At 40.1% G+C, this 119090-nt stretch overlaps 4 protein-coding genes and 1 long non-coding RNA gene across 5 annotated transcripts; 1 reads left to right on the top strand and 4 right to left on the bottom strand.

The window, feature by feature from the left end:
* Nucleotides 1-927: 927 nt before the first annotated feature.
* LOC120737984 lies at nt 928-1735 on the top strand. Its single transcript, XR_005696884.1, has 2 exons — nt 928-1056; nt 1165-1735. It is a non-coding gene; the product is annotated as an uncharacterized LOC120737984 (long non-coding RNA).
* Nucleotides 1736-6985: 5250 nt separating this feature from the next.
* On the bottom strand, nt 6986-26124 carry glud1b (glutamate dehydrogenase 1b). Its single transcript, XM_040038966.1, has 13 exons — nt 25544-26124; nt 19486-19566; nt 19214-19269; nt 18812-18875; nt 17213-17307; nt 14429-14608; nt 12559-12696; nt 12319-12456; nt 12121-12201; nt 11038-11161; nt 10116-10207; nt 9824-9886; nt 6986-8457 (listed from the first exon to the last, which is right to left on the bottom strand). The coding sequence occupies exons 1-13, from the start codon at nt 25938-25940 to the stop codon at nt 8338-8340; spliced, it is 1629 nt and encodes a 542-aa protein (XP_039894900.1). The 5' UTR covers nt 25941-26124; the 3' UTR covers nt 6986-8337.
* Nucleotides 26125-36228: 10104 nt separating this feature from the next.
* On the bottom strand, nt 36229-46559 carry LOC120738003 (endothelial PAS domain-containing protein 1-like). Its single transcript, XM_040039002.1, has 9 exons — nt 46222-46559; nt 45215-45381; nt 42116-42363; nt 41945-42029; nt 41009-41109; nt 40737-40900; nt 39801-39907; nt 39539-39707; nt 36229-38023 (listed from the first exon to the last, which is right to left on the bottom strand). Exons 1-9 carry the CDS (start codon nt 46245-46247, stop codon nt 37960-37962), a joined length of 1131 nt encoding a protein of 376 aa, XP_039894936.1. The 5' UTR covers nt 46248-46559; the 3' UTR covers nt 36229-37959.
* A 124-nt stretch (nt 46560-46683) lies between these two features.
* LOC120738002 (protein kinase C epsilon type-like) lies at nt 46684-98699 on the bottom strand. Its single transcript, XM_040039001.1, has 15 exons — nt 97486-98699; nt 73411-73474; nt 62116-62281; nt 61992-62026; nt 59870-59958; nt 59082-59211; nt 58426-58568; nt 57262-57364; nt 56420-56616; nt 53494-53667; nt 53248-53402; nt 52889-53027; nt 51365-51553; nt 50115-50261; nt 46684-48546 (listed from the first exon to the last, which is right to left on the bottom strand). Exons 1-15 carry the CDS (start codon nt 97828-97830, stop codon nt 48397-48399), a joined length of 2226 nt encoding a protein of 741 aa, XP_039894935.1. The 5' UTR covers nt 97831-98699; the 3' UTR covers nt 46684-48396.
* A 4403-nt stretch (nt 98700-103102) lies between these two features.
* Nucleotides 103103-107116, bottom strand: LOC120737914 (homeobox protein SIX3-like). Its single transcript, XM_040038827.1, has 2 exons — nt 104438-107116; nt 103103-103863 (listed from the first exon to the last, which is right to left on the bottom strand). The coding sequence occupies exons 1-2, from the start codon at nt 105130-105132 to the stop codon at nt 103719-103721; spliced, it is 840 nt and encodes a 279-aa protein (XP_039894761.1). The 5' UTR covers nt 105133-107116; the 3' UTR covers nt 103103-103718.
* Nucleotides 107117-119090: the final 11974 nt, after the last annotated feature.

The raw sequence follows: 119090 nt of genomic DNA, 5'->3' as shown, positions 1-119090 counted from the left end.
GGATCAACATGTTCAGCCAGGAAAGACACGGCAGGTTTCTAGCAGAGTTGAATTTTTCTTTCTTTATAAGTTCAAAAGATTAAATATTTTAAAACATAAGATGAAGTGATAAAGAATAACCACTTTGTGTTTGTTTGCTATGTTATAAGCGTCGATTCTGTACTTTACAACTCAAATTTGTGTACATGCTGGTAGTTGTTTGGTTTCTTCTGGTATTCAAAGGGTTTCCATGATATTTCTGTGAAATAATAAATAATATATTATGATTGTGACAAAATAAATTATTTTGTGAAATTATTTGATAAGCGCACATTAAAGCACACTGTAAAGAGAAAAAGGAGAAAACAGGGGGAACAAACAGACAGAAAGCCCCCAGGTTTGCTGTGAAGTGACCATTATGACCACTGCACCATCATAACATCTTTCACTTCCCTGTGCAAATTCTAGATCCCGAATTTGCACAGGCAAATTCACACACACAAACACACACACTTTCCACATTTGCCTGTGCCAATTCCAGATCCTGAATTAGCACAGGCAAATTCTTCAAATGCAGATTTTTGAAGTGTAAGTAAAAGATGCTATGGTGGCGTACTGACAAACAACAACCCGGAGACTCTGGAGACTCTGAAACTGCTTTACCGGCATCACGGTGTACCCCTGTGTGAAAACCACATTCCTGCCCTTTTCTGTTGCTTTTTGAGATATGAAAAAAAAGAAATCTGAAAAGAAGACAGACATTTTATATGCAGAGTACAGCCACCACACCTTAGGAGAGCAGCGGAGACAATTGTCTTTATTTATTGTTGTTCAAGGATTAAAGGGTAAAATAGAAACTTGTCTATGAGATTAGATGTATTTAAGAAGGTCTTAATAGCAAAAACATCATTTATTAAAAGCTTCTTTCTTCTCAGCTTAAAAACAGAATCAATCAATTTTATACTTACAGGAACTCGGAGTCTGAACCGACTACTACAAGTGCTGTGTAAGGAAAATACACCTTTTCACCTGGAAGTTGAGTACATCTCGATTTATGACGAACAAGAAACATTGAAGGTAAATGTATATCACCACATCACATTTATAAGTGCTGAATTTGTTATGTAGTTTATCAGTGGAACATTAAATTGCGTATAATAATAATAATTCTTTATTGTTTCATAGATGCCAGCTCATCGTTTTGACTACCCTGAAGTAATGGAGGACGAGGAAAAGAAAATATTCAAACATGAAACTCTGATGAAAAACCCAGAGGTTCTCTATGAAGACACATATCAAACTGGTGTAAGATGTAACCTCATTTTCTTCACCCACTCTGGAGCACACTACAGGGCTGCAATAGAAGAAGCTTACCCTCAATCCAAGGCTATTCGAATGGAAATAAACAAGAAACTCAAACTTGAGCTCTGTGATGGAGGCACTGTGTCTATATTTGACAGTGGAAAGATTTTGATTCAAGGTAAAGAAAAAATCCTTGATGCATTTGAGAACAGGTTTGACACAATTAAACAAAGCGCAAATAGGAGAAGATAAGAACAGGTGTGGAAAACATTGGAGCAATTGAAAGTTGAAGAACCTGATTCTGAAACAGGACAAACAAAAACAGTCTAAATAAAATTTTAAAAAAGCAGGGAAAGACAGAGCCTCAGTTTTCTGTTATTTAGGTACATTAGATGGGGAGAAATCAATATGGGTATTTGAACTCTTAATAAGTGATTATACTGGATATTTTATTCTGATTTGCAATACTTCTTTATTCTCTTTAAATTCTGTTATTCATTACATACATATGTTTTAGACTGGTGTCAGGAAAAGTAAATATGTTATGATTACAAACATAAAATTTATGGTGTCTTGATTCTAGCAGGACTGCAGCACACTGTCTTTCAGAACATCAGTTTTTCACAGTTACTGAGATTTAGAGTCTTTAGCCGCTCAAATTAAGATAATGTCACACCACCAGCATTCAACAGTCCTGCAAGAGGAAACATTATATATATATGTGTGTGTAACCACGGAGATAAAAGGTCTTATGTACTGAAAGAAATCAATAAAATTTGATTATTCATGACTTTAACACTAAGAAATTATTTTGTGAAATTGTTTGATGAACACTCAGTAATAGAAAAAAATCTCTGAATGCATGTATGTGTGACTGAGTGATTGAATCTTGTAGCATGAAAGTGTTTTGAATGCTCAACTGACTAAAAAGGTGCTATGTAAGTACCAACCTGAGTGTCATGGTCAGTGATGGGAATAACGGCGTTACAAGTAACGGGGTTACTTTTTTCAGTAACGAGTAATCTAATTACTATTTCTATCTAGGAGCCACATTCAGGTAAAAGTGTAAGATCAAATGATCCATCAATAAAGGATAATGTTGGATCAGTGTTTCAATATTTATATCCTTTATTAGATGTACATGTGGTTTGGTTATTTGCCTTTTGGTTGAAAGTACACTGAAAGAGGACTTTTTATTAGTGATCTTAATAGTAATTTTTTTTTTATCTAATTAAATACAATTTATTTGTGTATGATTGTCAGTCCAAAGAGGGAGAGAGGAAAGAGGGGAACCTGAGGAGAAAGTACAAGAACCAGGTAAAAAAAACAGACAGGGAGTACTAACAGGCAAAACAGAAACTGTTAAACTGGCAAAGAAAAAAAAACAACTAATTTTACTCGTACAATCTGGAAGTTGTGTTCTCCCTATATTAAAGCTGCTATACAGAATCTGCAAAACAAACTGGGTTGTCAGCCCTGGCACTGCATCACCATACTGAACTTCAGTCAGAGGAAGTCACGGTTGCCAAAGACTTTTTGAAGCTCAAGAGTGAGGCTGGTGCCATTTCAGATATGTTAACATTTTACAATCTTCTGGATAATCAGATCTTCCCCACACTGAAAACTGTTATTCAGGTTGACCTAACAAACCCAGTTAGCAGCTGTAGCTGTGAAAGGTCTTTTAGTGTCTTTCATCAGCTCCATACCTGGCTGAGAAGGACCATGGGTCAAAGCAGACTCCAGCACCTGGCTGTGATGTCAGTTGAGAAAGAGATGCTTGAGAGACTTGACCACCAAAATGTGATAGACAGATTTGCCAACCTCAAGGTGAGGTTAAAATAAAAGAAAAAATCTGCAGAGCCATAGAAGTATCTGCAGTAAAGATCTTTTCATACATTGTACCAGAGGCCAAGGTGTCTCAATTTTTTAATAATATTTTGTACATTTCAAGGACTCTTCTATTTTTGGAGTGTATTTTTATGTATATATATTATATTATACATACACATTAAAAGTGAATCTCTGTCCAAAAAATGCACTCAGTTTACTTTTTACTCACTATGAGCAACATTCATTATTCTTCTGCAATAATTAAGGTTAGGATATGTATTTTTTGCTTTACATTCCAATCCATTCTTCTTTGGCAGTAGGCGACTTTAGCAGCATTTAAATAACATTCATCAGATTTGATGGTTTTGTTACAGACTTTTCAAAAAAGTGTTTTGCTTTTCTGTCACAAATGTGGGGATTAAATTGTGTTAAAATGTACAAAACAGTGATGTCATGTTTTGTGACGAGGACCCAGGCACAGAGAGAGACTTGATGGATTTAAGAATCTTAAGATTTAATAAAGAAATTTGCAGACTTGCACAGAGATGGTAAAATTATAATGACTGATAATGGGGATGAAGACAACAGACCATGAGGACAGGGAGGAACAGAGGGAACTCGGGACAACTGGAGACATTTAAGGATGCAGGGACTGACAGAGACAGGGAAGAAGTCTCATTGTGACGAGTAAAGTTTACCTTGCCTGGATGGGCAGCTCTCTGGGTGCTCAGCACCCCCAAAGCTCTGATCCTAGAATCGCCCCTGGTTCAGCTTACCGCATCTTATATCAGTTGCAAGGAAGTAGCTGTCTACGTAAGTAATCTGGCCACTACACCTGGAGCTAGAGGGGCAAAACAATCGCATGAGTGCTGCTGTTTGACTGAGGAAGAATAAAGTATTTGTGGTAAGTCAACCACATTACCGCTTTAAGATGACAAAGCAACAAGGTGATATATACCAGTTTTTAAATTGTGTTGATAGGCCACGTAAAACCAGAGTCATGATAAACAATATATATGCGGCGTTTTGTCCTCAAACGTTTCGTCACGTTCACTGTCTAAGGACAGTGCTAGCAAGCACTCTCTGCTTATGACCAAAAAATTAAAAAACAAAGCAAAAAACAGCCCTTTCATGTTGGTGGAAAATGTACATGTAAAATGTAAATGTCAACCAATCAAAAAATGATATGGCAACATTGCATTTGGATATTTAGGAAGAGGGGAAGTTTTAGGAGTGACGGTGAGAGAGTGAGAGAAAGACAGCAGAAAAAGAGAGAGAGCGAGTTTTGAGATGTGAGAGATTTGTGACGTTTAGTGTGTTTGGAGTGTGTAGTTAATGTGTAGTTAGTGTGTAGTGTTGTGGATAGTTTTGTGTTGTGTGTCAGAACAATGAGGCGACTGCTGTCTCCAGGTAGAAACAGGAGTGATACACCTGCTGCTGTCAGACCTGCAGGTATCAGGCTGTGATGTTCTCCTTTATAGTGGACAGAAATTTTTGGAGTGGCACAAATAATTTGTGTGGCATCTTATTGAAAAAGGGGTAAAAGGTAAATGGCTGCAAATAACTTTGTTGTTTGCAAAACTTGTGCATATGATTTTAAAATTGGCCATTTATATTTGCATTTAAAGTTATGAAATATGATCCATTAAACATGTTTGTGGTTGTTACAGTAAAAAATATAACATACAGTATGTCAAAATGAAAACATAACTGTACATAACAACTGGACCCCAGAGGGTTAAACTTTTTTTTAAAGTAACGCAATAGTTACTTTTCAAGTAATTAATTACTTTTAGAATCCTGTAACTCAGTTACTTTTTTGAAGAAGTAACTAGTAACTATAATTAATTACTTTTTCAAACTAACTTGCCCAACACTGGTCATGGTCCGGGTGAAGTCTAGTGTTTTTTCTATGCCCACCCTGCGTTCATCTCATATCAGTCCTGGGGCAGAGCCCTCATCATGCCACCTGCTCAGTTCACCTATTCTTGATCCCCAAGCAATCAGGAGACATATTTTAGGTAAGCATCATCTTCTCTCCTTTGTCATTTCATCAGCTAACCTCGCGTTGATAACAGTTCTCCTTGTTTCATGCTCGTTAAAATCTCGTGTTTACTTGATCTACTCTGCGCTTCTAGTTGCTCCTGGACCCTGGTCTCCACGGCAATGTCCCCGTTTATCACGCACACTTCACTGCTCATGGTTGCATCATTCATCACTTCAACTTACTCACTCACCACTCTAGGAGCTCAGCTGGGCGTTCACCTCCCCCAGAGCAGTTTACACTCCACACACCAAGACCAGTCTAGCGTCCCCTGCATCATCTCTAACCTCCTTCCTCCCACAGTTTTGTCTAGTTCACCTTTACACCAGGAATCCCGCCTTTGTGTTGCCATTAATTCCTGTGTTTAAGCAAATAAATCTAGTTGAAATCTCATCACTTTCCCCTCTGCTTGAATCGGCTTTTGGGTCGTAGTTCTCACATTAGCCTCCAGGCTCCCGTGACACTGAGTGTTCAGAAACATCATCACACATATTATCTAATGGTTTTTCTTTATTTTCACGACTATTTACATTGTTTATTCTCACTGAAAGCATCAAAATACGAGTGAACACACTGAATTATGTAGTAAACATAAAAAGTGTGAAATAATTCAAAACATGTTTTAGATTTTAGATTCTTCAAAATTGTCACCCTTGTTTTGCACACTCGTGGAATTCTCTCGATGAATTTAATGAGGTATTCACCTGAAATGGTTTTCCAACAGTCTTGATGGAGTTCCCAGAGATGCCGAGCACTTGTTGGTCCTTTTGCCTTCACCTTGTTTTCCCATCTCATCCCAAACCATCTCGACTGGGTTTAGGTTAGGTGATTGTGGAGGCCAGGCTATCTGGCGCAGCACTCCATCACTTTCCTTCTTGGTCAAATAGCCCTTGCACAGCCTGCAGGTGTGTTTGGGGTCATTGTCCTGTTGAAAAATAAATGATGGTCCAACTAAATGCAAACTGGATGGCATGTTGCTGCAAGATGCTGTGGTAGCCATGCTTGCTCAGTGTGTCTTCCAACACACCATAACACCTCCTCCTCCATGCTTCACAGTGTGAACTAGGCATGTAGAGATCATTTGTTCATCTTTTCTGCATTGCACAAAGACACAGCAGGTGGAACCAAAGACCTCAAATTTGAACTTATCAGACCAAAGATTTCCACTGATTTAATGTCCATTCATTGTGTTTCTTGGTCTCACCTGCTTTTTACTTGTCCTTAGTAGTGGTTTCTTAGCAGCTATTTGACCATAAAAGGCAATTCCCACAGTTCAAAGTTTTTGCAATTTTCCAGACTAACTGACCTTCAGTTTTTAAAGTAATAATGGACTCTGGTTCTTGTCATATGAATTTTAACAGTTATCAGCTGTGTACCAACCTGACTTCTACACAACACAACTAATGGTCCCAATCCCATTAGGAAGGCAAGAAATTCCACAACTGAACCCTGACAAGGCACATCTGTGAAGTGAAAACCATTTCAGGAGACTACACGAAGCACACTGAGAGAAGGCCAAATGGTGGCTTTGAGGGATCTCAAAGTGGGTTTGCTACATAATTCCATACGTCTTGCTTCATATATTTGATGGCTTCAGTATGAATCCACAATGTAGAAAGTAGTAATAAATAAAAAGACATTAGATGAGAAGGTCCAAACTTTTGACTGGTAGTGTACATATAAAAGGTAGCTTCGTGTAGGCTGTAACTAAATTAACAACATTCAAGTTTAATATTATATATAAGTTCAACATATATAGATATATAATATGTTGACACTAGGAACTTTTTTTTTTTTTTTTTTTAAATCAAGAGCAGGGACTTCAGGGAGTAGTTACAACAGGGATGGACATATACCATTTATTTATTTGTTTTTATTAACCCAACAGGGTGGCTGTGGAGCAAGTTGTCATGTAACTGAGAGGTTGGTGGTTCAATCCCTGGGCAAGATACTGAAGGCTTAGTTCCTCCCAACAGATCCGATGGAATGTATATGAATTATTAAAAACGATTTTAAAAAAACCGACTGTCCGTGAATAAGGCTTGTACTATAAAGCACCATGAGCGTTCAAACATAGAAAGTGCTATATAAGTATTAGTCTGCTTACCAACTCTTTAAAAACAATTCCAAAGAAAAAAATAATTTAATAGGAAATGTTTAAATAACTTTCCTCAAGCCTGTTTTTTTTCCCAGTAATACTGCTGATACCTCCTTCAGGTCTTATTAACAACTTTTATAAAGTTGCAGGAAAAACACCAGATGTTACAGGATGAGCTCACCAGAAAATAAACACTGATAACACATTTCTGTATCTGAACATTTTTATGGTTTCCCCAAAAAAAAAAAAAATGAGTACAGTAAAAATAAAAATTTCCTCCAAAAAATGCTGCAGTACTGATAAACTGGACGGTTAAACTGAAGAATACTCAGGCAGGGATTGGCCGATCACAGTGACACCTCGGCCCATCCCTGCTCTTCTCTCTTGGCCAGTGGAAGAGTCGGGAAGAAGCTGCATTTACGATGAAACAACAGGAAAGGGAGGAAAATAAAGGGGAACGGGAACATGAAAACACAACTATGAAGAACACTGAATCTCTGTTGTGAAGTCTAAAACTTGGCAAAACCATCACTAACTTTTTACACCTTAAGAGTGACAAGACATACTCAAGGGTAATAAAATTACTTTTTTCTCTTATTCACATGAAGTTAAATCTAAATCCCTTTGAGTTAACATTAGACTGAAGTGGCCGTGTCCCTTTTAGAGCGGACCTCCTCCTAAAAATAAGGCATCTGTAGTGCTATCAACTGAAACAACTGCAACAGGAGGGTCACACATGCATTCAGCGATCACAAACACAGAGCTAAGAACGTGGCTGCCATACAGCTGAATTATAAACACTTGTATGACGGCTGGGGGATTCTCTGTCTGTAACCTCAGGCAAAAAACAAGAACAGGACAATATTTAAAAAGAGTTTCAGAGATATAATGGCAGCACAAAGATCATGAAATAACTACGAGGCAAGCCACTGCGTCGCTGCATGTGTGTGTGAAAGGAGCCAAGGAGCAGCGGTAAACAGTGATATGTTCTGAAGGCTGTTTTAGAGGTGGAGAAAGGCAGGAGAGGGGATTCAACAGCAGAAGGGTGGAGGAAGGGAGACTAGTGTGGACCATGGTCAGCCATTTATGTGAAGGTGAGCCCAGCCTCGTTGTAGACCTTGAAGACCTTCTCGATGGCGTTCACATAGGCAGCTGTCCGAAGGTCCAGACCGAGGTTGTACTTGCTCGCTGTGCGCATGATTTGCTACAAAAGAAGATGATGACACAGGTTATACATGCTACACCACCAAGTTCAACATTTCAATGGATGCAGTTTCCTGGTTTAACCTGGTCAGTCAGACATTTAACGTTTAAATAGTGAAAAGTAAAAGGACGTCTTTCAGGACAATATAAAAACTTTAACTATCCTCTTCTTTTCTCAGTCCCTTCCCATCTCCTCCATCAAGAGACTGCATCTCTTGCTTAGGGGTCTAAATGGGTCCACATCAGGGTTGAAACCGGGTTAGATGTTAACCTTTAAAGGTAAACATTTATCAGATGTCCACATCATAGCAAGCTGCTGTTTTGTTTTTATGTTTTGTTTGCTTTTTTAAAAACAGGAACTGGCTGGCATATATTTGGTTGAGAAAAACTAAATCTACTGTGTTTACACATCCAGCAAAGGAGTGTTCAAAGTCTTTTCAGTGAGTTTATGCTAGATGGGTAACAGCAGTTCCAACAGTTTAGCCTTGACAGTAACAGTTGAAAAAGTTGAACTAATAACAGAGACTAGGTCGATAGACTGCATGTAATAGTTCCTTAAGATTCTGTCACTGGAGGAATCAGAACAGGCTAGAGTAAGTTGAAGGAAATATAGGAAAGAGTTTATACAGTGTTCAAACTAGTACCTTCATAGAAAGGACTACAAAGCAAATGAGTTTAGACTTTATCCCATCAAAGTCTAATAAAACAGAACGAATATCAAATCAACGTTTAGCACACACTGTTATAAAATTTTGTTCCTGGAGGATCATCTGAACGTCGGCACTTTCCTTCCTAACATTGTTACCTCACAGTATAAAGTTCTCTGAGATGACTGTAAAATAAATAAAAGTGTCATCTCACTGGTTACGAAACATGGACTGGAGCACCATAACCACATTTACACCTGCCTCTCCATCACTTTGTTTAGTGCATGCTTTCCGTCTCACATACCCACAGCCCATTTAAAAAAAAAATAAGGAGAAAACTCAGAGCCACAACGAGAACAAAACATCCACACAGACAGAAAGCTCCTCGTTTGAACCCCCAACATTTCTTCTGTGAATCGACACACAAACTGCTGCACCACCACCCCATCCTGGAGCTCCATTTCAGAAAGCAGGAAATGTGAGAGCTGTGGTTTAAGCACTGATGTCCAATTGACCATAAAACAAGCAAACCATAATTATGTTGTGTGTGTTGTTAAACAGGACTTAATGACACCTAACAGGCGCCTGCTTACAAGTGGAAGCATTGTGCCTGATATTTTGTCTACCTGAACCAGTTTTTCAAGGTGCAATTACAGTGATAAGAAGAAGTAAAAAATGTTTGAGAACCACACCTCTGACCTTTCCTGCATGATCACTTACCCGAGCAGATCTCTCCATAGTGTAGGCCAATCCAGAGTGAACAATGTCCTTCTCTGAGGCACCCTGTAAAGGACGATTATGTGTTAACCCCACATCAGGCTGAGCGGGACACAATAGTAAAATAGTTCTTGGATTATTAATCAGTTGACAAAGAATAAACATTAGCTGGCCTGATCGCATTTATTGATTAGAATCAGTTTCATATGGAAGGAAATTCATCACACTGGTACGTGTGGTACTTTTACAACATTTAAACAAGAAATGCATGTGTATGACAGCAGCTGTTACTTACAGCAACTCTGGCCTGGAAGTCAGCAGTAGGTACGATGGGAATGGGTCCTCCCTGCTTGCCAAACTTCCTCTCTAAACTTTCCTGAACAGACACTAAAGGAGAAAACAGTAAAACAAAAACACAAATTAATCACAAATACTACAAATAGCAGTGATAACGTGTCTGATTCATTGAGCGTATCATATAATTGGCTGTATGAGAGTGCCAATCAGAAAGTACATGAAGAAAGCAAAAGAGCGACACCAGAAGATGGGTGACCACAGAGTCAGTTGATTTTAAAAAAGGTAAGAAATTTAAGCATTTCTTCTCTAAATTCTTGCTGGCTACACGGTTTCACTCATTTTCTGTTTCTTTTGTTCTTTTTTTTTTGTTGCCCAACAGCAGCAAAAGATACTGCTTGTTTTAAAGAAGCTTATCTATGAGAGCCGTCAGAATGTTGTAACTCAGAATGTTGTAAGTTGTTACTGTTGGGGGAAAGCAGCCTACCCTGGAACCACAAGAAATCAAATCGAGGACAAACTACATCTTAACCACGATGTAAAGGTGTTGTGTTTGTATATCCTAGCGGAAAGATTTTGATTCAAGATTTTAAAAAAAATTTAAAAAATTAAAAAAATTTAAAAAAAAGGTACACAGGATGATTGTAAAGCATTTGAAGAAATTTTTCAGTCTATAAAACCTATTTACTACTCCAGAGAGGAATAAAAACTATAGAGATCTAATTCTGATCTGAATAAAATGTTTTGGGTCACACGCATGCACACACACAAAGAACTTGTACGAGTGATTTATTACGTTTGTTTGTGTTTTATCATTATTTTTCATTCCGATTTGCAGCACATCTCTAACGAATAAAAGCTGTCAGACAATATAAATACAATCTGTGTCCAGACAAAAGCATGAACTGCAGGTTTGTACTCACTGAGGAGGTGGTAGTTTGAGTCCCTCTCATATTTGAAGGTTAGTCTTCCATAGCTGACATGGTTGAGATTCTTGAGCCACTCGAAATAAGATACCGTCACACCGCCAGCATTCAAGTACATGTCCTGCAAGTAGAAACAGTCTTCACTTCTCTGTATGGATAAGTGCACAGATGAAAAGGTCCTCTGTGTGGAAAATATGACTTTTAAAAATCTGATTATATATGTTAAAGGAGAAATTATTTAACAAGCACATATCGAAATTGTATTTTAAAGCAAGTACTAGAAACAACACTTAGTAATACATTCCATCATATTTCTAGTTAGAATTTATATTTACAAATGCATGTTTTCAGTCCCAGTCCATTTGAACATGAGGAAAATATTTTAAATTACAAAGAGTTTAACCCTCAGCAAATTAATGTGTTTTATCGAAACTGTACGAGTGTGCTTTGATTAACCGTATTTGATGGATAGATGCTGGAAACACAAGAAATTCACCCAATAAACTGTTATTGGTTCCGCTTTGTTTCTTGTGAGCTGAGCTCAGAAGGATGGGACTTCATGTCTTATTAACCAAGTCCTAACCAATTCAAATCTCAGACAAAAACATAATTACAAGAATATGTTTAAATAATAAAATAATATGCTATACTAATCTAGATCTGGCTTTTTGTATAAATTTGAAGATTTCATTTGCTGTGCTTTGCCCCTTTTTTCTAGAAAAATGTTTTTTGAGAATGTGAACTGCTGAATGAGCAGAGCAGATTTTCCTGTTTATTTTTGCTTTTAGACTGTTTATTTCTTGTTACTGTTAAAAAAAAAAAAAAAAAATGAAATGAAAAGATCAGCATGAAAATAAAATGAAATCGATGCTTTTATTCTGTGAACAAAACCTTGTTTAACCTGTCATGCCTAAATCTATTCTACAGTTCAGCTTAATTAAGTCTGAATGTGTATGAATGTGCAATGTGTGCACATGTATTGTCATTCAGGGAATCAAAACACACAAAAAAGAATTCACTTTAAACAAACCATAAAACTAGCTTGTATTTCCCTGTGTGTTTGGTGGTGTGTGTGCTTACAGGAATAACCATGACGTTGTTTTCCAGGAAGATTTTATCAGCACCTGGGGTGGTGGGACCATTGGCACCCTCAGCAATGATCTGACAAAAATAAACACATATACTTAACCACTACCTGAACTGCTCAACCTTAATCATTTTAATCAAACTGACAGTTTAAAAATCACAGCAGCTTTTGTAATCAGACAAAGAGTTTACCTTGGCCTTGATCTTCGGAGCATTGTTACGTGTGAGCTGCTTTTCTCCAGCTGCAGGAATCAGGATGTGGCAGTCCGCTTCCAAAATGTTCCCCTCATAGGGTTTGGCTCCTGGGAAACCCACGATGGTGCCATGTTGCTGTACAGATGGATGTTTCAGTGGAGAATGAATAAGTACAATTTCAAAAAAAAAAATAATTAAGAAACGACAGAAATGAGGGGAAGACAGCAGTGCTGATACCAGTTTATAATCCTCCAGCTGTTTGGGGTCGATACCATCTGGGTTGTAGATGGCTCCATCAATCTCTCCAATGCCCACACACTTGGCCCCAAACCTGTGCAGGTACCTCATTGAGTGGAGACCCACATTACCAAAGCCCTGTGAAAGTCACAGCACATAGTTACAAATAATTATTCCCCTTCTCAATCAACAAACGAAATGATGTTTATTTTTATAAGCTACATACTCTGCTGCCACCATGTGGCCAGATGAGGTTAAGAAGAAAAAAAAAATCATCAAATCATTATTTCATTTGACTATGGATGGGTGACAGCAGTACAGTATATATATGAGATTTGAAATTTCTCTATGCATTCATCTGCACACACTACAAAACAGAACAAAAATGTGAAAAAAAAAAAAATATATATATATATATATATTACTAAAACCAGATGCAGCAAGGAAAAGAAAGATAATTAAACACTAATAACCAAGATTCTGTATATCCAACTCCAGAAATTGGGATGTAGAAAGAAGATGACATTGTGTATATAAGTTATAGATAAACCCCAAAGCACAAGTCTCATAGTTTTAAAGCAACAACAAAGTCAATATCGCTAATATCGTTGCTGATATCACCTTTTGGCCACTAACAGAGCTGTTGGATAAAGACAAGAAGAGAGACAACTTTACAAATGATTTAAAAAAAAAAAAAAAAAAAAAAAAAAAAAAGAGAGAAAAAAAAAAAAAAGAAAGGAAAAGTGAGTAAATATATACCCCTGCTTTCATCTTAATACCACATTAAAGATCTGCTCTGTCCTTTCTCACTAATAAATCTCTAAGAAAATGTAATCTCAGCGCAGCACAGAGTAATCCCCAAACACAGACACGGATTAGCTTTTTGAACATCCACATCATGAATCAGCTGTCGTCACAGCTTCTTCACCTCCTCACCCTATCATCCCTCACTTTAAACCCACTCAGCAGTAATCATCAGCCTTCAAAATCTTTGTTTCTTTACAGTCACTGAATCTGAACTATCTGCCACTTTACAAATCTCAGTGAAGCCAGGACATTAAACTTCAAACATAATCTCAAGCAAATACAAGAAGATCCTCAAAAAAAAAAAAAAAAAAAAAAAATCTGAAATCTGCAAGTCTTGCAGCTAGCTTCACAGAGATGGTTAACTAAATGAAATGGATGTAAACACACAGAGCTATTGATCGAGAGTATCAGACTGCACTGCTGTCATGAAGAGGGGAAATTACAGAAAGTATTCTAAGAAAACAGCAGACACCACTGCCGAGGGCTTTCCTGCTTAGTTTGCGTCAGTGACACGTGAGGAGCTGCCATGTGACTACTGGAAATGAAACTGCTAAGCAAAATGCTGCTCTTTGACTTTTTATCTCTGCAGGCACACTTCTGCTTTCACACGGTTACAGTTAAAATCAGCACAGCTTTAAAGAAAAGACAAGTTCCTTTTAATCAACACTGCAAATGATTGCAATACTGCATTTCATTGATGAGTTTTCATGCTTGATTCTAAAACATATTAGTTTAAACTCAAACTGTTTTTCACAAAACCAGCTGGAACTTGAGCAGCAGAGCAGCCCAGTTTCTTTAACTGGTTCCTCTCGATGAATCATCCTTTTCCATAAACAAAGAAGGGAAAACTTGAGCTCGCTGCTGCCTGTGCGGTATGAGGAGATCAGGCAAAAAACAGATGGCATGCCTCTGATTGAGGCACAGCTTTAAAACCCCTCATCATGACTTCAAATGAGAACTTAAGTCCTGTGACTATCAGGGAGAAAACAGCCGCACAAGAGTCTGCATCACTGAAATCATTCTTCTTTGTTTCTCTTATCAAAGTGTACATGCGTCTGTGTACCTGGATAACAAAGGTCTTGTCCTGGAAGCCAGGAGTGAGGCCCAGCATGCTCATGTAAGAAGCCTCATTAATGAAGTTCTCAATGCCATGGAAAACTCCACGACCAGTGGCTGAGATACGCCCGTGGATTCCTCCTTGACTGATGGGTTTTCCTGTCACACATGCATGTGCGTTGATGTCCTGTAAGGAGAAAAAAAAAGAAAAAAAGAAATCAGACCACAGCTTAAAACACTACTATGTACACAGCATCTTTGCACACAGATTATTGAAACCTCAGTTGGGCAGTGTTGGAAGAGAAACCGACAAACACAAAAACTTCCAGCATTATAATGAATAATGTAAACCAAAGAAACCAAGATTTTTTTTAATGAATCAGGTATCTGGTATGTGCCACATACAACCTTATTTAATCAGTAAGTAGGCTAGACCATTACAAGAATTTGCAATAATTTATGCTTAACAAAAAACACCTTGTAGTATTTAAAAAAAAAAAAAAAAAAAAAAAAAAAACCACAACTAACAATATTTTAAATGTTTATGATTCAAAACACTTGCCTAGATTCAACTATATAATTCCACAAATTTAGACAAACTCTTTAAAGCTGGCACCACCAAAAATGAGCAACCATGCATGAGTAATTTTTTTCACTGCAAAGTTCAGACAAAGCCATCCAGTAGGCCAAATGTTTTGCCAAGCCAGAGCCAGTCTCCAGTGACCATGTCATAAAATGTCATGTGTGGCCCAGGTACCATGACACGTACTACACGTACTACCCAAGCTCCTCTTCCCTCAGATACCCAGAGTAGGAATTTGTGACCTACTCCATGGGGGTATCTGGAGCAGAGGTCACATGACTGTGTGAGGCGACCAGAGAGAAGAGTGGAACAGGACCAACACAGTTTTTAAATCATTGATATTCACACATGAATGAGCCAGAAGTGGTGACTGCTGGATATTGACCTTAACTGGAACATAGCACCCATCTCATGAATGTGAGCCAAAAAAAATGACTACAACACAACCAGCAGGCCAATTTGGTAACGCTGGCATTACAACCTTTGTAGGGAATCTCCCAGTGTGAACTGGATCCATTTGTTTATAAACTAAACACTGATTACATTTAATTATCAGCATTCATTCTTGCACATCCTTTCTTAATTTATGAACATGCATAGCGTGCATCTGTATTATGTACCTGGCTATATTGTTTCATGTTTTTTGCACTTCTCTCAGATCCTGATCTCAATGACACAAACTGTTTTAAGAGTTTAATAATAACAAGAACAACAACAACAATAATTTAAAGTAGAAATATGTCTGTTACATGGTTTAAATCCTTAAGGTCTCAGTGTTTCTGGAACACCACTGTGTTCATCAGTGTTGCTTGTCTCTTACCAACCAAGTATTAATAGGAAAAAATAAATGTCAAGAATAGACTGAGATATTACTTTTGTGTTTGCTTTTTGGATGTCTGAGGTTGTCCTTGAAAGGCATGGATACAAGAGTGTGCACCTAGGAGTGTTCCTGTGGTCAAAATGGCCTGCCATGTTGTGGTTAGTTGTAGATGTTTGCTGTGTGCCATAGTTGTGAGCTTTTTGTTTATTTGTTCGCTTTGTTTGTTTGTCGATTTAAAAATGAAAATAAATCTTATTTAAAAAAAAAATAGACTGAGATGTGTACTATTAAGCAAGATTAATGGGATAGCAAGAAATGTCAGTTTTCTGTGTCATAAAAGTGTTTTGTTTGTTTTTTTAACTTGGCAAATCCCTATGGTGACTCATGTGCAGCACATAACCTGGTCTGCAGCAGGCTGCGCTCAAACTTTCGACTGAAAGCGCCATGTTTTTTTTCGAATTCTTTTATTTAAAACAATTTTTCCAGTGCAATAATTGTTGGAGGAATACATTTTATATGTGCGAGTTGTATCTCACTGCTGCCAAGTCTCTCTTCCACAGCTGAAATATTTCAGCTATTCTTGACACAGATTAGAAAAATCGATCAGGCCATCACCAAGAATGCCTTCTCAATTATCAAAGTTCGTTCTACTTACTTGTAATAAGTGGCATTCATGAAAAGGCATATAATGCGTGAAATGCTCCTTTTCATGTGAGCATGCACAAAAGTGAGAAGCCCAGCTTATGTCATTAACTAATAACAGCAGTTATTAACTTGTCTGTCATCTGTGGGGGGATTTTCGATCCAGCTAATGCGCAGAGAGCCTGACTGTGTTGAACCTCCTTGGCAGTACAGCCCTCAGGATTATGCAATCAACACTGTTAATAATTTGAAATGGATTATATTTTTTAACTTTGAAACAATAAGGTGTTGTAAGCAGAGAGAGGGTAAAAGATATGAGTAATATTATGGTCTTTTCTTGCTGCTAATAAGTAAAATATCAGTCAACAGAGTTCTCTGACAATTATAGTTTTTAGATCAAACCAGTTGTAAACAACACATGATTGCATGTGAAACAATAAACATGGGTAAATATTTTCCATGTTTAATCAAATAAGCCTTGTTTGACAGACTGAGATAGCGCAATGATTAGCTGATAACACGAACAGAGGCCTCAGTCTGAAAAGACCCTTTTAAGACATGAGGAATGCTTCTGTGGTCAGCTGGAAAGGGCGAGGCAGGAAACCACTGTTCATGGTTTATGTATGACTCACTCCTTGTTTTTTTAACTTAGCCCATTTTAAAATTTGTGCCAAAACTGCAGCCAAGTCAGACAGACTGGCTATGCCGTCTACAAAATAATATATCCATTAAGTCTGAGAACTTACAGTATGTGCAATAGTGTTCGCATACGTGTCGGCAATCCAGGACATTTCCCTCTCGCCTGTGCTCATGTCAGGAGCAGGGACATCGATGCCAGGTCCTGTTGAGCAAAGACAGGAAGGAAAGGAAAGGGGGGGGGAGAGAGAGAGAGAGAGAGAGAAGAGAAGGAGAGAGAGAGAGGAGGGAGAGAAGAGAGAGAGAGAGAGAGAGAGAGAGGAGAGAGAGAGAAGAGAGAGAGAGAGAGAGAGAGAGAGAGAGAGAGTGGAAAGAGAGTTTAAAAAAGAAAAAAGAAAAAGAGTATAATATCACAAACTCTGAGCACCAGGCTTCATGTCCTTGTGTGACATAACCATGTGCCTCAAAGGGCCTCAAGATGTGAAAACAGCAGCAAGCATGCAGACAGAAAATAACTGAATCTGTCCACTGACAGATAGACAGACAAGTGCTGTAGGCAGATGGTGGGTACCTTTTTACCTCCAAGCTCCACAAGCAGCAACTATTGTTGACTAACAGACAGCGTCATATCCCTCAGTAGTAAAGTAAACACATTATGAACATTTTAAATGCATCCAGGTAAGGGTGAATAAACAGGTGTTATAAGGGCCCATTAACCCATGGAACCAGTGAACAAGTTTTCTGTGACTTTGCTCAACATACTAAACACATCTATGCTAGCTTCCTGGAGAAAGTAAATGAAATTACCATTTTATTCTCTGTGAGGTTGAGTTAAAAAAAAAAAAATTATTCTGCCAAATGACCAAGTAGTGACAAATATGCATACTTGTTCCCTTGTTTTGACCTTTTTTTAAAAAAAATAATAATAATCTTAGGTTCTTTAATGTGATCTTAAAAGGCTGATTTTGTCAAAAAGTTGTCCATCAGCTAAACTGGAACGACCTGTGCCAAACAAGAACAATTATGTACCCTCAAGAAACTAACCCAGTATTCTTTCCCAATATACTGTAATTAAGCAGAACATTTTATGTCAATTTGTACTTCCAAACTAAATGAGTTACTTTGCAGATTCTGATTAATAATACATAACCAAAGTTATGATTTACTATTAAAGTATACCTGGCAATATACCCAGCAGTATGTGAAGTTTATGAGCCCAAAAATTAGCCTCAACTTTGCCACCTACTGCCAAGCTTAGTATTTAAAGTATAAATCTAGAAAAAAAAAAATCAATAAGACGGATTTTGAAATATATTAGTTTTACTTTTGTGACTTTTGATACTTTAGCACCCAAGTTTCAATTTTTAAAATGCCAACTTTTACTCTGTAGGTTATCCCTATGTACTTTAACTTAAGAAAAATATCAGTGTACCTGCATCTTGTCCTGACTATATACTGTAAATATGCATTAGCTAATTTTTTTATGATTTTTTGGCTTCTCCACCTTTATAAATATCAGAACTGAGTTTCCTTAACCATTATTAGTTGTCTGCCCTTTTACTTGACACAGACACACTCTGAAGGACCCCAACCTGAATAAACACCATTAGAAGACTGGAAATGTTTACCTTCATGGGTGCAAGTATTTACCTCTCACTTCTAAAGCCCATTAAACAGTTAAAACAACCAACCACACACTAGAAACTCACCAATGAAGCCCTTCTTGGCCAGCTCAATCGTGAATCTCCTGGTAATCTTCTCCAGCTCATTGTCCTGCAACAAAGTGTGGTTACATTACTTCCAGAAAACTAAACAGTTCATATAAACAAATTCCTATCAGATGTTAAGAAAGATGCGTAAGGCATCTGTGAGGCTTTGTGAGGGTTTTCTCTTCAGTTGACTATAAGCTTAGATGAACAGTTGATGACCTTTAAATAAATGACAGTGCCCTATAATTAAGCAATCAAAGACAACAACAAAAAAAAAGAAAAAAGAAAAAGGCTTGTCTCCTTTACCACCTCAAGTTTATTGAGTGATTGATCTCTTATGTTGTTGTTGTTACGAGGGTTTTATTAATTATGTGAGAATAGGCTTGCAATCAGAAGGCTTACAGAGTAATTCTTAGTATTGATCTTGACTCCAGCTTTGGCTCCCCCAAATGGCACATCTGGAAGATAATAATACAGCTTTATAACCGCAAGAACATGCATACATTACTTTACAAATACACATGAAGACATACAAGATAGAAGAAGGAAAAAAAGAAAACTTTTTTTTGGCATTTCCACATAAGTACCAACCTCCTGTACAGTATTAATATGTGTGCAGAGTTCAGGGATGACCTTCTGTAGACTTTGTGGAAGGCTAAGACTTTAATGCTTACCAACAACAGCACATTTGTAGGTCATCAGAGATGCCAGGGCTTTCACCTCGTCCACAGACACATCTGTACTGTAGCGGATACCTGAGGGAAACACACACAGAGGGAACAATTTGTAACAGGGCCTGTATAGAAAAGCTGAAAATAAAGATCTCAATGGTTTTCCATGCACAAAATGTAACCTTCCCCCATATTTTCCATGTTTTTATTAGCTCATTAATCAGTTCAAGTGTGTTATATATTGATAGAAGATTGTATATTCAGTCTGTAACCTGGATAAGTCCTTGACTTCAGTCAAACAATCACCTTTCCTTACAAAGGTTTTTCACTGAACTGCCCTTCAAGTATCTGTCTCCCAGCCATAATAATGAATTCTCTGAATTCTCTAAATACTAAGGGAAGGCACTTCAGCGTTTCCTTGATTATTTTCTTTAGCAGAGGATACGTTGGACCTTTTTTTCCCCAAAGAAAGGGAGATCATGCCATCTTCACAGTAAAGCACCAAAAAAAAAACCAAACAAACAAAACAAACAAAAAGTCCCGACACATAATTAATACGTTAGTTAAGATTGAATTTGCCATTGCATGGCATGACTTGCTGTTTTGAAGCTTCAGTGGTAGGCTATTAAAGGCAGGGATGAAATTACTCTGCTGCAATAAAATATATTTCTTATCAAGCTGTTGCCATATGTGAAGACTGTAAAACAGCTAACAAGTAAGATTATGAGCTACATTAAAATGACAAGTGAATTTAGGGGTTACCATTTTCCATTAGTTATATTGCCAGCTTTTATAACCATCTTTAATTAAGAGACTTCACAAAATTAGAAGTGGACTGGATCACATCTCAAGCATGAAGTGATAATGAGTGGACATGGACAGTATGGGCAACTAATCTCAACGCGATACCCATTTTATTTCACTTTATAGGGCATCCATTCCCCGTCTAAAACCACAGCCTTGGTGGGCATGAAGTCATATTGCTCACTGGTATTTTATTTTACTTTTTTTTTTTTTTTTAACATGACCTCCATGAAACAACACGATAACAACAAGTTGGTGAAGGTATTTATAATGCACTTTTTATATTCCATTATCAGGACATTGCACTTTCACCACAGCAGCATCAGACCAATAACATCCACTGTCATATCATGAAGCAGCCAGAGTATTCTTGGTCTTAAAGTGTCTCCCCTGTCTGTAGAGGTTAGCAACATCAAAAGAAAATGAATAACAGAAGGACTGTGAAAAACCAGACTAATAATGACTACAGAAGACCACATGAATGGGGTCAAAGATCGCCAAGTGTGTACGGCAGTCAGGGCAACATTAAAGGGTGGGTGGAGACCAAATGAACCAATCGTAGCCCCCCATTGTGACCCCAGCCCTTCAGCTGGAGTCATACCTTCCTGTTTTCTGGCGTTTACTAGCGTCACCGCAGCAACATGTGCAGCATTACATGAGATCATATAGCATGTCACGCTACCCCCGTCTCATTGGCACAGTGTGTGTGCGCACACGAGTTAGATGGCAATACCAAAAATAGTGCAGGGTCCAGGGTTAGCTTACACACACAAACCCAAGGACGAAGCGCACAAAGAGGAGACGGCAGCATGTTTTGTGTGTGCATATCTAGCTATGCTTGTTCAACTGAATACTGAAAACTAGAGCACAAGTAAAAGCCCCTCCTACTATGGAATCATCTTACACAGAGGCCCTCCAGCACAGACAAACACCACCAAAGCAGTTTTAGCCAGAGTCAAAAGGGAACTCACTAGCATTTTAAGATTTCTCTTAACCAGGTTTGTTCATTTTTGCTTAACAGAGGTTCTAAAATGTCAGGAAAATGCATACATTTCTGCCATATAAAGGCATCATATTCTCATTTTCTTTAGAGTGCATTTGTTACATACATAACAAATCCCACCAAATAATCATTAGGAAGCAGGAAACATCCTCCACTTCACTGGATTACGGAATTTTATCCGTACATACTAGTATTTTCATTACTGCAGTTAGAGCTTCTGCTTTCTTTTCTGTTCTGGCAATACTGCATTAAACTATAGTGAATGGAAAAAGGAGGTACTAAAAACATTTAAAAACAAAGCTCTGTGTTTCAGAGCATTGCCCCTGCTCTTATTTTCCATTCATCCAAAGATCAGCTGAATTACCACAGCCAGCAAAGGACAATTGTATGTTTACTGATCAAATTAAAAAAAGGAGGGGAAAAAAAAGCCTGACTACCAAACCATCCCCCATCCAACCATCTTTTCCCCACCCAACCAACAGAGACCCACAGCAACAAGTACCAAAACAGACTGTAAACACATTCCTCTAAAATGGGTGGGCAGATTTTTGAGTTTTCTCTCAAAGTTAAACTTCCTTCAGCACTCAAACTAATGGCTCTCTCTTGTCCAAACAAAAGTGCCAATTATCTAACATTAGATTTTTTTTTTTAAATGTTATTTTTAGACTGCAAAATTCTTTGCCATAAATATATTTAAATAGTACTATAACCTGTACATTGGAATTCTTTTTTAAAACCAGGTTCTTTTCTGTCTCAAACTGGGGAGAAACTGCACGTGTTTACATCATTAGTTCCCATACAGTGGAGATAAAGAGTTGGTGTTTCTTGATTTAATAAATGCATTTCCATGTTACTTTATTTGTTGACTGTATTATAACTAAGAAAACTACTATTTATGGTGTTAAAAGCTCGGCTAATTATTTTTCAATTTTTCCTCAAGAAATATTAACAGACTTGAAATGATAAGGGACACACTTATTAACTTTCAGTCCTTCAAACATCAGGACACTGAATAGACCCATTTAAAGGAATTTGGACAGCTGTAAGCAGATATTTTTATCAAGGTGTAATTCACAAGTCTTTTAGTGTTTGAAGTGTAAATTTGTCAGAGAAAGCCTCTGATTAGGAACGGAGGACTGTGACACCGTTTTGTGTTGTTAAATGTGCATTTTAATGAAACTGGTTCTACTTAATGTCTACAAGTTTTTATGCAGTATCAGATGTCCTCTGTATCTCCATTTTTTTCACAGTGTTGCACAGTTCACATGTGACAACAGTGACATGAAATAACCTACAAATGTATTACACTTCTGCACAAAAAAGGAGAACAATGGGAATCACTATGCAGACTATACAAAATTTCAGTAGCCTTCTTCAGTTTTGCATGCACAGTCACACAGACAACACTTCTTGCATTCACATATCCAGTTAAAGGCAGTGTGGTCCAGCCTGGCAGCTGTCAGTCTATGTGGCTCTCAAAAGGGGGAAGATGAGCACAACATGCACACTCAGACAGCCTTTGCACTTTGTAGTTTGATCTGAATACAGCAAAAGCTTCATACACTACATCAATGATTAAGCCATTGAAAGATAACAACTTCAAACCATATTCAGACCATTATCCATGGGACTGTCATGAAGGACCAATGCTTCAAGCTATTTCAAATCTGTAACAACTGCATATGACGGCTAAACCAATATAAGATCATAAACTGGGCCTGATAAGAAATAAGTTTAAATGATGTACTTTATTCTACTCATTTCATTTTTACTGGCTCAAAATGATAATTTCTGGACATTAGAAAATTAAATATGTGTTTTATACTGAAGTTAATTAAACCCCACTTAAAAAACAGACAGGTGGGTTTCCCTTGTTAAAAACCCAGAACCAACCCAGTGGTAGGCCTTTAATAGCGTACCACTAAAAAGTGGGGAGACGCCCAGGCCCCTTTTTTGATATGCTGGGTGTAGAAATCACTCTTCTTCTCTTGAAAGTGAAACTAGGTGGTTGTTGCTTTGTGGTCATCAAAGTGCCAAATATCCATTTTAAAAACTCAGCAGCAATACCACTTCCCAAACTCATTTACTCCAAATTCCACAACTTTTGCTGTGAGCAACTTCATGTATCAACTGTTCTTTTGCTGTATACATCTGCCAACCAAAAGAAAAAATGCAGCTAACCAAGTTACAGCTCAGCTGTAGGGGGCTGTTGCCATTAAACGTTTATAAGCTGTCACTACCATGTACCTCTTGTCAGTGGTACATGGAGACTTTCTAATATGCCTGAAAGGTGTAGTTGAATAGAAATAAATTGTTCCTACATAAAACTGCTCACAATAACATCTGTATATTTTATTTTGATTAGTCATGTCATTATATTTGGGAAGAGATATTGCAGTTTTCATTTATTTATTCTTTTAAATGGGACAGTTTGGTCGACAGGCAAATGCCATTTATTTCCACTCTTCGATTTTATGATACCTACAAAACTGGGTAACACACCAAATAAAGAAAAACCAAAAAAAATAAATAAATACATCTGATTTTGTGTCAGTTACACATTTTTATTACTACTATTGCAACTACACAAAAAGTAATGAATAAGATTTAAATTTACTATATTACTAAATATCAAAGGGTGTAACTGTGTAATTTGAGTAGTTAAACAAGTAGTCGCAAGTAGCAAATAGTTAAACAGATTGGTTTCTTGTGTAGTGCAAACCACAATCAGCTAATTTGTAGGTGTTAATTATCTGGTTGGTTCTGTGGCTGCAAAAGTGCCTTACTGCAACAGTATATAATGAGAGATTAACGATATCTCACATGGATGAATAAAGTTTGTCTTACACAAAATTAAATACAAGTTGGCCTTGTCCACAAAAGACTAGAGATAGATCAATAGATGAATAAATATACTTTACACACATTCACGTGTACGCCTTTGTGGTGAACTGTGCCCTGTTACTGTTACTGTAACTATAAGCTATTAGTCCAGCATGATCATGGCTTTAGATTTTCAGGAATAATGCTACTGTGAAGGGCAGTTCATGCAAGACTGTTCTGATTTGTCTTTGGATCGGGGAGATACTCGTGATGCTGGACAAGCTTATTGATTTTGAACGTCCCTATATTGCTTCTGAGTGCTGGTTACTGCCTGGACAGGCAGTAGTGCTATAAATTCATAAATGGGTTATATTACCGTTAAGTGGTTTGTCGGGTGGGTGGTGGTGGGTGAAACATATTTCATGTGGGTGCCACACTGGCTCATCTAGGCAGATAGTTTACCAACCTTTTTTTTTTAACCAATTCTTTTGTACAGGGCTCAGTGGCAACATGCAATGACCATGTCTTGAACAGAAATAGGTCTCCCCTACGATGGGGCTGTGTTCACTACATTAAGCAGCTGCCGTGGAAAGGTTTCACAGTGTCATTACCAGGCTAGTGTCTCTCCACACCACTGAAACTTGCCCTTTGTCTGGTCAGCAAATGAAATGCATGTCTTCTTTCTTCAGCGAATACCTCTTCTCTATAACACCCTCCCCCATCTGTCACACTGACAAATAGGATGCCTAGAAACACAGCCACCCCCTCCTAAATTTTAATGCCTCATCTTTTCTTATATACATTGAAACCTTCTGTTCACAGTTTACCCAGGGTGAGTCGCAACAGTAGCCGATTGAGGCTTCTGGTTTTGAACCTTGAACTATATACTCAAGAGCAAATGCAATAGTATACCATGTTTTTGCAGTAGTTTTAGGTGGATCTTAATGTAGACTTTGTCCTGTTTTCCTGTGTTTTGTGCTGCACATGGGGAGATGTCAGCATAAAATTATGTATGACACCTCATGCCAGTAGGTCTGTTTTCTCCATAACATTTAGAGTGAGACTGTGCTTTAACTCTTGATCAAACCACAGGCTGACAAACTTAGTATGCATGCATAACTACCTTAAAAATTGAAGTTTTTTAAGACTGGACAAAGTATGGGTAACTGCTAGTTTGCAAGCTAACCAACTAGAGCAGATACAGGTGAGGAGGAAGGTCACTGTTGTTGTGACACATAATAAACAAACATAGGAAACATGATGCTAATTTAGCAGTAAAACGTCTAAGGTTCAATTACTGGAGTAATTCGTGTTTTTAGTTTATTTTATGCTTTTTCAAAGCAAGCTAGCATTGCTGCTAAATAGTGCTAAAAAGCTGGCTAAAGCTAGCTATCAAACGGGTTGGTGGAGGTGGTTTGGCTCAGTTCTTACCCCCTTTGCACGGTGTCCTGTGCTGGCTGTGTTGGGCGCGGTAGCCCTCCACCACCTCCCACTCTCCGTTATCCCTCTTGATGGGGAAAGACACGCTCAGGACGTGATTACAGGGCTTGATGATGCGCAGGATGCCCCGCACACGGTTCCGCTTCTGCTCTGGGCTCTCCCTAGTCTTCAGATCCTCCACCAGCTTGTCCTCTACGATAGCGGCCCCGCGGTCGAAGAAACCCTCGACCATCCTGAAGAAGTTAGGGTCGTCGGGCTGGTTTGCTGCGTCGGCATAGCGACGGACCCTCATCAGGGAAGAGGACGCCGGGAGAGCGGAATCCACGCACCCCGAGGCCAGGGCACTACCCGCAGAGCGGCTCAGCAGCTCCCCGAAATACCGATACATGACTGAAACTAGCTAACCGTGTGAACAAACTAAAGAAAAGGGAACTAAACAACAACAAGGACAATGGGGGTGACGACAGGAAAAGGGGTTAGAATGAGAGACACAAAAGCTCTTCACCGTGTCCCGTCCTCTGGCCGAGTGGGAAATGGCATGTCGTGTCAGTTTGCTTTAAAAGGCAGCGCGAGCCGACCACACCAACTGAGGCTCTCCCAGACGCACGCGGAAGAGGAGGGCCTACATGGGTACGCGCAATTGCCAAACCGTTAAGAGTGCGCGCTCCCGGGTTTGAACCGTTGTTTTATATTTCCAGTGAAAAGAAAAGGTCCGGGCACAAATAACAATAACCGGCACGAGCCTCCTCTTTCTCTCTTGAGTAATCAGGCATATAGATCGGTGCAAAATTATATCTAATATAAAACATAAACTGGTTTTCATCAGGATAATGTCATATTCAGTGCTGTCAGAAACTATTCTGCCGCTGCTTAATTTCTTTCTTGAAGTTAAAGACAGTGTTTATGATTCAGCAATAAGAAAGAGAGTGGGGAGAGTTAGCATCCATGGGAGAATTCCAATGAGAAAGCTACCATTGACCAAAATAAACACAATCTGTCAAATGCCAGACGAGGGATTCTTGGCATCCTGATGATCCCCAGAACGATAGGGAAAATGTTCTGTCGAATGTCGAGAAAAAAGTTAAACTTTTTTGGAAGGTTTCAAGGGCAGCATTTCATGAAAGAACATATAGGCTGTCAACCATGGTGGTGGTAGTGTAATGGGGTGGGGCTGCTTTGCTGCTTTATGAGCTGGAAAACTTGCTGTTAATGGAACCATGAATTCTGCCCTTTCCTAGAAGGAGAACGGCCAGTCTGAAGCTCAAGTGCATTTGGGTTGTAACTGGTTATCTCAAACACTTTATTGCAGTTCTTGCTGCTGAGGATGGCACAACCAGTTATTAGGTGTACAGGGTAATTAGTTTTTCCACATAGAGCCAGCTACAGTAGGTTTGGGTGGCTTTTTTGCTTCACAAATGAAATCATCCTATAAAAACAGCGTTTGTATTTACACTGTTTATCTTTGTCTATTTTTTAATGATGTAAAACATGTAAGTGTGACAAATATGCAAAAACCTGAGAAATCAGGAAGACCTACCAACACCTACACACTTTTGCTCCTCTTCTCTTCCTCTTTTTTAAAATTTCCATCTATCTAAGGATCTCAACATTTCCTCCTCCTTTTCCTAGTTCAATAACACTGTATTCTTCTCAGTCATCATCAAACCTTCTTGTGTGACATTTCAAGTGCTCTAGTGTAGAGCCTCCAAGCAGCTGTTTAGTTTGCTTATGCCTCAGGCCGGTGCTGGATAAACCATACAAAGAAAACCAAATGTTGTATAAAACTACAGCAGCTGAGCGTGTGTTTTAAGGAGCGGCACTGACTCTTCCATCCTGGTTTCTTCTGATTGGTAAAAGGCATCTACTTCTGCCTGGGAATCTCAGCAGCCTTATGTATTACTCAGGGGATGTATTTAACATGGTAAGAGACCACAAAGAGTGAGCAGTAAGACTGGAAATCAGTTCTAAAGTGATGTCTTGATACCGATTATTATGTGTATATTATTATGTTATTAAATGAATTGGAGTATTATTATAGAATGACTAGTACAGATATTTTAAAATGTTTACATGTATTTAATTATGTTTTTGGTTTTTTTGCTATCACAGTTCTCCCAGATTTTTCTGCTGCGGCTGATTTAGAAGAGATACAACTAAACTGCACCAGTCTGCAACTGTTTATCTTACACAAAGATCAGTGCTGGGGTTATAGTATTTGTGTAACGGCAAAAAATCTTTTCCAAAAATCACTGATAACAGCAAGTTTGTCCACAGCCTGTCCTGCATGCATTTCAACATATTTCTGAACCTGGTTATAGGACTTTCAGCCATGGTTACCTTCAAAATGTTACAATGTAGTGATTATAAGTGCAAAATTACAATTGAATCAAATCTTATATATTGAAAAAAAAAAACCCAAAACAATTTGTAACAAACCCTGAAAGGTTGTAGAAGACAAAGACTGACAGCACTGTTAGAATCAAAAAATATTACAACAGTATATGAATATGTCATAAATGACCCCACCACTCCACTTTAAGGTTAAGAAGAACGCAGAATTAAATATTTCTGTCAGGAACGATTCAGATACGAAGGCTGCAGAGATTTAAAGATCTGAAATGCCATATTGCAACTCCATTAGTTTCTGTAGTAAATTCATGTTAGGCTGGAGGAAGCTGTAATATTTGAAGCCCATTTAGGTAACAAGTAAACAAGTTTATTTCTTGTTTATGGTTCAAATTATGAATGAGTCTTTGTTGTTTGTTTGTTTTTCTTCCCTTCTAAGTAAAACCTCAAGACATTAATCTTGACAGCAAGCTTGCAGCTACACGACGAGCACCAGCCTGGTCATTCATTAGCTTTTGTTCAGGGGCCACAGTGATATAGTTTTGTACTTTGTGGTTTGATCAAAGGATCTCTCTGCCTCGTCTGCTGTCATCAGCAGTTCCTTGATCTGCTGGGCGAGCGACACGCAGCCATGAGAGAAGCGAGAGGGTGAGTCAGACGCGAGATATTCAAAAGGCCCATTGTGCCTGAATCAGTCATTAACCTCAGTCACAGGCATCAATAATTAATGAGGGAAGTGATCTGGTCATTTCCAGTTTGTGACAGTTAGCACAAATAATTATTGTCAGATTCAGTTGAATAATGTGAAAAAGAAACTAAAGCCAATTTATCACTTCTGTTTGTTTTCATATTTAGCATGCTTTCATTTCAGAGTAAGAAATAATACAAAACAGAGTGAAAGTCTGGCTCACTAGGTTTAACAGGTGGCCAGTATGTCATAATGCCATATTGCAAAGGCAATATGGCATTATGACATATTGCAAAGGCAATAGCCTTTGTTTAAATCAAAAACATAAACATGTTTAAATAGCCTGGTTAAAATTTCCCCCCTTTTTCTCTCTCACCAGCTTTCCTGTCTTCTCACCGCTCTTGTCTCACAACAAATGCTGAAAGCCCAAGAAATATATAAAGAAAGAACATAAAGCAAAGCTAAGGTTTATAGATATGGCCTAATTCGTGCCACCAGACATTAAATGCGATGCATCCACACCTTGCCCTCCCTTGACAAAGCTATAATAGGACTCCTGGTTCATGTTGTCCTCTTGCTCGACTAGAAGTCAGCATAAGCCCATGTTTAGTGGCACTAAATTGCTGGAGGACCACCAGCAATTTAGTTATTAATCTTGACCAAAGAGGTAGAGCAACATTGCAAACTGAGACATTCAGGTGAGATTCACCAGCGTGCTGAGAATAAAAGCATAAAATTTGCAGTTTTGACAGCAAATGATTGGTTTTTGACAGTTTCAACACTGGATTTCAAGAGCTGATACAGGAAAAAAAACTAAACTAAAACCTAATAATATAGCACCTGTAGACCTAGCAGTTTTGTTGATACGCCGTCGTCCCTACAAATGTCATTCTACAAGCAAAACGCCCACCTTTTATTTGTGATCTGTCTATGCATGAATGCTGTTCCTGCAAGTTTATCTGTGCAGCTGTTTGTGGTTAAAGTCATAATTTTGGGAACTTGTGGTTTGCACATGTGTGAATGACATTAGGTTGCAAATTCATCACGAATCCCTCCGGGATCCCCAGGTACATGTTTGTCTCCTCCGAGGACTTGAATTCTCCTCTTAATCCCATCCCCCACATAAAATGCTCCAATCTTCTCCATTTTCCACCATTTATTCATATTTTACCATGTGCTTAGTCCTTAAATGTGTAAGTTAATGTAATGCACTCAGATTTATACTGCTTATCTAATCTTATGACCACTCAGACGTGTCAAATTTTAACCATTCAGCACTCTGTTACATACTTACTAGGGGTGCAACGATATTCGTATCGATATTGAACCGTTCGATACAGTGCTTTTGGTTCGGTACGCATATGTATCGAACAATACAACATTTGTAATTTATTTCATCAACTTTCCTTCTGACGATGCTGTCTGTGTTGAGCGCTCAGTGAATCTGCGTTCGACTACTCCGCCTAGGCTGCACTGTCGAGCGCAGATCCACTGAGCGCTCAACACAGACAGCATAGTCAGAAGGAAGCGTGCAGGGCAAGCTAGCAAGACAGAAGTTAAGCTCTCCTTGCAACATGGACCTCTCCCACCCTCATTCAGATCTGGCGTTTGGAATTATTTTGGTTTTCATGTGACGTATGACCCTGAAGGTAAGCGAGTCATGGACTAAAGTAAAACAGTATGTTGGATGTGCCATGCAATGCTCAATTACATGGGTGGGAACTAGTGTGTTAGCGCAGTTAGCTCGTTAACGTGTTGGCCGTCTAGCCCCATGCACGGGGCGATCGGCGGTAGCTCGTTAACGGAGATTTGCCGTGTTGTGGCGTTAAGGTCATTTCAACGAGATTAACCTGAAAGCACTAGTGGGAACACAACGAATATGACTGCACATTTACGCCGACATCATCCTAGTGCAAAGACAAAAACAACAAGCATGCTACTAACTTTAGCCGAGTCATTTAGACAGCTGTTAGCACATGATTCTCCTTATGCTGCTGAGAATATAGCCCAGAAGAAGCGGATAGTATAGCTTTTATTTTGGAAAGAGCCATTTCTCTGTAATAAACTCTCTTTTCCAAAGATGAGTGATTCCTCAATCAGATACAGGGCTTGCAATATCGCTAGCCCGACGTCCCGGAGCTAGCGATTTTTTCAGTCGGGCTACCAAAATCTATCTCTGCCCTGCCCGTCGGGCTATCGTAGGAAGGAAAAATATATGTCAATGCTTTTGCATTCTTTCAGAAATGTAGCTGGGTAATTATGTCATTGGCATCGGTGAGCCACTGTCAATATGTGACATATTGAAATCGCGTTTGAATTTGCGCTTGTTTTTTTGCTTTCCCTTTGCAATCGTGCGAACTGTGTATAGAGAGCGACAGCACTGATCTGTGAGTGACGATAATTTGCGCACCAATTCCTCTGACATCGTCTTATTAATCATTAGCTTACTATGCAAACATGACAAGTGAAATCTCCCGCAGCAAGCTTAAACATGTGAGAGGTTGATCGCGCAGAGAATCGCTGAGCTTATGTGAGTGCGTGTGTAAAAGCAGCAGGATATATATTTTAGTTCTGCTGAGCCAAATAAGACAGGTCAGGGTGAAGAAGTGACAGCCAAAGAAAAGCTTACCACAAAACGGAGAAGTTATGACAAATCAGACTATAAGGCAAAAAGAAAGTGCAGCTTTATGGTTTCATGGACAAAAGAATTTCTGTGGCTGCAATATGACGAGCTAAATAACCAGGGCTGCACATAAGTGGTCCGCAGGTGCGCATTCGCTGTCAAAATAAAAAACACGCACAAGGGTTAGGGTTAAATTTAAAAACTGTACTTTTGAGTTAAAATATATATTTATAATTTTAATAAATGACAAATTAAAAAGGCATGAACATTTTTTTGTATCGAAAAAATATCGAACCGTGACACCAAAGTATCGAACCGAACCGTGAATTTTGTGTATCGTTGCACCCCTAATACTTACATCCATGGCCAAGTTAGAATCACAAGCATGTCTCTGGTCTGTGAGAGGATGTATTCAAAAGCATTCAGAGGAAACCCATGCAGGCAAAGGGACAACATACAAACTCCACTCTAAACAGATACATGTAATAATTTTCCAAAATTACTCTTCTGTTCTTTTCTAATACAAATTTTGAGTGGGTTGAAAATTTATGGACCTATGAACAAAAGGAGTACAAAGGATCTGTTGTATTTTTAAATAGTACTTAATTTGTGTGTGTCTGTGGAGGTGAGGCTGTCCTGGTGTTCTGGTGTCCTGGTGACTCTACAGAGTTTGACGTCACTACCAGGTTGCTCAAGTTGTCTCTTGAGTCAGCAGAGGGGCAGGGGGGTATCACGGGAACAACCTGCTGATCTTCCGATCAGCGAAGCTTTTTCTGGTGTTTTATGCATAAAACATAAAAAACAATCAGACCCAATGGAGTGCGATTTAGAGATATATCTGCTGTAAATCTCTGTCTCACTTCACAGCAGTAGCCATTATATCAACATAAATTTATAAAAATGCTAATGCTCCACACTATTACTCGTTAAACATGACACTCGATTCACTCCCATTGATAAAGCACAACCAAGATAGCGTGACGGCCTTTCCTAACATGCTGACATAATTACACGCATACACACAAACATATGTGTGTGTAAATGATCCACTACTCTACAAAGAACCAGTGCTGAGCTTGTCTGAATGACCTGTGCTTACACATGTGGACTCTGCACATAAGATAAGATTAGATTCACTTTCTGCGTGCATGTGCAAATGTTCATCCATATGCTTAAACAGAGGAGACAGAATATGAAAAGCATATTGAATAGTAGTTAATTTTGCAACATATGTCCAAATACATATGAGGTTGATCAGGCTTCAAATCTGAATGCTTTCAGTTTCTGGTACTGTCACTCTGTTGTCATTTAGAAAATATAATCGAGAGTAATCACTCATCCAGTAGTCGTTATCCTTCTATTGTTCTGTTTTTGTGGTACAGCTTTATCGACTGGTAAGGGTAACACAAACATCAAGCTGGAATGAGGCTGGATTTTAGTTTTGTACGACAGGCAGGAGAGAAAGGTCATACCCTAGGCTGAACACTCATGCTTGCTCTCTGTCTCCATTTTGTTAGATAAGAAAACAGCAGTAAAGATAATCTTAAGCTGTATATACAACTGAAGCTAAAGGATTGTGGATGTATTCAATCCCATTCAGGTACAGAAAAAAATGAAAAGAGAAGAGCAAGATCTTCCACATCATCAAATTTAAAGATACAAAATGCAAATCAGCAAGTCACATGATAGTAAATTCAAACCAAGCATCTGATTGGGAAGAAATGGGATTTAAGTGAGTTAGAACACGACATGATTGTTGGGTGTCAAACAGGTTGGTTTGAGTAATTCATCAGCATCTTTATTTATAAAGCACTTTAAAACCACCACAGATGATGCAAAGTGCTGTACCTTGGAACTAAATAATAAAAATACATAATGTGAATCTGGCTCAGGCCATTTGCTGTCTTCCCTTTACCCTCTAAAACAGGATAAAAAAAAAATCCAGGCACATTCTCACCATCATACGGGGCACGTCTCAAATTAGCTTATTTATCGCCTCTAGCACCTTGTAACATTTTGAGCATACTTGCTCTTCTTCAGACAGTAAAACACATCTTAAATCACCTGTGACAGGTCACATGACTGTGACCAACAAGAACAATAAGAAAGACATCTTAGATCTTACACAAACAGATGATAACTGAAGTAATACATGTTGCCGCATCATAAGCCTGAAAAATCAGACATATAATTTCTCAGGCAATATCTGTTGCAAACCTACTCACCATTTAACCACAGTGTGACATATACATAGTTCTTCTCTCCCAACTTTCCTGTCCATGCACAACTTTCTTCCATCAAGCACACAGTTGTCATCACTGCATAAGACTGCGTTGTGAGATTTAAGATACAAGTTTCTTCATTTTCTAACCAACTAAGCAAAACATATAAATGCAAAATGTAAGGAAGTCACGGTTATTTCTTTGGCAGTGAATCCTGTTCTTTGGCTGACACGTAAAACCGAAATCAGTCCGAGAACTTTGAACAGACCACCAGAGGTCACTTTCATTCATATCTGTTTTCAAGCACTTTTCCATCTAGATATGTTTTTATAATTCCACAATAAAATAATTACTAACAGTTACATGAAACTGTAGGTCTTCATTTCATTAGGATATTAGTGCAAAGTTCTTTCTCATCACTATAGCAATGCTTTCCAGTTTATCTTTAAGATCCTTCCCTCTGCCTGTTTTCCTCCCTCCAGTGACACAGATTGATTTATCGTGGCTTGTTCAAAGGGTATTCGCTGTAATGTCATTGGCTGAGGGCCTGACAACACCCATCCAGCCATAGGGGTGTGTCGGGGGAGGAGAAGAGGGTAGGAAAAGGTAATGGGGGCTTGACGTAAACAGGGCTAGACCCAGAGGACTCATGTGTTGCTCTCCCAGGAAGCACATATGAGTTTAAACCTGGTCTTCCTGCCTTCCTGCGTGAGAACGTTGTGAAACTAGAATGTAAAATGGGATCTGACGAAACTGGACTCTGCCTCCTCCACCTCTTATCTCCACTCTGTGTGGCTGAACACTTGGTGAAACCGCAGTGAACAGGGCTCTGAAGCAACGTGTAAGGCAGCATCGGTCATCTGGGTCACCTTGACAACCAATATGGTTACAGTACACCTAATAAATCTGATGAACTATAGCATGTTGAAAAAGATTACAAAATATTATTTCCCCATGTTTTCTTTGATTATGGTGTTATGTCATGATGTTGTGATTGCTGTGTATGTTATGATATCCTTCATTAAAGAATCAATATTTATAAATATGGACTTATATTGGTTATTAATGTTACTGATCTTCAATTCCCTTTAATTTGTTTTTAAGTTGGCCTATTTCACTTTTCATTGGTTTCTGTATACATGCTTTTAAAAAAGGTGGATGGCCAAAACCTAATTAATAATAACAATAATAATAGTAAGATTTACAATTAACGTCTGTGAGTCTAAGGCTCAGGTTTCAGACAACTCTGAGGGCTCTTGGATTTTTATGATGTCACTGAGAGCAGATATTCTTAATATGGTCATTTCAAACACTGTAAGCACAGGGGGGTCCGCCCACCTGCTCTTCAGACCTGTTTGTTCTCAGTCAGAAGAGAACAAAAACAACTTGTTTCAGGAAGTTGATAACCTGAGGGTCTTTACACATAATAGCATATGAAGAAACACTTTTTGCATTGCGAACAGGTAGTTATGTTCCATGCAAAATGTACTCAATGGATTCAAAGATTTTCTGGAGTGGGATTAATTTGTGATTTATTAGTCTAATAAGCTAAAGAAAACGTCAGATATCTTTCGTATTACTGTATATTTGAAAGGTCTTTGTAAAGACATGTATAGTAGCCCTGGGAGGTCGAACGCAATGCAACTTAATCACTTGGAAAAATGCACAACAGAAGTGATTTAAGGGAAACAATAATGTGGCAGAAAAGCTGCGGAAGTGTCAAAAACTAAAACGCGAAGGATTTCGCTGTGACATGCTTAAAAGACCTCTCAGGGCCACTGTAGTTATGATAAGAAATGTACAATTTAGCAAAATAATCCTCTCAGATTCTCTTCAGGAATCCAGAAAAGCTCTACCTCTGGTGACTCTTTCATTAAATCTATCCATAAGTTTCGGATAGTAAAAAGGTAAATACACATTAAAAGTAATATGAATGTTTTTTTATTGTGCTTTTTAAGAGCACGTAAATAAAAACTATTAAAATTATTGTTGGATGCTTTCCAGAATCACAAGTCACATGAGATGGTTTTGATCCATGCAGAACATTAAGCTGTAGCCAAAACTAAAAAGACTGATGAAGGTTTGAACTAACACTGCGACTGGGTTTGCTTCAGTGACTAGCATTCAACACTAGATGGAGCAAACATTGTTCCCACATTCTGGTGTCACTGCATCAGTGTGAGGATGAGAATGCAAATCATCGCAGGCCTTCTTCTTTGAAACTGCAATGAGCTTCCTGAGCCAAGAAAAAGTGAAAGAAAATGTACAAATAACATTAAAACATAAATTTGGTTTCATATGTTTGGATAGTGGGACAATGAGATAAGATTAGTTAAAACATTAAATATTTGCTTGATTAATAATTTTACCTTCACATCTGCTGTGATATTGTGTTTCTGTTTATTCTGTTTCTGTTATTCTGTCATACCACTTAGTGACAAAGCTCTAAAAAATGACAAGCTGTTATTTTGTTTGTTTGTTTTGTAACAAGAGCTTTTACTCCACATACTGAATGAATTAGCAAATTCCAACTCGCAGACAGCGTTTGACTTTTACATTTACTTGTTTTTACTTTCCCAGATTTAACAAGAACTACCTTTGCAAAGAAACCTTCCATTAAAAAAAAAATCTAATGACCAGAGTTATCAGTTGGAGCCAGTATTTTCCAGTGCTAATTACCCAAAGCTAAATGGGCAGAATTTGACCAAAACTACAGGAAAAAGTTGTAAAATCTAAATTTATTCTGGTCATGTCAACAAACGTGCTTAATCAGAACCATTTTTGTGTATGTGCCACCTTTTTCCCTTTAGGCTATCAGCACTGGAGGCACTTGATTCTTTTAGCATCATAGATGAATATGCTGGGAGACTGCATCTTCTTCCAACACTGAGACAGCCAATGTCCTTTGCTGAGTTTTCCCCAAATAAGAGCATCATTTTTGAGATAGTCTCGATTATGTCCGTTTTTGCTTTCAAGTTCCCCCAAGTTATGAAATTAAATTGTATGTTTAATGAAAAATAAGTCTGGAAAGTTCTGTTTCCAATGTTATGACAAAGTCAACGGCCGTTAAGCCTCACAAAAGGTGAAAGCAACTGACATTTGTTTACAGATGACTAAGATCCTCGGTGAAAAAACAGCCCATGTTTGTCATTCAATTTAAGCACAACTTAGCAGAGAGACTCCGACTGTACACCTATGATATCATCTTCTTGTTAATCTAATGTTATACGCAGTTACGGGGGTTCTTTTTCATCTCTCACATTTTTTTCTTTTCTGTTTTTGGTTTGAGGTTACACTTGGTGGAAAAAGTATTTTAAGCTCAGGGTACATCGCTAAAAAATGTTGAGAAACAATGGTTTGATGCGTAACAAAGCATTATAACTTCAAAGGGTTCAACATATGCTGAAATAAAGTCAGTGAAACACTAGTTTTATATATAACTATGGTGGCTAAAACGACTTTCAGCACAGTTATGTTTTACCAGAGAAGTCTAGACACCGTGAATAACCACATCAGTGCTTCCTGGATCACAGTTACAGCAGAGATGCAAAGGAGGAGCTGAAGAGCATGCTCATTCAGCAGGTGCTATGTTGGTATAACAACATATGTTTGTGAACAGCGGACACAAAGAAATAATTTTGGGTTTTCATAATTTTCTTATTAACAAAACTATATTCATCATGTGTTCTTTGTAATTTTTCGGACTGTTTTCATTTACAGTGAATGTTTTGATTCACTTTGATTCAATAGTAGTAAAACTAACTGAACTGAAACTCGAAACAACCTGGTGTGTGTGTGTGTGTGTGTGTGTGTTGCGTGCATTTAGAGGCCAAGAGGTTAAAAGTTGACAGAGTTCCCATGAGAACTTTCCTATCGTGTGTTTCTATTCAGGAAGCTGTGGCTTTGACTTGCGTCTACTCACATCTCCACATCAGCACAATGCGTATCTCTCTCTATATAGCCTGTATGTGTGTGTATGTGCATGTCTGTGTGTCTGTGTGCGCGCTGCATTATGGCTGGCAGTCAGATGTCACCCCACGTGTCAGGTGGCTCAGAAGGAAACCCCAAAGGAAGTAAGGTCAGGCCCAGGGAGGTCAAGAAAAAGTCAAACTGCCTGCTTTCATCAACATATTTGAACTCTCAGAACACCCCGTCAACTGACTATCAACCACAGTCTACACCTAGGCTTTCAGTTTTTTGTTTTAGAGAATGAGAAGCTGTCATACTGCAGTAATTCTGCAAAAGTGTAAGACAGAAACTGTGAAGGGAAAAACTCCAAATACAACAACATATCTACCTGAACTAACAAAACATCCTTTTTACAAGTTTGTGGATGTAATTAACAGACAACAGTCTAAATCCAAACACTCTTCATCAAATAATGCATACAATAATCTGCATCAAGACACAGAGACAGCCACTCTGATTTTAAAAGTCAAAAATTTAATGAAATCTGATTAACAGAAATAATCGATGAGGGCTCCCAGAAGGACGGAGGGTTTCGCAGACCTCTCTTCAGATCTCGATTTCAATTCAAATATCTGTGGATAGTCTGGTCCAGGGAGAGCTGCAGAGATGGCTGCTCCACACCACTGTGACACACACATGCACACAATATTAAACATCTGTAAATAACAGCACTCTGAGTTGTATTAAAACAGCAACGACAAAAAAACATTCTACCTTCAGAGTTTTCACTTTTATCTGAGTTTTTGCAAAGGAGATATTTTATATTTTATGAATTTCTTTAAAAGAAAGTTCCCAAGTGCTTTGGGAGACAAGATGGAGAAAAGAAAACAGCTTATCTCAAAGAAAGATTGTCTCAAAGAATGGATCTCCTAACAGAAAAAGCCAGATCACCATTGACTCTCAACCGATGATTGTGGGTTGCCCAGCAGCTTTAAACCAGGCAAATATGTCAGATGCCAGCTGGCCTTAAAATTCAACAACAACATCAGTTCTAAAATTAACAGTTAACCAGTGAAGTGAAGCCGAAACGGGAGTGATGTGTTGCTTTTTTGATTTTAGTAAGAAGTTTCAGTTCGAATCAGCAATAGTTTGCGTATAATGAGTTTTATTTATCTAACACACAAATGTGCGATTTTCTCTAGATTTCCTTTGAATAAAACTGAGCTGATAAGTTTCCTAAGCTACTTTAACGAGACTGAAAAACTGAACTGAAAAGTTATTCAGTGCGACCTGGTTGTTAAAACTGATGCCAAAGTTTTTACAGTACTGGCCCAACTTTACAGACACGGAGTTCAGGTGCGTCCATGTGAGCGTGTCAGATTCACTGGGGCCAGTAACAATTACTTCAGTTTTAATTATCCATATTTTGTTCCAAGAACTTCTGTATCATCCAGCATTTAATATATTGGATGCAGTCACTCAATGATTTGATTTTAAGAGAATGTCACTCAGGTTAAAATAGACGCGCAGCTGTGTGTCATCTGCATAAAAATGAAAACTCACACCATTGCTGTGGATGACATGCCTCAGGGGTAACATGTATAAAGAAAACAGGAGGTCCAGGCCCAGACTACTGAGGAACCCTACAGGTCATCATACTACATTTCTCTATTAAGACATAATCAACAAATTAATTTTCAATAACTTATCATCCTTAGTTACAGCCTCAAAGATAATAATATGTTGCTTTAAGTTATTCGATTCATATTCTCCCCTTCACAAATAATAGATGTTACAAATCTCAGTATGGTGTACAAATCTACCTGCAAACACCTTTTTTAATCCCTTTCCATTAACACGTTTCCATTTGGGACATCAGTGCTCCAGCTTGTGCAAACACCCTGGATGTTATAAAGACCTGTGGTAGGCATTTTTGTGGATTGGTTGAAATTGGTTGACCATTAATCACTGAAAGGATCATTTATTGTCAGAGTCGCATGTTGGAAGTTAATGCATCACTGTAGTCTGGGTAAACCACCAGAGATGATTCTTAAAATTGATTTGGGTTAAGAGATAGGGCCTGGTCCTGGGTCAGGAGGTGACAATGGAGCTACCAATCTGGTTAGAAATAAAGCCAATAACATGTTTACTGTGATGGCCATGCTAAATCAAAGCGGTTTCAAAAATAATGCACACACCTGAGGACGTAGGTAACGCTGAGGATGCAGAGCGGCTGGGGGATGCCAGGTCTGGACCTGGAGGGTCGGACGCTGGGGATGACAGCACTGTGACTCTCCACCCAGACGTAACCTCCACCTTTCACCAGCATCCTGTACTGACCGCTGACTGACTGGTTCTTCAGACACACTGCGGGGAAATACGTTAAGTTAGTTAGTTAAGTATTTATAGGAGTGTAGTGTGTGTGCGCGTGCACGTCTGTGTGTGTGTGTCAGTGCTTACGGTTTAGATGATTTTTGTTCAAACAGCTTGTGTCCAGTGCGTGACAGAGATCATAGATGGAGCGGCCCAGCAGCTCCTCAGGTCTGTAGCCCAAAAGAGAAGTCACTCTGCACACACAGAAACACACACGAGGCAAAATGATTTTATTTTGCAAGTCAGCAACACTGAGGATTAAAAGCATGTTAATAAACCAGTCACTGTTGCCTTTACAAACAACTGCACAGTCATTCTTCTTTAATCCCAATGACAAAAGTGCAAAAGCCAAAACCAAAAGCAAGTTTACAATTCACTGCTTTCATACAGTCACACATTATGCTGTGCACTCATTCTCAGCTGGCAAGGGTTTGCATTATAACCACAGAGCTGTTTATATAAACATAGGTCAGGCCCTGAAATGTGTTACACTGAAGGTTATTAACTACCAATCTGCTATAACTATGACATATCAGGATTTTCTAACCAGAGTCATAATGAAACTTGTTTTAATGATTTCTACTTTAATGTTTGAACTGTATACTGTAGCCGATTTTTTGGTTGAGCTTTCTTGGCTGAGGATTTGCTTCTTGATTCAGATAGAACACTTAATGCAGCACAGTTTTTAAACGAAATTGGCTCCGAATTGGCTTCGAAAATTGTCCCTTTTTGAAAAAATATAATTTCATAATATCCAGCACTGCATGATAAGATTACCAGACATGTTCCTGTTTTTCAACTTAACATCCTGCATTCATTTTAAATGTATTAAAGTAATATATATGGTGGTTAAAAATGCTTCTGCATGGGGGTTTTTTTGTTGGGGGTTTTTTCCCGTTGTTATTTATTTCCGCTTATTCACAAGCACTAATTAATCGAAGCTACTAGTTGAAGAGTAATTACAAAAAGACAAGCCTTTTAATAAACAACAAATTCCACCTTTGGTTGAATGCATGTACACACCTCTGGTCACAATAGGTAAACCTCATGTCCATGCTGTGCTGGCTGGTGAAGGTGTATCTGCTGAGCAGGGTGTGTGAGAGAGGCAGAGGCCGACAGGTCAGGAGCAGACAGGAAACTGCAGACGGGTCCACGCACACCTTTGCTCGGCCCTGACAGTGCAGAACCTGAACTCACAGAGTTGGAAATGGGAGGTGTGATAAAAATCATCATGATGTAGACCAGGGGGCCATTTTTTAAAAAGATATTTTTAAGCCGTACTGTTTCTCACGAACCTTCCAAGTAGCCGACTTGAGGTTGGCGGTTCTTCCTCTGTGAGTCAGAGCACTTTTTATCCTCATGACAAAGTCCCTCTTCTCACCGTACCAAACTTCCTCTAAAAATAAGTAATTAATTTAGCCACATGGACAAAGCTGTATGATTATATACTCACTGGACACTTTGTTAGGTACAATATGCTAAACCACCTTTATGGCTTCAGAACTTCTTTAGTTGCCGGTTTATCAGCTACGCATCAATGATGGGAATCTCCCATTCCGTTGAAGAGATGTGGTGACTGTCGAGACTATTTGAGTACAGTGAACTCATTTTCATGTTCAGGAAACCAGCTTGAGATGATTTGAGCTTTGAGACAAGAACCTGTCATCAGTACATGCTCAATGGAAATAGTCAGATAGGCTCTGGTGTTTAAAGTGCGTCATTCGGTTCAGTGGGTCATAAAGGGCCAAAAGTGTGACAAGAAAAGATCCCCCGCACTATTATAAGTCCACCACCAGCCTGAAATGTTGATTCAAGGCAGGATAGATCCATCCTTTAATGTTGTTTACACAAAATCATGACCATACCATGTGAATGTTGCAGCAGAAACTGACACTCATCAGAGCAGGTGATGTTTTTATAATCTTCCTTGTCCCATTTTGGTGAGTCCGGCAGAAGTGGCACCCAGTGTGGTCTTCTGCTGCTGTAAACCAGTTGCTTCAAATTAACATGTTGTGGATTTAGAGATGCTCTTCTGCGTGTCTTGGATGCTACGAGTGGTTATTTGAGTTGCTGTTTTAATGCTCAGTTTGAACTTCCGTGGGTCGCCTTGACAACATCTACATGCCTAAATGCACAGAGTTGCTGCCGTGTGATTGGCTGATTAGATATTTGCTTTGAAATGGTGTCCAACATATATGAAAAACGTATACCCTTGATGTTCAAATACCCACCTGCTGTTAGACGCAGATTACTTCTGATTTCTTCATGGTCACAGGGATGAGTATATTCAAAAATGTTGTGTCCCATCAATTCAGTCTTTGAGAAAACATAGAAGAGTATTTCAGTCCTGAATCCTACTGGTTATTTAAAAGAATAGTAAGAATATATGTGGGTTTATTTACCTGAGTCAGGCCCATGTACTTGCTGACATTGTCAGACAGAAAGATCATGTCTCCCTCAGTGGACAAGACCATGACAAATCCCTCCAAGATCCCCAGATACATGTTTGTCTCCTGCGAGGCTTCGAATTCCTCTGTGTCTTTCTCCTCTTCGTCCTGTGCTCCGTCACAGCCGCTCTGTTCATCTCCACCTTCCACCGCTTGCTGATATGTTATCATGTGCCTACTCCCGGCATTTATCCCATCATTTTCTAAGACAAACAGAGTGGTTTTTACATGACAAAGCTTTCTAGTCTACATTTTCAGTGGATAACAAAAGATGCGTTTCCTTTTTCATTTTGTGTGTTTGCTTCAGCTGTTAGTACTTGTGTTATCTTAGACTTCCTCTTTCTAAAACCAATCTGAATCTAAAACCCACAAGCCCGTTGAATTTTTTTTCTTCACTTTTTTTTTTTGCATCTCCACATTTTAACAATGTATTAATCTGAAAACCTTTTAAGTAAGCAGAAAAAACTACACGAGCCTGTTATCCTAACTTGTCTTTATTAGTCCAGTTCCTTTTTATGAATAGTGTAACCCTTGTTAATTTTTTGTATATACAATTGACAGATGTTTTCTAAATGCAGCACGTGCGGCAAAGCATCAGTTTTTATAGGTGTCTAATTTTAAAGAGATGGCCAAGGTGTCTGCTCACAACACGGCTGTGCAGAACTGACAGATTGTGGCTTGCAGCTTTCTTGAGAACTGATGATCTAAACGGCACGACTGAGTGAAATTAGCTCACACAGGAAACAAAAGAAAAAAGAATTTGACAAAAACAAAAACAAAAGCAAAAACAAAAAAGGGTGTGCTTCTCTGCTCTGTGAGAACCAGCTTGAGTTTTAGATTTTCAGAGAGACTAAATCATTTTGGTTTTTCACACATATTTAAATATCTGGCGTGCTAAGACTTGGTGTTGGGGTTAAGTTATGGTAGTGGTTTGTGGACACTGAGCCACTGGAAGTGGGGCACTGAAAACCACATAATAATAATAATATTAAAATATTAAATCAAGTTGAATTAACCCAATATTCTGGGATGAAGGGATGAAAACATGAATTTGCACATGGCCTTACATAACCCTTTCATACTGCTCATATTTCATGTCCAAGTGTGGAGCCAAGATTTGACTCAGAACTACAACTCTGTACAAATAGTCTCTGTGATGGTAATAAATAGATGATTAATCTATTTATTAGATGTAAGAGAAAAAGAGAAAAAACACTGTGATCACCAAACCTCATGTCCTAAGACAGCCATAATGATTTAAATGTATTTTACTGAACGTGAACTGTTGAGCTTTATTATATAACCATTACAGCTGTTAACCATTTCCTCACTCTTATATCATTAAAACTGCCATTTATAATTATCAGTGTTAATTAGAGATTAATTGTCAGTTGAAACACACAAAATGCTTAAAAAAAGGATTAGTCTGCACATTAAAAGCATCAGTAGGAAATCTTGCATGTGTGTTTTCCACACTCGCTGAACTGGCAGCTCGGTTAGCTTCATAATCTCAGTTAGTTTTAACTCGAATCAGACTGATTTCAGACTTTAATTCTAACTTGTTTATTTTTAGATTATTTTGCTCCGTTGTGGGTGCTCACGTGATGTCCTTGCATTTGTGTTGTGCTTTTTTAGTTCTTCTGACCACACAAAGCACTTTTAGCTACAACTCACACTTTAACCACACATTAATACACCGCTTTATTCCATCTACTTCAAGCACTTTATTCTGCCTCACATCCACAACCAGTTTCGACTCACCAGTTAACCTAACATGGATGTCTTTGAACCGTGGGAGGAGACGAGGGGACGGGCCAAAAGGAAACTGAAGGAAACCCCTGAAGGCCCAGAGAGCACACGTACACTCCACACAGAAAATTTAAACCAGGAACTGTGAGGTAACTATACTAACCACTCCACCGCCATGCTGAAAAATTTCAGATCTTGTGTTTGTGTCAACAGATCCTGTGACCCCTGTACGACCGCTCTTCCTTATGTGCTCCATATATGATCACTCTTATGCTGTTTTACTCTTACTCTGTTAACAGATTTCTTTGGGTCAGGTGGTAGAGCTATGAGCTCCCCCCAATACTTCCATCAGAGTATGAATATGAGTGTGTGAATGTGTGGTTAACGGCAACTGGGTTTCGATAAAAGGCTTGTGTATGAATGTGTGAATGAGGCTTGGAGGAAGAAAAACACTTTAAATGCTAAAACTGAGTAGAGAAACACCATATACAATTGTGTTGAGGTCCACCTTGAACTGTCACTACTGTCCCATATGAAATACACATAGACACGGCATGCACAGTTGCAGGATTCCCTAAAATTGATGTAAAATCCATTTGTAAAATATTTTTAGCACCTGTTAGTCATGTTAGTCATTTTCTGTGTGTTTCAGGTGACTTTAGAAACATTTAAAGCATTTCTGCTGCTATCAAATGTCAAAACAGGTCAAATTGAACCCAAACACAAACTGAATTTAAAGCGGATGGATTGACTGTTGTGAGACAGGCGCAGAGCAAACACAAAGACTCCTGGGATTCTTGGCAGGATAATGGATTGATAAATAAATAGGCCAGACACACCTCAGCAAGAATTAAATAGTTTAAACAGCCCAATTGCATGTATTTATTTATGGATATCACCTTATTGGAAATCTGTTTGTATTATGAAACACATTATTTTTGAACAGCACTGTTAACACTTCAATTTTAGCTATTTTTGTGCTTGTTCTCTACACTTTGTGAGCTATTTTGGGGGGGGGGGGGGGGGGGGTTTGTATGAATTTCCCAGATTTCAGGAGAAATAAAGGAAATCTCATCAAAGAAACAAAGCATTTACATCATTTGAAGGTTTTCTCTATATTTCACTATATTTTCTCTAAAACCTGCAAACTAATATCAGTGCCCAGAACATAAATGGTGCCATAAATATGTAAATGCGTATATTTACTGACTTCAAGTGGTGTTTTTCTCCTTGTGATTCAGTTCGCTCTGAGTGTATCTCACACACAGAGGCCAGTGTTAAATGTCTTCACATGCGCGCTGTTACCTTTGAGCAGAGTGTGCATGCGTATGTAGCTGAGGGTCAGGCGAATGACGGAGGGCTTGTCCAGGTGAGCTCTGATGGAGGGCTGCAGCGGCAGGAGGCGAGACAAATCCCCAAACACGTCAGACTCCACTCGCCGTCTCCTTCGAGCAGCCTCACGGCTGATTGCTCTTCAGAAAGCAGAAGTCAGGAAATGCAAAGAAGGCTGAACTAAATTTCTCTCAATCAAACTTACATCAGATTTTACTACCTAAAATTAAGTTAGATAAGTTTATAAACACCATTTTACTGCAAGTATGCTCTATGCTGCACACAACATAGATACATATAAACTAGAGAAAACTCACTCATTTAGTCACTAAAGTAAAAGTGAGATGATACTGGATGAAGTGCATTTTCTCAAAGACTATTTAAAATGTACTCTCTTTGATATCGGAAGATAATATTGTTCATTTTCTGCATTTTGCCTGCTAATGTTGTGACTCTGCAGACTTGGATTCTGTGTTCAAACTGATGTAAGGAAAAATAAATAAATAAATAAAGTGACATTGTTCCTCAGCTTTACAGGAACTGTAAAAACAGTCATGTTTCAGCTTCATCACACTGTGAACTTTTGACATAATCTGTGTGAGTTTAGAGAATTTCTCAATATGTGACACTTCTTCAATCTCCATGCTTATTCCTACTTCACCTTCAGTGTTTTTACTGCTAACATTGCCTCATTTCTACTGAAAGACTTGATTCCAGAGCTTTACCTTGAAGTATTTGAATTCTATCTTTTGCAGTTTTTAGTGTCTTTGTTTTTTAATAGTTCACCCACCACTGATGAAGAGATGTGGAAGGTCAACAGTGCACCGTGGTTAAGATCTGAGGCATCCAGAGTGGCCACAGCACTCTCTTTGACCTCACTTCTTTACCTCGGTTAGCTGGCAACTCACTTAAACTTGATCTATTAAGATTTATTGCTGCCAAATGAATGCCCCTATGAACAAAGCAACACGCTGCTTTACCTTCTCTTCTCCTTGTCAGCTGTCATCGTGCCTCGCAGATGTCTCGCATGGTGAATGACGGCTCGAGAAAGCAGGCGCGATGGCAGCAGGAGTTCACGGCACAACAGCGAATCTCTGCACTGCAATTTGCACCATCACAGGTAGACTAGTTCATCAGACAGGCAATTAGACCCACGGTGCTGCACAGATGACTTGAATGGATTCCAAACAGTCTCATCTCCCCTTGGCATGCAAATTACCTAGAGGGCTCCAAAAGTGATGATAGGTCAGCCTTGATGAGAAGCATCTCCCTCCCCTCTTCTTTCCTCCTCCCTCCACTCCACCCTCCCTCCCCTCTTCTTCTTCTCTTACATAAACTTTTGAGCATCCCACAGATTTGCCTCTGAACAGCAGCAGGTTAGAATCGATTAAAGCAAAGAAGGGGAAAAGAACAATAAGAAAAAGACACAATGTAGTCTGGGATTGATGTAGACAGCTCAGTGTTTTATTGGAATCAGACCAGACAGGACTAGCCCGGCTGTTGCACTACATTTTGGCACAGAGTAAGATAGTGTGACCAGGAACAGCCCTACCCCTGGGTGCACAAAGCTTCACTACACATCAACTCTACTGCACAGAGAGCAACCAGCTCATCTTCAGATCACTGTACAGTACGCAACAGTCCTTCTGTGTTTAGTGTGTGTGTGTCTGCACAATAGAAAGTGAGAAGAAGGGGGAGGTGGAAAAGGAGCTAGTCTGTATTGGTGCTTATTGTGTATGTGTGTGTGTGTGTGTGTGTGTGTGTGTGTGTGTGTGTTTGTGTGTGAAGTGAGAGGTAATTCAGCTGCTGGCTCTCAACACGTCTTATCAACCCGGCTGTAACAGACCTATAATAGTATAGTTATAGTATTATGCACAAAGGATTTCTCCAGATACACTTTACAATAATAATAATAATAATAATTAGATTTAGAATAAAAAAGAGAGAAAGAGCGAGAGAGAGAGAGCAATAAGAAAGAAAAAGCCATTCTTGAAAACATAAAGAGCAAAAGTCAGAAAAAATAAAGCGTGTGGTTTTGGCTGAAAGAGCTGCTGGATGTGGAAAAGGGGAATTGGTGCTTTGAAATAGAGTGCAAGGAAAGGGAAAACACTGACGGTTGCTATGGAAATGCTAAAAAACAGACAGAAAAGGGGAAAAAAGAAATTCACACATTCGCACGCATGAAAATATACATTCACAATAATAATAATAATAATAACAATAATATTAATAAAAAGGCCCACATTCACACAAAAAGGGCAGACCAAATCTCTGAACCTAACAGACGGATGAAATAGCTGGAAATGGGGCTTTTCACTGCTACACAGGCCGCCTCTAACACTCTGCTCGACATAATTAGTTCGATAGCCTGTAACTCGTAAGCTCGACATTCACTTTGTACACAAAGGACAGAGAATGAGTGAATACTTCAGTCATACCATAATCCAACAAAAACAATTTAAAAAACACATTTTGAGGAAGAAAAAAAACCACATACACACACGCGCGCACATGAACAAACAAACCATAAAATATATAGATAGTCAGGGTATTGCACAAAAGGGGATTTGGCCCTAACTGGTCCACAATAAGGACAGTAATAACACAGGTAGGGTGCTTGTCCATGCGCCACGACGCTCCTTTAATAGCAGACAACACCAGCACGATACAGCCACTCAACACAGGCTATATACAAGCCTCTGCACCCGGCACCCACAGTCCACATGTGTACAGGTGCCGGGGAGAGAAGCAGTGTAGGTGTGTGTATGTGTGTTTGGTTTTGTCTGAGCGTGTGCAGTGACCTTGTACTGTAGGAGTGCGCGAGGGCACGTAAAACTTGGGATTGTAGTGTTTGTACGCACGTGAGCGTGTCGATGTGTGCGTGCGTTTGTTTGTGAGAGCGTGTGCATATTCATATTTAAATTCATATTCATATTCATAATGAACCCAGGCAACAACAACAACACAATGCAAGTAAATTATATCTCAAAAGTAACAACAGCCAATAGCTTCAAAGTAAAGGACTGACCGTGTGTGTGTGTTTGTGTGCGTGTGTGATTTGTAAAGGGATTTTATGGATCTATGGAGTGTCAGCATGTGTGAGTGCGTGCATACCGAGTTTAGTGTGGCTGGATCTGTGTGTATTTGTGTGTGTGTTAGGTATGCGTCTCCTCGGGGGCGCAGTAGGAGAAGTCCTTGAACTCCTCCTGGTTGATCTGTCGGATAATGGCCTCGTCCGTGGGCGTCAACACGGGGTCCTCCTTGGTGAAATCCTGGTCGAAGTTATTCACATCTCGTTTGGTCTTCTGCAGACGCATGCACACGAAAACACACACACAAAGGCACAGACGGAGGGAAGGATGTCAGAGAACGTTCAAAATTACATGACAGCGACACCTTCTGACCACTGTGACTTACTGTTCCTTGAAAGGTGCTCTCTTAGGGGGTCTTTAATTAACACGCCACAAACCTTTTAAATCTAGCATTAGCAAAATTGGGATTTCAAGCCTTTTAAGCTACTTTTAGAGACTAAATGGCACCATCTTTCTTTCACAAACAAAATGAATAAACACATATTAAAATTAAAGTAATTCAGTACACTGAAAGACTTTTTAAAAACACATATTTACTTGTTTTTGAATGATTGACAGAGACAGAGTGCGCTTAAAGCCTGCCCATTCTGGAGGGGGAAGCAGGTCATGACTCTCAGTTGACCTCGTAGTATGTGAACTTCCCTTTTTCGATTCTGCCAGCAAACAACTGAATGGGTGACTGTGTCCAAACCTTTGACTGGTACTGTGAGAATTACTCAACATAACGAATTGAGATACTTTTTCAATCTCCGTGCTTATGCCTACTTTAACTTCAGGCTTTCTAGGCTTTAAAATTCCTGAAAGCTAACCTGAAGACTTTTGACAGCATAGTAATAAAGGTGTTGATGTTGAATTTTATATATGAGACAAAAAGAGACGTACAGTATTAAAAAACAATCCCCGATGAAAGTCTACGATGCAACTTGACACCAGCAGAGATGGTGGTGAAAATATAACAGCCACCGCAGGGCTTTAAAACCTTATTTGACTGGTCCCACTTACCCTAATGTTTCAAATACTTTGCTAACATTAGCTTTTTAACAACTAACTGCAAATGGGGTGATAAAATAAACCTCACAGTACAGGTACAAAGAACAAAGTACAAAGAACAGGTCCCCCAACTCGGCAGTAGAGGCAGGAATTACCAGAGAGGATGGCAGTGCATGAAATATGCCCTCATGTTTACAGTATTCATAGAATATTTTACTTTCACATGACACTCCTTACAAATCCATCTCCTTTGTCCCTTTCTTGTTAAAAAAGGCAACATCTCTGATTTAAACACATACAGCACTTCTCTCAGGCCTCCATCTTTGTTTTACCAACTTCCAAATGAAACCCAAAACTCAACAGCACCACCTGGTGGACTAAGAAAAAGAAGCGTTTTTTTTGGCTGTGTGCTCTTTTTAGTTTAGCCATTGCCAGGTAATGTTAGCGAATATTACCTGAACATTGCAGCTTATGTTTCGTTCTGCTACAGTTGAGATTTTAGCTTAATGATGAATTAGCATTTTGAGAAACAAGTATTTTTTGAGTATTTTGCTAGTTTGTTGGTGTAGTTCCTGCTCAGTATATGTCATGTATATAGTCTTTCAGCATTCCAAGTAAATTTAAAACTAAAGAATAATAATTCGGATACCTATCCACAAGTTCACAAAACTACTGAGCCTTGAAAAATGTTTAGTATCAAATACACGATGCATTACTGAAGGTTTATGTGTGAAATAGCTGCATGTAAAACTGTGGCCTGTGTGAGTTCGTGCAGAGTGTGTGTCTCTTACAATCCGGGGTTTAAAGGGTGGTTTGACTTTTCTCTGCTCCAACAGTACCCAGTCGATCTCTCTGAAGAAGGCGTGGGTCTTGATGGCCTCCTCGCCACCCTGGCTCACGACGCAGCCCAGACGCTTGGCCGGGTTCTTTGTCATGAACTGCACAAATAAAACATTTGTATTTTTGGACTTATTCTTCCAGAAAAGCAGGACCTTGAAAACTATTAGCTGTGGTTTAATCCATAACAAAATACACTTCACATCTTTGTTTGCACAAGTAAAGACAAAGGATTAGGGATTGAGGAGATAAGGGGGGGGGAAAAGCATTTTGGTGCTAATAATAGAGCCGAGGCATAAACGGCTCTTTGTTTTTAGCATCCACAGAGTCACTGGCAGAGTGATCAAACAGGTCAGCAGAGTGCCGGTGTTATTTACCGCGTTGCTTTTGTTCTGCTGTCTGTTCGGCATTATAAGAGCACTTTGTGATTCACTGCAGTTTTATGACTGCATTTAACCTTTTTTTAATTCTCCTCAGTGTCCGAGGAAAGTGCAGCATGACACCTTTGCATCAAGTGCACTTTGAGTTTGATTTGCTCGTGTGACGCTCTGAGGATAGAAATCTGAATGAAAGTTAAAACGGTGACCACAAGACTGAATTCTTCTCTTGCAGGAACAGTTTTTGTTAATTGAGATGCTGTTGAGTTAAAGCCTGGCCAAGTCTGGGCTGGAATTGAGCCTTTTAGACATTGAAGTTTGTTTTTTGTTTAACTTAACTTCAACTTATCTGCATCGTCACACTCGTTACAGTGCTCATATAGCCGTTCTACATTTCTCTTCATAGCACGTTTAATAAATGTTGGTTGTCCATGTTAAAATACACAAGTACTTTATTAGTACATTCACTCCCAACCACTCATAGGAGGTGGCTGCTGCTCCCTGAGCCTGGTTCTGATGGAGAGTTTTTCCTTTCCACTGTTGCCAAGTGCTAGCTCATAGTGGGGTTATCTGATTGTTGGATTTTTTCTGTATTACTGTAGGGCCTTTACCTGACAGTATAAAGCACATTAAGGAGACTGTTGTGATTTGGCACTATGTGAATAAAACTGAACTGATTTGAATTGATTTTGATCAAAATCTCCTAAATACAGTTAAAATAAACTAAGCTTTCCTTGTAGAATCAAAAGAAATTGGTGATGAGAGCTTCCCAAGAGCTTCCCAGTCCTACAAAAATGTCAGATAATGTTGGGAGAGACGACACGTACCGCTCGGAGAATAGAAACAGCCTCTTTGCTGAGCCACACGGGGTAGAGGACATCGTCGTGGAGAATCGACTCAAACAAGTCGTCTTCATTATCGGCTTCGAACGGAGGCTGTCCGGCCATCATCTCATACATCAGCACCCCAAGGGCCCACCAGTCCACAGAGGCTCCGTACTCCAGCTCCTGCAGGATCTGAATTCAACCAAATGACACAGCTCAAGATGATTACGAGGAAATACATTTCTGCTTGCGTGACATCCTGCAAACAGATCCATTGAGGTGAAGAGCCTCAATAGGATGCACTTTATTCCACTTTAAGTGGTGTAGAAAAGCCAAAACAACGGATAGACCTAACTAATGTCATCAGCAGCAGGAGTGTAAGGGAAACTGAACTACTTAAAGATCATCTCCATACATGTTTAAGAGAGATAAAAAGTCTCTGCATTGAATAATAATTTATCTTTCATATGCTTTTTGACTTCTTAAAAGCATATCTACTTAAAAATTATGCAAATAAAAGTCCCTTGAAATGCTTTAACTGCTGCACACAAGTTTTCTTCAACTTCAGTGTCCACCTTCAGCTGATGTGCACAAACACAGACTTGTGTAATACCCATGATAAGTGATTGCACTCAGATGCGTCATGAACACATGGCACTTCGGCCGGTGACATTTTTAGGCAATTTATCCAAAAAGTGTTTGATTGATTCCTTAACAAAGACTAAACATTATATTTGTAACCAAGGGGACTGAGAGTCCCCCAGAAGTTAATGACCCCACAGCACGCACGGTGGTGGAGCCAATAAATGCTTGTGATGACAGCGAAGTCATATGACCCTGAAATGAATGAAGATTGTTCCCTTTCGCACTGAGCAACAGAGCCGGATGTTGATTGTTGTTAATATGATTGTTAGTCCTGACTAAAAGGGAGCTAAAGTTGGATAGACAGCATAAGATATGCACAACTTCTGGGTCTAAAATGTGGCCCAAAACTCTGCTGTGACCTAAACCTGTATTTTTTTTTTTTTTAATGGCCAGCAGGGGGCAGTGCAGCAGGCTGCAAAAAATGCTTACGGCTGCATAGAAATCGGCTCCCTTATTTTTGAATTCAGAAAACACTTTCTAATGAACTTATGGGCTCAACTTCAAATTCCAGTTCACACACGGTTAAAAAATGAAGCCATTTCGTAAATTATAGTCATTATTAGGACCAGACAAGTGGTTTGTGGGGTCCTCGGCTACAGTCTGTCCGTCACTCGTCACGAGGTTTTAAAACAGCAAGACAGCAAAAATGAAAAGCACTCAGCTCATGGGACTTCCATCTTTGATACATCAGTACAATACTGATAAGTCTGAATCTGTGATTTTAACTTAGCTCAGATTAATGTTATCAGGACAGATGTTCAAATATCCAGGTGAAATATAATGTTGTTAATAGCTAATAGCTACTTAACAATACAAGGGTAAGAATATCGACCATTATACCCTATCAACATAAAGAAGTGCAGGCCCTTGAGTTAATCTCACCTCAGGGGCAATGTAGTCCGGGGTGCCACAGAAGGTGGTGGTAGTGACTCCGTTAATGATGCCCTCTTTGCACATACCAAAGTCTGCCAGCTTACAGTGACCCTCAGCATCCAAGAGGATGTTATCCAGCTTCAGATCCCTGTAACAGAAAGACACAGATACACTTTTAGCACCATCTACTTTCTGGGAAAGTTTGGTTCACTGGGGGAGGTGCATGCAATGTAAACAGATAATAAGCACTGATGTTTTCTATGGCTTTTCGTACCAAAATAAAAAGCAAAATATAAATATATATTTTCTCTTTGACAGTTAAGAGTGACCTTGATGGAAAAACCAAATGTGGACAGCAGGGTGTTTACCTATAGATGACTCCGTTACGGTGCAGAAACATAAGGGCTGAGGTGACTTCGGCAGCGTAGAACCGAGAGCGAGGCTCATCGAACTTCCTGGATCGTTGAATCTGGAACATCAGATCTCCTCCATTCACATATTCCATTACAAAGAACAAACGGTCCTGCAGACAGAGGGAGGGACGGAGTGGTATTAGACAGGAGAAATGCAGTCAGCTGTTGAATCTGTACGTTTTGCTTCACACGTCAGCCTACCCGTGTCTGGAAACAGCAGTACAGCTGGGTGAGGTAGGGGTGTCGACGGGCGAGGGCCAGGATGCGCTTCTCGGTCATGGTGCAATCCACGTCGTCGTCCTGCAGGATGACGTCCTTCTTCAGAACTTTAACGGCGTAAACGTCTTCTGTCCCCTTCAGCTCCGCCAGCATCACCTGGATAAAAGATGCGCAGTATGAAACGGCAAAAATGTGTTTATTCCGCGATCTCAGCGTTAACACCTTTTTCTTTTTACGGGGTCATTCGTTATCTGTGGGTGTTTCGAATTGTAGGCATCTTGCATTACAACTGAGTACAACCCATAGTTGCACGGTGATGAAGTGAAGCATTTGTACCACATGGGATTTATGATACATCAGCTGAATTATAATTCAGAATGAATGCAAACATAGATCAGGAGGCATCTGCTTCCACGTATAAGTTATGACTTACATTAATTATTTATTATATACACTGTCTTATATAGGCAGTGTTTGTTTTGTGAGCACTTTACAAGCACTTTGGTTGCTGTATTGAAATGAGCTCTCGAAGTAAACTTAATCAGACTATCTGCCGACTCAACGTTGAGAGTGACGTGTAAAATCCAGGCTGATTTTGTTTACACCGACAAGCCAAAACAAAAACCCATCACTTCTTGATATGCTGTCTGTCCTTCAAGTGCTCTGATCCAGTGAGGCATGGACTTCTAAAGGTGCCCTGGAGTTTTCTGGCACCAAAACAAAGATCCTGTAATTCCTGTAAGCTTCGGGCAGGCCTTGTTTGTCCATGCTTGGACCAACTTTATCCATCTGCAGCCTGCAAGACTGCAGGACGCACACAAGTAATGCAGTAATGCCTACTACAGGACGCTTCAAACGCTTGTTACTTAAGGTGAGGATTAGGCGTCCTGGTGCGCTGGCACAACTCGCACGCTTTGGTTCCAAGTTACGTCCCGCACGTGCTTTTCATACTAGGTTCAACCACAGTTAGTAGCCTAGGTAGATGAAGAGCAGATGCCCATTTCCTTAATCCTTAATTAGCCTTCTGCTTCTATTATTCACAAGTGTTTTATTTTTTTATACCTCTTTGCTTCTTTTTCACACCTTTTCTTTCATAATTTTTTAATGTTTCTCTGTTTTGAATATCTTGTGATTTTCTCCCTCTTTTTTAATACACTACCTCACCAAAAAAACAAAAAGGTCACCATGTGGATTTACTAAGCAAATAGGTAAGAGCCTTCTACTAGATAATTACTGCAGTGATTAATAGGCTTCAGGTCTGCAACAGTGAGTAACTTCTTCTTTCTCCAAACCACCATATCGGAAGACATCTCCTCTGGTCCTGGAAAAGATGCTTCTTCGTTTCAGAAGGGTCAAGTTACTGCATCAAGCAAAGAACACAATAAAGAAGACTGCTGAAACCTCTAAAATTAGGTTAAGAAGTGCCAAAGGCATTACTGACAACCCGGAAGGATAGTGGTGAAACATCATCTTTGAGGAAGAAATGTAATCAGGAAGTAATCTTGAATAACTGCGATTGGACACCCCTTTAACATTTGCTGAACTCGAGCGCTAAAAGGAAAGGGAAATAAGAGCATTTCAACAAAGTGAAGAGAGCTTAATGGATCGGTGCCAAACGGCTGTGCCCGCCTAACAAAACCGCTTATCAATAAAGCAAATCAGGAAAAAGGCTTTGGTTTGCTGGGAAGCAAAGAGATTGTAAAAAGCGGAAAAAGGTGACATGGTCAGAGGAATCTGGATGTTTAATCTGTTTTCCAGAGCGATCAGTATATCTGAGTAAGAGGAGAGGTGGACGAAGCGATGAAGCCTGTGGGAGCAGTGTTATGACCTGGGTTTGTGTCAGCCGGTCAGGTTGAGGAATGTTATGCACCTGAAAACATCGGGTCAGCTGACTACCTGATTAGACTGAATCATTTTTCATCAACTGAGTTTTTTTCTCCTCGACGGTGCAGCCGCGTTCCAAGATTGCAACGACAGGAATCATTAGGCTGAAACTGTGAAAGAGTCCAGAAAATCTACATGTTGGAGCAGACTTCATACAGCGGCCCCGACTCTCACATCTCCAAGAGAGGGAGCTCTGGGCTGAACAACTGATGCATATCTGAATGAAAATAAATGAAGTGACATTGCACAAGCTTTTCAAAACGATGCAACAATGCAACAAAGTTAAAGGTGGTCCAATGAAATGTAAGAGTCCTCCCACTGCGCCAGACAATGGGAAACTGGCTTGGCTCGTTACTCAGACTGGGTCGTCTGGCTTTGTCAATTTTGCTCAGATTCATCCTGTTCAATCACAGACTGCAATAGGTGTAAGATCATCAATATGAATCACTCCAGTGAGTGGTCATAATGTTTTAGCTCGTCGGTGTATTATAAAATGCAAGAGGGGGTTTACAGTGATAAAATTATGAATGGAACAATATTATATTATCTGTTTTTGGTCTCTAGCAGCTGGTGATTGAAACAAATGGCTCTTTATCTGCTCAGAGCCCCAATATATTTACCAGCTATTCTCTAACCTACCATCTGGTGTTGGGCAGGTAATCTGCAGTAACTATACAAAGGTTTTACAGTGACCTGCTGCTGGACATTGTATCAACATGGTACCAATTAATCCTGCAACCCATAAATAGAAAACAATAAGCAGAAAAATCTAAACTGCACACAAAACATTACATTTAAATTATAAATAAAAGCAGGTGCCTGAATCGAATGCAATGCACATGAGCGTCAGTCTATTCTGCTCCCCTGATATTATTCACTTCCCCTGATAATTCAGCTGTTATGAATAATGGGAACCCCGTGAACTGGTTGTTGATTTAAAAAAAAAACAACAGTTTAATTATAAACATAATGAGGAACAAACAAATAAACATCCCCCTCGCACGCCTCCTCCGAGCTCTCCCACCTTGCCGAAGCTGCCTTTGCCGAGAACCTTGATGAAGTTGAAATCCTTCAGGCTCCTCCTCTGGCTCTCTCCGTTCTGCCTGGCTGCCGAGGAGGATGAGGAAGAGGAGGTGGTGGAGGAGGAAGAGGAGGAAGAGTGCTGAGGTCCCTGCTGGTCGAGCGACAGCGCGTCCTGCAGGCGATCCAACTCTGCCAAGTCTGTGGGTGTCATCGGAAAAGCAGATCAGACATCAGCAAAAACAGGCTGGCTGACTTTTCTCTTTTTTCCTGTCAGCATTCAACTCAATTATATGGAAATAAGAGCTGTTTAGAAGCATTACACATTTGTTACTGATTGCTTTTCAATAAACTTTGAAAAAAAAAAAACAAAACATGATAACATCCTCTGTTAAAACCTGGAATGATTCACTCCCCGGACCAGGGCGATTAAATAACAGCAGCGAGCGGCGCCGTTGTCATCGGCGTTTGGCTCGACGAGAACAAAAAAAAAAAAAAAATGGGACGACTTCCACAAAGAGAAAGTTAACTTTTTTATTTCTCAGCTTGCAAAGTGTGATAATGCGATGACTAACTGTGACAACCAAATGGTGGTGGGCGGTGGAGGGATAATTCAATTTTAGCTTGTTTTTAGAAAAAAAAAGAGAGAAAGAAAAAAACAATAACATTTAACTTATTTTTTAAAAACAGCAACAATATTATCGCTGAAATCGAATGACTACCCCTCACTGGTAGAATTACACATTAAACCGCCCCCCCGCCGTACCCATCTCGAAGCGGGCTTTTAAACGTCTTTTTGTTGATGTTGCGTATGTGGTTTTTTGGTGTGTGTGTGTGTCGTGTTACCCTGTTGTGAGGGGGAGGTGGGGACAGCTGGCTGGCTGAAGCTGTTCTCCTCAGTCTGAGAGTGCTCAGGAGGAGACTGGGGAGGGTCCTGCCCTGGAGTCAACTGAAGAAAGAGAGAAACACAGAGAGAGTCAACATGGCCGTGCCTTTGGGCTGTCCTCTAAAAATCTGTTTCCTGAATCGCGAGTCACGGAGGTGAATCCAAGTTTCTCAGTTGAAAATCGGAGCTTTAAAGCTGCTTTTTACACGTCCAACGCAGGCCTGAACTTTTAAAGGCATTACTAAACACGGGAGCACGTGAGAATACAAATGCGCAACGCAGTCGCTCCCACACAAAGTCTGTGTGATGTCTGATTGACCCAGTGTAAGAATAAAGCAGGTAATAGCTCGGTGAATTCACAGCGAGCGAGTGGGCGTCATGTGTCCTGCCTCCTGTGTGCTCTCCCTAACCCAAACCACGCGGAGTATTTACAGGAGTGAGAACCCATCTGAAACCGACTCCTGCCGTTGTGTGCCGCGTGTGAGTGAGGACATCTTTGAACAACGTCCCGAACTGATACTCCAGAGTCTGAAAACAGCTTGTGCTTTTCATCCAACAGTAACAGAAATACATTCAGTTTGAAATGCGTAGTTGGACAAATAGATGGACACCCTTTGAGACGCCTTAGGAGTAAAATGCAAAGATGTGCACCACACGATGATGAAAAACAGACGGTTAGCTTAGCTGGGCTTCCCACAAACACTGGAAAAAAAGAAGGAACCAGTAAGCTCCTTAATTAATGAAGCTCCTTAATTAGCACATTATACGTGTGACTCCACAGGTTAACCTGCCGGCCTCAGGGAAGGTGCTACAGCCTGGGAAAAGTCCCAAATGCATTTTCTGTGCACATCTGCGGTGCTGGAGTTTATTTCCTCGGGTAGAACTCGAGCTCACCACCTGTACATACATGACAACGGTATTTCTCTCTATAAGGACTGAAACAAGTCTTTTCCCATATTATCTTCCTATTTCTCTTGCATTAACAAGGGGAGTTTTGTGGAAACTGGACAAGTGGAGGACAACTTATGTGGTAGGCCTAAAGAAAATGCAGCAGATGAGCAGTATTTAGAAGTCACGTCCTTAAGAGAAAATCTAGTAAAGGCCTGACACGGGCGGCTTGTTACCTTCCTCCTGCGCTGTGCAGTGTTGGAGATCTTGTCAGGTGTGACTCCCAGGTCAGACAGGACCTTGGCGATTCCTCGGGCGTCCACGCCGCAGTTAGGAGCTACATTGGTCTCGCACCGCCTGTGCACATTCATCTTACACACTGTAAAAAAAAGAAAGAAAGAAAATGTGAAATTTAAACACATAAACCATGTCTCCTGCTACTACAACCTAAGTGCTCATTAAAGGCATTTTACTTTAAAAATCCAGAAATGAGTCTGCAAACTAAAAATGTATATATTCTTTAAAATACATTTAGTATAAAACACGAGTTCAGACCAAGGAAGCCATTTTTGCATGACAAAAAACAAGTGCAAGTGGTGGACTTTACTTGGGGATACTTCTGAAAATTAGATTAAAAAGAAATTCTATGTGAGTATGTAGAGTCTATAGCAAAAGCCTAACACTATTTTTTTACCAGAAATGTAATTAATCATGGGGGAAAAGCAATCATTTTTCATTTGTTATCATGTTTTAACAGATGTAATGAAAACACTGTTCCTCGTGGCATCCCTGTTTACATCATGTGGCTTCAACATGCAAATATGAGCACCTGGGCTGCCATGATGTTTCCCCGTGGGCTCTCATGTGAATTCCCCACTGCTCATAAACTCACCTTTGCACTGCAGGCCCTGCCTCATGAGGCCCCACAGCAGGGAGCCGCAGTGGTCACAGAAAGTGGGGACCTTGTAGTTGTGGATACTGAACTTATGGGGCATATTAACACTGAACCGCTGTGAGCCCACCTGCAGAGGGAGACACACACAGAAGAACACACAGACACACACACGGGGGCATTAACGAGAGGTCAGGGTGGCATTATCAGAGGAGCGTTCTGACACACATTGCTTTAAGCAACAGATTTATTCATCAGTGGCCTGAATGTTGAGCGTCTCTGTCCATATTCAGTATTTCTTTCATGATTCCTACTCTCTGAAACTGTGAGGATCAGCATTTAAAATAACAATACAATCAAGTTTAATTGAAAAAGAGGTAAAATAATGCTAATAAAGTCAAATCAAAGTGAGTTTTGGCGTATGTGTATTCTCACTGTAGCAAAAGTATTAAAAGATCATTTGTATTTCTATTGTTGGGGTTAAATTATGGAACAATGCTAACATAACCATTTAAACCTGTTTAATTTTCCTGGAAACAATAGCACAGGCAGCGCACAAAGTTCAATTACCCACAGTGCACACCGCTTTCTATGCATAAGGGCCACAAGACTACTTGGTATATCTTTATATGTGCTCTTCTCACTGTCTAAGTTATGATTTCTGAATAAAAAACAATTAATAAACTTCAGTTGAGCCTTTAGTTAGCAAATAATGAACTGAGGTCCACTAAAAATCCTCTCATTCCTGCAAAGTCTCCGTGCAGCTGAGTGTTTGCAGACGTGTGTACCTCCTCAGGTGTGTCTTCCTGCTTCTTCATGCCGGCACACTTGGTGATGATCAGCTCATGGCAGCGTTTGTGGACAACACACGTGCACACTAAAAGGCATTCACACACAACCTTGGTCAAATAAACATATTTTCATTTTGAACAACAGATGTGTGAGAGGCAGAGGGACATCAGCTTCATCTCAAAGTGTGCTAATCTGATTTTTCCAGCTGCAAACAAACAGCAAGCTATAAGAAAGCCTTATCTGTTCTTATCATATCTCTGATCATATTTACACAAAATTAAGTATGACCTGGGAGGCAAGTGTAGTTCAACAAAGCACTGCAATGCAGCCGCACACTTCTTCGTGCCACTGCCGACCAATCCTGAAAGATCTGGTTGACCCGCTTTGAATATCAATATGAAAAGGCTAACTAACTAAAATTACAAATAATTACAGTCTACAACAGAATGTGGGTGAGTGAGCATTACCACTGACAGCCACACATCCTCTGCACGGCTCTTCATTAATGAGAAAGACCTAATTAGGCCTACAAATCTAACACGAAAAAGACTTCGAAGAGTAGCTGAATAATGATTATTTAACAATATATTCCTTAACTTGTGTATATCTATCTATCCATATCTGTGCAGGTACTATTAGCCTGCTGACTGAGCTGCTTCCTAACTTAGCCGTAAGGGATTTTAATCGTGGGAGTTACATTTTCTGGGTTAAATGAATGAATGAAGGTTAAATGAATAAAAAGCACAAACGGAAGAATTTTCATAGGCAGCACAACTCACTAGGAGACATTAACAATGGATAATTCAGCAAAAAACAGAATTAGTTTCCATTTTTCTTTGTTAATATCCATTACTTTCATATTCACAAGCAACGATTAGTTTACACAGACTGTGCAGTATAAGCAACACGTCAACAGGAGCACATGAGCAGCTTCCGTTCCCTTCCTCTATCTTTACAGGATGCACTCAGGTGTACTGTTGTAGTGTCACAAAACAAAACAAAAACAACCCACATGAAACATAAAAAATATGCTTCGGTTCGAGTGAAATTCGAGCCCATATGCATCAATGAAAACTGCATAGCTCAACCGCCTGCTGCGCAGAGAATCATTTTGACACCTAAACACCATTCTGTTATCAAAACATCTTTATTATGGTTGCATATTTAAACCAGGGGAAAAAAGAAATGCACCGCGTTTAACCACAGACAGCTGTGTTGATAGAGGCATGCTGTTTAAACTCCAGGTGAGACAATAAAATATGATCCAGGAAGTCCAGTTGGCATACCAGATGAATGGATTTAAGGCTTATTTATCAAAGGCCAAATTACTTCAGCACAGGCCTCGGTAGGGTTGCAGTCTCCAGATGGACGGGCTGAACTGTTGAACTCATTCTTCATTCTTCATTAATGACTCAGTTAAGTAATGTTTTGACTGTTAGTTGCTCCCATCTGACCAAATTCTCATTGGTTGAACGACCGACAGTATAAGTAATACGAATATGGTGAATATCATTCGAGTTTTAAAATAAAACTGGGTTAAAATGATGGGAAATGCTGAAAATATACACAAGTATTTAATGTTTAATGTATAAGCCTGGCAGGAAGAGTACTCACAGACTCTGAGGATTTTTAAAACTCTTTAAAGTTGCCACAAATGTGAGGTTAACAGCAGATAAACTGCATTCACATTAAAGCAAAGGTAAGAGAGGCACAACTTTTGCTGGCTGCACAGTTTCAACCACTCCACCTTCACCTTTTCCACCGCTAAGCTGCATAACATCTTCCACCCGCACCTCCACAGGCTGCATTATGAAGTGAAGTAATGAAGTACCCTAAAGAGTCTGTTAAATAACACTACGAGTTCAAGCTGAATTTTTAGGATATTTGCAAGCACAGAGAAGAAAAAAAGCCTGTGCATGTAATTTTTAATACTATTATGCTTCATTTTGTTTTCTGCTCGTGTAACGCTGTAAATGCGTGGCTCTGGGGTGATGGCGTGGGACCAAATCACAGCTGTCACTCAGCAACATGTAATCCCTCTTGTGTTCTCATGCTTGAATAATAAATGATGCGCAATGTTACTTCAGAAATTGGAGTCTGCCGGAGAAAAGTACTCACCCTGACACTGGTATCCCTGCTTCCCCAGCACGCCCCTATCAGATCACACACAGAGGAGTCAGCATTTCAGCGGCATCACAGCAAGCGAAAGGGGTCAGATACATGCGATAGATGTTTCACCCACCAGATGAAATCTCTGCAGTGTGAGCAGTAGGTCGGCTGTCTAAGATAGGTGGCCATGAACTTGTGTCCATTGACTTGATGGACGCGCCTACGGACGGCGCCCTGTCGCCGGCGAGGGCCGATCCTCTCGCGAAACACGCGCTCCTCATTCTCGTTGGTTCCTGAAGCTGCAGAGGAAAGAAAAACAGTCAAGGTTATGATGGTTAGCAAACAGCGATGCGCTGCAGAGCACTGATTTGGACTGTCGCCTCACAGCCTGTGTGGGTTCTCTCACCTACTTCCTCCCACAGTCCTAAGACATGCATGTTAGGTTAACTGGTGATTTTGAAATGGCCATAGGTGTGGATGGAAGCTAGATAAGGCTCTTAAGTGCTGAGAATAAAACGTCGTGTGAAAATGTGGGAAAAGGCAAACAGTTCTTGTGATGTCATGGCGTGATCATTATGATCAGACTAGAAACTTACTATACAAAGACCAGTTCTTTCCATATAACTAGTTTAAAACAATTATAGAAAATGTCTTTAGCTCTTTAGTTTAAGTCTTTTTCAATTTTGTCAACACAGCAGGCATTAGAGGGATTTTGTGTGCTATGTTTACTTATGTCCACATGACTTAATCAGCCAATTTCCAGTGTTTTCCACCATGACCAGTGACCAGCCGGTCAGCCTTCCATATGACTGATTGTGAGTTGGCCAATTTCGTGCATGTGGAACACACACACACCGGCACAGGTAAGTAAACGGTGTGAAAATGTGTACAACAGCAAACCTAGTGAGACACTTAATCGTTTTAAAGAAGCTAACAAAAGTGGCTAAAGCTAACCAGCGCTCAGAGTGAGCTACCAGCCGTGAGCCTCGGTATGAGCAACTAATCAAAGCAGGAAAATTAAGGGGATGAGGAAAAAAGAGGAACTTATAAATTTATATTGTTATCTGGTTCATTTATAAACATACTGGAAAATTATAATAGTACCTGAATTTTGTTTTGTTATATAAATCTGCTGCAGCTGATTTTGTTTGTGAAGAAAAATATGAAACTAAAAGAAAACATAATGCTACAATAACTCTAGTCACAAGTACATGAGCAACATGTAATCTTAATGACGCAACAGTCTGATGTTAAAGAGCTGGATCAGCGACAACGTGCCAATCTATTCAGTGTTTTCCCGTGTATACCGTCCACAGGTCAGCAGCAAGTAGCAGCAGAGCTCGTAGGAAGTTAACAGCAAAGGGTTGGCAGTTTGGAGCGTTTTCCACGCTCGCTATGTCAACAGCTTGTCTTTGTTTGTTTATAAACCATTTAACTTAACTGCAAACTGTGAGTCAAGTGAGTCGACATGACTGAGAAGCGCTGACGCGACATTGTTTTTGTTTCTCTTTCTCGCTCGTTCACTTTCGCCGGTTATGTTCGGTCAGAGACACATTACACAAAGCAGAAACTACAAGCAGGCTGGTCCAGTGTAACACCTGCTGGGAACCTTTCAGTGCATTTATGATAACCTAACATCCCGGCATGTTCAAATTATTATTTAACTTTGGTTGTCTCTTGTCAGGTCCACGTGCGACGTGTGCAGGAGCAGGAAAAACAGCAAGCAGGAGCTTAATGACTCCTACACTGAGCTGAAAAGAGACTAGTGTGAGTAAATTAGATGAATGCAATTTTTTTTATTGTTTAATGTGTTTGTTTTGGGCCTGTTGTTATATGCATATGTATTTATTTGTTAGGAAAAGAAAGTAGCCTGACGTTGTGTTACAGATCAAGAATTATTCCCAGTATTTTCCTCACAGATATGAACACAGCTTATTGATTCAGTGCTGGTATCAGGTCATCGCCAGCAGACCGCTGTAGTGAAGGTATCGGTATCATACTCGAAGTAGAAAAAGTTGGCCTCACAGTTAAATGTGCAAAAAACTGTCTTGAGTTTTATGGTTTTCTGAGTCAGTCTTGGCTCAGAGTATTCACACACATCACTGAGCTGCTTCGATTGTACAAATAAGGATCATTTGCATCGTGTTGCCGAGGACGTTTAATCATTCAGCGGCCTCTCATCTTCCTCTGTCACCCCCCCCCACCCCTTCTTTCTCACACAACACCCCACACCTACCAGCGGCCTATGCATACGTACGTGTGCGGGCTATTTATACTTTCATGTGTGGGCACTAAAACGAAGGATAGCATATTAAAATACTCCTCCTCAGCCAGCGCCATCCAATCAGTTGTTCACTTCCTCTCTGCATCTCCCCTGGAAGATAAATGCTTTCCGAGGGCAACCTTAAGACAAGAGAACCACCTCCACGCTCCCTCCCACACGCGCTCCTTCTCTCCGCGCTCCTGTCCTAGTTTGCCTTTCTTTTCACTCGCCCAGCATCTCTCTCCAGGGTGCGTTATAGATGTGGTTACCGCTGAGCCTCTCCAGAGTTCGATTACAGACAGGCTGTCTAGGGACTCTGTGTGTGTGTGTAAGTGTGAGTTTTTGTGTGTAACTGTGTGTGTGTGAGATGCTGGTGTTGGTCAGGGTGGCAGCTAAACAGGCCATTACTGGGATCACTTTGTTTTACATAATACATCATCCATCTGTCTAGGACACACACACACACACACACACACACACACACACACACACACACACACACACACACACACACACACACACACACACACAAGCATGTTAACAAGAAGAGTTGAGGAGGCATAACAACAGGTAAGAGTTATCACCGTAGAGACAAGCGTACTCTGGACAAGCCGGGTGGTCGCCCAATAAATGTACACGTCACCACACACACATACACACATGCACAGACACACACATGCACAGGCAAGCAGGCGATTCGCTTTTGAAGAAGGATCCGAAAGCATGAAATCGTATCTAAATATAAATTAAAATTAAATTAAGAACAAAACAAAAAAATTAAGCTGCATTTCCGGAAAAGAAGAAATAGCCGTGGAGACGGTCCCTCTAATGCCGAAGCCGTTTATCGATATGTTTGTGGAAGCTGAGCTGCTCAGAGAAAATGAAGTGAAAGCACTGAAAAAAAAAATGAAAGCGACACTTTGAACATCTTAAATAAATTTGCAGATTAGTGGGCGAAGCACCACATCGCTTTCTTTTGTGGTATTTAACAAATGTCAGCATTTTCATTAAAATACTGAGGAATTTTAAACCCATTCACCTGCAATTACTGCTTAATTGCTGGCATCGTGGAAAGACACACCAGAAACCTCAATGTGCGTGCTTTCACCCCCCAAAAAACATTGATGTCAGGTGTGTCAGCTTCTTTTTAAATCCTAAATTAGACTGTAGACTCATGTGTGTAAACCTTTTTCTGTTATTGTATTAATTTAGTGTTATTACTACTATATTACTGTTACTCATATAGTAATTGATATTAATGATATGCTGATCTGTCTATCCACCTCTTGTGAATAAGGAAGCAGTTAAAGGAAGCTTCTTTTTCCCCCATAGTATCAAGCTTGAAACTCTAGCATCGCGCCACCGTACTCGTTATACCTCCCAACATGCAGCAGGTCTTCAGTGACCTGGTTAGGGTAAGGTTGCACACACGATGGGTCACATACTAGTCGGTGTTACCTTTGAAACCACCTCTCTGCACTTCTTCAGTTACAAGAATTACATTTGCCAAAGAAGGGAAATTTCCATCTGAATCTTTGGTTAACCATAACCTGGTCATCACCGGCTCGCTGGATGTGAAGTGCCTGAATTAGCAATTGGACAGAAACCAGATCAAATTCAACAAATTTAACTGCAAAGTTCAAATTTGCTTATATTCTATTAACACAAATGGAAAGTGCAACACGGCATCGTAAACCTTTAAATGTCTGGTATTTCTCCTCTTAATGTAATGAATTTAAAATATTTCACATTGATATATATGCTTATATATTTTAGTATATCTAATCTTCCCTTGACTACCAAAATGCAGCTAAACGTTTACACTAAAAAGTACTCAAAAACTAATAAACAAACCAACATAAAGGCACGTTTTGTCTCATTATTCAATTATCGGAGCATTTTCTTTATTTATAAGTATTTTGTATTGAGGAGACGGGAAAACAGAAAGAGAAAGGAAAGCCTGTGACTCTGAAGTTTTCTAGGAAAACAGGAAGGACTTCGGGTTTGGAGTTTGGTTTGTTTTACATTTCAAAGGAGGGAACTGGCAAGGATGCACACAGAGAAAAGGTTTTCTATCCAAAATACCTGGAACTTCTTCTCTCAGAAATCCTTTTCATAGTGCTGTTTGTCTGATTTCTGCTCTCTGCTTATAAAACATCTGCTCTTCCACCAAAGGAAAACCATCAGGACTGTGATTAAAAAGATATGTAACAAGTTTTCATTTATTTAAAATGTGATCTATTTTACACAATACTGAAATACATTTGTGTTTAACAAATGGGCCAGAATATCAGGAAAATACATAAAAATCTGTTAACCAATGTTGAGTCTTAAATATTTATGGAACAACAGGACTTCTGTGTGTGAGGTCGCCGCCCACATCCTGCCACAGCCCTGCCACTCTGGTGAAGGCTCACGAAGATGCAGATGCCTCCTCTAAGTTCCTCCTATTATCAACATATCACTGAGTTAGCACTGAATTTGTTTGCCCTCAAATCTACTATATATCAATATCAGAAGTTAATAAGCATGTTTGTGTATGTTTTTCTGTGTTAAAGCCCTGACTTCAGTTTAGGAGACGAAGCTTGAGGTAAGGAAATAGTGCAGGGGGAGGCATAATGAGAAAGAGATCATTAAATTATACATGTAAAAATGCTAACTAATAGAATTTGAAAAAGCTATTTCTGATCTTTACATTAACGGTAAGTTATAAGGCCTATTACACATGTGGCCGGTCTCTAGTCACATAGATAAAGTGCAATTAGGCGGAACAGCGATGTCCACCTTGGCCACTGTATTCAAGATGGCGGGCAACATGGTGGCCTCCACATCTGTTTTTAATGGATTAACTCTTAAGTTTAATTAAAATGCATCAGTGTCGTATCAGGCTGTTTTAGTTGATTCATTATGGGAACGTCCATGAATAATAAGCTCGTGTGCTCTTTCCCATCCAGTACACACAGCATCGATGCTTACTGGTCTTAAAAGTACTTGCGACTGCCTTTGTTACCCATCAGCTTTCTAGTCGGCACACCTATGGTACCAATTTGAAAATCTAACATCACCTCATTCAAGAGTTATCACCTTCATAAGATTTTCAAAAAACTTGACCTCTGATCTCTGACCTTGAGGTTAAGGTCACCAGCATTCAAACCCGTCCGAGGTTTTTAGTAGACACATACCCCCATCAGCCTTTTTTTTTTTTGACTGAACTAAACTAAATCTTACTGCAGAGAACAGACAGAAATTCAAAATAACACTAGATTTTATTGAAAAACCTAAAGTAGAAAAAGTCTTTATAGAGTTGAGGAAAATTATTTGTATTATTTCTTCATTGCACTGAAAATGTTCTGTTAACTATCTGATTAATTTGGATAAACAAAGGCTGCACTGAAAAACAATAAGCCTTTCTTGGAAAAAGTTTAGCCTGAAATTCTCCTGTTGTAGATGCAAGTACGCAATTACCACGAAGGTTATGACTTAAGCTTTAAAAGAAATCGGCTTTATTTGACAAAATGGCGCTGGGGTGGGGTGGTGGAGGGACTCAAAAAGGAAGACAATCTGCTGAAGAACATGAAAGCAGCGATCGAGAAATACCGATGGAGAGTCTACAGATGGACAGATTAGGTCAGATTATTGTTATTTGCTTCCTGAGAACAACAGATGCAGGAGGATGGAGAGGAGAGACGAGAATTAAAGAGGAAGAAAAAAAAAGGAGAGGAACACATCCTTCCAGCCTCCGAAGCTGCAGAGAACAGATTGCAGCAAGGGGAAAAAAATAAATCTGCTAAAAATACCACCTCATCCTCTATTTCTCACCCTCCATCTCTCCATCCCTCCTATCAGGACGCACACACACACACACACCATTTGTTTTTATCAGCATACATTAGCTCGAGCACTCAAGCCAGCTGAACTCAGGAAGTTCAGGAGTGGGAGGAGAGTGGGTCGTGAGGTCACAGCCGAGTGTCCAATCGTCGATGAGGAGGGCTTGACATGGACGCCTGAGACTGTGCATGTGTGTGAGTGTGCGCGTGTGTTTGTATGTAATCTGTGGCTCAATCTCACCTACTATTTTAAGAATCCACTCCCTCTATCTCCACTCTCTACTGCTCTCTGCGTTACACCGCTGCACCCTCCCCTGCTCAGGCTATCCCACCACCCTCACACAAGCGCGCTCGCAGACGGATATATACATGCACAATTTCACCGGAGGGCACAGAGCTGCTTCTATTTATAACCAGGTGCGAGGATACACAGGTGCAGGTGAAAATCACTCTTATCAGGCAGCATGTGAGTGAGAGAATGTGTGCGGAGAGACCGACTCGATAAAGATCTTCTAGATGTTTCCGTGTTTAATCGACGCAAACAAACAGAGGAGACGGGAAAACGGAGAAGGAGAGAGAAGGGTCTGTGAGCTCTTAAGCTTTCTAGGAAAACAGGAAGGGCTTTGGATTCAGTTTTTTTCTTACATTTCAAAGCAAGGAACTGGCAAGGATGCACACAGAGAAAAGACGATTTTTTTCTTTACAAAATACCTGGAACGTCTCTCAGAAACTCTTTTCACACTGCTGTTTGTCTGATTACCACTCAAGGTTTTTCCTGCTAATAGAAAATCATCAGAACTTTCATTAAAAACCACAAAAATTAGCAAGTTATAATTTAAAATGTGAGTTATTTTATTGAACATTGAGCCCTGCCACTCCGGTGAAGGCCGATAAAGATTATATTTAATTCTCTGTGCAGATTTTCTTAGAAAACACGTAGCAGCATCGGTTCACCGAAGACTTTATATAAATGGTGTGCAAAATCCCAATGAGAAGCCTGAAGACAGTGATTTCGAAGTTGCACTCCTGGTGTTTTGCACCAACTCATTCTTTCCGTTTGTATCCGGGGGAAAAGGTGCACAAATATGCAAATTCCTCCCAGGTGACTTGAAATGACTGGAGGTGGTGACTGAGTATTAGTACCCTTCTTTCTTCCTCAAGACAATGACTTACTCTAATGTTTTAGGTCTCCATGGCGATGACGTTAATACTAGGGCTGCCACGATTAGTCGACTAGTCACGATTACGTAGACTATCAGAATCGTCGACGACTGATTTAATAGTCGACGCGTCGTTTGAAGCTTTGTAAGATCACAAAAGACGCAGGAATAAGTAGTAGGATTTAAGAGTGTAATAACGGACTGAAACAGAAGATGGCAGCACTGCATGTACAAGGATGCTAGCTGCCGTTAAACCCCGAAGAAGGAGAAGTAGCTCTGTCCCATAATTCATAGCGCAACCCAGCTCAGTTTCCAACAATGCCGGAAGCTAGTTAGTTTTAATATTATTATTCTTTCTGGGTCACAAAATAAACGTTTAACATATTTTCAGGCGAGAATGTAGCTGTGTAAACCTCAAATATCTGCTCAGTTTATCAAGACACCACATATTTTCAAAAGCGCTCCAACGTTTTCGGAGACATCTGTTACCCACTAGCTCGATAGCTAGCCGGGGGCAAGGCTCACTAGAACCCGTGAGACTCCCGGCAAATCGTTTTCAAACCCACCGCTGTCTTTCGCTACTCAGGTTAAACATATATAAGTCACTTAGATAACTTAAAAATGTTATTGTTTGGCTTTTTGTAGTATTTTATTTGTTCCTGAGTAAATCGGTTTGGCTGAGATTAAAATTATAGTTTTTACACAGCTGAATAAACGTCAAGCAGACAACTGATTATCAGAAGTGTGAGATGCTCGAGAATATACTCCGGTGTCCTGTTATATTTTAGATAGCAAGGAGTTTATTGAAATTCACCGAAACAATCTGCAAATTTCATTAAAATTTAATAAACTATCATCTTGTCTTTATTTTTAGTTAGCACATATCTTAAACACTTCTAGCTGTAAGCTAATGATAGTAATATAAGAGCAGATGCATGCTGGTGCAATAAGCTGTACGCTGTACGTCCAATGGATGCATGATCTGATTAGTCGACTAATCGCAAAAATAATCGGTGACTAGTCGACTATCAAAATAATCGTTTGTGGCAGCCCTAGTTAATACATTTGGTTGTTTTCATATTTAATCTCAAGTACACTAGTGTATTTGTTTCCAGTGTGCATTGTATGTGTGCTGAGTGGCAAAGCTGTCCATGATACTGTCTATTTCCTGATTTCGTCAATCAGCTAAAAAGCATTTCTAAATTTTATTTATTTATATATTTTCATTGTCTTCAACTTTCTTCTGCTGCGTGGTTAAAAATGGTGTTCCTCCTGATATAACGTAACACTGAGTCCTAGAACCAAGAAATTCTGGCTTTTTTGTAACCGCTGCAAATCCCTTGAGATCCCCGGCTAAATATAGATCCCTTTAAGCCGGAGCAGCTTGATTATAATTTATAAATATTCAGTATTCACACTTAAGTCCTAATATTTTGCTAAAATAACATAAAATGTCATGATAAAACCCAATTTCAGCCCAAATATTGTTAAGTAATGGTATAGACTATTAAATGCCAGAGTCAGTCAGTGAGATTCTGGGCTACCCGAGAGCTATCTATATATCTACATGCTGCATTTTGAATTATTAATAAAACTGTGTCTCTTTTCATTTGATTAACATTTTACATTCTAAAATTATGTTTACATTTGATGATGTTAATGACTAGATGAGTTAGAAAACACTCAGAAAACTGAGCACAATGTAATGGGAGAGAATAATCTTTGTGATGTTGCATGTGTATACAACAGCTATTAAAAACATGAATCAGTCCTTTGGTAATCAAACTGTATTTTATGCTTCAAGGCTAGAAAAGAAGAACAACGCTATACTAACTTGCTTGCATCATATGATAGCATGTTGGGTGTAATGACACAAGGCAGTGCCATAAAAACAGAAGAAACTGCTCAAATCCAAGTCTGAGGTTTCAGTATTGCTTAATCTGAAACTCCCGTGACCAAGTTTGGTTTGTAGGGTTGTCAACCAGCCATCATCATATCTCTGAACCTCTGAGTTACCTCACGGCCGGCCATCTGTCCCTTCTATAAGCAGTCTAAGACCATGGCGTGTCGTTTTCTCATTCAGCATTTGAGTCGCTCGGTACTTTAAGTGCTGATGTAGCAAAGATAAGATTACAGGTGCAATTCCAGCTTGTAAGTACAATTTCAGCCCAGTTATGTACCATTTCTTTTGGACATCTAATCAACGGAAAATCGCTCAGTGTGCCGACGTGCTTATTTACACGGTCGCCAGTCACAGAGCAACATTATCATTTATTTTGAGTTGTGTGTCTTCGCACCTGGCAGATGTGAGTGCAACATTCACTCAAAACCCCTAAGGGAAATATCTTTCTGTTTACCTGCTAAAATATCCACGATGTTTACCAGCTACTCACACGGGTAGAGGGTTTTTAGAGCTTTTTACACACACACACACAAAAAAAAGAAACACCCGCCCGCTGCAGCTGAAAACAATGCTGTTAAAACAGCAAGCTGAGTGCTAGAAAGCTAAACAATGAGCTGATGATGAAATAAAATTGATGACTGATTTATTATTAATATGTTGCATTAATCTTTTATGATTCAGTACTTACTGATAGACCTTTTCACATATAAAATGCATTATGTGGGCGGAATTCGGGACGGCTGAACATTACACGTGTCACATTATTGCAAATTATCGGCTGCTTTCCATGCAGAAAAATATCATGAGCCCAGCCAATAACACAATTAACATTAAGGATAGATGCTTTTTATGCACACCAAAACTAAACTGGCTAGAAGCTTCAGTAATCAATAGATTCATGCAGACTTTATTCAGATGTTCCTGTTAGGGTCGTCACAGCGCATCGCCTGTTTCCATCTCTTCCTGTGCTCTGCACATTCGTCTGTCACACCATCTATCTGCATGTCCTCTCGCTCCATCCACAAACCTCATCTTTGGCCATTTTTTCCTCCTGCCTGGTAGCTCCATGTTCTACACTCTTCTCCCATTTTAACAAGTATCTCTCCACCGCACAACCCAGTTCAATCTCACCTCTCTTACTTTGTCCCTGAAGTATCTGACTCCCTCTGAATCCTGTCGACTAACATCGCTACCACCTTGTAAACACTCTTTTCTTCACCTCCACACCAGTTAGCATGCTCGTGTCAAAAATTGGTCAACCGTCGGTATGCATGCAGTTCTCCCAACTCTAAGGAACATTTTAGCGGCAGCGAGCTACGGTTTTTAATCATACACCGAACCGCTTTACTGTTTTGGATCACTAGTATCACTCCCTTTGTTTCCACTGAGAAAACAAAGCTGTTTTTCACACACAGCTAAAAGCCTCTCTATGCTACCTGCTCGGGATCTAAGACCCAACATTTAGCAATACTTATAAACACCTGAACATATCAGTCATATCAGAGAGAAAAAAAACAGAGCTAAATGAAGAATAAAAGAAAATATTCGATGCTATTTTAATGCTAAGGGTAAGGAAAATACTTACTGGCATGTTTGCCCTATTACACAATCATTCAGCCATGTGAGGTCTAAGTCATCGCAGGTAGTCCTACCCTTATCTTTTGGAGAAGGGCAAAACAGACAGTGAACACTGAATAGTTCTTGAGCATCAGCTACAATTAATATTTCCTTGGTTCCCTGACTGCCACTCTTAAACGAATATATCCTGATTGCCTAAGGTTAGCATAAAGGCGTTTACATACCAGCCACCTAAAATAGAGGACAATATTTCATGTATAATATTTACCAATTTTTCAGATGTGAATGAGAAGATCTGACCATTCAGATGACTGCATTTGGAAGCACTGTCGCCAAAGTGCTTGCTCATAGGGGGGTCATTTGATTGCTGAGGTTTGCTCTGTATCATTGTGTTGTTGTCTTTACCTTATAATATAAAGCACCTTGAGGCAACTGTTGTTGTGATTTAGCGCTATATAAATAAAAGTGAGTGCCGCTGTTTCACAATGCACTCGGTGTGTAAGGGCTTTTAGGGTTGGCACTAATGATAAGCACTATACTATACAAAACTACATTTGTATTAAAAGACGGTTATACTGTAAATTCTTCCTTTCCATGTTTGTTACTGCCAGCTTTGCACATGTGTGCGTGCATGCGTGCATATTTTTGTGCATTTCTCTCTCCCTCTTTGTATAATGGTGCTTCGTGGTGATCTTACCTTCAGTGGAGGATCCGGACAGATCAATGACCACGTACACCTTCCCTTCCGGCTCCAAGTCAATCTGTGCAGAGGAAGAAAGAAAGAAATGGAGAGTAAATCAGCAAGAAATAACACGACTGAACAGTGAGTGCGGCACGGGGGCAGTCCTCCAGCACAAACAAACACACCAGTGCACATGCAAGAGGTCATTATCTTGACTAGATTACACTCCGCCCCGACACTCCATATTATTATGGTTACACTCTTTTAGCCCCCATGTACTCCTGGTATTAAATGCAATTATGCATAAAGATTATATGTAAGCAATTATCTGCATTTTCAGATATATTGTAAACAACATATAATAAATGCAAAGGCACCACTATCTTTATTCGTCCTTCAGCTAGGTAAGTAGGTAAGTGGAGCAGCAAATTTCACACAGAAGGTGATACAGCTGTACTGGCTCAACCTTTTTTGCCTTTGGCGAGGTGAGTTTGTCTCCATCACTTTGCAGCGTTTGTGTAGAACAAAAATAAATAAATAAATAAATTCAAGGACGGCATCCAGACAGCATTCACTTTTTCACTTTATAACGTGGCTGCTTTAACAACCACATTCAAGCGGGATGTAAAAGTACAGAACGCATGTTAATAGCTGGTGTAAAATGAGATAGAGCTTAGCATAATACAAAGCTTCAGCATTTCTACTGAGGTCTTTGGGGGTGATTAGAGAATCCTTCCATCCTTCCATTTTATTCCATTTATCCAATTCAGGGGTTTTTGACATTAATCTGAAGTCAAACATGACATAAGTTTGACTTAGGTAGTGCATTTCTTATGATGCTTGTGGTTCCTGTTGATACTATGCATGTACTCGCTAACTCAACCAGAAAACTAAACATTCCCACCGTTGCTGAATTGCACTAAAACGAATTAATCATCTTTTGCACACCTTCTTACAATTATAATTCTTTTGAGCAATTCTGAGTAACTACAAAAAAAAAGTAAAATCAAAGGTTTATTTATTCAAATAATTAATCATTAAGGAGAATGCACTTGGTAAAAATTAAATGTATACCAATCAAATCAATTTAATTTGACCCTAATCTGTTAAATTTAATGTTTTACCATGTGCTCATATAACAAAAATGCATGGTACTTTGGGCATAAATCTTTTTTTATCGTATTGTGTTGCACATTAAGACATGAGTCGTTTATTTGATTTATTTATTTGATACACCCTGTTTGTGATCATGTACAATGTTTGACATCGACCATTAAATTAGGCTCAATTTTAAGTATTTTCTTATTTTTACGTTTGTTTGATTATTCTCTATAGCTCCCGTTCAACTACATATCAAATATCAGTCGACTCAGATCTCCAAAATCTGGTAAGCTTGCGTGAACCTTTCGCGCTATTCCCAGTCGTGGTGCGCCCATTCATACCCAGGTGCGGCTGGATGGTAGATGAATTGGGCACACTTAGACGCTTTACACATCAAGTATGAAAGGAATTCAGCCATCGATGAAGATGTAACCTCAACACTGCTCGTCTGTCATTCCCCTTTCCAAACACCTGTCTCATGGGAAATGTGTGTATGCGAGCAGATTTCAGCACTCACATCTGCTTCCCGAGCATGACAGATGAGGTTTGAAGACAGGCGAGACAGAAAACAGGAGCTGCAGCGGCATGAAAGGATTCTCCATTGGAAAGTTTTCTGTGTATACAAGTGTCACATGCATGTGTTCTCTAGTACAAAATATTAATAAGAGCGTCGGCCAGTGAGAGGATGGGAGTAAAGTATTCGGTCTGGGTAAATCTAATTGAGAGGTTTGGTTGTTTTTAAGTGATTGAAACTGGATATCTTTGGTCTTTGGTCATGACTGTGTCTTCAGGAAGTGTAACGGATATGTTTTGCTATTCTCTGAGACTATCTAAAAGACAGGACAGCCATTTCCTGCCTTCCCTTCATGCCCCTCACCACGTTCCCCAGTGTGATCGGTATTCTCACACCGTCATCATTATCATCACCTTTACCACCACCTTCACTTGAACACAGTCTACAGTATCACAGCTTGATTACTGCTGACATTTGATTGTGTTTTCTTGTCAATTTTAACTCAACTGCACTGATAAACTGCACACAATCAAGATACGTACGTACAAAATGTACTCAAGTCACATTTTTCACTGCTGTGTTTTTATAAAAGAGACTGAGATTGAGTTTTTGGACCTTTTGGAGCATTATTTAACAAATTACTGTGTCATACAGACAATCGAAGAACTTTCTGCATTAGTTTTCATGACTGAAATTCTAGTATGTTAGTACTAATTAGTAGATATGAGTGTTTGTGTGTTGCCTATGTGCTATGTGTGTATGCAGCTTGCTATCGTTACCTTTCAAGCTCGAGGCTTAAAAACACGAGGTCCTATATCTGGACGAGTGGTTGACTGGGTCCTCAGTCAACTTTGCTGATCTAAAAAATACCTCAGAAAAACCAAACTCAAAACTTTAGGAAAATAAAGGCATCAAAATAGAAAAAAAAATGGGTTAAAGGCAACTCACTAGTAACGCAAATAAAGGAACAGGCATTGTAATGACTTCCTGTAACAGTTAGGCTAAACCAAATAGCAAGTGTCCCGTCCTGCTAAATAACACTGCTCATCCAGTGTGTGCAGCACAAGATCATTTACATACGGCGATTATTAAGCTCCAATATTAACTTCCTGCATTTTAACGTAAGGGAAATTGCTGTTATTATAGAGAGCAGCAATCAAAATGTTTATGGCTGCATAATGCAATTTAAATAAATATAGTAGAGAATTTCTTGATAGTAAAACGCTCAGCCCAGTAAAACCTTCCTCAGCACAGAGTCCAATGAGCACCTTGGCAAAACATTCTCTTGTGTGAGTTTATGGCGAACAAATTTGCAGCACTGGCATCTTGGACAAGTCACATCGCATCCAAGTCTCATCCAAACCTTTTATTTTTAGATCACCAGCAAGCCCAATTCTGAAGGTATCTACACATTATAAATGTGGTAAGATATTAGTGTCTATTCTTATACTCAAAGATATTTAGAGTTGCCAAAACAGCGACTAGTTGATAGAGGACGTCTGGAATGAAGGCAGTATGAGATGTATGTACAGTACAGTTATAATCCATTCATCCTCTATATAAAATGAATAAATTAAAGTCAGTGTAATTAAATGAATTAATCAAAACCGCAGCTGATTAAATCACCACATCAATCATTATTTTTATTAGAAACAAAAAAAATTACATGTTATAATGAGTTAAGCCAGCCATCAAAAAGGGAGGCAGTTTCAAACTTTTAAATATTAATGGGTAAGGGCGATCTGCATACGCACAGAGACTTATTCAACACCAGCCGCCCACAACACACATGCAGTCACAGAGATGGGAGAAAGTGCAACAGAGCGAGCTGGAGAGGCAGACGACCCAGGAAGAGAGAGTGAGGAAGAGAGAGTGAGGAAGAGAGGTTTAAATCCTTAGTTAAGCTCTGGGACAGCAGCAGATCCTCTTATGCAACAGTCAGACTTGCACACAGGAGGCAGCAGCGCACATGCACACACACGCACACACGGACTCCATGCATTGCTGAACATGAGACACAAAGAACACAAACAAATAGGGGGTCCATACCTCCACACATCACACATCCTATCCCACAGCAATCAGGCACAGTGCGTGGAGAAACACACACACAGCTACATGGACAGAAACTCACAGTCCTGCTGCCTCCAGTTGGACTAATATGACATAAACAAATAAACATGACACATTTTTTTTAACCTACATATTTCCTGTCCCCTTAAAAATATCACAAAAATGCTGCTTGCTTAGATTTTTTATGGTTCACAGAGTTAAAAGATACCCATGCAAAGAAATTCATTAATGTGTTATATTTTCTTTTGATTCACTCTCAAGCTCATATTTTCTTCATCTGTATGACTTTCATCACAGACCTGTCAGCTTTTCTGTCATTTTATGGTACTACTGATGTCAAGTAAAGATGGAACAATACATAAAAAGGCCAGCTTGCGTGCATTTTAGTTGTTCTTACAGCAAGAAATGTGAAAAATGCCACACATTTGGTGTCATATCAGGGGATCTGCTGCATTTCTTTGACATATATTTTATTTTTAACTGAAAATCCCAATGTAAAGGAAACTGTCCCAAGCTAAAAACGCTAAAAGACTCGAAAGATGTACTACATATGAGAGTGCAAGTATTATCCTTTTGTTTTGTGTGTCTAACACATAGCAACTGCGGGGGATTTGTGACCTATAAACGCCATTGGATTCTTCATGTCTACCCTTGAAAATGATGTGCTAATCCCCAAACGTAACCTCTTGCATAACAGCGCATCTCAGCGGGGATTTCAGCCAAAAGATGGACGCAGAGTGATTTGGAACAGAGTGGAGCAAATGGACAGCACCGTCACTGATTTAGCGCTCGGATGGCACGCCATCCTGCAAAACGGCACTCTTTCCACATCGCCAGTTACTGGCCACTTGAGCCATGCTGTGCCTTCGAGCTCGTTTTTCATATCCAAAATCAATTAAAATACAAAAAATACATCTGCTGCACAGATATGAGTTTTGGAGGATGAATTAGACCATATATGCACTCAAATGTATCTTTAAAAATGAAAAAAGAAGAGTTTATTGCAGTTATAAAGCAATAAATAAAAGCTATGACAGATACAGTATTCTATGCACAATGGTTAATTAGGCATCCAGAATTATACCAGCTTTGTTATATACGACCATTTTTACCATAAATCCAAACCTCAGAGTTTGGCCAAATCACCACATTACTTGTAGATTGTAGATTCATCTAAGCGCTTCCCACAGATCGTCATGACATTGATTGTTACGGTAAAGTTAAACATCCATGTAATCTGAAGGAATTAGAAATATTTATAGGTCAATGGAGTTAAACATAATAGTGGACTCTTACATGAAGCATGGCCAAAGTTTCAAACAAAGAAGTTTCAGGCTGCAGGGTGCTCTAAACACTCTGATTAAAACGGGTTTTTTCTACTCCTGGATCTGCATGACCTAAATGAATATCTCTAATATGGTCGTTTAAGGTCAGGATAACACTTCATCGCAACCCTTGCAAACCACATAGAGCAAAGTAGGCTGACAATTAAGCTGAACCAAGGCTGAGTGAAGCTGCTTTTAGCTGCTCCCTCATTCACAATGGGTCACCACAGCAGGTAGCACCGCATGTTTGATTTGGCAGTTTTACACCAGATGACCTCCCCCAAAGGTATTTGTGTCTCCTCCTCCTTCACTTCATAGTTGAATGTGTAAATCAGTACATTATGGAGCCACTGAACCAAGGCCCATTATAAGATTTTTAAAAAAGCATTATTTCGGTCCTCGAGTCATGCAAAGCTACCATCAAAGGGTCCACCAATTAATAAACAGCTCACTGTTTGTAGTAGATGAATGTGACTTGTAGTCTAAAGAGCACTTTGGGCATTACCATTAGAACGATCACCTAACATTCAATTTCTAAAGCAGGTTTGTCCCACAGCGACCACCGTAGCAAGGAATATGCACTTGAATTGTGAGAATGATTTTCCACACTGTACCTTTAACAACACAATATTTCCTGGTTCAAAATACTGTACAGTGATAAGTCCAATCCCCAACCCCCCTTCGCTGTCGTTTTTACACTTTGCAAAACCATCGAGACGGCCAGACTGGAGCTTATGATGGGCCAGTTCTGGCTTAAGCAGGGTTTATGCTTTCCATGTTCATATGCCTGCCTTTTTTGGGACCACACGGACTTGTCTGCATAGAATTTACATTACAATGTACCAACCACACATGCACCCAGGCAGCGAATTTCAAACGGACTTGAAAGAAGTATAACAGGAATGACTACTCGGCTGTCGGGTTTCTAGCTGTCCACATCCGTGATGAGTATAATTGAGGCTTTATGAGGCTTCTGGCTTTTGACACATCTGTTACTGACCTTTTTTACGCTCATATTAAAAACAGTCTCAGTCAAATCAGGTGACTTAGTAGGGATCCACCGATTCCCATCCTCAAAAAGTGGATCAGGTGAAAACAGGACAATTCAATTCAGTTTATCTCGTTCTGCTGGGGAGTGAGCGTAGGTAGCATGGAGAAAGCTAAAAGTATGATTTGCAACAGTCTGGATGCATTTCATGCTTTCTCTGCCAACAGTTTCTTTGTTTGCAAAACTTTTTGAGGTAATCACAAACCACAAGTGAGTCAACACAACTCAACATCGTTCTTGAATGTAGCCAATATTTTGGTATCACGTGACCGCCCGAAAAAGTTGCATTCCTATATCACAGTAAGACAAACCAGTGATTCAGTATCTGCATATGAACAATACACACACCACAAACTGCCTAATAATACTCATCATGGACGCTGTGAATGCTGGCTTTGCTTCAAACTGAAGGAGAATAGATCAGTACGGCTTTTGCTGCTTTTACTGCTTTAGCAAGCAAACACACCTGTCTCAATAAAACATGAGAGTTAACCACTTCTTGTTTTCTATGATTATAACCTCACCTCTATTTGAATTGTCATGGTAAATGGACTGGTTCTTATATAGTGCTTTTCTACTCTTCTGAGCACTCAAAGCGCTTTACACAACTTGTGCATTCACCCATTCACACAAGCACATTGTTCTAGGTGCTGTCTAAGTAACATTCACACACATTCATACTCCAATGGATGCATCGGAGAGCAATTTGGGATTGATATCTTGCCCAAGGATATTTGGCATGCAGACTAGGGGAAGCCAGGAATCAAACCACCAACCTTCCAATCAGTAGATGACCTGCTCTACTGCCTGAGCTACAGCCACCCCAAATGTGTCATGCCGAAACGCCCAGCAGTCCATTCATGACTAAACAAACGTAACACGAGTCTGCTATTCTGAACCATGAAAGATCCCTCGAGCTATTCACGAAGCCACAAGAGCATTGTACTGCATCAATAGGCTTATCAGTGAGTTTAATCGTGCAGTATCTCAGAAATAATTTGGTCAGGTTTGGGTTGTTATACCAACCTGAGCTCCGACAACATCAGGAGGAAAAATAATAACTTGCTCTTTTTTGACTTGGTATTACCTCATTAATTTTGTTGCTAGAAAAAAAATTAAATAAATAAAATACAAATTTAAAGCTGCAACATGTTGTAGGCTTACTCACTGCCATCCGGTTGAATAACTCAGAATCTACTGAAAACTGAGCCTTTAATGTAAAAGTGAGGCCAGAAAAATGGGAACATTTTGACACCAAGTGCACCTTTGTGTGCTACAAGCATTCTTTCACACATCCAAAGGCTGTAATGTAGTTGTAACAGAATTGTACTAGTATTATTGAGGTTTCTCACATGACATCACACACTCTTTGCTCGAGAATTGTCTGCCGCTGTTGTCTAGGATGTGACGCCACCATGTGCTAGGGAAACAACAGGTTGGCAATGGTAGCTAGCATATTTCCACAGTTGCATGTAGTTTTTTTTTTTTTTTATGATCCTGTGCAAATAATTGCTAACTGCTAGCCGAGGCGTAAGACAACTTGAAATAATGTGACTCCAACCGAAAAGCTAAGGCTCTCCTTCTAAGTAAAAAGTTTTGCCAACATGTTTTATAAGGTGCAACTTCAGAGAGTAGCTAGCTTGTTTCCAGACAAGTCCTTCACTTCCATTCAACATGCTAGCAAACAAAACAATCATAAGAAGGCTTTGGCTAACTGACTGGGGAATACATGTTTTCCCCTAGCAACATGTGATTGCCAGAGGGTCACTGACATGTGTGAACGGGGCTTTACTTATTTGAGCCTACACTGTCAACATAGCTGTCACAAGTCCAAAATGGCAGACAAGCAAAGGTCACATGACTGAAAAACCTCATTAGTTCAGAAAGCTGAGTAACGTTATGTTTGTAAACATCTCATTAACTACAGAGGCTTACATTACCCTTCTAAAGGCTAACTAGAGGCTAGCATGTTAAAAAAATCCTCTAATAAAGCAAAATCTAATATTTTTTTGCCACTAAGATGTTGTTTTTGCCAGTTATGCTGGTTGTTTTCAGAATATAACGCCCTGCTCTGTTTCTGATGATGTTTTTATATCAACAGTGACTCAAATGACGAGTGTAATGGGTGAAGAATCATCCCAGATTGTGTCTTTCCTTTTCTTATTGTCTCTTTTTTTTAATCATATTGTCTTCATAATAGATGATAAACAAAGCTGGAAAAGTTGGCTGATTATGTAGCGATAGATCAGATCACATTAAGGCTATAATGAGATAAGAGGTGACAGTATCCTATCCCAGGCAATAAGCCATATGTTTCTTTAATGTAACTTAATTTCATTTTTTGCACTTGTTAATTACAGGTAATACTGATCATCAGTATCTTTATTTTTTTAAGGACATACCTTGATTATTTGAGTTTAATTGACAAGTTAGGCCAAAACTGACATTTTTATTAGGTTATTTATGAATAAGCTTGTCTCTTCACAAACTTTATTATATTATGGCTCAAGTAATTATCACCGGCTATTTTCCTGGTTACGTCATTAACTGTTCAGCCGTTTAAGCGTCAAAGCGTGGAGAGAACAATCTGTTTATTAATTTTCTCCAACTGATTAATCGACTGACCACTTAAGCACTAATAACTTTACATTACTGTGACAGGAGATTGCATCCACGTCACCAGCCCTGTTAAATGAATTGTAATGTGACTTGGATTTAACCTCCTGCGTGCACAACCACACACCAACGCCGAGGTTCCCCGCCTCACCAACAAAAGATGGGAGGAGGGAGAGCCGGAGAATCTAGTTCGCCTCATTAATCTTGTTAGTCCAATTAGGACACTGATACAGCCAGAGAGATAGATAGCTTCACAAGCCCTCTCTCTCTCTCTCTCTCTCTCTCACACACACACACACACACACACACACACACACACACACACATACAGGAAGCAGAGTGTGGTTGAGCTCTCAAGGCGTCTGGGGATTTTAAAATGGACTTCAGAGAGACATTAGCGTTAAACACACGTACAGTCTTAACTCTCTCGCATCGGTTCCATCTCCTCGCTCTCCAAATACAAAAACACACTGCTACAATAAAAGACACACACCATATGCAGCAGCACCGACAAGCACTCAACCAGGCAGACAGGGCACTCAAAGCTTGCATTATATCAATACTGTGGAGCTAACCCCCTCCCACTCTCCATCCAGCTAGCTCGCTATCTCTGTCCAGCCAGACGGCTCTCTGTGTCTCTCTCAGGAGCATTTAGTCTCAGTGACAGCCTCCCACATCCATCTGTCAAATAACAAATTTCGGCTTTGAGAGAGCTCGACCACATTCACACGATAACATGTGTGTGTCTGTGTGCGTGTCTGTGTGTTTGGCCCTCTTTCTAACAGCAACTCAACTCACACAGGAGGCCCCCGCTGAGTGAGACAGCATGAGAGTCATGCATCTTTAATGTAACATCACAGACGGCTAATAATGTAAGAAGAGCCGAGCTGTGGCGGCGGCGGAGTGAAGGTAAAGCTGGAGGATGGGAGAGATTCTCATTCTGCGTTCAGACTGCAACAAAACCCGCCCCTCACCACAACCCAACGCTCCAACAATCCCGTAGCGTCAGGCAGGAGGCCAATTAGATTTACAACAGTTGATGTTCCCCATCAAATCATCCAGCCCGTTCAGTCATCTTAAGAGATCACAACCACTCCAGATATGTGCGTGATATCCAGACAGTCTGATGAGCAGTCCCCGTAGATCAGACAGCCGTCACCGTTGGATGAAAACACACTTCATAAAAATTCAAGCCGCACGAGGTGGCTGCACGATTGGGGAGAAATATCCAATTAAATATAAGACATCGCTCTTTTTGAAGGTCCTCCTCTTTTAAACCAGCTCCTGAAAAGGCAGCTTTCATGTAAACACTAAATTTGTTCTTTAAACCTTTGTTTAGACTCTCATTTGCCATATGATAAACGAGGTGTCATCAATTGAGGTGTAAGATTTTTTGATAACACCTTCATGCTCTTAAGCAATAGTTATGATAGGAAAATTGGCAAACTAAGAGCTTCACAACATGTCCATAATTTATTTATTATTATTATTTTTTAAATTTACTTCCTGGCACAGCTAAACGAGAACCTTGATGCCAATTTATATATTTGTCTGATAAAGGAGGATAAGGAGCTGGCGAAATTTTGCTCCATACAAACCAAAATAAAATCCACCGAGTGGAATTTCTAGCACTCAGTAATTCAAATATTATAGTTAGAATATTAAATTTAAAAACTGAGTAAAAAAACAATAACTTGCTGCCGTACAAGAGTCGTCTGTGTGTGAGTACTCAAAAGTATAAAACTGCCAGACCTTTTTTTTAAATTGATTACACAACCGTGTGACCTTAAACGTGCAGGGCAAACTCAGAGTAGTTTCATTTGTGACCTTACTCTCCACTGTTAATCAGATAATTCCCAAAAAGTGGAAGTACTGGGCCTCTGGGGAACGACACACACATATAATCACTGTGTTACCTTACTTAACTTAAGTCTATACTTTTTCCTGTTATTTTTCAGGACATTTTTTATGAAATACCAATGAGTTCATAAACTCTGTGCTAACTACTTTTATTATAATAACTGAAAAACAAAGCCTGCTTATTATTGATAAGATTATAATTCTTAAATGGAGAAAAATAGCAATATAACTTTTGGTTATTTGTGTAACTACAGTTCTCAGAGGTCCACCCATGGCGAGACATTGAAAAGCTCCCAGTTTGGGACCAGAAGGAAACACAAATGAATGTGCTGCTTGTGTAAGGAAGGGGTTTACTACCAAAGCAATAGTTTCAGAGACATTTAACAACCAAAACTGTGGTTAAAGTCATACATAACATTGAAAAACTGGCTAAAACAGGCAGAGAAATACAGGTGCACTCCTGGTTTCACACAGAAAGAGGAGACAAGGAGTGTGCATTTCACCTTCCCATTTCTTCCCTTTCACTGGAAACATAAATTAAACACCCTCAGCAAACATACACCCTACACATACACACTAAAGGTTGTCCTGATTTGGCTTTAGTGGGCAGTGCACCACATTTCTCTTTGTGTGTGAGCGTATATCTTAAATCCAGACTGTCCTACTTAACCAGCAGGTCACCGAGGGGTGGGGCCCATGATGTCATTGTCCACAAACAGCGATTGTGAGGGAATGGGAGTCTGGGGGTCAGGAGTAAAGAAAGGCATAATGACAATGTGGCTGTGGCTGTGACGATAATCGTGTCTTGAAAGAGACAAAGTGGAAAGGCGGGGAACAAGGTGACGGTGTCATGATGCTGCCTCTGTGACTATAGGATTATGTTAGTGCTCAAGGATATTTTTAACTTTGGATGTTTTTTGTTTTTTTTAAGGCAACAAAATATATAAAGTCAAAAAGGTGGATCTCAGTTGTTTTCATCTTATAACTTTCTGCAAACTGCATCTTTTTTGGGAGGTAGCAGCAGATGGTGCAAAAGAGGCTAGCAAGACTTGTTAGTGTTTTCTATTTTTAACCCTCTGGCTGTTCATTCCCTCAAAGTGGCACCGGTTCTTAACCTTTTTACGACTCTGACATCCACTAAAGGACAAAAATATTTTTTGGCCCTCCTCCCCATCTAAGGAAATGTCAAATTTAGATGTGCCAAATACCATACTCGGTAATTACAAGCTGTCTTTAACATACTTGTTGGTTACCCTAACGTTGGTTGCAGAAATGGGAGACAATATTGACACCAACCTTCCCGGTGTAACGCTGAACTTTGGAAAACTAAAACTTTCATGTTTGTCCTTGATTTCGTTCAGAGAGAATTGCATCCCCCAGTTCGCAGCAACGTGGTTACCAGTGAGCACAGAAAATCGAATTCTGCAACTTTAAACGACAGTGAAGAAAACGGAGGCGATGCCCAGGACTCAACGTCAAGGCGAGTGACTGAAGCAACTACCAATGACAGTGAAATACTGATGACTGACATATTACAAGGTGCTAAATTAATTACCAAAAGGTTACCTAGGCAACCCAGGCCTGAAACTCTAACTGGAGCAAACAACCATTAGCAACAAAGCAGGGCTACCTATGTGGACGCCCCTTCAGGGTAACAGACTTCATGGCTCTGTTCTGCTTTGCTACCTACTGCAGCTACAGCTCATCTAGACTTTTTATGGCTATCTAATGTTGAAAGCAGGCACATGGGGCAAATTCTCGCACACACTGAAAAAGATTTACTACAAACTAACAACCCATTAGTCAACCAACTTAATTAGCATTTTCCTGTCTTCTCTTGATGCAGTTCCTCCCCCGCTTATCTGCTAGCTCCTGCGGGAGACTGCCTTACTGTACCCCGCGCCTTGTCTTCAATGGATTTACTGAGTCACTGCACTTTTGTGGGGTGTTTTTTAGCTTTGTGATATTTTGTGCAACTGAATACCACATATATCCGTGACATTTGCACGCCGACTAACACATTTGCAATACAACCTCACTTTGGCACAACTGGATTTAAAATCTGTGGAAAGAACTGTGTATACAGCCAAAAATCTTTTGTTCTTCCGTGGCTACACGGTCACCATTTGTGTCTACGTTTTTTGAGAGTAAGTCAAATTCCTTCTGTGGATTAACACGCTTGATTCTGATAGCATACACAACATAAGTTGTAGCCAAAGCTTGACTTATGTTGCTGCAAAAAAGTGGCAAATTATGAAATGATGATGTTTTGTCCACATTTGTGCAATCGATACATTTTTGATTTACAAACTGGGTGTAATTCTGTAAGTAAGTAAGTAGGTAAGTAAAATTTTATTTATATAGCACCTCTCAAGATAAAAATCACAAAGTGCTTCACAGAAGCTAAAACCTAAAAATAAAAATCAACCAAAAGCAAGTTTAAAAAGATTAGTTTTTAGCTGTTTTTTAAAAGCGACCACGGAGTCCACAGATCTCAGGCTCAAAGGGAGAGAGTTCCACAATCTGGGGGCCACAATTACAAAAGCTTTGTCGCCTTTTGTTTTCAGCCTCGTGTGTTGGACAACCAGCAAGCTCTGGTCACATGACCTCAGGGACCTGCTGGGAATGTATGGATGTAAAAGTTCACTTATATATGTTGGTGCTTGTCTATGCAGAGCCCTGAAAGTCAAGGTCAAAACCTTAAAGTGGATTCTGAATTTAACGGGGAGCCAGTGCAGCTGAATCAGCAGGGGTGTGACATGGGAGTACTTGGAGGACTTGGTCAGAAGCTTTGCAGCAGCGTTCTGAACAACTTGCAGATGCTCCAAAGATGCTCCAAGTAAACAAAGAATTCCAATAATCCAGACGAGATGAAACAAATGCATGAATGACAACTTCCAATTCGGAGCGCGATACAATGGGACTCAGCTTAGCAATGTTTCTCAAGTGATAAAAACAGGAGCGAACCAGAGATTTTACATGAGCATCCAAAGTCAGAGCTGAGTCAATAGTAACACCAAGCTTCCTGATAGACGGTTTGGCAAATGTAGCAAGTGGACCCAAGTTTTCCATAACACTAGGTACAAGATTTTTAGGAGCACAAACAAGGACTTCAGTCTTCTCCTCATTTAGTTGAAGAAAGTTTCCAGCCATCCAACCTCTAATGGAGTCTATGCACTTATGCAAAATCTGTAGCTTGGAAAACATCATGGGGCTTAAAGGAGATATATAACTGAATATCATCTGCATAGCAGTGATACAAAATGTCCTTAAAAGTGCTGAATAAGTGTTGAAGAGGAAGTAAATACAGCAAGAACAATAAAGGCCCCAAAACTGAACCTTGTGGCACACCATAGCCAAGAAAAGTAGAAGAGGAACTGTACTTAGAGGTAGCCACAGAAAAGGATCGTTCATGCAAATAGGATTCCCTGTCACGGCCAAGGTATATATTCTTCTCCCTGACCTGCGACATTAACATTTTGATCAGATCGCCTTAGAGTCAATTATGAAGAAATTTCCTGACAGGCGCTCTTGAGATTGAGATGAAAAAACAACTGCAAAGCCGTCGCTGCTGACATAAAATGGTTATAAATTCAATATTTACACTAATATAACAAATTCTGAAACTCTACACCGTCTGAATTTGTCACTTGTTTAAGATTTCTTAGAAATATGCAATGCAATAAATTCTGGCAGGCATAAACGGAGCCTATAAAACATGTTGTACTAAAATATTTGGCTTCGTAGTTGTAAAACAAAAAAGAATTTAAACTGGTTAAACCATCTTTTAAACGGATGTTGGTCGGTCTCCAGTTGTAGCCCTTCAGTCTTTAATCCCGGCTGCCGTGTTGGAGCATGTGAGTGTATCTGTGCTGAAGCCAAGTGTCAAACAGTGGCTGGCTGACATCTGACGTGGCCCGTGTCCCAGCGAGGAAACGTTACACTGTGTGGTCATCACGTCTCAGAAGCTTCCAGCAGCCTCGCAGCTTCGCCCTCCAGCCTGACATGTTTACATGTACACAGAGCTTACTTCCACGCCTCATCTCCTGTCCTCTCTCAGTCATCACCACTGTTTTCCCCCTCCTCAGACTCGTCTTGCTACCTTTGCACCAACTCTGTTTTCTCTGTCAACTGAGAACTTTTTTTAAAAAACACTACCAGGAGCTATTTTTTTTTTTAATTACTAAGGAAGCGATAAGCTGGTGGTAATAATCTGGTCGTTAAGTGATGACGTGATGAATCCTACTTCCGGGCCTAAAGTAGTCTGTGTTATTATGGCTTTTGTGTTGTTTGATGTTTAATGTTATGTATTTTCTTGTATTTAATCTCAAAAAGCTCCTAAAACAGTCAGTGATCACTGTTGACCTCCCTCGGCTTTTATTACCGCTAATCATTTATTTAAGCTCAGTTTTTAAAACCTTAGGATGTAACTACAGCCCAGCCCATGCAGCAGTATATGAATGACTAACCTCGTATTGTGGATGGATTATCTCAGTTGTTCTCCTGGCTGAAGTTTGGTCCTTTTACAGCATCCTGCCATGCGATTACATTTGTTCCTGACCACCGAGAACACTCACGTTAACTTTTATCGAGTGGAAAAAAAGTTAGCTTGTTTATATTATGCTAACATAGCTGTGTCGCTAACGGTCACGTAGCACATCATTATATACCAGCTAGCCAAACTTCAGTAACCCTACAAACGTCACTGCTGTTTAGTTTTCTGTCTTCATTTATGTTGGAAGTGATAACAGAGCTGTACGTTTTAATTTGTTTCCAAAACCCCGCAGTCAGGACATGCTATATTGTATTTAGATAGAAGCTAGCGAGCTAACTTCCTGCTAACTTCTAACTCTGTTAAATAAATTCCGTTTTCATGGATGCCTGGATGTTAAACTCAATTGTTACACCTGGTAGAGCAGAACGCTGATCATTTTATTAAAGATGAAAGACTTTAGACAGTTTTTCAACTCTCAGTAATGCCATAGTGATCGTTTGATATATGGACCTGCGGCAGAGTTTAGGCCCAGACACGGCTAGTGACGTCAGACTTAACGACCGGATAGCCAGCCTGACTTGAATATTACAGCCTGCAACTGTGCACACTCACTCCTTGTTGTTATTAGAATTAAATACAATAATATAAAACCACAATTAATAATCCACAACTATTGAATAAATATAATAAAAAATAATACCAGATAATCTTATGAAGAATTTAAAGCATCATTACAGAAAAAACAATCACTAAATGGATCTTGTAGGATCTGAAATGTTACCTCTTGAGATTGTTTCAGAAAAAAACATAATTAAAGTAAAAATGAGCAATTTTTAGTTTGACTATTCCAAAAAAAAAGCACTGACTGCATTGTTATGAAAGTCCAGTCACAGACTGAGCACCACCAATAGATAAATCAAATGTTGCTGACCAGACCTTTGAGAATATATGGACGCCCTTCATCATCCTTCATGTCGGGAATTTGAATATATAACAAACTGAGGATGTTTCCCTCCGCTCTTCTTTTCTTTTTTTGTTTTGTGAAGCTGCAAAACAGAAGCCTCGCCCTTCTGTGTGTGTGTGTGTTTTCCTTTTCTTTTTCTTTTTCTGGCAATACAGCTTGAATATACTTTAAACGTACAAGATGTTTTGATTTATGGCTGTATTGTGTTAAAATTTAATAAAAATGCTGCTGCTGCAAAAAAAATAAATAAATAAAATAATGCACCACAATCATAAGGGCAAAACGTCACGGTAAAAAATAATCTGTCAAACATAAACAGCTTGTAACATTAATAAAGTGAAAGGCATGCTGGGTAACAGGCTGTTAACAGCTGGGAGACAGTGAGGAGAGGTGGAGGTTTAGAAGAACAGAGCCAAAGTAACTTTCAACCAATAGCAGAGCTGTTTCTGCAGTCTGGACGCCTTTCAGGCTTCAAGAAAATGAGGCTCTTTTTTCACCATTTCTAAGTGTGAGCAGGGCCAGAACAGCAGGAAACAAGGTGATGGTAACGTGTTACTCGAAACTACCTGGAGTTTTTACCTGGAGATAGAATCGCTTTGGTGGAGAAATTTTGGAAGAATGAGTGCAAGTGGAAACCATTCTGAAACCTTACAACGTAACCTGAGCTGTAAGCTATTGTGCACCTCCCTGTGAATGTAAGTAACTTACTAAATGTAAGTATTTGTTCTCTGCACATTGCTTTGCAATAACAGTCAATCGCTAACGGTAATTCAAGCTTCTGGTTGCCTAGGTAATCTCTAATTACCTAAGCAACTGCTAGCGTGTCCACCACCCCGCTGGACACGAATCTACAATATCCTTCACTCTCGTTGGTATTTGTTTAATTCAATTGAGAAACATATCAGCAGTGGTTATTTTGCCCATCATCGCTTGGTCTCTGCTCACATCACTGTGAATTATTTCCTGTGCGTACACCCCTTGACTCTAAACTTCTGCCACAAATATGTAAGCGCCTCAGAGTAAATTATTTTACAGAATAAGATTTCCATGGTATCATTTTTTTGTAGACATTATTTCTTTGTTCTATTTCTTTTTTCTTCTGTTAAAAAAAAGCAACCCACCCTAAATCTATATATAAGCTTACAGTCAATACTGTAATAATTGCTAATAATGGAGAAAGCAACAGAATTTCCTCTGCAGTGTATGTGAAGTAAAACCACCAAACTGCAGGGCTGAAAAAACTGCAGTTCCCCTAATGGCCACTTGGGGCGAGTCAATCCCACAGACAGATTTTGAATTTTCAAACATATTCCAGTGAAGCATTTCAGTCACGAAATAATAAACACAGCTGCTATAATGAACAGAAAACAATACATAAATGGCGGTGTAACTAACCTGTGTGTCCTAAACGGTACATAACGCCGTTGACGATCTAAACAGCAACTCTATTTTGTGACGAATGATTAATTACTGTTTTGTTACTGAGTAAAACTTGTCCAAACCTGCCTGAGGCTTGATTTACAGAGCCCAGTGGTTGATGCTGTAATGTCGTGTCTCACCGACTACCTGAATACATCATCGGCATAATTATGCTGGTGAGTAAAGTGGAATTTCCCTTGAAGAGTGGGCACGCAGCACAAGGGAACCCTTTAAGTCTCTCTACCTTTGAAGGCCTTGAGTTTGAATCACTCTTCCTTCTAAAAGAACTAAAACGCTGCTTTTCTGGCTTTTTTCTCTGCCCTTTCTTACCCCCTGACCCCCCACCACCACCACCACCACCACCAAAAGAAAAAAGCTCCTACCTACCCATCTCTCTCTCTATCTCTGATGTGTCTGTGGGTGAGTGACTGTCACCAAGGGGACGGGGCTGTCACTGTCACCATGGGGATGGGCTCCGTAGAGCATCTCAATTACTGAGTGGGACAATTAATAAGCATCAAAGTCCTGGTTAATATTTCACCAGCAGCACAAAGCAGGAACCAGCGCTTGGGTCCCGGGGAGATGGAGAGGTGGTGGAAGACAAAAGAGAACAGGAAGCAGAGGGGATGCGGATAACAGCGCACATACGACAGAGATGGAGCGATGACGAGATGGGATGAGAGAGGCAGCAGAAGGGCGGAGGAAGTGAGAAAGATGGAGCTGAGGTACACATGCCTCAGTGTTCTTCTGAACAGCAGGAAGTATGCCATTTGGCTGTACTCTGTGCTGGGTCTCACTGTGTATTACTGTACACTTCGGTTTTTGTCACTGATCTGCTCTAAGTACTGCAAACTCTGCCGAGGTTTCAATAATTCGTACACACAAAGTGGTCTATTTTGCTTATTTTCTTGAAAGCGACCAAATAATGTCAATATATGTGCAAATAATTCCTATGATGCAAAATCTCAGGCTTCAGACTGCTGAACCCTGGGCTGTGAGCACAGAAGCTCCACCCACCCACATTGGGAGGGGCAGCCAATCACAAGAAAGATGGGTTAAATGGAGAGCAGAGGAAGCTAAAACTGTTTGATTCAGACAGAGAATGGATGGATGAAAGGTCCAATGTAAGAGAAAAAGAATATATTTTAATTAATGATTTAGGTGATCTTCTTCATAATCCAGTTGCCCTCTCTTCCCCCTATTAGATTGCCAATTACTGATATTATTGCTGCTTAGAAGGGCAGTGGTTAATATACAATGATAGGGGTAGCGCGATCCAGGATCCATTATGCAAACTGTATTAAGTCACAGATTTTGTGGAGCTCTATACTGGTTTTTTTTCCTTCAGACCTGGCGTTCTACTGACTTGTTCAATGGCCCTCTTTGCACACAGCAGACTTAATGATCATAGTCCAAGAACAAAAACATGGCACTGCAACTGAGCACAAAAGATTTCTTTTAGCTAGGCTTAACTGAATATTAAATTATTTTTGTGTCTTATGGAAAATCTTTTGCAAACTCAAAAAACACGATGTCTACAGAATGGATGAGCTACTGGATGAATATAGTGGCTATGAGAGACTGGACTGGCTGAGTTCACAACTGCTAATTTAATGTTGTGCCTTGAGAATTCAACTTAGTAAATAATTACCCGCAAAGCACAAATGTAATCCAATCTAAGACTGGTATTTGGCTCAAATCACTGCTTGTTCCCCTAATTTCTGTCTCCTTTTTTTTTTTTTTTCAAAAAAGGAGGAGGTTGCCGACCCCTGGCCTAGGCTGACAAGCAATGTCAATTCAGAAATCATATTTGACACTGGATAACATATATCTGTACCTGCTTTTCATTTGGAGGCTGCAAGCTGTAACATCCTTCATCTCACTGCTTTGTTTAAGTCCTTCAGTTCACTGATGTAACCTGGTTTAAAACCAAAATAATCCCAGATGGGTGATTCTGCATTTGCTGAAAATGGGATGGGGAGTGGGGGGATCTATCTGTTTACTTAGTTTAGTCTTAAGCCCTTTTTCCATTAGTACCTACTTGGATCAACTCAGCACGGTTCGCCACGGTTTTCAGCGTTTTCCATTAGGTCATAGTAGCTGGTACCAGATACTTTTTTAGTACCCGCTCGACCGGGGTTCCAAGCGATCCCAGCAGGCACTAAAGTGTGACATCATCAGACTGCATGCCACTGACTGGCTGGTCAGTAGCATCACTCGATGAGTCAAGAAAGCCTCTCGTTCATGAAAATTAAAACAGCCATTTTTGAAACCCAGCAACTAAGGAAATGGTTAAAACAACGCCATGGTCCCCCAGTCAGACGAAAAGTCACAGACCGAGCAGCAGGTTTCACTTTGACGTCCACCTTTTTTGTAGAGTTCGTGTGCCATATTAATAACATTGTGGGACGCTCGGACACGTTTCTGTGACGACAACCACGCACATTCGCTAGTACCAGATTGTAGTGGAAAACCAGTCAATCCAAATCAAGTCATGGCGATCCGTGATGAATGGAAAAGGGGCTTTAGTTATCTATCTCCAACTACAACATATAGCTAATGTTCATTCAAAAGTCAATATTAATATTTAGCCAATGAACCAAAGTAAAAGACTGACTGTTTAAATTAATGACGGCTAAATTTGGCTAAACTTTTTGGTCAATGACAGGGATTAATGTTAGGTCGGTGTGCATCCTGAGGGAGGAATGAATGCACAGTACGGTAATCCGTTAGAAAGAATTTTCTTTAGGATTCTAGGTTTTTAGGATTCATCCTCTGGGGATAAACTTTTCCAAATTCTGACCAGAACTTTGAAGTTACATAATTAGTTGACCAAAAGAGAATCTGTCATCATTTTTGATTGTCATTAACTGTTGAAGCTATTTAAAAAGCCAGAATACCTAAAGAGCATTTCATTCCACCTTAATAAGATGCAAGCAGAGAGTTCCCCATGCGGCTATGAAGGTCATTCATTACTATTTTGTGACCTTTTAAGGGTCAAATAAGTGACAGATAAATTTACCATGAAAGAATTAGTGAGCTAGATTTAAAGCCTTACCACCCAGTTTAATTTGCTTGCTCATTTTTACATACAGAGAGATTTATACAGAGGGTTTGCATCCACCACCGAGCAGAAAAGGTTGAAAAGATCTGATTCCAGAAGTCATTCTTGTGTTAACAGTATTCTCTGTTTATCCCTAATAATGTATTTTTTGTGAAACATACAGCGAGTAGTGATAAATCAGTGTGTGAGAGGCAGGCTGGCCTATTTTATTTTTATTTTTTGTATAAATGAGTTTAAAAAAAACTGAAGAGAAAACCCTGTCTGATCTGAGTCAGACAACCTATTAACGAGTATACTATATTTCCCACCGCTACCTCCTTGTTGAGACTGAACATCACATCCTTCCTTCCTCGCTTTAAGACAGAGGCGCACGAGAAGGTAAGAGCATCAGGAGGAAGCAGATAAAAGAGGAGTTTAAGGTGCACGAGCGAGGCAGGAAGAGGAAGATGATGGGTAAACGAAGGGTGGGCGGGAGAGTGGGGGTGTTCTTAAAGCTGAAAGACGAGCTCGCTGCTGAAGAGGGGAGGATGAGAAAGACTCGGGAGGCAGAAATGGTGAGTAATGGAATAATTGGGGGGGGGGGGGGACTGTGTCGCTCTGAGGCAGATGTACTGACGAGCCGACTGGCTGATCGATGGGATGTGGTCAATCAGCACATTGATCCATATGCTCTGACCTCACTTTGGATGGCTGAGGGGCAAAGTGGGTGCCTGTGTGTGTGCTGGTTTATATACAAGTGCGTGTGCTGACATAGCATAAGGTTATGTAACTGCACATCAATTAACCCCCACCCCCCCGTTAAGGAAACCTACAGTTTGGCAAGCATAAAATCATATACACTTTCACATTCGACACTCATTAACAGAGCTCACACTGACATTTTTTGCAGCATTGCATCATGAAAATAAGCTTCCTAAGACTTTAGATTTGCGATTAATTCACCACAATGAGCATTTTGTTGCCCCTCTTTTTTTTTTTTTTAAGATTACATCACGGTCATATGTTAATCCAGCTGAGAGCAGGGCCTCTATTAAATACTCTTACTTCAAAGAGGAAAATGACATTTCACAAAATAAACTGTAATAATATTGTAATAAGTGGGTGCTGTGATTTCATATCCTCTTCCAAAGGCCTGACAGTGGATTTTCATTGTGTGTGTGTGTCTTGCCTGAAACAGTTGCCTGAAAGGTAGAAAATTATCAGAGTATTTCACAATGTGCTTTGGAGAACAGTCTGCCGTTATCCTCTCCCCCTCCCAACTCTGTCCTGAAATCACCTTCATTAGCCTTTCGTCTAACATAAGGCAAGTTGACACAAAATGAGGGGAAGCAGTGGAACGAGATCACATGTTATAACTGGAGACAAAACTTGCAGACCTAAAACAAACAGCTCTTTATTCCCTTACATACAAATCTACATGTAGCAGTCCAACATCACAGTCTTAACGTTAAATGATGGGAAAACCGTAGTATAGTTTTCTCCTCTGCATAGCTGAGTACATCTCTGAAAGGACAGTAAAACGAATAAATAAGTAAAAAAACAAACTTATCTTGAGCTGCAATGCTGCGTTTTCGGAGGGGGGTTAAAGAAAACAACAGCTCCTGTTTCTGCAAGTGCAAAGAGACAGGAGGAATGCGATGAACTGTGAAAGGGCGACTGCAAGTCGAACCTGAGATGCCCAAACCAGATGCAACGCAAGTCTGAACAGCTCCTGTGTCACAGATAACGAGGGTAAAGCTGCATGATAATAGAATGGAAAACAAGTCGCCCCTACATGGTCTCATTTTACATTAGAAAAAGACGACTCCATGACTTTGGTTGGAGGTTGATATTGGCATTTATAGAAAGTATAAGAGTAACGGAGACAGAAGAAACACCCTTCAACCATGTTATGAGTGTTGATGTTGCATAGTTCAGCCACTAGAGGGCACTCTGCAAATTCCCCGTTGGAAACACTTGCTTGTAAGGCCACGAACACAACAAACAGCTAATCTGAGCAGAGTGCAAATAACTTAAAAATGACCACACGTAACAAGTGTTAGGGAAATCCGTTTCTCATGAAAGAAAAACCATATGGGCCGATATGCTGGAATATTGGATTCTTAAATGACCAAATATCGGTATCGGCTTTTATAATGTGGTATCAGTCAGACTCCAGCTGTTATATCCATACACACCTGCAGTGTGACAACGACAGACTGCAGCACAGCTAAGGAATATGAATAACAGAACTGGAGGCTCTGACGAAGAGCTCAGTGCAAATGTTTGACACTGGAAGAGAGCATTTAATAATAAACATAAGGTAAACATCTTCTTCTTCCTTCTTGATCCTATCCCTAGCATCTTCCTCCGCATGTCCTCCTTCACAACATCCACGAATCTTCTCTATGGTCTTCCTCTTTTCCTCCTGCCTGGCAGCTCCATATTTAACATCCTTTGTTCAGTATATCCACTATCCCTCCTCTGCACATGTCCAAACCATCTCCGCCTTGCCTCGCTAACGTTGTCATAAATATGAAGGCCCATTTCATTGTAAAAGGCTCTGAACTGAAACCAGAGGTTTCACTGGATAGGGATGGTGTCAGTCTTGATACTGAATGAAACTAGAGTTAAACATATATTTGTTACCTATTAAAGTGGACGTATTGTGTAGCTGTTAAGTGTAGTTATATTTCTGTGAAGGAAAAAATCAGTGCTGCAGACTTTTAAGTCGAGCATTACACTGGACCTTGGTGCAGGCCCTTGGTTTATCTACCTTCTGAAACAACCTTTTTCCCCTTTAAATCAACTAGCCTCTCACTGGCTACAATTCACAAACAGACGGTTTGAACATCAGGTTACAACAAGAGAGGAAAATTCAGTGTGAAATGGAGCCTTTAGGAGATAGATGCTGGTACTGTAACATGAAACTGGTGGTTTAGAAAAGTCTTGTTCTGAAGCAATCACACTCTTATCATTTTTCATGTTTTTTAAACTGACTATACGGAAAGAGGGGCAGATTTGATTGTGAAACCAGCTAACAACTTGTCAAACGTTAGCCGGCTGATCAAAATCTTCCAAAATGGACTCTAGTGGGTCCGTAACCATGAGTATCACCCCCTGGTGGATATTACAAAGAATCTTGGTTGAAGGTACTGTCATGTTAGTTTCACTTTTCAGACCTGGAAGCCACAACCATCTTTTATACTGTCTGTAATAGGAACCTGAAGCTGGAGGGGAGGGGGGACCTCTTGTGAGCAGAAAACAAGCATAATAAGGTCCTAAAATCCTCGCCATCATATTGTAGTCATTTTCAGTTTCACCCACTGGTGTGGCAAAGGCTCACGTTTGAATTTTGGGAATAGAAGACCAACAGTATTGATTCCTTACGCAATAATAACCGACAGGTGAAACCTGGGAATACTTTTTCCTAGCTGTTCACTGTGAACAGGAACATGAAACAAGCAGTCAAGCAATGGCATGCATACCACAGCCTAATAGACCACATAAAATACACTATGCAGATACAGTGTTTAGGATTTCCTTCCACCTGCACATGCAAAACTGTGGCTTTCACCTACAGACACGCACACCTACACACACGCATACACAGCTACAGATCAAACGCATACCCAGTCTTCGTAGTGCCTGGTTCCGTTCTGCAGCAGGTCCTCCAGCTGGATGGTGCAGTTGGCCACAAAGTCATCATACCCGATGGGTGCATCGTGGAACACGGACAGCTCCAGGCTCCTTCCCTCACGCACCTCGGTGCAGAACTCCTGGTGCCAAACGGGACTGTTGGTCTTGGTTCTGGTGGCGGTCTGGCCTAGTCGGGTCTGATCCAGATTCAGAGCCAGGTAGGGGTCCAGCAGGAAGGAGCCGCTCTTCCCCACTGCGTGACGCAGCGCCCATGGAGTGGGCTTTAGGTCCACCGCCTCACAAACCCGCACCTTCAACAGGCCACTGAACACAGGCATGGCTGCTGGGAAGTGTGTGTGCGTAAAAGGATGTGTGTGTGTGTGTGTGTGTGTGTGTGTGTGTGTGTGTGTGTGTGTGTGTGTGTGTGTGTGTGTGTGTGTGTGTGCGTGCGTTTAGGCTAGTCTGCCTGTTCCTGCTCCTGTACACAGAATGTTTCCTTCCAATGAGCGGGGTCACTGCACAGTCCTGCTACATCCCATAATGCCGCTGGCTCCTTGGACTCTCAGTCTAGTACAGCCATATCAGAACAGCTCGTTATCCACACACGCGCGCAGAGACGCCAACAGGGCAGCTGACTGATCCCCAGCAGACTGAAAAACGCAGAAATAACGCGGACTCACACCCTTCAGGGGTCTCCTGGTGGACGCTCTCCCACCGAGGCGGCTGCCTTATTTGTTTACGATCGGTCTCGTGAGCCACACAAAATTCCTGTTACCGCGGAAACAGAACGGGGTATAAACGTCTCTGATCAGAAACGCAGGTTGACTGGCTCACGTTCACGTGAAGTCCCGGAGCTTCCCCGCGGTCCTCGTGTGTCTCTCCCGGGTCAGGGTGGAAGAGAGCGCGACCAGCCGCGCCTAGCCATCCGGGATTGGTGCTCCTCTTCCAGCCCGTCTCGGCTCACTCGCTCCTCTCCTGGATAATCTCCTTCCTACGACCTCACGGCACCGCGATATTTGCGCGTAACCCTCGGAAAGCAGTGCCTTTTATTGCCCCCCCACCCCCCCAAATGAAGGTTTTTTGGGGGGTTCACGAGCACCCCAAACACATCCCAGTGCTCCGCTCCCGTTTCGCTTTTTTTTCTCCTTTCGCTCTCTGCGCGCTCCCCTCGCTTCCCGTCCCCTCGCTCCTGAATCTGTGAGTGAGCGCGAGCTGCAGGAAATGCGCAAAACGCGTCACCCGCGTTGCCGGGCTTCTGCGCCGGATGAGAGAAAAGAAAGACAGAGAGAATCTGTGTGCGCGTGCGTGCGTGCATACATACGTGTGTGCGTGTGTGTGTGTGCTCAGCTGGAAGAGGTGTTTTTAAAAGAGGGGCGATGGAATTCACCCGCAGGCGTGGAGTAATGTGTATGTGTGAACGCGCGTGTCATGGCCAGACAGCCCACAGAGCCCATCAGTCCTCATGCATGACCACAGACAGCCTCACGCACAGTTAGAGAGTCTGAAGAGACAGGGCTGATATTGTTGAGTAAATCTGGTGGCAGCACTTTATAATACAGCCCGAATATAGGATGTGATTTTATAGGATGTGATTTTCAGGTTCCTAAAATACTACAGATTCCCAATGATACTTAAAAAATGAGTCATAGTCAACAGTTGTTTGTTTTTAAGATTAAATCATTTTAACACTAAACATTTTTAAGTAATAAAGCTTTATTAAAGAGTATCCCAACTGCCTTTTACACATATTTTATTTCATTGTTTGAAAGCTTTGATGGTTTCACAGGGAAAATTGAAAAGTTATGACACTGTCCGCGTCGATTTTCTGTCAGACTTTCTGCCCTTCTCATCTGCTCTCTGCAGATTGACATGTCTTCCTAAAAAGAGAGACAGACAGACAGACAGACAGACAGAGAAAAAACAGACTAGGCCTATTTTAAGCAACGTGGAGCAGAGAGCCGCTTGGACACTTGTGGTACGTCTGGTAGAATTACAAGCATTGTCTTGAGCAGGTGCAGTCGGCTCCAGTGGTGATGAAAAGCCGGAACCATGTCTGTTGTATTCCTGGGGTTAGACTTTATTATAAAGGGTTTCAACCCTGCTTTGTATTTAATTAGGGGTTCCAGGATGCCTTTTACAGTAATCTAAGCATCCCTTCTTACATTGTAGATACTAACAGAGCTACAGCCTGTATTATAAAGTGTTCCAGGCTTCATTATATTATAGAGTATCCCAAAGAGCACTTCTTATTTTGTAATTACACATTAATAGGTGTCTAGGCTGTATTTTAGAGTAGTCTGATATGCTTCAAGATACAATACATACTAATAGAGCTTCAGGCTGCATTATAAACCCAGCCTTCCCTATATCAATGAATATCCTGAAGCTCCTAAATCCCTTCTTCTTTTGTAATCAGACATTACTACTAGGGGTGAAGGCTGTATAATAGATTATCCTAAAGATCCTGTCTTATTTTTGTAATTACATGTTACTATTAGGGGTCCAGGCTGCCTTTTAGAGTAGGCTAACCTTCTCTTCTTACATTGTAATTACACCACAATAATAGGGCTCCAGGCTATATTGTAAAATAATCCAATGAGCCCTTCTTATTATTTTATAATCAACCATTACTTTTATAGGGGTTTAGGTTCAATTTTAGAGTACCCTATCCCCTTCTTACCTTAAAGCAAACAGTTACCAGTTCTTCGAAAAAATAGTTATATTCTGGGTTTTTTCTCTTGTCCCTTAAAAACTGCAAATTACTACTCTTTTGTTCTACTGTACTTACAGAATTTAACTAGCCTGAATTCAGCATATTTACATAATAAATGTTCTGAAATGTCATCATCAAATCATCACCAAATAACTTCATTTAACTAGATTTAGAGATTAATTCGAATTTTAACAGACTATAAAAAGGGTTGGTGGGTTTTATCCACATATACAGGGAGGAGGTAGAGCCTCCTTAAAAATTCATATTCTTTCATTACATTTCATGTGATAATAAAAACATTACATTTAATTATATTTTTTTAATAAATTGCCCATTTTCTATAAACTTATCATATTCACCCAAAATGTCTATAGTTTCTTTCCCCAAATAGAAACTTAGAATAGTTCCAAAATATTACATGAAAATGCTCCAGAACCTCTGTTTTCACATTTCTTCTCACATGAAAGAGCTCTGAAAGTAAGAAACCATCTACACTTTTTCAAATTGCTGGAATAGTATTTTAGTATCTTATAAAGTACTACAGTAATACTGGCTACTCCTATAAGAGTATAATAGATGTTTGACTGGTTTTTAAATCAGCAGTGAGTGATGCAATTTCAGAAATGTCCCAAGACATGCCGGTACTCAAAACAATCAAATTTAGATATATATTCATTACTTATGCTGTTCTAAACTTTATTTAAAACTACACCACAAGCATAGCGCTGTTTTTGTCATAAATCTTCTGGGCTCTATGTTAGTGAAGCCCTGACCTCCTGTGCACTCGCTCAAGCAACATACACATCCTGGAACTTATAACTGCAAAGTATCTGCTAAAACTCCAGCTTTTCCCTGCTGTCTTCCTCCACTAGTCCTTAAACAGAGCGAAACCATAATCAAACGTCATCATTTCTTCTCCTCCAAACGTGCTGCTTGTTTATTCCTTTGTTGGTTTGGAATTGAAATATAACTCTTACAATTACAGCTGCTGAAAACATAACAAACACATCTTCACAATGAGCCTCTTGGCCATGTCTTTTTTCATATTTTTTCCCTATGGAGGAATCTGAGCATCTTAACCATGGAGCCAGTGGTAGAAGAGGTACCCAGGTCTTATCACAAGCAAAAGTCTTCTTTTGGATACTCACTTAGGCCACAGTGGCCTCTATCGTATCCTATGCCCTAGTATCTTTGTTTGTCACACCAACCCTCTGTGTGTCCTCCTACTTCCATTACTGTGGCCTGTCTGGCAGCTCTATTTTCTATACCCTTTACCCAATATATCCACCATCCCTCCTCTTCACATGTCCAAACTCTCTCAAGCTTACCTCTATGCTTTGTCTCTAAACCACTCGGTCTGAGCTGTCCCCCTGACATACTCATTTCTAATTCTGTCCAGTGAAAACAGTAGCATCTTCCACTCCGCTACATCCAGCTGGGTCTCCTGTCTGAAATAATGTATTATTTATTTATTTAGATATCAAATTATGATCTAGTAAATTAAATAGAATGATGAGTAAAATGTCATCATATCATCAGAGACTGTTTATTAACGCCTATGCAGTTTATGATCAGGCCTGTCCAACTGCGCCACCTGCTGGTGCAAGAAAAGTATCACCGGAAGGATGACGCTATCAGTCGTGATGTCACTGAACGCTGTGTTCAAGTGCAGCTCGGAGATCGTTGCCATTTTGCAATGGTCAGGAGGAAAAAGGTCGTCCAGTCGTCTGTGCTGGAAAACCATTGCATGTTAAAACAAAATGCTATTCTGATCTTCTCGCCCTTCACAGGATAGTGGATGGTTATAATGACTCACGCCGAACCAAGATAAATGCCAAGAAATATGAGTCAGTTGTCTCAGAAATACTACCCAAGTGGTGGAGCCAGACTAAAGTTAGAGATGTTGGTTTAAAAATATATAGACAATGTGGCACATTAGAATTAAAAGTATCTCTCTCTCTGTTTCTTTCTTTCTTCTTCTTTTTTTTTACTTAAAATGTAGAATACATTAAAAAACCCCAATAAAGGCAGTAGTGGTGCAGTAAAGTCCGGTTATATTACTGTATAGTGGGTGAATCACTATTGAAGTATTGTATCAACTACTGCATAGTTTCAGCTTTAACAGATTGGACTTACATAAACGGGTATAAACCAATGACTGTAGAAAACAGTCGTTGGTTTTCTACAGTCATTGGTATAAACGCAAATTGAATTTAATGTTACCACTAGGTGGCGCCGTTGTGCATTTACTTTGTTAAATGGCGTTTCCAGAAAGTGAGAGTATTTAAATAATATCTATCCATATATGTAGGCGTAATTTGCATGTATACAGGTGTATAAAAATATTTGGCATACAAAAAAGGTCACTGTGTGGACCGGAACCGAGGGCATTTTGCGGGAAAGTCAGGTTAAACACACTGATCGCAAAAGTAGGCAAAAATAAACGAATACTTACGGAAAATCCAACACGATTATTAAACGTATTCTGCACGGTTTTAATACTCAACTGGTTGAAAAAAGGGATAGTTTGAGTTTATTTAAGCAAAGTTTTTATTTGCAATTCTATATGTATGTTTTTTCCCTTATTTGGGGTTTTGGATCAATCAGAAAACAACAAAGCTTGGATAAGCTTTATATGCTTTGATAAATCCCTTTAGGTTACCCCTTAAGAACACATTTTAGGCTGAAGCCACATGCGAGTCATTTGCAATAAATACTAGTAAATACTAGTATTTACTGTAATCATAAATTGTGATAATAAATTGTGGGGTTTTTTGTGTGTGTTAACTGTTTATATGACAGGTTTTTGGTTACGGATCATTACAAAAGTATTCATAACAGTGATATAATAAATAACTTTATTTCTATAAAATACCAAAAAACATTTATTCAGCATTAAAATGAACATCAAGTAGACAGAACATGGCTACACAGTAAATTTTAAATAACGAAAAAATGGCAAGTTGACAAAAAACGGTTATTAAAATACAAACAGACAGGGAGCAGGCAGAATTCAGTGGTGCTGACTGATTGTCTACAGTAAACATTTAGGAGTCCACCTTGAGCCTCTAAAGGAACAACTAGACTGATTTTTTATGACACACAAAGTTTGAGAAAATGAGTGAGAATGAAAGTGATTCGCTCACTGGCAGTTTTCAGTCTTCTCTTTGGGGGGTCCCTGGGTTTAAAGTCCAACAGGAGTGCATTGCTTGATGCGTGTTTAATTATGTTCATGACAAACTGGGTCAGCAGATGTGCACTCACCCTCCAATAATGCAGTTTAAATAAAATCGGTGGTTACAATTCAAAATTTGTACCTGAAGACCACCAAAAACCAAAAAGAAAGAAAAAAACACCCAGAAAAGGTTAACGTAACCTTCGCCTGTGGAATAATATTGCGTTTTATACCCCGAATTTATTGCAGCGCAAATCCTGACCAGCGTTTGTCCACACACATTCTCCTCACAGTTGACAGACGGCAGAGCCTAAATGTTTATTTCACTTTTAAAAGTGTCAGACGTCCAAGTCGGAGTCACTGTCCGTTACTGAGAGCAGGGTTTCTCCATCCGCGCGCTCTGTGCTCCCGTCTGGACTACAGCCTCCTCTGCTTAGTGCACGCGCTCTGTCGGAACACATGTGGTGGTGCTGCAACCTATTACTGAAGAGGGGAAAAAGGTAATTTTATCAACTTAGGTAAAGTAGAACACAAAACTTATAACTAAAACTGAAATTAAATTCAGCCTATGAACTAAATTAATGCCATCTCCGTCCCTGTCAAACTGGAGTCTATCCTTGCATGATGAGCAATTTGTGCCTATTCATGCATGCCTTGCTTTGCCTTCATCAACACGGTGATTGACCCGCACACTGACCCTGAAGTAAATTGTAGTGACAGAAAGGTGAAGAAAGACCGACTATGCAACTGGAAAACGAAAACCTACAAGCTGCAGGGCGTGCGCTTTTACGCATGAACGGCCTTTTTGCGCACCCTTAGCTAGAGTACTGCCCAACTGAATAGTAAGTATGAACAGTGGTCTCATCACACTGTTGTTGTGATTTGATACATAAATAAAACTGAATGAAACACAACTGAAATGTGATACGGTAACTTGATACGAAAAAAATCTCCAAATGCACTCGTGCATTTATTTAAAAACAAAAACAAAAGACAGACAAACAAACCTCAGTGCACCTTCCAAGGGCACAGCCTAGTTCTAGTCAAATCTACTGACCTGTTTTTGGCTGCTGCCGCTCTGTCTCTCTGTCTGCGGTTTTTGAACCAGTTCCCTACTTGGGTCGGTGTCAGTCCGGTGGCGTGTGCCAGCTCCCGCTTCTTGCCCGGATTAGGGTACGGATCCTGCAGGTACCACTCTCTCAGCAGGCCCCTGGTGCGCTCTTTAAAGCAATGTGTCTTCTGCTCTCCGTCCCAGATGGTCCTGGGTAACGGGAACTTCTTCCTCACGCGGTACTTGTCCACGGGTCCGAGCGGCCGCCCGCGTAGCTTTTCTGCTTCCCGGTAGTGCGCTTCGAGCCACATCGCCTGCAATTTACCGTGCGAGGCGCGCGTGAAGCGGTGAGTCTCCAGGATGTGATAAAGCTCTCGGAAACTTCCCGTGTGGAAGGCTACTACAGCGCGAGCCCGCTGCACAGATTCGTGTTCAGAAATAGAGTCGCGGCCGTCCGAGGTCACCGGGAGCGACCAGAGGAAGCGGGCCAGCCGCTCGATGTCTCCTGTCTCCTCCAGGGTCTCGCACACGCTGGCGATCTGCGCAGCAGAGAAACACAATCCCGGGAGGGCAACGGGAGCGCAAGCCCCGGAAGAGTCATCCGGGGACTGAGAGCGAGCCAGGACAGGGGACCCGTCCGCAAAGTGCGGCAGGAGGAGGCGGGAGGCTGAGAAAAAGTCGAGGGGAGACCTGAAAACCATCTGGCTCGCAGACTGAAGCCAAAAAGGAGGCGGAAAACGTTCCGTGAACCATCTGACAGAAATCTGCTTAAATCTGATTTTTAAACTCACCTGGGAGTCAGGGAGGGACAATGACTCTGACTTCTCATTGGACACCCGGGAGCTGATGCGGGGTTGTCATGGCACCACTGTCAATCAAACACAGCTGGATGATCTCTGGCACTAGCTGTACAGATGAATTCACTTCGGTTGCATTTCTAATGTGGACAGTTGATTCTGTTTTCCCCCTGTAGATGGAGGCTGCAGTGCAAAAACAAAAACAGCATCAATTTTTTAATCTGTCAGTGTCAACAGAAGAAGAAGAATAGTCCTGTCACTGTACATGTACAACAAAATTATGGGTACTCCACACCAACTGTGCAAGCGTAAAATAAATAAACAAATAAATATAAATAGCATTCTACAGTTTTCAGTGCTTTTGAATTTCTTTGTACTGTTGCAATGTGAAGGCTTTGTGTGTGCAAGCTGTGTGCCAACATAGTAAATATAACAGTTTATAAAGAAAGAGGGAAACACTGCATGGCTCTGACGGCAGAAGGCAGAAGAACTAAAAGCAAAGTCCTGGTGGTGAGTATATAGCGCACTGTAATTCTAAATTTCCATGGTGATTATGTTGAAAACTGCAATCAACACCTATCACCTCAGTCTCATAACCTCTCTCTTCCTGGCAGTAAGCTGCTTGCATCATTAATAGCAGTAATGCGTAGCGTCCTGTTGTGATTGGGAACAACATCAGAACCTGAAAGCGTATGTTTCTCTAAGTGGTCTCCCTCCACTCTAATCACTTTTCTAATCATTTTCCAATATCCATGAGTTTAGAGATAAGCTGCTCCATCTCCATTCTCTTACCTTGGATTAGCATCGGGTCTATGCAGCCTGCTAACATTAGTGTAATGGAGCAGTTTATTCAATCAACATTAACACATTTTAGCTGCCCTGGGCCATATGCTTTGAAGTGTGGCAACTTTTGCCCTTCTGTGTATGTTTGTGCTTGTATTCTTTAAGGTATGAGCACATAAAACTGTTTACACTGTCATACTGTGTTGATTTTCCCCCTTTTTTAGGACAATAAACAAAATTGCTGCAGTGGGGAACATTATATTTTAGCATGCAATGCAAGGCTAGAGTTAAGTTTGGGGTTGATCACGATGGTCAGAGTCCAGTAAACGAGTGTAAATAAGTGGAACGTCCTCTTGTATGTGCAAGCTAAAGTACTTGATCGAAACAACAAAAACTATCTTTTATATCTTTGCTGGACACCTTCTTGCACTGTTCTGTCACATAGAAACACCCTCTAAATACCCCCATGCAGATGTGTGGGCTGTAAAAAAAAATGGTGTCACTCGGCTTAAAAGGGTTAATGCCAATTACCCAAACAGACAGATGTCCCTGCACTGTGATGTGAGGGGTTGTGTGCCAGTTTTTCACCCTGAGTGACACATATGGTTCTGGTTAATCCCTAAATCAAATCAAGTAAGCCTAAAATAATAAATAATCCCAAATATTTTATACATATTAAAGAATCTAATGCAAAACAACAAGGAAACAATAGAGGAAGGGCTGTGAAAAATATACATATATTCAAATTTAAATTAATCCAACAAATAAACTGTATGCAAGACATTTCGACATAATGGGTTTTGATACTGATTTTACTGAGATCACCAGGGTGGTCATTCAAGCCTCGAAGTTCTCTAACAGCAGACGTTAAAGAGGACATGAAACACTAAACAGGTAATCACCAATTTAAGAAAGAAGTGCTTAAAGTTTACATTTTGAGAACATGTACGGAGCCATCTTCTGTCAGCACGGAACGTGACGTCATGTGGTTGGTTGCAGACAATAGACTTACATTAGTTTATGCTAGCTAACCAGGGACAGAACTGATTACTCTGAGGAAAATAATAACAGAAAAACTAAAAATCTAAGAATCATTTTTGTGCTGCAGTGAGTTTTATGTTGAGAAACCAATTGACTGTTCACAAAGTAGAGATTAATAGCAATATTTTGTAGAAATGTTAAATGAATAGAACATAAGAATAAAATACAATAAGTACAACATAAAAGAATTACAATAGCTCAACAGGGTAAGAAGTACACAAAAGAAAGGGCCTTGATTAAAAAGAAGCATAAAAAATAAAGTTAAAATCCAATTAAAATACAAGACAACACAATAAAATGACCATATAAAGTATAGAGTAAAATTAAATAAAGCAAACTTTATCAGTAAAAAGGGGCTTCTAAATTAAGTAAAAGCATGAAATAGATAGCATCCAAGTGGCTCAGAGTGCAAATAGCGTAAAGTGTAGTGACAGTGCAAGGTTGAAATAGCATGTTAACACAAGAGAACAGATAATAATCTGTTAGACAGATGTGCTGCATTGTCCCGCACTATTGCACAATGTATCACAGATTTCCTGCATCTGTCCTTGTGGCAGTCTGCTGGAGACAGTGTCCAGGAAGTGCTGCAGTTTATCATTTCTAACCAATTTAATTAAAAATATGAACATTTCCAGACAATTTATGTGATGTTGTGCCAGGTAGCATTTTTATTTTTTTTTATCTTTCTTTTTATTTTTTTCCCCTATGGAACACATTTCTCCCTTAATTTTGTAACATTCAGGAAAGCCTCATTTCCTACAGTGAAAGGATGGGGACAAAATGAAAAAATGTTTCATTCACTTTCAGCTAGTTGCACAATGAACGATCAATATGTTTTGTGATCACTTTTTTGTAAGCATGTATTCAGTGAAACCATGTAGCCACGGGAATCAGAAGAAGAGGAGAAAAAAAAACAGAAGAGAGAACTAGACAAGGAGAAAGTTCAGTAAGCTTTTAAGAGCTTAGACTGCTTGGGCCTCCATTTTTCTTTTGCCCTGTAGATACCTGCTCTGGACAGCTGAGGGTAAGCAGCGTCAACAAAAGTAATGGTCCACAGTGGTGGACATAAAATCCTGGTTGGAAAAAAACACAAAGCCAATGTGGTAGTGCATTAAACCTACTTCTATCTGAAGGCCACCAGATGATGATAGGTGTGGTTGCAAAAAGATATCTGGTCCTATAGAAGTCTTTGGGAATACGGCTTTCTTTCTTGACCTTTCCTGATGACTTCAAGGACAAAGTCGCTCATGTTAGGTCATTTTGAAAAAAAAAAAAAAGTTTCACAAATGAGGAATAGCCATGCTATGTCCTGCTCACTCATTGACAAAGTACTTTTCAAGTCATTAGCCAATGAGCAAGTGGTTTTATTATCAGAACCATCCCTCCTTGTCACATTGGCACATCTTGAGGCTTTGCTACAGGACTTCACAAGCCGAGTGACAGCACGCTATCTTAGTCTTTTATATCATCTTTGGTGGCATCCAACGTCTTATCAGCCTTCAAGGCAGGTAAAGGTGCATATTTCTGGGCTTTATGCAGCTGCAGGTATAGAAGGGAAATGTGTAACATCACAGACAGATTGTCTCTAACCATTCTCCAGCACATTCCTGCAAAATGTAGTAAAAGGTTTTACCAGAGGGGCATCAAACATAAGGTTTGGGGACCAGAATTGGTCTAGCAAAGACTTCAATCCAGCCTACTGGACATCTTCTGGAAACTGTAAAGAAGGGGAAACATTTTGGACTTTTAAATGCATTTTCATGTACAGCTTGTCCTACTGACAAGACCTCTCCCACAGCCAATCGTACTGCACCAAAGTAATGCAATAACAGATAAAGAATTAAATGACGGAAAAGTTGTTGTTTTTTCACTACAATTGATTTTCTCTTTTTTCCACAAAATGCCCACAGTAAAATAAATAAAACACAACATTTTCTGTGAATAAACAAAAATGTCATCTTATAATTACAGGACTGATTGGGCAATGGGCTACTAAAAGTTTTTGCGTAATTTTGAACAATAGTATTTTACAATTAAAGCCCAAAGAATCGTGCTGACAGATTTATTTCATTAACTACAGCAACATTTCTTTATCATGTGAAGAAAACTGAGACGTACTGCTGAAATTGCACTTCTTTTTTCTTATACTGATATTCCAGAGATTCAATGTGCAGTTAAACAACTTTACTGGAAACTGGAGTTTCTCTGGTTTAACACAGTCTGCAGCTCCGGATAACATTGGTCATGGTCACCAGTGATGAGGTGCTTAAAAGTTATGAGACCACGATCATTCAAATATAGGTGAATACGAGCTCCAGTTACATAAAACTCCACATGATTTTTCGGCCAATATCCACTTAGGTTAGACACAGAAGGGCTAAAACAAAAATTTGCATTTAATCCAAACAGTGTTAGGGAATGTAACTCCATGCAATTTAAATGGAACAAGATTCTCCTCTAAAGCATCATTACTTTTATTCAAACATGCAGATGCTCCAGTCAGATTTCCCCACCTGTATTTCACGACACCTTGAGGTGAAGATTCCCAAAATTAACGAGTAAAGAAAACATAAGTTATCGAACTGGCAGAAGAAGCAGAAATGGCAGACAGGAAGGGATGGCTAATTAGGGATTTAATAAAATAAACTTAGGCATTATTAAATTAAAATAATAATGATATATACACACACACACTCACAGTCATTTCAAAGCACTGAATAAATACATAATTCCCGTTTAATTCCTGGCCCTCTTTAAGGCTATTTTCTATTCTTCATTTACACACATGTATTGCAGAGGATGTCTTGCAATCATCTGTAGCTATTTTTGTGGTGATAACATCAGCTTGTCAATTATTGCCTAATTTCTAAATGCACTTAATGCACAGTTTAAGACACAATGAAAGTGGTGTAAAAGTTTTGGCCAAGAAAGCTGTCAGTTCTGTTTACTCGTCTTCACAGACACGCACTCATCATGTGGACTCACTCATTCTGCTCGACTCGAGCTCGAGTCTGTGGATGCTTTTGTTTGCAGACCGTTTTATCTGTGTTGTAACGGCAGAACAATGGACTCACACAACCGGCTTTGAGCGACAGTCACGACCAGAGCTCCTCCAAGTTGAAAAAACATTCTTCAAGTGGAAGCAGGAAGGACATGCCAAACATACTTGAGGAAAGATACTCAAAGTGTATGTGTGCATGTATGATGAGGAAGGAAGTGTGTTATAACGGAGACAATCATATTAATTCAGCTGCACCTCCACCAAGCTGCAGGGTAATTATCAGGGGTGGGGGGAGGAGGAGGGAAAGCAGAGGCGGCTAAAACCGGGTGGATGACACTTCCAGGGTGGCTGGAGAAACACTATGAGGAGACAAAGTGAATCTCCTTTGCATCTCCTTATCCCCTCATAAACAAAAGCCGTGCTCCTAATTAACCTCTCCACTGACCTCTTAAGCCCCAAAACTCTAACCCCCTCACCCGTGGCCATACAGGCCCCAAACTCCCACCAAAACCTCCTCCTCATTAAGCCACTAATCACTTCCCGAGTCTTTGTCGTGCTTTTGTGCCATTACAGGTTTCCAGGAGAATCTGGAGCACAATTGTACACAAAAAACGAGGGAGCGAGACTGTGCAACAATTTACAAACTGTTATAAACTTATAAACTGTTGATTAAGTGATCAGAAAAAGAAATAGCAATAATTATAGTGATGATTCTTTAATTTAAAAGAATATTTTAACATTTTGGGTAAGTGCATTTTCAAACTGTGGCTTTTTCAGTGAGAGTAAATCGATAACATTTGAGTTCTAGTTCAGTTCCTGGCTGAACAAACAGTATTGTGTTTGTTATATTTCACCAAAAGGAAAAATAAATTCAACAAGCTGCGCTAGAAGGAGAAAGCTAAGTTAACAGTTCTCTGTCTGTACTGTGCATTAAAACGCTGCTTGGATGGTTCACCTTCCTAAGTTGGATGTCTGATGTTATAATTGCTATGTGCATTAAAACAATGTATAGAGTCTGTAGTGCATAATAAAAAAAAGCTGCTTTACCAGACTTGCTATCAGTTTTACTGCTAATAACTCATTACACTTTTTTAGGTAACGTTACATGAAGAGAAATTAACAGAGCCTGTAACAAATGAAACATTAGCAAAAACTTAATATGCAATATGATTTTTCACCATTACTCTTTATCGTCTTGACCACCCATCTCCCGTGCTACAGTTAGCAAACTGCTTCCTAAGTTTCGTGAAACTGGTTCAGTGTTGGATTTGCCAAAATGTGGACGCAAGAAAACTGTCACTAATGAAGAAACATCAGTGGCTGTCCTAGCTTCATTCAGCAAGAGCCCACAGCGTAGCACTCGCCGCACGTCACTGGAGAGTGGCATTAGTCGAACATCCCTTCGGCGGATATTAGCTACTCACAAATGGCACCCTTACAAACTCCAGCTACTGCAGCATCTCAACGAGGATGACCCAGATCGGCGCAGAGAATTTGCAGAATGGGCAAAACAAAAATTGGAACAGGACCCTCAGTTCACGCAGAAGATTTTGTTCAGTGATGAGGCAAACTTTTATGTGAATGGTGAAGTTAACAAACAAAACCACCGCTATTGGTCTGACACTAACCCACATTGGATGGATCCCTCCAAGACTGTTGGAACAACAAAAGTGATGGTTTGGTGTGGTATATGGGGTACAATAGTGGGTCCATTCTTCATCAATGGAAACCTCAAGGCCACTGGATATTTGAAATTGCTACATGATGATGTGTTTCCCTCTTTATGCACTGAAGCTGGCACGTTCCCTGAGTTTTTCCAGCAAGATGGTGCACCACCACATTATGGGTGCCAGGTCCGAGCATTCCTAGATGAACAGTTTCCTGGAAAGTGGATTGGTCGTCGTGGGCCAGTTGAATGGCCCCCAAGGTCTCCCGATCTGACCCCTTAGACTTTTATCTTTGGGGTCATCTGAAGGCAATTGTCTATGGTGTGAAGATACGAGATGTGTAGCACCTGAAACTACGGATACTGGATGCCTGTGCTGGCATTTCTCCTGCGGTGTTGCTATCAGTGTGTGAAGAGTGGGAGAAGAGGGTTGCATTGACAATCCAACTCAATGGGCAGCACATTGAACACATTTTATAAGTGGTCAGAAACTTGTAAATAACTCATGAAAGAATAAAGTTACGTTGAAACCAAGCACACCATTGTTTTTCTTGTGACATTACCAATAAGTTTGATGTGTCACATGGCCCTCTTCCAATTGAAAAAACAAAAGTTGTATCCAAGATGGCCGACTTCTAAATGGCCACCATGGTCACCACCCATCTTGAGGAGTTTGCCCCCTCACATATACTAATGTGCCACAAACAGGACTTTAATATCACCAACCATTCCCATTTTATTACGGTGTATCCATACTGTATAAATGGCCCACCCTGTATTTTACAATTCCAACATCACACATAGCACCAAGAGCTTCAAACAGCATAAAACCTTCACATATTGTTTTTTTTATTTGTGTAACAATAATCATTTTTGTTTGTTAGCATTTCTTGTCTATATGTATTAAAGAGCTTGTCTGTTCTTTTGTAGTAATACCAGAGCATTATATTAAAGACCCTAGTAATTAATCATTTCCATACACTAAAACATTTTTAAACACAATCCCTTTATTTCAGGGGCTCAAAAGTAATTAGACAAATTAAATAAATCAAAATAAAATGTCTAATACTTGGTTGAAAATTTTTTGCTGACAATGACAGCCTGAAGTCTGGAACTCATGGACATAACCACATGCTGGGTTTCTGCCAGGTCTTTACTACGGCAGCTTTCAGTTGCTGCTTGTTTGTGGGCCTTTCTGTCTGAAGTTTAGTCTTCAACAAATGAAATGCATGCTCAACTGCGTTAAGATCAGGTGACTGACTTGGCCATTCAAGAATATTCCACTTCTTTACTTTAATGGACTCCTGGGTTTCCTTGGCTGTATGTTTTGGGCCTTTGTCCATCTGTATTATAAATACCAATCAGTTTGACTGCATGTAGCTGGATTTGAGCAGACAGCATGTCTCTGAAGACCTCGGAATTCTGTCCTGTCTGTCCATCATCAATAAACACTAGTGTCCCAGTGCCACTGGCAGCCATGCACACCCAAGCCATCACACTGCCCCTGCTGTGTTTTACAGATGATGATGTGATGTGCTACACTTTGGAGCCGTTCCCCACCTTCTCTGTACTTTTTTCTTGCCATCATTCTGACAGAGGTTGATCTTGGTTTCATCTGCCCAAAATAATGTTTTTCCAGAACTGCGCTGGCTTCTTTAGATGTTTTTTTTTTAATTTATTTTTTTAGCAAAGTCCAAACTAGCTTTTCTATGAGTGGCTTGCACCGTGCAGTCGACCCTCTGTATTTACTTTCATGAAGTCTTTTCTTCATTGTAGATTCGATATTGATGCGCCTCACTCCTGGAGAGTATTGTTCACTTGGTTGGCTGTTGTGAAGGCATTTTTCCTCACCATGGAAATTATTCTGCGATCATCACCAGTCTTTTTGTGTTGCTGACTTCATCAGTACTTTCTTTCTTTCTCAGGATGTACCAAACTGTAGGTTTCCCCAGTCCTAATATTGTCGCAGTTTCTCAGATGCGTTTTTCTTTTTGCAGGTTAAGGTTGGCTTGTATCACCTGCATGGAGAGCTCCTTTGACTGCATGTTGTCCGTTCACAGCAAAATCTTCTAAATGCAAGCAACACACCTCAAATCAACTCCAGGCCTTTTATCTGCTTAGTTGATAATGACATGACGAAGGAATTGCCCACACCTGCCCATGAAATTGTCCAATTACTTTTGTAATGTAATTAATTTTTAAGGAGCTGAAACTCTTAAACCCTTCATCCAATTTGAATGCAGATACCCTCAAATGAAAGCTGATATTCTACACATTATGTCCATGTAGATTATATATATAACTATAATTGAAATATGTTTTGGTAAACAGGCAAGCAAAACAAAACTTGTGTCAGTGTCCAAAAATATATCTAAATGCCGAAACAAGTGAGGACGTTTGTGTGTCACACAAACACACACAGATGCTCGCAAATACGCACTGAAATGTGACAGATCGTGTGACAGACTTTAAAACACAAACACCTCACTTATAGATGAATAAACAAAATAATCAGATAATTTAACTAACAATGCTTGCTAGGATGCTTTAGGACAGCTGGTCCAGATGTAAAGCCAATAATTACATCATTATCCTGTGTTATGTTAGTGTCATCCCACCACTGGCAGTGCTTTCAATTAATAGCTTGAATGAGATAAACACAGCAGCGACCTGACAAACAAACACTAGCGGCCAAAAATACAAACAGCTGGCTGGAACCTGAACAAACAGCTGGCTCCTAGGCTTCTCAAGGCAGAGACACACGGTACACGTGCAGATGTAGTGACACACACGGATAGCCACACAGAGCTAATGCATTAACACCCTCCAGCTAGACATATTCATGCAAAGTCAGCAGGAGAGGGAAATGAAACCATATGTCAAAGGAAACGAAATGAGGAGAATGAGTTACATTAAGATTTTTCCTTCATCTGGAGATTTTTTTTTTTCCTGCAGAAAGTTTTTGTGTAAGTCAGAGAAAGTTAATCTGCCTGCAGCACTTTTAGTAAATCTGGCACAGAAAGGGAAGGAGTATATCACTCAATGTTTTATACATTTAAAGATGACTTATTGACAGGCTTAGATGCCAACCTGTGGTCACGCAGGCCTAAGATTATTTATTGATCAGTCTTCGAATGAACGAATGTAATTATTTTGTGTCTTGAATAAAACAACAATGCTAACCCACAAGCAATTAAACTGTTTGAGCAACTGAAATGTCTGAGTGGGATCATTTATGATCCAATTATACTGTATTTTATGCATAGTAATGCTTTAATAGCCTATCATTGTACCTGCAGTTGTGCTCAAAAGTTTACATAAACTAAGCATGAGCATGAATATAATTTCTCTTAAGGACTTCTTTGAACTGCTTTTTTTCAGGGTGAAATGATTTTACAACATGTATCTTTAATAACTTTAGCAAACAAGAATTAAATGCAGAAGTTTTAAATCCACAGAAGGTTGACATACATATTTCACAAGATGATAAAGTTGCATAAACAACTAGCATAAAACAGGCCTGAATCTTTGACAGTAATGCACGGCTTTTCGCCTTTTGATTGCGGCTGACCTGAGGTATGCGTCTCCGAATCTGGCAATAAAGAGGAAAATGCAGTCGGACTATTAGCTGGGTGGTAGGAATAAATGTTGTAGGAGTTAGAGGAAGCTAAAGCCTGATGAAACAGAATGAGTGAAAGGTGGAGGGGAGGGGTTACTCAGAAATATGGAGGTAAAGGGAGGGAGGCAACAGTCTGGTGTGGTTGGGGGTAATCTGGTCTAATCTGCTGGATGTTAACCTATCTGAGCAGCAAGAGCCAGATTATCCCTCTAACAATGGCCACGCGCTCATCTGCTAAATTACTTCACTCAAAATCATATGCTGAGACACACAAACACACACACAAAGGTTCAGGGAGCTGTGCGTAAATGATGTTTCACAGTGTGTGCAAATTGGTCTTATTTGGGCTCTCATTGGGTACTGAATCACCAGGCCACCATTACTCTCGCTCAAGGTTACCGCATCAAGCAGAAAACCCTTTACAATGAATAGACAAGAGTGGGTGGAAGGAGAACTCAAGTGAAAGCACCAGGAGTGGGTGAAAAGGGAAAAAAATAAGTAAAAGAAATGGAGACCTAAGAGTGCAGAGTTCGAAGAAATACCACTAGCATCTCCCTCTCTGCTAAGAAAACAATTCATCTGTTGGTTTTTCATCTGGCACAAGTTGTTCTGAGTGTCAGGGTCAACCAGGTCAGGTGATCTTGAACTGAAAAGCGCACAACAACCACTAGCATCACTGCAGAGGAAGACATAAACACGGTGCTTGGATAGCTGCAGAAATATATGATATAAATACTGTGACACAAGGCAGTTGCTTACATATACACCCTGTATATTGAGTTTCTAAAGCAGCTTCGACTTTATAACAGCTACAGGTCAAAGGTCGCGCATCCAGAAGCTCTGATGTTTTCACAGAGGTATCAGCTTATTAATAGAACAGATAGAAAATAGAAAATAAGAACATGGCAGAATGAAAGAATAGAGCCTATGACCAAAATCAGGAAGCTAATACGTTTAGACTTCATATGAAAGATGGGTGTATCTTTAGCATCTGAAAAGTGAAGCCAAGCAGGCTGTGACTCCTTTGGGTGCAGAAATATGAAGGCTATATGAAAGTCTACAAACATCACATTCATTTTGTAAATTATAGATTCCATTAGAGTAAAATAGAAAAGCTGAAGATAGCTCGGGCCCCGCCAGGTGGGGGGTGGTCCCAGAGGAAGAAGCAGAGTCGTCCAGTCCAGTGGAAGGCGGATGGCCACGGCGGGGGGCCTGGGCCAGCACCACCTGATCATCCAGAGGAACATTTGCTGGTTTAAGTCTGTCAGTGGAAACAACCTCCTGCCAACCCCCAAAGTCCAAAAGGAAATGCTTTCGGCCCGGTTGAATAACCCTAAATGGGCCGTCATACAGTGGACGCAGGGGAGGCCTATGAGCGTCATGCCTGATGAAAACAAACTGCGAAGAGTCCAACGACCTCGGAACAAAGGTGTCGGGCAGACAATGGTGCACTGGGCCAGGAACAGAAAACGACTCTTGGGGGACGGAGAGAAAGCACAGAGGGACCGAAGCACGGGGGCAGGCTCTTGGGCAAGTTCAACCGGGGAAACCCCAAGGTCTTCGTTAACGGTGCAGCGTAACTCCAGTAAAACCCACGGAAGGCGGTCAACCCAGTTACCATCCGTAAGAGAATTACGGAGCGTGGCCTTAACCGACCAGTGGAAACGCTCGCACATCCCGTTGGCCAGCGGGTGGTACGCAGTGGTTCGATGGACCTTGACCACCAGGCCATCAGCCACGGCAGACCACAGCCCCGAAACAAACTGGGGGCTCCTGTCTGAGGTGATGTCGGAGGGGGGACCAAAACGCGAAACCCACACTGACAAAAATGCCCTGGCCACCGCTGCTGCTGTAACACCAGAGGCACTGCTTCGGACCAGCGGGTTGTGCGGTCCACTACAGTCAAAAGGTGCGTGAAACCTTGTGACTGCGGCAGAGGACCAACCAGAACCACATGGATATGATCAAAACGCCTCCCTGGAACGTGGAAGGATTCGAGGGGCGCCTGCGTGTGCCTATGGATCTTAGCGCGTTGGCATGGGATGCACGCCACTGCCCAGTCTTTCACTGATTTACGAAGGCCCGGCCAAACGAACCTAGAGCTGACCAGCTTGACCGAGGCCCGGACGCCTGGATGAGAGAGGGCGTGAACTCAGTCAAAAATGCGACGACGCCACAAAAGGGGAACTACAGGACGTGGACGGCCGGTGGAAACATCGCAAAGCAGGCTAGGACCGCCGTTCCACTCTGGACTCCGGTCTCCAGTACAAGGCCCGCTGGTCAGCGGCCATAGCGTCAAAGTCTGTGCCAACATAAGTGCGCGGGACAGACAGTCAACCATCAGTCAACCTTCTGTAAACTCAGAAATGTCTGCCAACTGGCGCTGCTGGTGCGCGCGTGCATAATTTAACATATTTTACAGAAAAAGAGACAAATCATATTATCAGTATTCTAAGACATGTAACAAACTAATTTCTCCATTTCACAATTTAACTGTACTTTTTTTAGGCATAGGCCACGTTATGTAGTGGGTGTTGTGTAGAAAGCACAAAAAACACCTCAAACAGAACCACAAATGATTATCTTATATAGTTATCTTGTCCAGTGCAAAAACAGTATTTTTACAGACAAAAATAAATCTTTTCATTGGTACCATCGACTTGTTCTGCTCTGAATGACCTTCTACTTTTGATAATTTAAGTATAATTTTGAATGCTATGGTTATTTTTAGATTATTAGGACCACTGCCTAAACATAAAGAAAACTGTTCTCATTAAAGTTCTCATTGGTAAAAATTTTAGAGAAATTACTATGTGTGAACCAATGAGGTGGAATAAATTTGTCATCTGTAGTGTCACCCTACTGGCATAGACCTGCCACCCCCCCCCCCCCCCAAAAAAAACAAAAACAAAAACAAAACAGAGAGCAGAGAAAAAAAAAGAGAGAGAGAAGAATTTGTATTTCTGAGAAAACAAATTAAAGTGAAAGAGATTAACATTGAACCGAACAGGGCTCCACAAACACAATGTTAACAGGTCAGTGTCTGTCTATTGTTTTGTCCTATCAGGCTTAAAGTGGATTCACCGGGTGAATCAGTGAGAGAGCGCGTGCTGTACCCCACATCACCAAATTAAATTTACCCCTTTTACCCCTCCCAAAACACACATACGCACCGACTTCATAATGTATTTGGATCACTAATTCACAAACGCACACATGTTCTGCAATCCCATAATCCCACTCCAGATTGGGAACACCTTTAAGATACAATGTGATTATGATTAGGGATTATGATCAAATTATGACAGAGTGACAGATTAGACAGGGTAGTGTGCGTGTGTCGGGGAGGTGTGGTGCTGTCAAGGCGGACATTTTTGATAAAGAGTGTGCTATTACGCGTCTTATGTTCTATCACATAGATACTGTTAGATTGTAGATGCTCATGATAAACATGGCCAGGATTTTAAATACTGAGGTCGGCCTATGTGAAAGTAATCCCTGTGAGCCAAAAGCTCATGCTTTAGCCTGCTCTGAGTGCTCAGTCTGACAATGCTTTGTAGTCTCTGAGCCACAGACTTTGAACTGTTGAAGGAAAATGGAGAAAACCCATGCCGACATGGGGTGAACATACAAACTCCACACAGAAAAAGCCTGGCCGAACCCAGAACCTTCTTGCTGTGAGACAATAGTGCCTACTTTTACCCGTATAACTAAAGTAGTCGCGTCTGTACTTGATAGACGTCAGAGGTCAA

The sequence above is a fragment of the Simochromis diagramma genome, unplaced genomic scaffold (assembly GCF_900408965.1).
Source record: "Simochromis diagramma unplaced genomic scaffold, fSimDia1.1 OVJJ01000402.1, whole genome shotgun sequence".
In the NCBI taxonomy this organism is placed as follows: domain Eukaryota; kingdom Metazoa; phylum Chordata; class Actinopteri; order Cichliformes; family Cichlidae; genus Simochromis; species Simochromis diagramma.
This window is presented reverse-complemented; position numbering and strand designations above follow the sequence as displayed.

What these genes read in the sequence shown, in the direction of transcription:
- glud1b (XM_040038966.1), bottom strand. Translation starts at nt 25,940, where the DNA reads ATGTATCGGTATTTCGGGGAGCTGCTGAGCCGCTCTGCGGGTAGTGCC. An exon ending in CTACAAATGTGCTGTTGTTG is followed by an intron (nt 19,270 to 19,485) that starts GTAAGCATTAAA and finishes ATTATCTTCCAG; the next exon opens with ATGTGCCATTTGGGGGAGCC. An exon ending in TCAATACTAAGAATTACTCT is followed by an intron (nt 18,876 to 19,213) that starts GTAAGCCTTCTG and finishes ACTTTGTTGCAG; the next exon opens with GACAATGAGCTGGAGAAGAT.
- LOC120738003 (XM_040039002.1), bottom strand. Translation starts at nt 46,247, where the DNA reads ATGACAGCTGACAAGGAGAAGAGAAG. An exon ending in GCTGACAAGGAGAAGAGAAG is followed by an intron (nt 45,382 to 46,221) that starts GTAAAGCAGCGT and finishes TGCTTTCTGAAG; the next exon opens with AGCAATCAGCCGTGAGGCTG. An exon ending in AGCGTTACCTACGTCCTCAG is followed by an intron (nt 38,024 to 39,538) that starts GTGTGTGCATTA and finishes TGTGTGTCACAG; the next exon opens with TGGTGTGGAGCAGCCATCTC.
- LOC120738002 (XM_040039001.1), bottom strand. Translation starts at nt 97,830, where the DNA reads ATGCCTGTGTTCAGTGGCCTGTTGAAGGTGCGGGTTTGTGAGGCGGTG. An exon ending in CACTGCAGAGATTTCATCTG is followed by an intron (nt 62,027 to 62,115) that starts GTGGGTGAAACA and finishes GTGATCTGATAG; the next exon opens with GGGCGTGCTGGGGAAGCAGG. An exon ending in CGTAACGGAGTCATCTATAG is followed by an intron (nt 53,028 to 53,247) that starts GTAAACACCCTG and finishes TTTCTGTTACAG; the next exon opens with GGATCTGAAGCTGGATAACA.
- LOC120737914 (XM_040038827.1), bottom strand. Translation starts at nt 105,132, where the DNA reads ATGGTTTTCAGGTCTCCCCTCGACTTTTTCTCAGCCTCCCGCCTCCTC. An exon ending in GCGGCAGCAGCCAAAAACAG is followed by an intron (nt 103,864 to 104,437) that starts GTCAGTAGATTT and finishes TCCCCTCTTCAG; the next exon opens with TAATAGGTTGCAGCACCACC.